At 58.0% G+C, this 121,896-nt stretch overlaps 1 protein-coding gene across 1 annotated transcript; it reads right to left on the bottom strand.

The window, feature by feature from the left end:
• Nucleotides 1-520: 520 nt before the first annotated feature.
• On the bottom strand, nt 521-108,461 carry STARD13 (StAR related lipid transfer domain containing 13). Its single transcript, XM_075562756.1, has 14 exons — nt 108,212-108,461; nt 35,876-35,947; nt 33,856-33,937; nt 23,587-23,650; nt 15,669-17,014; nt 13,108-13,281; nt 12,644-12,803; nt 10,753-10,951; nt 9,269-9,479; nt 8,041-8,155; nt 6,788-7,009; nt 4,910-5,127; nt 4,030-4,206; nt 521-3,647 (listed from the first exon to the last, which is right to left on the bottom strand). Exons 1-14 carry the CDS (start codon nt 108,378-108,380, stop codon nt 3,530-3,532), a joined length of 3,327 nt encoding a protein of 1,108 aa, XP_075418871.1. The 5' UTR covers nt 108,381-108,461; the 3' UTR covers nt 521-3,529.
• Between the last annotated feature and the right edge of the window lie 13,435 nt (nt 108,462-121,896).

Here is a 121,896-nt window from a genome sequence, read left to right as displayed (position 1 = left end):
ATCTCATTGATCATGTTAGACTTGAGTGTGTTCGTTTGCGTATTCAAGATTACTCGTGCATGAAAGCCAAGATCGATAACCCTCAAGAAACAGTAACGGGAGTAATGGATCCTGGGCGTACGGGAAGCGAGTGGGGGAGGGGGAGGGGCTGATAGCATTGGTGACTGTATAAGCCCACTCAATGGGACTGAATCTGTATGGGCATGGGTATATTGGACCCTGTAAGATGTAGCCAAGAAACACCCCAAAACACTATTATAGGGGGGAAACAGCATTCCTGGGAGTGGGGTGGGCCTGGGAGGGGATATAGAAGAGCTGATATCAGGAAGTTCAAGAAATAACGAAAATGTCCTGAAACGGAATGCGGTAGCAATGGTGAATACTTCTTTGCTGTGATTGAACAATGGTTTGTTATGATATCTTTAGGAGCTCACAGTGAAATGATTGAAAAAAATTTTTTGATTTAAAAATATATATTTTTTAAAAAGAATGAAAAACCCAACACGCCTTTGGTAGGAAACTGGAGTTATTTAATGCATATAAATTTATCTGCCTTGGCAATTAGTTATGTACAGTTGACGATTGGTGATCAACAGCTGAGGTAAACAACAAACAAACATATACATGAGGTATAAATATAATATTGAAATGCAACAGTATAGTTCATTTCCGTTGCCAAGGTAACAGTGAGTAAAATATTGTGGTGTGTCACCAGCAAGCCCCATGCATCTCTTCCCTCCTGTTGGCTCCTTCCCTTCACCTCCTCTCCCTGATTGGCTTTTAAACAAAAGCGCACTGAGGTGTCTCCCAGCAGCAGTGTGCCTGGTCGGGCGTGACACCCACCAGGTGGTTCGCAGAGCAGGGGATCGGGCACTTTTGTTGCTAAGGATCTTCTTCTAGCCCCTCGCTACTCAGCGGGTGGCAGGGGGCACCCTGAGGTGTGGGTGGCAGGGTCTCCGACAGACACAGCCCCTTTATCAGCACTGGGTGCCATGTGCCCACTGCAGGGCTCTGGGTGGCATGGCGGGCTCTCTGACAGCCATGAAGAGAGGCTGGTGTCTAGGGCAGGGCCAGCGCCTGGTAATTACGTCTCACAAACAGATTTCTCTGCACAAATGAGAGAGAGCCAGCCGGCGCTGGATGGGGGGATTCTGAAAGGCATTGGCAGAAGTGACTTTGCTTGGCTCAGATGGCAAAGGGGAGCCTGCGTTACCTTCTCAGAGAGGCAGGGAGATGAGCCAGGCCCAGGACCGTCACTCAGAGGGGTGGGGGTGGGGGGCTAGGGGGTGGGATTGTTCTTTGCATTATTCTGAGCTCGGAGGCAGCATTTTTATTCCTCTCAATAGAACAATTGCACATTGGGGATAAGAAAAAAAACCCCAATACATGAAGGCACATAGTCCAAGAAGAAGCAAACACACTTATTTAAGTCTTTCTTCTTCTCCCCCCCTGCCCCCTCCCCTCCCACACCAGGTGCTAAGCCTTAACCATCTCTGTCAGGGGCTACCAACATCAAAAGCAATAACTCCAAAAGAACAACGTTGTCCTTGAATCCAAACATAATAATTTACTTTTCTCTCTAGAGCTGGTCGGCTGGAACAAAAGCACGACTTCCGTCCACGCGGAATGGTCCGCGGAGGGTCAGTGTCCTCCGTCTGGACAATAAATAAGGCTCGGACTGGAGCTAGCGACTGAAAGGACTCAAGATTAATCACCATGTCCGTGTTTTTCTCTAAAACTAGTTTAAAAACATAGTTTTGGTCTTAGGTTAATTAAAAAAAAAAAAAGCCAAACAAACAACAACAACAAAACCCTGTGCGTCAGCTGAGTGAATCATAGGTGGGTAAGTCAAAAAGTATTGCTACGGGAGGCACTCCGGTTCATATGCACTCAGGCTTCTTCCAAATGGAATGTCTGTGAGCCAGTCGCTGTGGGCAGTGGGCAGCTACAGGCAAGTTGGCTCAGGGACACGATTGCTTTAGTCTCTGTAGCCCCCCCCCCCAAAAAAAGACCCAATCAAAATAGCCTTCTGAGGGGATCTTGGAGACAGGTAAATTCAAGGCTATGCTCGTTAACTGTTTGGGGGAATGCCAATGGGGTAATCTTGAGCACCGTTTCTTGAAGGACGTGGGGCTGTCACTGGGGATTTGGGGGGAAGAAGTTTGGGGAGGAGGCTACACTGAGGCTTTCTTCTTCCTCCCTTGTGACATGGCTCCTGCAGGGGAGCGAGGCCCATCCCACGAGGATCTTGTTGGGAAACCTCACCCCACTCACCACCCACCCTCCCCCTGATCTAGTTCCTCCCATTTGTTCCCCAAGCTCCACGGACCTCGGAAGGAGCAGGGTTGGAGTCCCTCCTGGGTGCTAAAGCTCCCATTTGACTCGACGCTCCTCAAAGGCGCGGAATCCTTTGGGAAAGGCTTTGTGAGATGGAAACAGCACCCTCAGAAATGGACCCCAACAGAGTCTGCGTCGTCGAGAAGGCCAGGCAGTCTCATTTTGAGGCTGCTGTGGTTTGGTAGGAATACTTTTTGACACCCCCCCCTCACAGCTTGGACTCTTCTCTGTAGCAGAGCATGAATTTCCTGAAGCTCCCGTGGTCCAGTCCTGGGGGGGGGGGGTCACTCTCCCTTTGCTCGCATCCAGGGCTAGAGTCCATGCAGTGAACCGTGGCCACGCAGGCCACCAGCCAAACGGAGAGCCGCCACGCCCACGAGGACTCTGGAGAGCACAGTGGTTGGCGGGCTGAGTGCGTAAATGCAGGGATCAGGCGCAGCTCTCCCGCCGCGGGGCAGCCCGGGGCCAGTGTGGACGCTCGCCGAGTCCTGCAGCCACCTGCGATCCAGCCTTCCCTTTGGCTGCAACTTCCTGCCCGATCCTTTGCTTTAAGATAAAGGGATATTCCGCAGGGTTTGAGAACGTTGGGATTCCATTTCCCTTTGGTTAGCGCATCTTTGGTTGGACAGAAAGGGCCGTGTTTCCACACCGAGCGTGAGCAGCAGACTCTGCTCGGCCCCTGAGACGGCGGGGAGACGGTGGAAAGGAGAGGCTCAGCCAGCCCTCCCTGTGCCCCTTTCAAGGCACAGAACTCCAGATGGAATCGGCATCTTACACACCCACAGGGAGACAGCAGTGCACACACCTGTGTGCAGGCCCACTCTGGACGGACGTTTATTTACAATGAAGGAGGTGCTTCTTGGAAGCTTTTAAATAGCAAACTAGGCGATGCACAAAGAACAACCCATTTAATTTTAGGTAACATAGATAAATGTTCTGATTTTTTTATATAAAAATATATCAGTAGGGCTATAGCCATCTCCAGGAGGGCTAGGATCGGTTCTTATAGATTCTTTATTTCATCTTTTCCCGTTGGGCTTGGCAGTGTCCTTGTGTTTGGCATGCGCCGTGCCCACGGCTCTGTCTGTCTGCCTGTCCGTCTGTCTCTCGCTCGCTCGCTCGTTCTCCTCACGCGTGTTTGGCTGTGCTTCCGCTTCCCTGAGCTTGGTGCCAGAACTTGGCGGGATCTTGCTCAGATCTTTGTTTCTGGCCCCTCAGCAATGAGGGGCTGGAAAGAGTTTCGGATCCGGGCGACTTCGGCCGTGCACAGATGACCAAAGACCTTGCTGTACCACTCTGGGGAGTGACCCCTGCGGGGAGAGAAGCAGAAAGGGGCGCATGTGTCTGTGCCCTAAATCAGGTCGACCTGCCCAGGCACCCTGGGGTTTGGGGTCTGTCTGCAAACTGCTCTGGGATGACACCTGGAGGGTCCAAGGACCCTTTGCCTGCCATTGGGTCCATTCAGGGCAACCCTGTAAGTGAGGTTGTCACTCTTGATGGGAACAGACAGCCTCGTCTTTCTCCTGAGGAGCGGTGGGCGGGTTTGAACACCAGTCTTGCCATGAGCAGCTCAGAGCACGACACGGGGCACCGCCAGGGTTTCTCAGAAAAGCCAATACATGACGATGATTATCTACCCAGTATAGCCATGAGGGGTGAGACGTTGGGTCCTCACGGCCGGTCCCCACTTACTTGAGGTCCACCCTGCAGACGTGGGTCAGCCGGGACTTCCCAGAGCCGCAGGGCTCTATTAGGTACTGCGATGCCATCACAGTCCCACGCACGCTTCCCATGGGCCGGGCTTCCTCATGCTCCACCGACATGGATACCAGGGCGCACGTGCCCTTGGGCAGATCCGTCCTCCAGGTCCTGGGGCAAAGCAACCGCGCGGCTCAGAGCTGGCCACCCACTGCCAAGCCCGAGCCCTCTGGGTCATGGCCACCATGTTCAGAGCAGCCCTGGTGGGGCAGTAGCTAGGTGCCCATGCCCACCCAGAGGTGTCACTGGATCGGCACCCGAGTGGAACCCCGGGCCTCAGGCCACGCTTCTGGGGCCAACCTCGTTCTCCGCCTGCCAGGAGTGCCTGCTGCCCGTCCAGCGTGCCCCGCTCCGTGAGGGCATGCACAGCCACACAGTCCAACCTCGGAAGTGGCACTGACCGGAACGGGGAGAGCGAGGCAGCCTGAAGGCCCGGGCAGTGGGGGCAGAGGGCCCGGGACGGGCTCAGCCAGTGCAGTAGACACGCAGCAGATCTTCCCCGGCCTCTGTTTGGAGACAGGAGCCAGAGCTGCGGCCCAGGGAGCTGCGGGAGCCCCCGGGAGAGGGCCAGGCGAGAGGTCTGAGCGAGGAGTCACAGCATCGGGCACCACTGAGGACCACACCAGAACCCCAAACCCATGGCCGCCCAGTCGGTTCTGACTGTGGGACAGAGCAGACCTGCCCGCAAGACTGTCTCTCCCGTGGGGGGAGCCGGCCTCAGCTTCGCCCTCGGAGCAGCTGGCGGGTTTGAACCTTCAACCTCGCAGTGGCTGCCCAGTGCCAGGATCACGGCACCGCAGCCCGGGCGGCTCACCTGAGGACCACGAAGTCCCGGGCAGGGTGGGGGTCCATTGTGTTCAGCAGGTACTGGTAGACCTCCGTGTGCTTGTCCAGGGCTTCCAGAACCTTCCACTGCACAAAGTCTTCATCCCATAGATGGCGCTCCCTCAGCACCCGGTTCAGGACGACGGACGGGGGCGCCTCCACCTCCACCGACGCCTTCCACAGCTTCAGCGGGTGCCCGTCCCCCACCTTGGAAGGATGTGACCAGAGAGCTGGTTAGAGGTGACCTGGCCCCACTGTGACCCCGCCGGGCCTCTGCCTGCACAGCCCTTGGGAGCAGTGACCCTATGTGCCTCAGGCCTGCGACTCAACCACGCCGGTACCGGTGCCGGTCCTGCCACCACACTATTGATGACAGGGCTGCCGACACCGGCACTCACAGCGCTGACCACGCAGCACACACACCTCCAACCCAGCTGGCTCTTAGCAGCCCTCCTCCGACACTGGGGGCCCCGGGATGCACTCGGGAAGGACTCGGCTGCTCACTGAGAAGGTGCGTGTTCAAGGCACTCTTGCACCTGGGAAGAAACGCCTGGAAAAGCTAATTCTGACAAAGGGTTAAAACAAATGACACCAGAGGCTTGGGCCCGCCCCACGGTGCCTCTGCAGAGAGGCACCTGCTTCCCAGACAGCACTGCTGCGTGTCAGCGTGCCCGTTTTACAGAGGTGAACACAAAGGCACGGGGGCCGGTAAACTGGCCAAGGGCACACAGCTACGTGGCAGTTGGGATCGAGGTAGGGGCACTTGTGGGTCTCTCAGCTGGTGTGTTTGCACCCTCTCTGTACCCAGAGCCCAAGCTGGCCCGGGCTAGACACTCAGTTCTCACTCAGGCAGGCCCACGTGTCCAGAGAACAGCACTCTGCAGGGTTCCGGGGCCAGGAACTCGTGGACGCTCAGGTGGCCTGTCCCACCTACCTCATCGCTCAGTTCCCACAAGCCCACCTGCTAGTGACTTTCTCCTTCCAGAAGTTCAGAAGCTGTGCTTCCACCCCCAGAGGCAAATAGAGACTTTCCCCAAAACCAAACCCACTGCCATCGAGCAGAGGCTGACTCACAGCGAGCCTGTGGGTCAGGGTGGAACTGCCTCTGTGGGTTTCCGGGGCTGGGGCGCTGCAGGAGCAGACAGCCCCCTCTTTCTCCTTCAGAGCCTCTGGTGGATTTGAACCGCCGACCTTGTGTTAGCAGTTCAGCGGGTGGATTCTGACGTGTAGCGACCCTGTGGGACGGGGTGGAACTGCCCCAAGCTCTTCACGGGGGTCTCTTCTTCCTTTTGCTGCTAGCCCCACCCGCCGGCCCCTCTGCCTCTGAGCCAGGGTCGCCTCACAGCAGCTTCTGTAGGGTTCCCTCGGCTGCAGCCCTGGCAGGAGCAGGCGGCCTCCTATTTCTCCTGCGGCATGGCTGGTGGGTTTGAACTGCTGACCTGCGACCAAACTGAGGTCTCTCCAAGGTTGGGAGCAACTTGCAACATGGCCCCTTGTGGACAGGGTCCTGGCTACAGATATCCAGGCCTTTCTGCCAAGGTGCCTGTGGGTGGACTGGACCCGCCAGCCTTTGGGTGGGCAACAGGACACTTAACTGCTAGAGCCACCCCAGCCCAGAAACCGGATACTGTGAAGGGGAGTCCTCTCAGACAGAAGAGAACTGATCCCCAGGGATTCTGGGGGCAGACAGCCTCATCCTTCTCTCACGGAGCAGCGGGTGGGCTCGAACCGGTGACCTTTATGCTAAGTAGGGGAGTGCTGAACCCACAGTGGCACCAGGGCTGGCTCTGAGACACCCAGGGACTCTGAAGCCGCATCGGGAGTCCCTGCTGGCTCGAGGTGGCCCCGGGGGTGACTGCTGCATTACCTTCTTGAAGGCCAGGTCTGCGTTGTCTAAGCTGGGGCAGGCGACCCAGCCCTTAAACTTCTCCTTGGCCTCCTTCTGCAGGCCCTGGACCAGGTGCTCCAGGTACGTGTGCACCGTGGCCCCGCCCTCCTCCAGGTGCTTGCCCAGGTCGTTCAGCGTGGGAGAAGGCGTGTCGGCGTCCAGGTATGCCTTCTTCGACTGTGCCACCATCTCCAGGGGAACCTGGGCCAACACACGCAGGGAAAGGTCGCACTCAGAGCTGAGCCAAGGCCGGCTGACCGCTGAGACTGCCCGTGGAGGGATGGGGGCCCAGGCTGTGGGCCATGTGTGGGCGGGGTGTTCGATGGGCTTTGCCCGTGCTGGGAGGGAGGGTGGGGGTGGGCAGTGGCTTCACAAAGTCAGGAAGCACACAGGTATTTCTGAGGGGGACCGTGAGAGCCAGGTGTCCACCTCCGGCGGGGCCGTCAGTTTGTCTGTCTCTCTCTGTGAGGGGGGATGTCTGAGCTCTCCTCTCTGACAGGGCCATCTGTCTGTCTGCCTGTCTCTGACAGGGCTCCCTGAACACTCCTCTGTCTCACTCTCTCTGAGGGAGAGAGATTGCACCCTCTCTCTCTGATACAGCTCCCCACCTTTGCAGGCTCGACAGCATCATTCTAGCCACCGCCTCCGGCCCCTCCTCATTTTGCGTTTGGCGCATGTCAATGCGCACTCACTGCGCGTATGTTTATTGTAAACACAGAGATGTGTGTTTATTCCCGCTCGGTGGCACATGTGCTCAGCCCACCGTGAACAGCATTCAAGCAAACAGACCCAAGACCCAAACCACCAAATGCAGCCCTGGAAGAGCCTGCCCTTGTTAGCGTGCCCGGCCCCCGTGGGCCGGTGCCGATGCTAACCAGGAGGAGCACCTGAAGCCAAGCCCGGCGTCTGCAGTAGCCCAGTGGCTGCGTTTGTGAGTGCCTGTGGATTCTAACACATGGGCTCACCTGAGTCAGTCCTGGGGGTCAGGCCAGATATGACACAATGTGGCAGGGTGATTGCACTCCTGAGAACTGTTGTCATGGCAACCCTGGCAGCCTTGAACCGTCAGAGCCCTATTGCGTGCCTTGGTCGGGAGGCAAGGCTAAGGGAAGTCTAGCTGTCATTGTATCCGGAACCAACAGTGTTCGTCGACTGTGTGGCAGCCACCCCAGGCGTCTTGCGTCCCCTGTCAGAGTCGTTAGGGAGGGTGGCGAGAGCCTGCCACTGCTCACCTCAAACAGTTGGTCACACTCCACGATCATGTGGGCCAGCCCCTGGGCGGCCGCCAGGTTCTCACTGAGGTCCCTCTGGTCTGGCTTCCCCGTGGCGTATTTCTTCTGAATCACTCTGCAATCGGACCGGCGTGTCACCAGCAGGAACAGAACGACCGGCCGCTCCTCCTGCTCTCTTCTCGGACCCAGCTCCGCCCAGAGGCCAGCTGCTCTCAGTCCAAAGAAGAGCAATGTCCTGGCTGCCCAGAGGCACTGGGCCAGCCCGGCAGTCTGACTGCTCACGACTGGAAACCTCAGAAGACTGGATGGCAGGCGTGGGCATGGTGGTCCCCAGAGATGCCCCTAGTGGGACCAGAGTTGGCTCTGTCTGTGCCTGGGAGCGACGAGGCTCGGGCTGGTGGCAGGCGCGTTCTGGCTGCAACAGGGTGCTGGCAGACCCTCCGTAGAAACAGAACGTGCAGCACGCAGGTTCCCATGGTTCGTGAACTTAGTGCCTGGGTGGTGCAGACAGTTAAGCGCTCGCCTGCTTGGGGTTTAAATCGACCTGGGGTGCCTCCCAAGAAAGGCCTGGCTATCTGAATGGCCACAGCGCCTATGAACCAGGGGGCCCTGACACACGGCGGGGCGCGATGAGTTGGGATGGGCTGGATGGCGGTGAAGAGCCGCCTCGCACGGGGCCAGTCCCTGCGTCCTGCAAAGGTTAATGTGGTTGACAGGGAACCAACCCCCTCCCCCAACTCACGGCCGTCGAATCGATTCTGACTCACAGCAACCCTGTAGGACAGGGTAGAACTGCTCTGTGAGATTCTGAGGCTGCCACTCTTAACAGGAGTAGAAAGCCTCGTCTTTCTCCTGCGGTGTGGTCGGTGGTTTCGAACTGCTGAGCTTGCAGTTAGCAGCCCAATTAGTAACCACGCCATCGCCCAGAAACCAACAAACTCTCTGTCGTCGAGTCAATTCCGACTCACAGGGACCCTGCAGGACAGAGTGGAACCGCCCCTGCGGGTTTCCGAGGCTGTTAATCTTCACAGGAGTAGACAGCCTCATCTGTCTCCCTTGGAGCGCCTGATGGGTTTGAACTCCTGACCTTCCCGCTAACAGCCTGACTCATAATCCGCTATGTGGAAGAATGTCCCGGCATGCTACTTCCAAGAGATTGGCCCTGAAGAGCTCCTGAGATGCAGGGTCTTCTTCTGGGGACACTTGTGAACTGCCGGGGGAAACCCACCTTGAGGCGCTTTCTTTCTTCAGCAGATTCAGGTGGAAAAGGGAGGGGGCCAGGCACACTGCCAGGTTCATGGGCGTCATCTGGTTCTCCTGCACCAGGCTGACCACGTCACTCAGGAAGCACAGCAGCGTCTGCAGGACCTCCCGGTTCTCGTCGGCCAGCAGCAAGATGGCGGCCTGCACCGCCTGCAGCCACTGCTCCTTGGGGACATCTGAGGGAACGAGGGGGCCAGGCGGTCAGCGGGGAACTGCCACAGACAGAGCCAGCCATCCAGACAGCCAGGACATGCCCCATGGGAGGGAACTGGTCCAGCGGGGGCCCAGTCCAGGGGGGCTTCAAATGGGTTCCACACGGGGCAGACGCCGCCATTCCCCAAAGGGCCACGCTTGGATCTGCAGGGTAACCTGTTTTGCCCGTGGCAGCATTTTTATCCAAGGGGTATGGTGGAAAGGCTGGCGGTTCAAATCCCCGGTTGCTCCGTGGGAGAGTGACGAAGCAGTCTGTCCATGTACAGAAGGCAGTCCGGGGACCCGAGGGGGCAGGTCTACTGTCTAGGGTTTCCACGGGTCAGAGTGGACTCCCCAACAATGGGTTTTCCGTGAGCACATTGAAAGCTCCGGCTTTTCAGCCAGCAGATGAATGCTTAATGATCATGCCACCAGGACGGCCCTCTGTGTGCCCTGCGGGCTCCCAGGGAGCAGCTGGGGGGTTGAACCTCGGGCCTTTGGGTCAGCAGCTCAGTGCTCTAACCACTGCGCAACCAGGACCCCATCTAACCCCGAAGAGCGCGGTCCTGTCCGGGCTCTAGCAATGGGCACAGCCCCTTCACTTGACCCCCCACTTTGCCTGGTGGTGGGTGACTGCCCCTCGTGCTGTCCCCCATGAGGTCAGCAGTTCCGGTCTGCGAGCCGCCCCCGGGAGAAAGACTTCTGTCTTCATCAAGACTGACCACTCCGGAGCCCACAGGGGCAGTTCTCGTCCGTCCCCGGGCTCCCTGTGAGTGGGGACTGCCTGGGTGGCAGTGAGCTGTCCTACGGGGTCGCTGGGAGGGGCAGTGGGTTTGGGTTAAAGGGCTCTGTGGGTGAGGCGCGGGCCTGTGAACGGGAAGGTCTGCAGTTCAAACCCACTGGGTGCCCTGAGGGAGCAAGAAAAGGCTGTCTGCTCCTGTGAAGACGTCCAGTCTCGGAAAGCAGAGCGGGCAGTTGTGCTCTGCCTGGTCGTGATGGCAGTGTGTGTGTGTGTGTGTGTGTGTGTGTGGCGGGGGGGAGGGGGTTGTGGTTCTCAGTGGTTTACACTTGGCTAACCAGAAGCATTCAGCAAGAGGAAGAGGAAGGCAGGGCTGCCCGTCCACTCCCCAAAGGTGACACCCTCGGGCAATACTTCAAGGTGGCCTGGTGCCCACACGCCAGGACACTGTTGCTATTCCGACTCTCTGGTCCCCCTGCGACAGCCCCGCGACCCGGGGTGCCCAGGCCGGCACTCACACTGGTAGATGTGCAGGAAGGTGTCGCTGAGCTTGCTGGTGAACAGGGGCTCCGGAAGGTCCCGGAAGAACTGCTTCACCATGTCGGCCACATCGTAGGCCGACTGTTCGTCGTAGCTGACGCTCCGGGGGAAGCTCTCATTCATCTGGCGCAGGGCTTGGATCCGGGACTTCACACCGGACTTCCGGAAAAGGCCCACCTGGAACAGGCCACAGGACCCGTTAGTGGACCCGTGGGAAGTTCCGGTACAATCCGAGTGGGGCATTCACAAGTGGTCAGGCAGGCAGGTGGTGACCACTAGGGGTGCCCAGGACCCCCTCTCTGTGCCCAGGAAAGCCCCCTCTCAGTGTGAAACAAAGGGGAGGGGTGTGGCTGCTTTCACCCTGCAGAGGCATTGGGGTGGGAGGTGGAGGGGTGGTGGTGGTGGTGTTGGGGGTGGCAGGCTACGGAAGGTGTCAGCGGATGACAGGCTGCCCCTTTGTGTGTGGTAATGAACACAGGTTCCTCTTTGATGGTTCTTTGCATGCCATGGCTTAGCACCTGGGTCCCACAACCCGGGTCCTCAGGCCTGTTTCCTGAGAGCAGGGAACAGCGTCTTCTTCTCCTTAAGTTTGGGATGAGTTGGAAAACACAATTCCCGATTATGTTTAGACAAGCTTCCCTGGAGACCCTGGAGAATGTCTAGGTTCCCCTGGCAGCGACTCCCAGGAATGAGGGGATGCCGCGCATCTGTCGGAGCACACACTGAGCTGCTAAACACAAGGTCAGCGGTTCAAACCCACCAGGCACCCCGAGAGACACAGGCAAAGCTATCTGCTCCTGTGAAGACCCCCAGTCTTGGGGACCCTCCACAGGGGCTGAGGTGAGGCGGCAGGATCCGAGGGCAGTGCTTCTGGTTAGTTATGCATCTCCTTCTCTTAGCGGGAATGGAGGGCAAGGCTTGCTTCTGTCACGCGGCTGAGAGAGTTCAGAGCACCGGCTTCCCGGTGAGCAGCTCAGCGCTTAACCGCTGTGCCACCAGGGCCCAGATCACGAAGATGACAGCTTAGGAGACTGTGGGGCAGCCCTGTTCTGTTACGCAGGGTCGGTGACTGACACAGCTGCTGCAGCAATGAGCTCACCACCAGGAACCGTGGTGAGCACGGTGCAGGACCGGGCGGGCACGCTGCCTTCTGATTTGCACATGGTCGCTGTGGGTCAGAACCGCTGGGTCGCACCCAACCACACAACCAGCCTTTGCCTTCTGGGCGGGCCAGGCGTCTGTGGTGCTCAGACGGAACACTTGGAGGAGACCCCGGGTGTTCGTATAGTGCAGGGGGCCCTGGTGGCACCGTGAACAGGCCCTTGGCTGAGACCCGCCGCTGCTCTCAGAGGGAAAGGCCAGGCTGTGCGCTCCTGAGAAGACTGACGACCCGGAGCCTCGGGGCAGCTCTACTGGGTTCGTGGGGCGTCCCTGAGCCCCTTTAGGCGCTGGGAAAGCACACGTGCCCACCTGGACGCCCTGCCACAGCCACCTGTGCAGGGAGGTCTGGAACCAACCCCAACGTCCCCGAGGCCCGGTCGTAGATTCTGCCACCAAGAGCACCTGCCAGTGGAGAGGGTGGCCCTGTGCTGTGTCCTGGGGTGGGCGGGGTTGTGCCTCGCTTCCTGCTCACTCCCCTCCCCGCCGTCCAGTGGACACTGACTCACAGCCATCCCACAGGACAGGGTAGAACTCCCTCCGCCCCCGCTCCAGGTGTCCGACGCTGAAATTCTTTAAGGGAACACAGTCTCATTTTTCTCCCGTGGGCTGGCTGGTGGGTTTGAACTGCCGACTGGCTGGTCAGCAGCCAGGTGTCCCCACGGAGCCGCCCGGGCCCTTCTTCCCGCACAGCAGGCCGCGTGGCCATACCTGGTCGAGGCAACTGTGGCGCAGGTATCTCAGTGCCTGCTGGATGCTCTGAGGCAGGGGCTGGCCCGTCCGCTGCACGTGGACCGTCAGGGGGACGCCGAAGACCGTTCTGTCTTTGTAGTCGGGGACCTTCATCCTCTTCATGAACTTCGGCACGGACCTAGGGTTCGCAGAGCCCTGTCAGACGGGGGCAAGGTGGGGAGGGGCAGGGACAGACACAGCCAGGTGGGGGCAGCTCTGCTGGAGTGTGGACAGACCACCTTCTGGCTGGGCCACATCTGCCCCTTTAAATGCCTGTTCCCACTGACTGGTCCACTTTCACGCTGTGGATGCAGACTCACCCTGGAGGGAGTCATGGGGACAAAGGGCAGGCCCTCGCGAGTTCAGGAGCATGGGCAAGGGTCCCGGGAGCCCTGGGATGAGCCTCCCTCCCCCTGCACCACGAGGTGGTGCTCTGTACGCACCATGTCCAGCTGTGCTTGCTGGACGTGGACTGCCTGTCCATGATGGCCGTCAGACGCAGCAGAGAGAGGCGTTGCAGCAGGTTCAGCTGGCCGGCTGTCTGCAAGCTGATGGGGGACGAGGCCATGGACAACGGCAGCTGGTTGGGGAGCTGGAGGCTGTGCCAGCGCAGTCTCCTGGAGCAGAGGGACGGGGTATGGATAGGGAACTCAGAAAGGGGCGTCGGAACACTTCCCAAGCCAGAGCCCCTCCGAGCCCAGCCTGTCCAGTCCGGCGTCCACCAACCTGGGAAAGGTGACCTCCCCGCTTTCCCCAGAGGCTGGAGCTCCAGCAATGTCACTGCATTCTATCTGCCCCGAGATTCAGCCGCCCAAATGCTGAGGCAGCTTTGACTAATGGACACACACACACACACACACACACACACACACACACACACACAGGGAGAGGAGGGAGCCGGCCAACGGAAGACAGGGAGGGAGGGAGGGAGGGAGGGAGGGAGGGAGGGAGGGAGAGAAAGAGAGCGAAAAGAGAAGAGGAGAGAGGAGAGAGGAGAGAGGGGAGAGAGAGAGAGAGAGAGAGAGAGAGAGAGAGAGAGAGAGAGAGAGAGAGAGAGAGAGAGAGAGAGAGAGAGAGAGAGAGAGAGAGAGAGAGAAGATGGAGAGAAAAGGCAACAGAGAGAGGAGAGAAAAGAGACAGGGAGAGAGAGAGGAGAAAGAAGATGGAGAGAAAAGATAACAGGAGAGAAAAGATGAGAGAGAGAGAGAGAGAGAGAGAGAGAGAGAGAGAGAGAGAGAGAGAGAGAGAGAGAGAGAGAGAAGAGAGGGGGTGGGAGGAGAGGAGGGAGAGCTGAGATAGCCAAGGTGGGTGAGCAGATGCTCCGGCATCTGGAGACCGTGGCAGGGCCCTGTGGTCCTCTGTGGATGGGAAGCCGTGTCTGACCCCACAGCCACCAGAGGCTGAAGCAGCACGCTGTCTCACCGCTCCCAGACGCCAGTCCCTGTGGGGTCATGGTTCTGGGGTTTTCCATTAGGGATGTTTTAACGAATACTTTCCAAGGTCGCAGGGAGGGCCTGGTGTCCTCGGCCTGGGTCTGGGTTATCCAGGATTCCCCACTGGGCTGAGCGTTGTGTGTGGCCCCTTAAAGCCCACCACACCACTGCCATCGAGTCGATGGATAACTGTCCCTGTGGGTTTTCCAAGGCTGTCACTCTATGGGAGCAGACGGCCCCAGCTTTCTTCTCCCTTGGACCAGCTGGTGGGCTCGATCTGCTGACCTTGTGGCTCCTAGCCCAACACATCACCCGCCACAGCACCAGGGCTCCTTGCTGGGCCCCTAAGAAGCTTGACAACAAAATGAGACGTTTTGAAATAAAAATACATTTGGAAAAGGGTGTGTGGGGATGAGTTTGGATCCAGGAACCATCACATCCTTGGTCCTCAGAGCCGGTTCTGGCCCAGTGTGCTTCCCGGGGTGGGGCTCTCTTGGAGCGGACTACCAGAACTTTCTTCCAGCCACCTCTGGGTGAGTTGGAAGCCCAACCATTTGGCCAGTGGCTATAGCTTAACTGTTCCCAGTGCCAGGGACTCAGCAATACAGTAACTGCTTCTTAGCAACATGAGCGGATGCCTACAACAGACAGCAACGTCCAAACATGCAGGTGACTGGGGTCTGAAAGACTCATGAGCAGCCGCCTATGGTGTCAATGCTGTCTCCCCATCGGAGGAGAGATGGGTGGAAACCCGAAAGACTCTGGAAACCATGAGGCCACAGACTCAGGGACCACTGAGCCCTCAGTCTCCACAGCCCGGGAGCAGGAGCAGCAGCTGGTGCCCGGCACCCACTCCCTGCTGCTCTGAAAGCGATCCTCTTAGAAGGTCCTGGGTGGAGTAGGAGGAAAAGATGTGGAATGGACCCCCACATCCTGAAAGGGACGAAGCTCACTGGACAGCTGCAGACTGGCAGAACCCCGCAGCCTGGCCCTGAGTCACCTTGCAGGTCTGGACCTGAACTCACCTCTGGGGCTCCATTTCCAGCCTGACCACAAGCAAGTCTGTGAGGGGAACAGTAAGACTAGGGAGCTACCCCCCGTCTCCCCCCCCCAACACCCTGCTTGAGAGGGGCAGGGAGGCCCTGACCCCAGGACAGCGTTCAGAAGGTCTGGGGAGGAGGAATGGACACGGGAGGCAGCGTGGGAGCAGTGTTCCAGGCGAGGCGGGCAGGTAACGTCCAGGTGAGGGGATGCACCACGGGGGGAAGACCCCATCAAGGAGAGGGAACACTTGGGTTGCTGACGGGGACACGGGTCTGCTCTGTGAAGCTGCACTCGATTCCCATGGGAGAGTTTTTCCTTTTTGTCTTTCAAAAGACAAGGCCAGCACAGGTGACGGCCCTGGCTCTTAAGCATCATGAGGTCCTGCTCCGGAGAACAGGTACAAAGGGCCCACATAGGCCTGAGGACACACGGCTACTGAAAAGGGCGCACACACAAGCAGGAGCAGCCTGGCCGGCGGCACGCTCCACCAATAAGTGACTGGGAAGCACGTCACGCTCGCCACCCACCTGTTGGGTCTGGTCAGTGAGGCCCCCACTCCGGAGTCCCTCCTCTCTCGCCCCCCCGGGGCCTCGGGGTCCGCTAGCGATGTCCCGTCCCGGTCCCCATCGCTGGGCGTGGACCCGCTCTCTGAGACTGAGTTGCCTTCGAAGTCTAAGGTGATCTGAGCAGGTGGTGGGAAGGGGGGCTCCGTGGGACCGGGGCCCAGCTCCGGCAGGATGTCCCTGGACCAGTCATCCACCACCTCCTGCAGCCCGCTGACCTGCTGCACAATGTCTTCCAGGTGCGGGCAGAAGTCGTCCTGGCCCAGGTCCAGCAGGTCGCCCGTGCTGGCGTACAGGTGGAAGCTGGGCACGTTGTCGTAGATGCTGATGCGGCTCTCCCGCGAGCTGGATGCCATCAGCCGAGACTCACTGCCGCCGGCGTCCTGCTGTCGGCCCAGGCCATCCGCTCTCCAGTGGGCCCCGCTGCCGCTGTCCGTGGGTGCCAGGCTTTCGATGGATAGCGCCTTGGGGAACGTCCCTGGCTTGTGGTCCTTGGGGATGTGTACCAGCAAGTCCTCCTGGGATCGGCAGGCAGATGAGCGGCCCTGGGTGCCAGGCACCCGCAGCGCCGTGCCCGCCAGCACGTCCAAGTCTTCTAGGTACAGGCCTCCTCGTTTGCTGGCCTCCTGGCGCCTGGGCTCCGGTGGGCCGGGGGTGCTGGGGGTGCTGCCGCTGAGCTGAGAGTCCGGGCTGTGGGCCGGCCCCTTGGTGGAGGCTCCTGGGCCTGGGTCCTGGAAGTCCCAGGTGGGGGGCAGCAGGGTGTCCTGCTGTAGCAAGGGCCCGCCGATGGCCAAGCCCCAGGTCCCCCCGGGCCCCTTGTGCTTCCCAGGTCCCCCTCGGGTTCGCAGCCCCTCCATGCGTTTCAGGATGGACTTGGCTCTGGTCCTCCCTGACTTCTCATTCTTGGGGGGTCCCGGGGAGTGGGCAGTGCTTCGGGGGGATGTTGCCAGGTGGCTGCCGGTGGCTGCGGCGTCCAGGCTGGACAGGCCTTCGGTGGTGTAGAGCTGCGGGGGGCAGTCCCAGGGCTCGTGGCTGGCGCTGGGTGCCCCTGGCTGGGCCCTGCCCTCGCTGCTCACGCTGCCCGCGCTGCTGCCGCTGTGCAGAGAGGAGACCTCGGGCTCGCTCAGCTCCGTGAGCATGCTCTCCGTGCTCTGGGCATCCCGCATACTAGCGCCGCCCGGTGGCCCCGCCCCCTCTCCAGCGCCGGCGAGCAGCGGGTGCAGGTCGTCCACGCGAGACCATCGGCGGCTGGTCCTCTGGAAAGTCCACTTGTTGCTGAGGCAGAGGTCGTCCTCATCGGAGGCGTCGCTCTGAAACGCAGCAAGCGAGAGGCGCCGTTACTCAGGCCGGGGCTGCTCCAGCCAGCACCCCTAGCCTGTCCTCCTTCCATCACTCAGCCACGGCCTGGGGTCTAGCAACGCCCCAGCCCAGCCCGGCCAAACCCACTGCCACTGAGTGACCCTGCAGGATTTCCCATGTGCCTCCTAGCCTGCCCTCTTTCTACGACCATGCAGCTGCCTGGGGTCTAGCAAAAATCCTTGTCCAAACCCACTGCCACTGAATCCATTCCACAGGACAGCGCAAAGCTGCCCAGGGTCTCCCACCCCACCCCACCCCCCGCCCCACTGTCACCACGTCCATTCTGACTCGCAGTGACTCTACAGGACAGCGCAGAGCTTCCCCGGTGGGTTTCCTACCTACTTTGCTATGCTATTGGGCTGATTCTGTCCCACGGCGACCCTGGAGGACAGGGACACCTCCGTAAGGCTGTTGAGGTTGTACATCTTTACTATGAGAGCAGACAGCCTCATCTTTCTCCCTCGAGTGCGCCTGGTGGTTTTCAATTGCTGATCTTGCGGTGAGCAGCCCAGTGCTTAATCCGCTGGGGCTCCCTGGGCAATCCTGTTTACAGGGGCAGATTTCTGGCCCCTCCCCTGGAGCCATTGGATTGGAAGCAGAAATCCAAACGAAACCTGCTGCTGTCGAGAAGATGCCAACTCACAAGGACCCCGTGGTGCCGACCAGAGCTGTCCCACAGTGTCTCTAAGGCTCCCGCCAGGGCATCTCCCCATGGAGCCACTGCGGGAATCTGGACCACGGACCTTCCTGAGCCACTATGGTGGTTACATAGTTTCATGTCAACTTGAAGCTCTACACACGAGCAGGGGTGGTCGTCAGCCTGTCCATCAGGTCACAACCGGATAGTGGCTCCTTGTGGGCGTGGCTTTCTCACAAGGAGGGTCCTGGGAACACCCTCCTCTCTACCTTCACCTTCCTGCTGCCAGAGCCCTGGGGATGCGTCCACCGCCACTGCACCCAAAGACTTTGCACCCACCGGCCGGGGATCTCCCTGTGTTCTGCACCATGGCTGTGGGTCTGAAGAGGGACTGATGGACTAGTATCGGACTTACTTATGGACTTGAGTTGGACTGGACTGGGATTTTTTTTAAGTAGATATAATGGCTTCTTGATAGAAAACTCTTTCTTACACAGATGAGTGTCGCCGGATTTGTTTCTCTAGTCAACCGAGCTTAAAGCTGCCACCAAGCTCTTTGGATCCTTGCACTTGCTGGGTCTGAGGGCGCTGCTCTAGGAATACTCACTTAAGGTCCTATCATCTCCCCTCCCCTCCCTCCATTAGGGGTACACTCGTCACAAGCCGGTGTGGTTTCATGTTTTGATCATATTTGCACCCCAACCCCCCTGGTGACACCACTGTCCCTGCCCCTGACTGGGAATAAAACACAGGCCACACCCACCAGTCAGGGGTTGAACTGTCTTCCCCCTAAAACATATACTGAAGTCCCGTGACTGCGGGCTTGTTGGGAGAGGTAATTGGGTTCAGATGAGCTCATGGGGTGGCTAACTCCGCAGGACCAGTGTCCCCATGAGGAGAGGGGAAGGGTCACAGACACAATTAGAATGCCATGTGCCGATGGTGGCAGATGGTGGCGGCCCCTGGGCGCTGAGCCTACAAGATGCAGAAAGGCCGGGGTTGCTAGCCACCCCAGCCAAGAAGAGTGTGCAACACAGTCACCCTGAGACCTTCTGGGGACGGCAAGAGACTGGGCTTCCCCTGTCCCCAGCCACCAGGCTCTGCTCATCTCTTGCAGCCGCCTGGTAAGAGAAGGACAGCGGGCCATGGGGTTGCTGGCGGGATCCAATGAGATCGTGCATGCACCTCATTCCTGCGTCACGACCTGCTTGCCATTTTCCCAGCTTGTGCAATCGCGTATCCGCCTTTACACATTCGCACACCTTTGTAAATGGCTCGGGCCCGCCTCCCCGCTCCCGTCAGTGGGTCCTAACGTGGAGGCCTGTGTGCTGCTGGAAGCTGTGTCACCGGTATTTCACACACGGGCAGGTCACCCAAAGTGGACAGGCTTCAACAGAGGGTCCAGACTAAGGAAGGCGTCTGTGGAAAGGGCCATCCAGGGCTGAAGGATTAGCCACTGGAAACTTAATGGGTTGCAGCGGAGGGACCACTGTCTGATTCAGCACCCGCAACGTGAGCCCCCTGGCTTGGCAGACCCTCGAAATGAATCTGGGGAAGAGCTGTCTCCTTGGAGTGGAGTCGACCGGAACGCTGTGGATGGAGCGAAGCTTCGGAATCTTCACTTGCTGATGGGACACGGCTCAAAATGAGCAGAAACTGTCGAAGACATTCATTCATAGCTGGAGTGTGTAATGCACGAAGTGTGCATCTAGGGAGATCGGAAGTAGTCAAAAATGAAGTGGAGCACAGCAAGATGGATCGACATCCTAGGCATTCCTGGCCCGGCCATTTTGAATCAGACCGCCGTGCGGCTTAGTAAGCCGAGAAGGACCAACTCAGGGGAATGATGTCACACTCGTCATCAAAAGGACATTTCAAGGTCAGTCTTGAAGTGCAATCCTGTCTGTGATAGGTCACATGTGTACACCTACACGGAGGAAGACCAGTGACGATAGATTCGATTCAAACTAACGCAGCGCCTGCTCGGCATTCTGGCAGCTCCTCTCGTCTAGAGTCGGCCCAATGTGCCGGCAGGGGACACTGACCATCCGGTGCCTGGAAGGTGGAGGGTACGACAAAGAGGAAGGGCAAGATGGCCTTGGTAATGGAAATGAAGCTGGAATTCTGCAAGACCAAGGATTTCTTCGTGGCAAACACCTTCTCTTACAACATAAATGGCAGCGTTACAATGTGGACCTCACCAGGTGGCACACACAGGAATCAGGTGCACGACACCTGTGGGAAGAGACAATGGCCAGGGGCTGCCCGGGCCACAGACATCCACTGCTCAGGTGCACGCTCAGCTGCAGCTCAAGAAAACAAAGACGCGTCCACGAGAGCCCCAGTCAACCCTGCAGACCCGTCACCTGAGGTCTGAGAACTCCTCACCAACAGGGTTGACGCAGGAACACCGACGACAGACGACCTGATGAGCTGGGTGAGATGACATTTAAAAACATATTGTGCGCTCGACACAACAGATGGACGGATGTATGGATGGTGACATGGGCTGCAAGAGCCCCCAGTAAAATGATTTTTTAAAAAAAGACATCAGAAAACTGTTAAAAAGATCGGAGAGAAACGACCAAAGTGGATGTCAGAAGAGCCTCCACAACTTGCTCTTGATCGTAGAGTCGCTGAAGCAAAGTGATGAAGTGAAAGAGCTGCAGAGAAAATGTCACAGGGCGGCTCGACTAGCGGCCAGTAAAGTGTCGTGATGACATGCACCAAGACCCGGGGTTGGAAAGCCGACGAGGAAGCTTGGGATCCCTCAAGCTGGAAGAGCGGATTCAAGGGAAGGGAGGTTCCCTAGGGGAGGCGGCCTGCTTCCTATATGCGTGGACATGTGGCAAAGCTTGCTTGCCCTCTTGCTGGGTCTGGCTCTTGCATCTGGCTCATTGACCTTCAGTTCTTTGGACTGAGCCATCAGCCTGCCACATTGGCCGCCTGCCCCGAGAGTCTTTAGTTGCCCGCCATCTGACGCGAGCGTGGACTCCAGGCGGTCACCAGCCTGTCCCCTTCCTGCCCATCTTGGGGGTTCATCAGCCCCCATACCTGTGAGAGTCAGGAGACGTCTCAAGCCTGACACCTACCTGACCCAGGGACTTGGAATCTACTTGCAGGTGGACCTGACTGCTGGAATTGGACTTGTGAGCTATTTCCTTGATGTACATTCTCTTGATCTTATTTTTCCTGCACCATCTTCCAGATATACAGTTATAAGCATTTAAATGATAGTATTTATAATAAATATAAACAGGCACTGGTTTCACTTGTTTAGAGAACCCAGCCAAACAGGTGTGGTTACGCTCCATCTTAGTCCAAAGGCGGGGAGGCGACTGGGTGTGTTTACAAACAGCCCCACCAAGCCAAATTCCCTCTCTCTTCCCTACGGCTTAGAAGACCCCCAAGATACCACGGACTCGGAAGGGCTGGGTTTCGGCAAGCCACCTGAGAAGATGCTCGAGTTATGGTCAAGATGGCGGCCCGAGCTGGGCTTAGAGAAGGTGAGGTGAGGGGCTCCTGGCTGAGGACTGCAACAGACTGCGGGTGGAGAGAGCACAGAGAAGCGAGGGGGCCTCGCTGGACGGGGGCTCTGTCCGTTTCCTAGAATACCGTGAATAAAGCAGAAGACGGTGAGGACAGCCCAAGATCACCTGCAAACACCTGCACAGACACACAGACCAGTTTCCTTGGCTGCCAAGGGTCAGGAGGCACAGAGTGTAAAATCCAGTGTGGCTCGCAGCAGAACCCAGCGGAATCGTAGTGACGATGCCGAATCAGCGTCGAGCCCCGGGGACACGCAGCGTGGCTGATAGGAAGAGAGCTGGGGTCACTCTGAGCAAGGGCTCGACTGCCACCGAGGCTGGCCCCTGGAGCCCGCCAGTTGATCTGTTGCAGAGAGAGGACAGAAGTAGTTGCTTCCATCGAGATTCCAGCCTCAGAAGCCCACGGGGCTCTGCTCCGTCTTCTGGCATGGCTGTGAGCTGGAACTGAAGGGAGGGCAACACGTCTGTTTGTTTTTAACTGTTGGTGGAGAGTAGCAGGACTGAGATAGAGAAATATCTAAACAAGCTGAACAAGTCCTGGTGATACACTGGAGTTTCATGGAGCAAAACTTAAAGCCCTTCATCCCAACCATCCATGGGATCATGTGCCAAACAAAACTGACTGCCGCCGAGTCGGTGCTAACTCACAGTGACCCGGCAGGACAGAGGAGACCTGTCCCTGTGGGTCTCTGCGCCTGTAACTCTTTACAGGAGCAGACAGCTTCATTTCTCTCCCGAGGAGCGGCTGGTGCGTTTGAACTGCTGACCTTGCCAACACCAGCAGGCCTCCTTTTACAGGGCTTCGTGGTGGTTCCTCCTTGCGCCTTGCCATTCTCATCAGATGGAAGCTTCGTGTATGTGAGCCATGTGATCTGGGCGGTGGTGGCTCAGGGGCAGATGCCTGCCCTTCTGTGCAGGAGGACCCTGGTTCGATTCTCAGTCGCTGCACTCTGTGAGCAGCTGCCGCCATGGCCAGTGCTGCTGTGATATAGAACAGGTCTTCTGCGAAGCGTCCAGGCGAAGACGGCCTAGTGGGCAAGGCCTGGAGAGTTACTCTCCAAATTCAGCCGGTGAAAAGATTGTGGTCCTGTTCCATTCCGCTCAAGTTGGGGGTCACATTGAAGGCCAACACCACCACCACCACCACCACCACCACTAAGATGACCGAACAAAGACCCTCGTGCTAAGGGGCCTGGCCAGAGGCCATTCCCAGGCCTCAGAAGTTCAACCTGTGAGGCTGACATTGACAGCACCCACAGGAGAGTGGCTGGGGGTCTAGAAAGCATTCTCCTGTGAGGCATGATGGGAAGAGAGGATGCCGTGATGAGGGGTCGATTCCAACAAGGGAGCCAGGCTCATTTTCTGGGTTTCCAGAGCGGGTAGAGGCCCTGCAGGTGCCGCACCGCGATGACCCTGCTTGGGAGACCAGGAGAACAGCCCTCAGGGACAGAGACATGCTGTTGAAACATGCCGCTCACACACCTGCTGGACGCAGGGTGGCCACCCACGTTCTGTTTGTAAAAGCGCATGATCCGGGAAGCGCAGTAAAGGGAGGTGTGCCTGGGCAGGCAATGCCAACCCCGCCCCCAGCGCCAGGACCCTTGGTGACCTAGGGAACTGCGAGAAGTCCCCCAGAGCTTCCGGAGGACGGTACAAAGGTGAGAAGGGGGAGGACGAGGATGCTTGGTAACTTGTTGGGATGCTCGCCGATGCCCAACCCCCCACAACATCAGCACGGGGGGGCCCGCCTACCTGGGAATGCATCCAGATCTGAATCAAAGTGTTATGGAGAGAACGATAGAGAAGATACCATAGGGGGACCTCTGGCTCCCCCGCAAAACCCTCCTAAGCCTGGAATCTCTGTGCAGCTGTGCGTCTTTACTGAGACAGTGCGCCTGGCCCTCGTGCGTGTCACTGCAAACCTGGAGACCTCCACGTGAGCTGGTTTCCTGTGCGGTCCTGCTTGTGCGCCCGTTGTTTCCTGCGCGTGTCATATGTGGAAATACGGTGTTGGGGTCCACCACGGGGCTGCCTTACCCACCAGGCAAACTTCTGATGTCTTTCTGCACACCCGCTGAGAAACAGGGCTGGAGGCCCAAGGAGCCAGTGGAACCCCCTTCGGGGGAGCCCTTGGATTAAAACATGGAAAGCAAAGCAGAGCGGCGGCGCCTGGCTTGAGATTCGTGGTGGTCAGGGTCGAAGGAGACAGCTGGCAGACCGGTGCAGGCTGTTGGGTGTTTCAGAGTCTTGCTGGGCCCCAGCTTTACTTCGACTCTACAGATAGAAACACGGTTCCCGCAGAACCGGCCCCCGACCTCGCCAGGTGTGGACAACCTACCTTTTTCCTCTGGAGGTTGACATCCAGCCTCATGGAGGCGCACTTGTTCAAGGTGTTCAGCCGTCTGAAAGAGAAGGAGGAGGGGGTGATGGTGACGGCCGCCGGGGACCATCGGCTTCCTCCCGAGCTTCCCAACAGGTGAACCTTTCCCACTACAGCGATGACTTGGTCACCTTTCATTTTTTTCAGCTCAGGGGGCTCCTCAAGCTGCTTCGCAGCAAACCTTTCTGCTCACTGTGGTTGGCTCCCAACCTCAGCCCCGCAGGAAGGTCCCAGTCCCTCACACCTTGGACAGATCCGTGGAAGGCAACGAATTCCTCACGACAAACACTTTTTCAACAACATAGGCAGTGACTCTACCCGTGGACCTTGCCAGACGGACCGCACAGAAATCAAACGGACTAGAGCTGTGGGAAGAGAGGCGGCAGACGCTCGGCATCAGCAGCCCAAAGGAGGCCAGGCGCCGACTGTGGACCAGGCCATCAATTGCTCATAGGCAAGTTCAGGCTGGGGCTGAAGAAAATTACAGCAAGCCCATGGGAGCCAAACCACGACCTTGAGGGCATCCCACTTGAACTTCCGGAGCATCCCAAAAACAGATGCGCTGCCTTGAACACTGATGCGTGGTGGGAAGACATCAGGGGCCTCACACACGAGGAAAGCAGACGGCCGTTAAAAGGACAGTAAAAGACCGACGCGGATGTGAGAAACGATCCTGAAACGTGCTGTTTCCATCACAGAGGAATGACGACCCCAAAGAGCCGACGAGAACGTTTCGAAGGGCAGCTTGTGAAGACGGTGTTACAACGGAGTATGTGCCAAGACGGCGTTGGAAAGTCACAAAGGAAAACACGCCCCGCGTGTCTCAGGCTGAAAGAACTAAGAAACAAAAACAAACCTTGAGCTGAAATATCACAGGATTCCACGGGCAAACTAGGAGCCCTGAAGGGCTAGTGTTTAGCGCTGGGCTGCAGGGTCAGCAGTTTGAAACCAGCAGCAGCTCTAGGGAAGAAAGGCACGGCTTTGCACGCCCATCCGGAGAGAGTCTCAGAAACTCTCCGGTCCAGTCCCACCCCGTCCTGCGGGGTCGCCATGAGTCAGCGCCGACTCGACGGCAGTGAGTGTGTCGTTTGGGAATGACGCAGAAAGCCCCAAACGAAGATTCTCAGCAGGGGGTGGCGGGGGCGGGGCCGCAGGAGCAGCGGCGTGCTGTTAGTCAGACCCTCGTAGAAACGGGAGAGCGGGTGTCAGGGTCATGGAATCTGCCCTTCCAGCTGGGCGCAGCGAGGAGACGATGTTCAGTTTGTTAGCGAGCGGCCGTCACGGCCTGTCCCTGAAGGCGTGACTCGGGCGGCACTGACGACAGGAGCTTAGCACCGAGCATGGTGACGTGCCGTAGACGGACCACTGCCCGGCCCTGCAGCGTGCTCCAGCGGCCACGGCTGAGTGGTTTCCAGTATTACGTCAGAACACGTCGCCCATCACACCTATGTCAGCACACTGATTAGGTGCAACCGTCTCCCTCCGGGTTTGCATGCGGGTGTCTGAATCGGCAGACGATAGGACAGCACCACCGTGCACGCAGTGCACTGTAATTAGGAATTACAATGCTGCTTTTGATGACAATTGAATTAGGATTCTGGTTCAGAAGTGACGACAAACACGTCTTTTAATCCCAAAACGAAGGCATATAGGGGAGAGCCAAGTGGAGGCAGAGAGCAGCAGACAGAGAGGAACGACAGGAGGCTGCTGTGCACAGGCAGGACGATTACACTGTGCCTGACACAGCCAAACAAGCTCTGGGAAAAATTATAAGGTGGCAAATATCACAGTAGTTTCTGCAAATGCATCATGAATTAGAGCCTTGCATGGAAAAAAGCAGATTGAGAAGGCGCCCTGGTGGCACCGTGCGATCAGCATTAGACGTCTAGCTGTAAGATCGTTAGTTCAAACCCACCGCCTTCTTCTTGGGAGAAAGACGGGGCTGTTTGCCCCTTAAAGATGTACAGTCCTGCAAGCCTTGGGTAGCGGTGAGTTGGAATTGACTCAGTGGTAATGAGACTATGGCGTGATAAATCTTTTCAGTTACAGAAATTGTTTTTTTTTAATCAAGAGCCAAAGCCTTAAAAAGATGTTTTACCAAAAAGTGCGAGGTCTTATGCCACTTAACAGTTGCTTTGAGTACCAGATATCTAAGTATCGATTGATTAAAAGTCTAAAAAGTTGCAAGTGCTTTCTTTAGCTTTACGTGAACATTGTGGAATGAAGCACTGACCACCTAATAGTCTGACTACTTTTTAATCTCAAAACCTAAAGCTGTAGAAAGAAATAATTTCATTCCCTAAAAATAATACACGTGATGTAGATGACTTTTTATTCTCCCACAAATAAGATTTTGAGCTCGATGTCCACACCAGTCCACAAGGACTAGCAGTTAGGCTAGGTTAGTATTTGGTGAAAATCTCATTTTACTGAAACTTTAAAGCCTAATATTTCTCCTTAGTTCTTCATTCTACCGCGTGATTACTTGAAACTATTTTGCTGGTTCTTGAATTGGTCTCCAAAAACAATACCAGGGGTACAGTCAAGTCATGGGTACAGGATACGAGTGTGGACGCTGGGTCAGCACCAGCCTAGAGGATCCCCAGAAAGCCAGGAGACAATGGATGTAGGGGCTGTGTACACTCTGCCCGCTGGTTGGATGATGGGAGAATGTTACCCCAACGTATGTACCGTAGAGATTTTCTTGAAGCAACAGGTGTGAATAAGATAGTCAACAATCAAAGATAAAAAGTTGCAGCTCAATTTCTGTCCCTGTCCCCCGACCGCTCCCGGCCCCCACTTTGACTTGGCATATGAGCGGCCCAAGGAAAGGACCCTGTGACTGTGGTCTGTCGTGACAAGGACGAGAGCTCATGTTGAAATCAGGACTTAACAACGAGTAAGACTGGAAAAAGAAGAGAGAGATGGAAGGGAAACCTAGCATCACTGTACCCAAGAGAGCGAGACCCATCCCAGCATGTCGAGAGGGAGGAGGAAGTCCAAGCCGCTTGAAGGAACTGTGTCACCAAACGAATCCAGAGCTGGAAGCTTGCCCGTGGCCGTGATCGGTGCTGCCCAGTCGGTTCTGACCCACAGCCGTGTCCATCCATCCCCTCGAGGGCCTTCCTCTGTGTCGCTGCCCTGATTTCCCCCACACGGGGTCCTCTCTCCTGGTGTTCTACAGGATGTGACCAGGAGTCTCACCACCCTTGCTTCTAGGAGCCCCGGGGTGTCCTTCGCAGATGGATTTGTCGGTTCCTCCTGGAAGCCCTGACACGGCACTATTCTTCGTCTGCATCGGTTCTTCTTCCGTCTCCTCTGCTGAGTGTGCAGCTTCCACAAGCCTGCGAGGCCACGGAGAACACCAGGGCTCGGGCCAGGCCCACCTTAGCCCTCAGAGTCCCATTCTTGATTTTCTACACTCTGAAGGCGGTCTTGTGCGGAAGATTGACCTCATGCACCTCGTCTTTTCATCCCCTGACTGCTGCTTCCGTGAGCACTGACTGTGGGTCCGAGCAAGACAAAACTCCTCGACCGCTTCGATCTTCTCTCCCTTTATCACCATGTGACCATTGGTCCGCTCGTGAAGACTTTGGTCTTCGTGACACCGAGGCGTCGTCCTTACTGAGGGCTGCAGCCCTTGACCTTCAAGTCCTCCTCGCGGTCAGCAAGCAAGGCTGTGTCGTCTGCACACCTCAGGTTGTTAAGAAGCCTCCCTCCTATCCCGATGGCCCATTCTTCTTCATCCAGGTAATCCAGTTCCTCTGGTGATTTGCTCAACGTCCGGGTTGAGTAAGTGTGGTGAGATCACACAACCCCGGCACACCCCTCACCTGATTTTAAACCAGGCAGCAGCCCCTCAATTCTGTTTGCACAACTGCCTCTTGACTCAGGTACAAGTTTCTCAGGAACACGCGTGTTCTGGACTCCCCATTCTTCCCAAGGTGACCCACAGTTGATTATGATCCACACAGTCACATGCCTTGGCATAGTCAATGAAACACAAGCAACCATCGTCCGGGATTTCTGCTTTGAGCCAAGGTCCATCTGACGTCAGCAATGAAACCCCGCTCCACGTCGTTTATTGCATCCGACCTGCGCCTCCGAAGCTGCCTGTCCACGTGCTGCTGCTGCTGCTGCGATCGTCGCACGGTCTTCAGCAAAATGCTACTGCGTGTGGTAACAGTGATATGGGTCTGTATTTTGGGAATTGTTGGGCTGCCTTTCTTTGGAATGGGTACAAATATGGGACTCTGCTAGCCAGTTGGCCAGGCTGCTGTCTTCCAAATTTCCTAGCCTGGACCAGTGATTGCTTCCAGTGCTGATCAGCTTGTTGGAGCATTCAGTTGGTATTTCATCAGTTCCTGGAGCTTGGTCGTGCCTAATGTTTTCAGCGCAGCATGAGTGTCTTTCTTCAGCATCACTGGTTTTTGTTTTGTTTTTGAAACACAAAATATTTGAGGACCTTTTATTACATATTGAAATGTTTTCAGGTTATTATATATTTGAATTTATATTCAAAGAGCAGATCATTTAAATTTTGGTTCACACACTAAAGCTATTGAATCGACTTATTTTTCTTTAGCACCGTGGGTCCTTGCTCCCAGGCTACCTCCTGAGGTGGCGGAATGCTGACCGGTCTTTTCCGTGCAAGGATCTGTGCATCTTTCCATCTTGTCTCCATGCTTCAGTCGATATTTTGCCCAGAGAGCCTTTCAGTGTTGCAACTGGACACTCGAACTGTTTTCTTTGGCTTTATTCAGTGTAAGATACATGGAGCATGCTCTTTTTGGGTTTTCTAAGTCTTTGTCTTCTCGAGCTGCCCTGAGAATGCTCTACCCAGCTCTTTGACTTCATCCTCTCTTGCATTTGCCTGAGCTGTTCCGTGGCGGCCGTCTGAAACCACCAGCAGCTCCTCGCGGGGAAGACTGAGCTTTCTGCTTCTGTGAACGATTACAGTCTCCGGTCCCTCCTGCTGGGGGTCGCGGTGAGTCAGCGTGGACTCGATGGCAGGGAGGTTAGCCTTTCGGTATCCTCTGTGTCGAAGAGCAAGTTCAGTCTCTTCTGACACCACTTTGATCTTCTCTTTCCTTCCTGCCTTTTCCGTGACTTTTGCTTTCTTCATGCACGGTGGGCTTGATGTCCTCCCACAGCTCACCAGGTCTCCTGTCATTCCCGTTCCAATGTGTCCAATCTGTTCTTGAGATGTTCTTGAAGCTCAGCTGGGGTAGACTCAAGGTCATTGTTTGACTCTTGTGGGCTTGTTTTGTTTTCTCCTGCTCTAACCTGAGTGTACACGGGTCATGTGTTTGCCCCTTTGAGCCCCAGTGGCCCGGTGCTGGAGCCCTGCAGCTGCAGCCTGGGAGTCGGAAGCTGGCACTCAACCATCAGCTCCACGGGAGCAGGGCCTGGTGAGCCCGTCCTGCCAAGGTGGTGGCCATAGAACCCACAGGGGCAGTTCCATGCTGTCCCCCGGGGTCACTGAGAGTGGAATCAGTGTGGCGGAGCCTCTCGCTGCTTTGGAGTGGATACAGGGCAGGGTGGGACTGCCCCTGTGGGTGTCCCAGGCATAACTCTGTATGGTAGCCAACAGCCTCCTTTCTCCCAGGCAGCAGATGGTGGGTTCCGACTGCTGGTCCCGTGGTTCACAGACCAACGCAGAACCACCAGGGCTCCTGGCAGCATCTAACAATGATGTCGCACCATTGTCCAGGCTGGTCTTTGCCTCCTGTCTGAAAGGCCTAGGTTTTATTGTAAGCAGTACCCCCACACCCAACCCAAACCCACCGCCGCCCACTCCACATTGATAGAGCTCCTGCTTTCCCGGCTGTCAGTCTTTTCAGGAGTCGATGACTTCATTGCCCCCTGAGGAGTGGCTGATGGGTTGACCGCTGGCCTTGCAGTGACAGTCCCCTGCTGAACTCACAGTGCCACCGGGCTCTTGGCACATCTGATCAGTTGATTCACAGTAAGAGGGCGTGGGGGCTTCAATGACTTTGACTGGGACCAGCCTTTGCCCCTCAGATAAATCCTCTTACAGTGGCCCGGAGACTGACATGCACAACGCAGGAGTGGTCGCATGTCTGGAGGGGGATCCAGGGGAGGTGCTTGGGGCCTTTATGCTAGACAGAGGCTTGCTCGATTGGCAGGACCATAGAAACGTGAAAGAACAGACATTCATAAAATTGACTTGCGCAAACAAAACACGTTTGTCCCACGAGAGACACTGCTACGAGATGGGCGTGGACCGGGAGGCAGCAGTTTCGAAATTCACGTCTAACAAAAGACTTGTAGCTGCACCACATGGACCACGCTCAAAAGGCCACATGAGAATGGACAACCCCACTGAAGAGATGGGCAGACGATCTAAGCAGACACGTCACCCGAAGTGTACACATACGCGCACACACACAAGGTGTATCTGTGGAAGGCAGATGGATGCGTGAAAGGATCACTTCCGTCATTAAGGAAACGCACGTTAAAATGGCAATGAGATGCCCACAGGCCACTCTGACTAAGTCCCCCCCCTAGCCCCCCGACATCCAGTCAATTGCTCCTTGGTGGTGGACCGGCTCACGGTGATGCCATGCACAGCACAAGGAGACGCTGCCCGGCCCCGAGCTGTCCTCACAGTTGTCCCTAAGCTTACGCCCATGGGGCAGCCACGGTGTCGGTCCATCTTCGTGAGGGCCTTCCTCATTTCTGCTGCCCCTCCACTTAGCCAATGATGACGTCAGGGCCAACTCTCCTGACAACGCGTCCAAGGTACGTTCCGGCACCTCGAGGGTTTCCAAGCGCCCACATCTTTATGGGATCAGGGCCTCACTGTTCTCCCACGGACTGCGGGTGTGCGCTGCTGACCTGTGGTCAGTGCTCCGACGCTCGCCGTCGGGCCACCAGGGCTCCAGCGGCCTATCAGAATGGCTAAGACAGAACAGGAACCCGGCCCTGCAGAGTGCTGATGAAGGAGTGGAGCTGCGGGCAATGCCACGGCCACGCTGCTTCTGTGGTTTCTCACGGAGGTGGCCCTTCTAAGACCGAATTGTGCTCTGCTTTGAGGTTTCCTTAGCTGAGACAGTCTTTTCAGCAGGGAAGGGCACTTGGAATTAAATGAAAACATATTTTTGAGATAATGCCGAAGAACCAAATTCGCTGCCATCGAGTCGATGCTGACTCACGGCGACTCCTGGTGTGTTTCCGAGACCGTAACTGTTGACGGGAAGAGAAAGACCTGTCTTTCTTCTGAGGAGCTGCGGGTGGGTTTGAACTGCTGACCATGTGGACACAGCCCAACATGTAACCACTACTCCTCCAGGGCTCCTTCTGAGATCATAGGGATTGTGATATAATTAGTGGGACCCATATGTCTTGAGGGGTGTGTGTTGGGGGAGGTGTCTCTGGCCCTGGGGTGGGTGGAATGAAACCAGGTCCTCCAGATTGACAGTTACACAAGCACCCACCGGATGGCAGCAGACAGTAAAAGTGGGATACCGGCTTCCCATGAAAAACCAGGAGAAACACATAAGTGGGCATTCAGTGTCCCACAGGTCCCCAAAGCGCTAAAATGGCCATATCCACAGTTTGACCATGCTTTTTCCCCAGAGGTTTTTATCAAAAAGAAGTGGAAACATGCTCACAGGACAGCTTGAATGTTTATATGCCCTGCCATGGGACGATTCTAACTCCTAGAGACCTGATAGGACAGAATAGGGCTGTTCTTCAGGGTTTTCCAGGACTGTCCATCTTTCTCTGCAGGGCAGGCAGCCTCCTGAGGACGGGATGGTGGGTTTGAAGCTCCGCCCTTGTGGTTATCAGTGGAACGCCTCTCCCAGATCACCACCCAGATGTTCCTCAGCTGGAGAGGGGAGGAACGGGACGCTGCCCAGGAACAAGAGGGAAGGCGTTCCCGAAACAGCGACCTGGGCGCCTCAGTCCGTGACACTCAGGACAAGAGTCGGACTCAGAAAACCGCCTCGCCATTTGGTCCGTTTCTGTGACACTCCTGCAAGGACGGAGGAGTGAGTGTGTGTTTTCAGCGCCCAGGGGTCGGAGACCCAGGAGCACTGGGAATTTGGGGTCTGACGGAACCGCCCGGCCTTTGATGGCAGTGACGTGACGGTGTGCATCTGTTCAGACTCCAAACTCCGCCTCCCCACGGCAGTCTGTCTGCTGGGCTTCGCTGTCTCAATGTGCAGAGCCTAGTTGGCAGGCCCAGTGGTTCATGGGAATGGTGTGAATTTTTCTGGCGGTCCCAAAGAGAAAGCCTGGTGGTCAGCTCCTGCAGAGGTGCAGCCCGGAACCTGCTAGGCAGTGAGGCGCCCACTGTGAAATGGGGTCCTGAGGTGAGATCGCAGTGTGATCACAGGACTGGCCTTCCGTTCCTGACACAGCTCTCCCGCTTCACTGGCCTCTCCCTAAGCTGCCATCTTCTCTGTGCCAGACGCACACGCTACCAGAGATGGATGAGTGGTGTCTTTACCATCCTCTGTCTAAGCGCCAAGCACCTGCTCGCTGCCGCTGGGTTGATTCGTCTCACAGAGACCCTCTCGGGCAGAGTAGGACCACCCCTGTGGGTTTCTGAGGCTCTCGCTCTTTCTGGGAGTAGAAAGCCGCATCTTTCTCCCATGGAGCGCCTGGTGGTTTTGAACTGCTGACCTTGTGGTTAGCAACCCAACCCCCATCCTCCAAGGTAACCCACTACGCCCCCAGGGCTTTTGCCAAACAAGTATTTCTCTCTGGGGCTTTAGTTAGATGGCTCCACATTCCGACGCAACACCCCACGTGTTTTATTTTACCCCAGTGATACCCCAAATGGTGACTTCTTTGCTTGTGCATTCACGCCTTCCTTCCCCACCAGCTTCTCCCGCCGGCTGTGAGCCCTCAGGGGCGGCCTGAGAGCGCTGCCTCCCTCGGGCAGCCCCCACCCGGCGGAGCTCTGCTGCCCTGCGCGTTGCCGAGGCTGCTGGACTGCGCAGAAAAGACAGCTCTCGGGGTTCTCCAGGGCCCCCCTTGATGGCTCAGGCCATGATGGCCGCCCACGTCACCCGTCCCAGGGATCCACCCAAGGCCCCGCCACTCTCTGATCATTATCTTGATGTTCGCCTGGCCAAGTGATCTGTCAATCATCGACCAATCTCTCTCTCTCTCTCTCTCTCTCTCTCTCTCTCTCTCTCTCTCTCTCTCTCTCTCTCTCTATATATATATATATATATATATATATATATATATATATATATATATATATATACATACATACACACACACACTATCATCCACCCATTCACCTGTCACCTATATCATGTGTATGTATCAAACATTATCTACCTACATACCATATACCTCTCATCCACTTCCAGCATAGATACCCATCATATCTATCTATTATCCATCTACCAGTCATCTTTCACTACCTACCTACCTTCTGCTAATTCACCTACCCATATAATATGTATCGATTATGTCTATCTATCATCTACCTCTCTACCATCCATCCATTCGTCTATCTGCCTACCTATTAACCTATATTATATGTATCAAATACATCTATCATCCACTTATTTGTTTATCTATGTGTATCATATGTGCCAATCATAGACATCACATCTATCAATCATATCTCTATAATATCAATCATATCTACCTGCCTGTCCTCTCTGTATCTCTTTATCATCTACAGCTCTTTCATCTTTCAAGCTCTATCATCTCCATTTCTACATCTCTCCAATCTCTTTCTCTATCATCTCTTTCATTTCTGTGTCTCTATCATCTCTAACACCATTCTTGCTATCTCAATCATATCTCTTTTTCACCTCTCTTCTATTTTCTAATCTACCTACCGACCCGACCATCTAGTCATTCATCTATTTACCTATATCATATGTATCGATCATATCTAATGTAGTTATCCATCCATCCATTCTCTCATCCATCTCTCTCTCTGTATCCATCCATCCATCCATCTATCCATCCATCCATCCATGCATCCATGCTCTATCATCATCTCTCTATCTACCTACCTATCACTCATCCGTCTCCTCCCAGGAGTTAAGCTCCGGGACTGCCCACCCTCATTGCCAGACACACAGGACTTGGGTTCTCTGTGCTGAAGTTCTAGAGATCAAGTGACCTCTAGGAAACCATGAAGCAAACCAGCAGGCAAAGCCCACCGAGTTCTCCCCACAGCAGAGAGACCGAACGTTCGAGAGATGAGGGAACCCCGGGCTGTACCTGCAAAGAGGCTCTACAAGGTCCTTCTCCAGGAAGTCATGGTCGTCCTTGACAGCCACGATGTTGATGGGGAACTGTGCGTCTGCCAGGGAGAGAGGGAGGGTCTCAGGCACCGTGTTTCAGGGGAATGGGCCCCACGCAGCCAGTCCAGCAGGTTTCTGGACCAGCACTGGTCTGAGCAGCAGCTACACCCCAGCCCCCCGGCACGCTGACAACATGAAGCCGGCAGATGGTTCTGCTTCCGTCACAGTATGTGCGTCCAGGGATGCCGAGTGAGCAGGGATGAGGAGCACTTGATGGTGACTGACCACAACTGGGTGTCGGGTGGCCTGGATGTCTTCAGCTCGCCCCGGTCTCACCCAGGCTGACATGGACCCAGAGACAGTCTGTCTTTCTGGCTCCCCCGGCCTAGACCGCTGGGCATGGCCTCTATCCCAACCAGCACACGCGAAATGGTTGGCTTGGAGCAAGGTTCTTTTTGCCTTCCAGAAGGACATTTCCCGAAATACCCCAAGCTCAGTGTCCTCAGATGTTTTCCTGACTTGCAACCTTCCCGAGCCCCTTTGACGGGACGGGGTGGCATCTCCCCATGGAGAAGATGTCCCAACACCAGGACTTCTCTCCCAGGGAGCCCTGGTGCCAACCCTGAGCATGTGGTGAGACCAGCCAGTGCTGTGTTCATGCAGGGAGGGGAGAAGAGTGGAGCCACCGTCCCCCGCACCACAGTCTGCACCCCCAAAGGGGTGCAGTTCAAGCCCACTGGGCACTCCATGAGGGAAAGATGAGGCCATCTATTCCCGTAAAGAGTTACAGCCTCAGAAACCCACAGAGAGCTGTCACTGTACATCAGAATCAGTTTGAGGGCAGTGGGTTTCATGGCATGGCTGGGGCAGGGTGAGGAGGAGGGAGGTTTGAACCACCAGACTTTCGGTTAGAAGTGAAGTGTTTAACTAGTTTGCCACTCATCACTGTCTGGTCTCAGAATAAGCCCCCGGATCTGGCAAAGGCAGAGGGGACAAAGAAACCACGTGAGATGCTTAACCCAGGGTGCCACCAGGGTTTCTGAAGTCCCTCTTCTGTCTGTGTAGGCTGGAGATCAAACCTGGGCTAACTGTCTGGATGGCAGCTCTGCCCTCACCCGGGACCCTCAGCCTTGACAGCTCTGTCCTCACCCGGGACCCCCAGCCCTGACAGCTCTGTCCTCACTCAGGACCCCCAGCCCTGACAGCTCTGTAGCTCTGCCCTCACCCAGGGCCCCCAGCCCTGACAGCTCTGTCCTCACCCGGGACCCCCAGCCCTGACAGCTCTGTCCTCACCCGGGACCCCCAGCCCTTACAGCTCTGCCCTCACTCGGGACACCCAGCCCTGACAGCTCTGTCCTCACTCGGGACCCCCAGCCCTGACAGCTCTGTCCTCACCCAGGACCCCCAGCCCTGACAGCTCTGCCCCAGGAACCCCAGCCCTGACAGCTCTGTCCTCACCCGGGACCCCCAGCCCTGACAGCTCTGTCCTCATCCGGGACCCCCAGCCCTGACAGCTCTGCCCTCACACGGGACCCCCAGCCCTGACAGTTCTGTCCTCACCCGGGACCCCCAGCCCTGACAGCTCTGTCCTCACCCGGGACCCCCAGCCTTGACAGCCCTGCCCTCACCCGAGACCCCCAGCCCTGACAGCTCTGCCCTCACCCGGGACCCCCAGCCCTGACAGCTCTGAAGCTCTGCCCTCACCCGGGACTCCCAGCCCTGACAGCTCTGTCCCCACCCGGGACCCCCAGCCCTTACAGCTCTGCCCTCACCCGGAACCGCCAGTCCTGACAGTTCTGTCCTCACCCGGGACCCCCAGCCCTGAGAGTTCTGTCTTCACCCAGGACCCCCAGCCCTGACAGCTCTGCAGCTCTGCCCTTGCCCCGGGACCACGAGATCCCCAGAGCACTGGCCACTTTGTGAGGAGGGCCTGAGCCCCCACGGGTGAGGTCTCAGGAGCCTTGGGCGGGGCGGGGCGGGGCGGGGGGTTGACATACCCTCAAAGAGCTGCGAGTACTGGGGGAAGCCAGCCGCACGAAGCCAGTCGCATGCTTCTTTGGCCTCAATCTCTGGAAAACACAAGAAGGAGAGGGGGTGAGTCCGGCGTCCTGAGGGCACTGCCTTTCTCCCCGCAGCACGGTGCAGGGCCGGCCGGTGTGTGCCCGGTCGCAGCGCACCAGCCACTGGGCCGGCGTTCTGTTGAAGGTGATCCATGCATGTTGGGACGAAGATGATGGATCAGAGGCAGTGGCAGGGAACAAAGCTGTGTTTGTGCCCCGGGCCAGGGGGCGGAGTGGCCAGGGGAAGGAGGAAATGCTCACAGTCCCTTTACAAACAGGGTTTCACTTGCCTCCAGAGATAAGGCTCAGAACACTGCCACCTTCTCTCCCTCTTTGGGGGATGAAGGAAGGACTGGAGCTGGGCCTAAGCCCGCCACCCTTGACCTGCTTCCGGCTCTCGGCCACCCCGCAGGACGGAGCAGAACCGCCCCTGTGGGTTCCAGGCTATCCATCTCTGTGGGAGCAGACAGCCTTGTCTGTCTCCCTTGGAGCAGCTGGTGGTTTCGAACCGCTGACCTTGCAGTCGGCACCCTGCCACTTAACCACTCTGCACATAACCACTCTGCCACGCAACCGCTCTGCCACCAGGACTCCTGGACAGCAGCGCATTTGTTTTGTTTCTATGGTATGGCTGTCTCCGTCCGTCAGAAGTAGCTCCTTCATGAGAATGGAGGGAGCATGCTGTAGTTACTTGGAGACGCCGTGGGGCCTGTGGGTAAAACTGACCGTCCAGTGCTGAGGAAGAAGCCAAATGCACCACCAGCCGCCAGCAGCAAGAGCAGCCAGGCCCTTGGGTGACCCTGTTGGCTGCAGACAGCCCAGCTGAATAGGGGGTGGGAGCGTGAGGTGAGAGGGTCAGCTTCTGACCCTGTGAATCCTGGGCCGCTTCCAGTGTGGACATGCTGGGGACCTTGTGATTCCTCATCTGCCATGGGCCAGCTTCCCCAAACGACGGGAAACGGCCCTTTCCAGCAGGCCTGCCCCCTCCCTGCTCCCGCCAGAGGGATCCCAGGCTGGGCTGGGCTTCCATTGACCGGGTGCTGGCCCAGAGCCAGCGCATTGGCTGTGCAGCACCGGGCTAATGGGGACAGGGAAGCAGACGCAGGCTGGGTGCAGGGGAGACACAGAGCGACCTTCGGTGGATAGAGCCTGTGGTGGCTGCTGGCCTGGGCACCTGCTCCTTTGGGCACCCCCTCCACTGTTCCGAAGGCTGCCTGGGGTGGTGTCCATGGCCAAGGCACTGGGCTGTTATGGAATGGTCAGACGGCTTAGAAGGAAGGCCTGAGATCTCTCTCCCCCAAACCAGGGTGCCCCAGGCATGCTGTCCCCATGGCAACAGGTAACCACGACCTCTCTGGGTGCGGAAGATCTGAGCCCCAAGCCGGGTCCCAATGAGAGGAGTTTTCACAGGCAGCTGCTGGCACCGACGGCCTGGAACCACGGTGGTGTGGCAGGTAAGTGCTCTCTGCTAACCGAGAGGTGGGCAGTTCAAACCCACCAGGTGCTCTGCGGGAGAAAGGCCTGGCCATCTGCTCCCTGAAGACCCTGTGGGGGCAGCGCTCCCCTGGGACATGGGATCTCCAGGAGTCAGACGTGGCACTCAACAACCTCTGTGAACAGGGTCCCTGGGACAGTGGCTGGGGTCTTGCTAGGGCCTGGCTGCTCCCCTAAAGCTATGCCTCCCAGGACACTCCATGGGGCAGGTCGACTCAAGGGTGGCCCGCAGGGGTGCTGTGTGTGGGCACTGATAACCACCGTAACATCTACGCAACCTTCGGGAACACAGAGGCACCGAGCTGGAAGCACCAGCTTTGGAAAGCATTCCGTCAGAGGGGGCGGTTCAAGACCACCAGCCGCTCCAAAGAAGCCAGATGAGGCTCTCTGCTCCCGTAAAGAGCCACAGCCTTGGACACCCATGGGCCGTCCTGCCTGGTCCTACAGGGTGACTGTGAGTCAGCGTCCACACGGTGGCAGGGAGGGAGTGTGTGCTTGTGAGCTGTGTGGGCCCTTGCTGCCTAATCCTGGGCTCCTCCTCCATAGGCAGGAGTCCTAGTGGCACGGTGAGCTAGGCATTGGGCTGCTAATGGCAAGGTCATGGGTGCAAACCTACAAGCCGCTCCAAGTGAGAAAGAGGAGGCCCGCACTGTCTGGGAAACCTGAGGGAGCAGTTCTCTGCTGTCCTGCAGGGTGGCTGTGGTTCCGAATGGACAGAGCACAAAGGGAGTGGGCATGGCTTTCCACTCCGTCAACAGTCGCAGTCTCGGAAACCCACTGAGCGGCGCAGAGTCAGCACCCACTCCATGGCTGTGGCTCTCAGAGGGCAGTGTGCGTCCTAATCTAAACCTTCACCTAGAGTTTGCAGGGAGGCATCCTTGGGGGCCTCCACTCTGAAAGCCACTCAGGCAGGTCCTGGGAGGGGACGGGGCCATGTCGCCGGGGCGGGGGGCTGGGCTCCTCTGCCCCTCCCGCCAGCTTCGGCCTTCCCGGTTTGCAGGCTCCGGGGACTTTCGTGGGAGGATAGTGCGGTTGATGTCGTGGGTGGACACCACACGACAGAGTGGGGCTGTCCCTCAGAGCCTCTGCTAGGATCAAACTGCTGACCTTTCAGGCCCCACCAGGGCCCCTCCCTCCTGACAGAGCAGGAAGGACTCCATCAGCGGAGCTCAGCTCACCAGCAGCCCCACTCCGAGGGAGAAAGCACTGGGGTCCGGCTCCCGTCAAGAAGTCGGCCATGGAGACCCTGTACGGGGCAGCTCCACTCTGCCACCCACGGGTGGTGAGTCGGCATCTGCTGGCGGCCCCCAACACCGGGGAAAGACGGACGGGAGTGATGTCATCACCCGGGACTACGGTTACCACCGAAACCACCACTGTTATACTCCCCGTGCACACAGTCTGTTCACCACTGCCCCACGCTAGGGCCGCTGACCGGCTGTAGCAGACCAGCAGTTCTCAACCTGTGGGTCACGACCCCCTTGGGGGTCGAAAGACCCTTTTGCAGGGGTCGCCTGATTCCTAACAGTAGCAAAATGACAGTGATGAAGTAGCAATGAAATAACTTTATGGTTGGGGGTCACCATCACATGAGGTGCTGTATGAAAGGGCCATGGCATGAGGAAGGTGGAGAGCCGCTGCTGTAGACGCTTCTCTGCTGCTGGGTTGGCTTGGTCCTCCTGTTTGATAGCTCCGTGTGCTCCAGCTACCCCCTGCCACCAAGACGACCCACAGCGACCCAAAGGGGACGGGGTAGGACAGCCCTGTGGGCTTCAGAGACCCTAGCTGTCTCAGAAGAGAGTGCCTCATTGCTCTCCCACGGAGCAGCTGCGGGCTCCGAACTGCTGACCCTCCGGTTCGCAACCCAGCGTGTCACCGGTTTGCCACCGGGACTCCTGGAAGTTTCATCCACAGCCAGCCAAACATGGAGCTGCCCCACGTGTCTGTGGAGAAACCAGTGTGTCCCATGCCTGCCCCGGGATGTCGCTCAGCCACCGAGGTACAGTTCTGACAGACACCCCGGGAGACGAAGCCTGGCACATGGAGAAGGGAGTGAGCCCCACGCAAACTGAAGGGCCAAACAGGCGGCTGTGGGGCCACTTCCCACTCACGAGGCCCTGAAGCACAGAGTCCCTCCCGAGGGTTTGCGGGACAAGTGATCTCCATGGGAGCACACAGCCTCATCCTTCTGCCTTGCCGTGGCTGGTGGGTTCGAACTGCTGACCTCAGGTTTAGCAGCCCGATGGCTAGCCCACAGCACCACCAGGCTCCTCGGCCAAACGCAGAAGGATAGATACTGTGTTTCCATTTACATGGATTATTTAGATCAGGCAAATGCATGGTGGGCAGTTGCAGAAAGATAAGGCTGTCGGCCCCCATAAGCAGCCACCCTGTGGGACACCCACAGGGGCAGGCAGCACAATCCTGTCCTGCGGGGTCGCTGTGAGTCGGCACCGACCCGGTGGTGGTGACAGAGCCAGAGCGTGTCTGTGGAAATGATGAAACACCTTTAAAGACAGAGAGCCATGACGGTCCTGCAACCTGGCAGATGGAAGTCCTGCCACCGACCGACTGTACCCTTGAGAGTGGCTGCCTGGCAGGTATCTTGTTCCCTCTACTTCTCGCACGCTCGAACACACACGCAGTGACTTCACTTTCCTGTGACTGCATGAAAGGGGCGCATACAGGGGGCGATGGATAAAGATCCCTCCGATGAAACCACTTGGAGCGTCACCAAGCCCACTGACTCACAGGAGCCCTCCCTGGGGTTGCCGAGACTGTCAGAGCCGTCTTCCTCCCACGGAGCAGTTTGTGGGCTCGAATCACTCACCCACCCCACAGCATCACCAGCACTCCTTGGCCCGCGGGGTTAAGCTTTGGGCTGCTAACGGCGAGGTGGGCGGTTCAAACCCGCCCTCCGCTCCTTGGGAGAAAGATGAGGCTTCCTGTTCTGTAAAGATGGGTAGCATCAGACACTGTCTATACAGGGACGCCGTGAGTCAGGATCGAGCGGCTGGCAGTGGGTTTGGTTTGTTCCGTGGTTTGGTAGGACTCAGTGTGTCTGTATTTGTCCTAAGGGGTTTGGGTTTTCTGGGGTCGCTCAGTGATATTGGATGCTCTCATCTGCTACACCCCCTTTCTACCTTAGCCGGGCGTTCAGGGCAACTTAGCTGCCACCCTCCTGCAGGGCCGGCCAGGGCCAGGGCCAGAAATTCCTCATCTTCTTCCGCCCGTGTTTGCTTCCCCGAAGGCGGTTAGAAAGTGCTCCTGTGGCGTTCCCTGGGCTCCTTTCTAAATACAGACTCTGCTGAGTGGGGCTCAGGGGCTGGTTCAGGGCCTCATTGGGGCTGACGCTGCTCATGGTGGCTTACATTTTGGCCGAAGACACATCACATCTGGTTCCGATTTGCCTTCTCAGCCCACTTCAAACAGAGGATGGTCCAGGGGGACGCTGACTCACCCGAGAGAACTCTGTTTCTATGATGCTACAGGGATGTCTTCGCCCTGCCGGGTCAGGAAGCCCAAAGCAAGGCTGGAGAGGAGCCAGGCTCCTGTAGCCTCCTTGCCGGGAGCCCAAGGCGTGTGGGAAGCAGAAAGTTTTATGTAAACGCCGTCCCACCTCTTGCTGGCCTCGGCGAGTTGAGTGCGGGCCAGGGATTCCTTTTTGCTTTCTGCGTGAAAGGGGGTACCGCCTAAAGGGGTGCTGCCAAGTTTCAAGGTTACATTTAAAAGCAACATCAAGAAACAAACAACAAAACCCCCCACCAAAACCCAAATTAAAAAAAAAAAAGGATTTGTTTGTCCTTTCGGCAGCCTGGTTTGCTGCCAAAATCCTTCTTCTGGCACTGCAAATCAAATGCCTGGATTCTTCTTCGGGCTTCCTTAGAAGTCAATGTCAACCTTAGAGTGCATATGAGGCCATTGAAGATACCGTGACTCGGGGCAAGTTTTCAGTATCTCCTAGAGCAGTGGTTCTCAACCTGGGGTCGAACGATCCTTTCTCAGGGGTCGCCTAAGGCCATTGGAAAATACGTATTTCCGATGGTCTTAGGTACTGAGACACCCCGGCTCTATCTGTCTCCAGGCGGGTCTGCCCACATGCAGACACGCTGATCCGGTGAGACGCTATCTCAACCTTCACACTGACACGGGCTTTTTACGAATACTGTCATAAAATGTGGCAATGTAGTTTACTGTTGTTATGTTAAGGCTGTTGCTCATGCCACACCATGCTTCCAGACAAAATTTCATTTATTTGTCATAGAAATACATATTTCACAATATGTAATTGCGTACTGTTTTATGATTCATCGCTATGCTTTCATGAGGTTCAATTTGTAACAACGAAGATACAGCCTGCCTATCAGACATTTACGTGACGATTCATCACAGTAGCAAAATGACAGTGATGAAGTAGACTTGAAAATCATGTTATGGTTGGGGGTCACCCCCACATGAGGAGCTGTACGAAAGGGTCGCAGCCTGAGGAAGGTTGAGAACTGCTGATGTAGCAGATGATTCTGTCTTTGCAGCCGGTGAAACCTCGCGTTCTCGCGTGGCCACGCAGCAAGTCCCAGGCAGCCCGCCGCGTGGCCTGCGCCTGCGCCTGCGCAGTGAGGAGACGGAGCTGTGCCACGGCCTGCGCCTGCGCGGTGAACAGACCGAGAAGTACCACGGTCTGCGCCTGCGCAGTGAGGTGTCATGCCACGGTCGGCGCCTGCGCAGTGAGGTGTCATGCCACGGCCTGCGCCTGCGCGGTGAACAGACCGAGAAGTACCACGGCCTGCGCCTGCACGGTGAGGTGTCACGCCACGGCCTGCGCCTGCGCCTTGAGGAGACTGAGCCTCGCCACGGCCTGCGCCTGCGCAGTGAGGACATGCAGCACGCTGACGGTGCTGTCCACTTGCGCTTGGAAAGCCGCAGCGAGGACCTCGGCCCTGGCGGGGGGCTTTCGGACCAAGCACCCAGACTGGTTGGACAGTCTTGTTTCCTGCAGGCCGCCTGGCCTGAGAAGCAAGGCCCCCCGAGAACGGCGCTGGGAGCCTGGGGAGGGGCCGCCTGACCGGGGGCCTCATGAAGGGAGAGGCCGGCCCGGGGCGGGTTTCCGTGGAACGCCGAGAGAACAAAACAGAACCAAGCCAACAGGGAGCGGGTTATGGGCAAGGGAGACGGGCTTCCTGTGGACCCACAGCCGGGAGGAGCCGAGGCCGCCCACGTCGGCGCCCAGCAAAGGTCGTCCCACAGCTCGAAGCCCTCGGAGAGGAAGCGAGGTCCAGCCGGCAGTGGACGCCCAGGCGCCCGGGGCGCCCCGTCGAGCGCTCGGCCGAAGGGAAGCTGGCGGTGGGTGGGCTGGCGGAGACGCGGCACTGGGAGTCGGAAGGACGCAGACACCCGGCTATGACCCCCCAAGAAGGTTCAGCCACGAAAGCGCTTCAGAATCCCACTCAGACCCTCTCCGTTCCGTCGCGTCTCCCCACCCAGTCCCCCACCAGCCCCCCATTCCCACTCACGGCGACCCCGCCTACAGGGTCCCCGACCAACCCTCAACGGGCAGCAGACAGCCTCATCTCCCTCCCAAGGAGCGGCCCGTGGTTTAGAATGACGACCACGGACACCCCCCACTGGGATTCCACACGGAGCCGACTCTTCAGAGGGGGGTCCGTCAGGAGACGGTAGCGTCTCCTCCTCACGCCATGCACATTTGAGGTGTTTTGGTTTTTTTTTTTAAAAGATGGAATCTGTCACGGCTCGACTTGCGTGTCCCTCCTCCAATACATAAGAAGAAAATGTCAGGCTTAAGTCCTAACTCCTGTTTACCTGAGGGGGTGAGCAGGCAGAGCAACAGGGTCTAAGACAATGGAGCTCAACCTGTGGGTCATGACCCCTTTGGGGTTTGAATGATCCTGTCACAGGGGTCACCTGATAACAGTAGCAAAATGACAGTGATGAAGTAGCAATGAAAATTTTATGTTTGGGGGGGTGGGGGTCACCACAACATGAGGAATTGTATTAAAGGGTCTTGGCATTAGGAAGGTTGAGAACCACCGGTCTAAGAAGACGTGATCAGCTAAGGTTAAGTAAGGCCTCTTGGGAGAGGGTGGGTCCTGAGAACCCCCTACCCCGACCCTATCCCCATGACAGGTGACCTCATCAGAGAGGAGAAGAGCTGGGTGGACAGGCAGCTGGGCCCACAAGCCCAGGGCCCTCCAGCAGCTGGGGGAGGGGGAGCCGACCCTCAGAGGCCGATGGGGCCAGCAGGGAGCACACCCTGATGAGGACCCCCACTCCCAGGGATGGGAGGCAGTCGGCGTCTGTTCTTGTAAGTCGCTGGCTTTGTGGTATTCTTTGACTTGCAGCCCAGAGACACGAGGACGAAATCGGTCTCGCGTAAATCAAACCTTAATCTGGGGTTCTTAGCATGGGCCTGCTGGGACCCGGAGGCCGGGGGCCCTTCGCACACCCACATTGAGTTGAATAGGCGCTTTGTTCTGGAGAGAGAGCACTTCCTGCCAAGATTCCCAGGCATGTTTCTGGCCTCTGAGGCACCAAGGAGCCCTGGTAGCGCTGCGGGCTAAGCGCCGGGCTTGGAGCCCACCAAAACCCACACCCAAACCAAACTCACCGACACCGAGTCGATGTCAGCTCAGAGCAACAGGGCGGAACTGCCCCCGCGTGTTTCTGAGACGTGACTCTTCACGGGGAGTAGAAAGCCCCGTCTTTCTCTCTCAGAGTAGTTTCTAACTGCCAACACTGATTGTAGCACAACTTGCAGCCGCCACGCCACCAAGACCCTCCCTCAAACCCAGTGGTCCCTGAGAAAGACGGGCGGTCTGCTTCTGTACAGATGGACAGCCCCGGGAATGCACGGGGGACAGTTCTAGTCTGCCCTGCAGGGCGAGTATGATCGGGGTCCACTCTGTGTCAGTGCATTGAGAGATGAGCTGACCCCTGCCTCAAAAGCTCGTTGAAGAAAGGCCTGGCGACCTCCGGTAAAGGTGACAGCCAAGGGCACCCCAGGGGCAATTCTGCCCCTACCCTGTCATGCGACACCTGACAAGGATGAGACTCTCAGATCTGGGCCCCGAGCGAGAAGACTGCACCCACCAGGGCCAGCTTTCCCTGAGGAGGATGCTGGGTGCCGACGACCCACCTCATGGGGAGCAGACCTGCCCTCACACTCTTCTGGGTTGTCACCTTCGGGAAAGGATGCTGGCCCTTGGGATTCCCCCGGGAGAAAGATGTGACTTCTCTCGGGATGGAGCTCCATTCTGCCCCATAGGGCGACTGTGGCATAGACTGGGCAGTACAGGGAGGGGACTGGCCCCCAGCCCTGCACTCTGCCCGGATGCTGGGCAGTCCACAGGCCAGGGACACACAGGAGATGGAAACACACTCCTCTTTGCTCAGGAAGAACCTGTTTCCCTTCTGAAGACATTCAAGGAGTCCGGCTGGATCAGTCTCTTGAGGAGTGTGTCCCCAAGTCCCCACTCCTTCCTCAGCCTGTCCCCTCTGCTGCTGCCACATGCCACAATGACCCCTCGCCTCCCTTCGTAACTCGCAGAGCCAGCCCGTGACCACAGGACACGTGTTGGCCCCTCCCTTCGGGCCTGCCCTAGGCCTGCTCTCCGGGGGGCTGTTGGCACCCTGGGTATGGGGCTGGTTACACCGGGCAGGGCCTCAATGTGACCGACGGGCTGGCTTCTGCCCATGTCTTTGGAGGCGTGCAAGACACTTGCACATGCAACCGAGCAGACACAGACGTGAAGACCCACACCAGGTGTCTCTACGGAACGGGGGACTGAAGCTGGCAAGAGACAAAGACGCCCCTTGGCGACAGAACTGGTGCCCTGAATCTTGACCCCAGCCCCCCCCAAACATCGGGAGAATTCTTGTCTGTCTGGCAGAGCCGTTCCCTGGTGGTTTCTCTGTCTTCCATGCAGCTGGATTTCCTGAGTGTTGGGCACAAACCTCCCAGGGAAAGGCGGGGGCTTGTTCACCCAGAGGCACCTGGAAGAACTGCTTGGTGGGTGACCTGCGCCCCCCATCCTGGGAGCAGAGCGGGCCGTCCCCAAGAGCGGGAGCTGACGCTTGGGCCTCTGGTCTTCATCTTGTGTGCTCACCTCACCTGCTCTCTGTAACGGAGGCTTGCAGCTCAGTACAGCAAGTCCAGCCCGGGGAATTTGCTTGACTGCCAATGGAAAGGCAGGCAGTTGGAACGCCCCCACCCCAGACACCCCACGGGAGAAAGCTCTGGGGATCTGCCCCCATAAAGACAGAGGACGGGAGACCCTGCGTGGTGGTGGTTCTGCTGTTTCCAGGGGCCATTGTGGGTCAGAGTGGGTCTGCCAGCAGGTCACACGGGGGCCACCCAGGGCGGTGATGGTTGTAGGGGTTCTTGCTGCCATACAGGCGCACGTGTGGCAGGGACTGGGAGATGGGGCAGCCCACAGCTCATTTCTAGAGATAGAAACGTGGGCAGGAGGAGGGAGGCATATGAGGGCTGGGAAAGAAGCAGGAGCTGATCTGGGAATGGAGACCTAGGATGGAGTCGTGATCGCTCCGTGGCATGGACACCACACACGTATGGCACGTCACAACGGATGACTCCCACCCCTTGGGAAGGTCAAGATGAGTTCATCTCTCACAAGGGGACACTGACTGTAGGGAAGCTTCCTCAAAAGCTGGCCATGGGCACACCACATGACCCCTCAACCCTGGCTTAGGTAAAGTTTACTGGAGAGGTAGGAGCTGAAACAGTGGGATCTGCACACAGACAGATGGGGACGGCCTGATGCCGGCCCTGGGGAGAACGGACCAGCCAACTACGGGACCTGCACCCCATGGGCCACACCCCAGCGTTCCAGGGTCACTTTGACTCTGCTGAGCAACGAACAACACGGAGGCACTGAAAGATGAATACCGTAGGAGATCACTGTGACAAAGGTCCAGAAGACGGCCACACACTAACAGAACGTTCTCTGACGGTGACCTGTCAGACGGGAGGGCCATCACCATGGGGGGAAGGCCAGGCACCTGCCAGGCAGGACAGGAGGCCAGCATGAGCCACCAAGGGGAAGGACTCCCACAGGAGGGGCACACAGGGTGGAGACTCCCCAGGTAAATGCTGAGCCAGACAGACCCTGCCTTCACAATGAGAGTGGGCGGGTCTGTGGACAGACACATGCTGAGCAGGTGTGTGTGTGGGGGAGGTGGGGGGGATGACGGAACAGTAGCCCACACATGAAATGAACGGCGTGCCTGCCTGGTGGGGGAGTGGTTCTGCACTGGGCTGCTCACCACAAGGTCAGCAGTTCAGAATGGCCAGCCACTCCATGGAAGAAAGATGGGCTTTCTACTCCTGTACAGAGGTCCTGTCTGGACCCCTCCACTGGCAGCTCCACCCTGCCCCCAGGGTTGCTGTGGTCAGCACGGACTCCTCCATGTACGGATCTGAGAAGTGACGTCTCTGCGTGAAGTATCAGCGCTGCAGATGGACCTGCGCCAGGACCAGAAAGTGACAGGGCCTCAGAAATCACCAGGCCCCTGGGGTAGGAGTCACTGGGCCTGGGCCAGGCCTCATGGCCACAGCTCTCTGGGGGTGGGGTGGGCAATGCCAAGGACAATGATAACAACAAACCCACCCAAGGGGCAGCCCTTGTGCTGCCTGCCCACACGCAGGTTGCTGACGTGTGGTTTCCAAGACACCCTGCTGGCACAGCAGTTAACTGCTCCGAGCCAGCCTGAGAACAGCACCTAAAGACGGCCTTCCATGGCTTCTGCAAAGCCCCTAGAGGGCAGCTCTGTCCCCTGCACACAGCGTCTCGAGGGTAGGGGCCAGCGGGACGATGCCAGCTTGGCGTACCTCGATTGTTGGAACGGTACGAAGCCTGAGGCTGCAGGAAAACGCACCAGCTCCTGGTGGCACCGTGGCTCAGTGCTTGGCGGCTAACTGAAAGGCCGGGGGTCAAGCCCACCCAGGTCCTGTGGGAGAAAGCCTGGAGGTCTTCTCCAGTGAAGATGGCGGCCCGGGACACCTGTGGGGCAGCTCTGCTCTGTGGCACGGTGTCCATGAGTGGGCATCGACTGGCCGGGTGGGTAAGGGTGGCTAGTTCCGATCCTGAATGCTCGGCCGCTCATACGGGAACATCAGAGAAGCGCTGGCTGCAGAGATGGTTTGCTTCACAGCCTCTCTGCACAGACACCGCTCAGTGTGCCCCCTCCCCACCTGCCACCTTGAGTGACGTCCAGGGCACGGGCCACAACCGCCGTCCTCTGGCTATGCCTCTGCTTCCAAGAATGGACATGAGTGACCACAGCCGCCCCATCTGTCCACTGAGCTCAGGAGCACAGGACGAAGGCAGTGGGGCCTCTTCTGCACACAAGAGCGCCGGCCGGGCCGGGCAGCAATGAGAACAAGAGCTCTCTGTCCTCAGCCCAGCGCTGCCAGGGCTCTCGGGAGCCAGCCGAGGGCAGCGAGCACGCCCCTCCTGGAGGGCGGCCAGCGCCACGCACAGCAGCTTCTGAGCTGGGCCCACCCTGGGTCCCTCTGCCCTGCTGGCTCTGAAACCCTCACCGGCCAGAGCCAAACATCGCCCGCCCCTTGTCATCCAGGCCGTGATTGTGGCTCAGACCCTGCCGGACAAGCACAACTGCCCCGGGTGTTTCCAAGGTGCTCGGTGCGTGCGCAGCGACGGCCGGGTGGGTCTCCTGAGGAGCATTGAATAGATAAGAACTGCGGGCCTCGCCCTCTCGTGTAACCACTACTACACCACCAGGGGGGCTTGTCTCTGCGCCCCTGGGATGGCGGTTCCAGACAACATGGGGCTTCCCAAAGCTGCTGCCCCCAACCTCCCTCCCTGAGAGAGAGAGAGAGAGAGAGAGAGAGAGAGAGAGAGAGAGAGTGTGTCCGGGATACAGAGGGACCCGCCATAGTGGGAACTTGCCAGGAATACCTTGCTTTTCTGGGTCTGGGCATGGCCCCTCTGGTGGGGTGCAGGCCAACTGCGTGTCCATCCCTGTCTGCCGCCCGAGGCCACTGAGCCTTTTCCGACCCACAGCCACCCGATGCGGGCTTTCCGAGGCTGTAACTCTTCACAGGAGCCGGCGGCCTCGTCCTTCTCCCGAGTCGCAGCTGCGGGGTTTGAACGGTTGCCCGTCCGGCGCCTCACCCACAGCACTGCTGGGGCTCCCCTGGCTGCCTCTCAGGGGAAACTATTGACACCTTCCTTCTCTGACAGGTTCCCTGGACCCTGCTGCCGGCTCTCACAGGCTTGCCTTTCGTGTGGCGGGTAGGTTCCCAGACTCCCCTGGCCCGATGCCCCTGTTCCAGAAAGAAGCAGGCTTGTGCATCAGATAGGACCCAGGGTGGGCTCCTGTCTCTGAAACCCCGGATCCTCCCACTGTGCCCCCCACCCCAGGGATGGCAGAGCCCCTGTGGGGATCATATATCTAGAATGACGTCTTCCATTCGCTCTTCTCCCCACGCCCCTAAACACTCTGAACTCTCAGCCCAAGCCTCCCGCCCCTGCCAAGCCCTTGCTGGACCCCCTCCAAGCTGGACGCCCCCTTTCCCGTGCAGCTTCCGTGGACGAGTGAGGGGTGCTGGCAAGCACTCCCTTCTACACGGCTGTTCTGCCCCCCCCCCCCCAGGTGCTCAGTCTCAGCACTCCAGGGCCTGCTGGCCGGGGTGGCCCCGGGCAGAGTTCCCAGCACAGAGGCACATGGGCCTGGACACCTCGCTCCCCTCCCCTCCTGCTTCCGGCCAGCCGGCCCCCTGGTGACCTCCCAGACATCCGGCCCCAGGATTCCAAGCCTCCACACTTCCTCCCTGTTTTCCTTCCCATCAACAGGGATGCCGCAGATGGAGGGGGCGTAGAGATGCCAAAGAAAGTCCCAGGGACTCTGGGATGAGTGAGTCACAGGCAGTCGAGGGCGCCAAGACCCTCAACCTCACTTGGTGTGCGTTTGTGCTGGGACCCAGGTGACCAGTGAGGGCTGGGCTCGAAGGGGTGCCTGCCCTTTCCGGGTCTTGGGAGTTTCTCCCCATTGACGTCTCGGGCCACATTTCTGTTGCTTTGACCACAGCCATCACGTGGATGCCGGCTCACAGCGACCCTACAGCCAGAGCAGAGCTGCCCCTGTGGGTTTCTCAGACTGTACCTCTTGACAGGAGCTGACAACCTCATTTCCTCCCATGGGGCAAAAAGAGGTTTGAACCACCAGCCTCTCTGTTAACATCCTGGCTGTTTGACCCACTAGACCAGGAGGGTGCCTTGATTAATGATACAAGACGGAGTCAGTCTGGACTTGGCCCTGGAGGGCAGAGCAGAGCGGCCCTGTAGCATTTCAGGCGGTGAGCTTAGGACCCAGACTGCCTCCTCTTTCTTCCTGGGAGCGGCCGGTGGGTTTGAACTGCCGACGGCGCCAGTCACCAGTCATTTGAAATAAAAAATCCCTTGAGTAGCAAAAATAACACCCATTCCACACTGTTGCTGTGAACAGACGCCGAGGCTCACTTCACCCTCTGGCATCTATGGTCTATGACCCAGCAGCACCTGTGGGCCCAGAACCTGGGGTGAAGCGCTGCTGCAGGCGTGTACAGGAGAGCCCTGGGTGTCGGCGGCGCACTGGCAGTGAGCAGGGAGCAGCCCCAGGGGCCTCGGGAGGCCTGTCTGGGGCCTCAGGGCAGACCACCACTCGCCCTGACGTGACTGCACTGCCCCCCATGGCCTCCCCTCTGCAGCCTGGAATTCCCTCTCCCTCCTTGGCTTCCCCCCCTAGCACCCCTGACGCCTGTGGGGCACTGGGGCACTCTGTCCTCCAAGAAGAGACGAAGGCTTGCCTTACTCGGGGTGAGGGGGGAAGCGACTGGAGCAGGAGGCCCCTCCCTGAGAGAGGGGGCTGGAGAGCTGAGCCCGCCCACTCTGGTTGTGCGCTGGTTAAGCCCTCGGCTGCCAGCGACGGGCGGAGGCTGGGGGTCTGGCCGCCCAGTGCTTCTGGCGGGCGGGTGTAGGCATGGCACACCAACCGAATCGCTTGTGTATGGGGTTCGACCCGAGTAGCTAGCAGCCCTGGTGGCACTAGGCCTGCAGTTCACAGCCACCCCTGCTGCTCCTGGGGAGACTGGCGTCTTGGAAACCCCAGATGGGGCGGCTGTGGGTTGGAATCGACCCCATGGCAGTGGGTTTGTCTGGTCAGGAAACGGGCCATGAGCCCTGATGGAGCAATGGCTAAAGCGCTCCATCGTGAGCTGAACGTGGGCATTTCAGGTCCTGCACCGCTGCTCCGAGGAAGAAGGATGGCAGTCTGCTTTCTTAGAGGTCACCGACGAGCAACAGCCTGGCAGCTCCGATGCCCTGACCGAGGATGGCAGCTGACCTGGCGTTTTGAACGTGTGTGGGCTGCCAGCTTGGGATGGACACTGCTACGATCTCCTCCAGAAACAACTCGAAGCCACTGCACAGAGTTGGTTCTGACACACGGGCCCAGCACAGGGTTCTGAGGCCCTAAACCTTTATGGGAGCAGCTTTGTCTTCCCCCTTGGGACGAGTGATGGGTTTGAACCGCCGGCCTCATAGCTGGCTGTCCAGCGCTTACCCCACAGCGCCACCGGGCCGAGCTAGTTCCTAGGGGAGCCAGGGGAGGTGACTGCTGTGCTGCACGCATGCACGCTCCTCCGGCCGTGAGCTGAGCCCTGGCTTTGACGCAGTAGCAGCTCTGCGGAGGAAAGACCTGGCTATCAGCTTGCACGGAGTCTGTCACCTTGGACACCCAACAGGGCAGTCCTTCCGGGTCACACCGGGTCACTGTGGGGTCCTCAGCACCCTGTGTGCACACACGTCACGACACGGAGCCCTGAGTCGGGTAAAGGCATCCGTGTATCACCACGCTAAATCTCTTTAGAAAAACTAAGGACTTTAAAATCACATGATGGAGACCCCCTAGGACAGGGCAGGACTGCCCCTGTGGGTGTGAGTCTGTTCGTTCTTCACAGGAGTAGAACGCTTCCTCCTCCTGTGGAGCGCCTGCTGGTTTCGGACTGTATCTGCACTCTTCGGGAGAGCAGAAAGCCTTGTCCTTAGGCAGAGCGGCGCTGGGTCTTAGCCACTGTCTGTGGACAGCAGCCCAATGAGTGGCCCACCACCCCAGCAGGCTGCTCAAAGAAGAAAACCGTCCATGGGGAGAACAGTCGACAGGGACCCCCACATCCTCATCTGCCCGGGACCAGAAGACCTAGAGGGTCCCAACAGAACGGGAGAGCAACATGGAACAGAGCCTCGGAGTCCTACAAAGGGAGAGTGACAAATAGGCGGACTGGGGGACGCCCCGAGGTGATGGCCCTTGAACGGACACTAACCCCGGGTCACCTTGTAGCTGAAGAGGAAATGAGCCCCCGAAACCAGTCCATGCCCCTGACAGAGCCCGAGAGCAGAGGCGCAGCAGTTTCTGCAGCGAAAGACGCGGCAGGGTGTGGGGGGGAGGACAGGGGAGGGAGGCGATGCAGAAGGAGGCCCGTGCCCTGGGAGGAAGGCAACCGCGTCCTGCGGGAGCAAACGCACAAAGTCGGGTCTTTAGACAAGAAAGGGACGGTAGGCTGGGTGAGGGCAGGGCTCCAACCTCCTGGGGAGCAAGCCCCCGTACCCCCGTGCCCCCAGCATCGTGCTGAGGGAGGGACGAGAGGCAGCCAAGTGGAACCTCAAGGTGCCCCCAGAGGTGACTCCAGCAGAGATACGTTTGTGGGGCACTTTGCTGCTCTCTGCGAGGTCCACAGGGGCAGCCTGTCCTATGGGGTCACCACAGGTCGGGACTGACTCATTGGCGGTGAATTTGGAGGTGTTTGGTTGCTGAAAACACACACACACACGCATACACAGAGACACATCCACACACCCACTCAAGTACACACACACGCACACACTCCCATGGACACCCACACAGAGTCCACCTCACCTTGACGTTCTTCTGCAGCCCCTCTTCCCCTTAAGCCCGTTTTTGTTTGCTTGATGTTTGCGTCCATGGACAGCACCTCCGCCCTTACTGACATGCCCTGTTCCGATGCCAGGGCTCACTGGGCAATGAGCATCCACTGCGTTTAAAACCATCCCAACGACCTCTATGTAACCCCCTCCCTGGGGGACAGAAAACAGAAAAGTGGGTGAAGGGAGACAGCGGTCAGTGTAAGACTTGAAAATAATAATAGTAATAATTTATAAATGATCAAGGGTTCATGAAGGAGGGAGGGCTGGGGAGGGGGGAAATAAGCTGACGCCAAAGGCTCAAGTAGAAAGAAAATGTTTTGAGAATGATGATGGCAACACACGTATAAAGGTGCTCGACACAATGGATGGATGGATGGATGGATGGTTTGTGATAAGAGCTGTAAGAGCTCCCAATAAAATGATTAAAACAAACAAAGCCAGGTTTCTTTTGAGGGGGTGGACAGAATTTCGCAGAAGATCACTGGGAGCCTCCCTGTGCAGCGCCCTCTGCACTATGAAGTGTGTTGCCAGGGCCCTCACCCGGATGGCGACACACAACACCCCAGCGGGACAGGGCAGCCCCGTCCCCGCGGGGGCGAGAGGCTCAGTCTTACCGGCGCAGACAGCCTCTTCCTTCCCTCATGGAGTGATTGGTGGGTTTGGAAGACCGACCTGGGGGGCAGCAGCTCAACGCGGGGACCACTACACATCAGGACCTCCAGACAGTCACGTGACCCAGGAAGTGCGCACCTGGGAGTTCCACCTGAAAGTCTCAGGGGCAGCTTTGAGGGCAGAGACCGGGGCTGTTCACGCAGCCCAGCGTTGGCTGCAAGTTCAATGCCATCAGCAGGGTGGACAACACGTGGTCCACACGGACAAGGGGCATTCCGGTTGGGACCAGTGGCCCCAGGGGCCCTGGTTGGCAGAAGAGCGCCATCTCCTGGGGTCTCCTCGGCTGGGATCTTGAGGGGCGTTCACGGCAGACCTTTCTCCTGAGGAACTGCTGGCGGGTTAAACCACTGATCTTCTGGATTAGTCACCAATCGCTTTACCGGTGTGCCACCAGAGCGACACCTGGCCCCGGCAGCTCTAGATGGGGAACAGCATGCGGACTGACCACAAAACCAAACCAAATCACTGCCATCCAGCCGATGCCCGCTCACCAAGACCGTGCAGGGACTGGCCCTGTGGGCGCCTGAGACCATAGCTCTAATTTATTTGCTCCATTCTGTGATTCTGGGGACTACACATGGCAGAACATACACCAGGGTTGACACAAACCCGTCGGTGACCTGGTGACACACTGCCTGTGGCATCGCCGAGAGCATCCACTCACTGCCCCGCAGCCTCTACTGAAGCCGCCCAGTTTCTGGTGTCCGTCTGACTCCCTGAAACCAGTTGTTTCAGAGTGCACGGCTTTCGTCTGGTGGGGGGGAGGGGGGGAGAGAGAAGGAGGGGGCTTCCTGCTCTCACGGTCTCAGAGCCCGCAGAGACAGTTCCACCTGTCCCCGAGGGTGATGACCCAGAATCGACTCCATGGCAGGGGGTTTTGAGGTTCTGACTTGTTTGGTTAAGGGCCACAGTGTCACCGCAGGTTAGTCGCTGGGCTGCTAGCACCGAGGTAGGAGGTTCAGACCCAGCAGGTGCTCCCAAGGAGACAGATGAGGCTGTCCGCTCCTGTAAAGACTGACAGACTCGATAGCCACTGACTTCATGGCAGTGGGTCAGGATGGGTTTGGACCAATCAGCAGGTAGATTTTTGGTTTAGGGTTTAAAGGAGGTCGTCCATGTTCCAAGACTTGGGAATCTCAGATTTGTTCTGAAATGTGAAGGGTCTCATCTCTCCGCCTTGTGTCCTGGCCTTAGGTGGAGGAGGAAGAAAACTGCGATCGACAAACAAACAAACAAACAAACAAACACAATGTGTAGGCAGACCAAGATTATGAGGCAGCTATTAAAACTCCAGGACCCATGGGAGGGAGCTGCCCCCACCCGCCATCTAGCTAGCCCTTGGTTCCAGATGGCCATGGTCTGACTGCTCAGAGATCCAGTTTCAGGGGTCTGTCTCGCTTCCAGCAAGTCTCGCAGGCCAAGCTGGAGGACCTGCGGAAGCGTTAGCGCTGAAACGGGGAAAGAGTGCGTCCTGGGGCATTAGGCAGTGTGGTGCCGACTGGAGATGCTCACTGGCACTGCTGGCTAGATGAGGAGGAGGCTACCCGTGTGGACTGAATTGTGCCCCACTACCAAAGGCAACCCCTAGTCCTGTGGTCGAAGGAGCCCTGGGGGCTCTGGGTGAAGCACTTGGCAGTGACATCAGAGGTTGTGGGTTCAAACGCACCAGCTGGTTCCTTGGGAGAAAGAACAGGGTCGTGATAGCCTTGTGGGTCTGTCCCCTGCTGCCCTACGAGGTGGGTCTGGTTGTCATGGGCTTCCTTGGGGACGCAGGGTCTGCTCGGGGTCATCAGGAATCAATGGGCTTTCCTACGTTACTGAAGGAGGGCTGGGCTGTCTCATAAGTATTTCTCGTGGAGGGATGAAGGAGCAGGGATGGGGAGGGAGCGGTACCGAGGCCATAGTAAGATCTGCATGGAGCCAAATGACCGAGGCTGAGAAGAGCCAAGAACCATCCCCCAGAGCCAGCAGCGAGAGAGCCTTCCCCTGAGTTCAGACCGCCCATTTCTGTTAGAGGTTCAGTCAGAGTCCCTATGACACCATGGTCACATCAACCCTTAATTTACTAGCTTCATCCTCAGCATGCCCACTTGTTCTTGGAACACACTCGCCTGCACTGGTCTAGTGTCACTAGAAAGTTCCATGCCTTTTACTGACTTAGCCTGCTTCGGTGACCTGTGCTTACTTCCATCCGGATAGGAGTCAGGGAGAGGTTCTTAGACGCATCCCTGTGTGTTGGAGGAAGCTTTGCAGAGTAGCTCACCAGCCCATGGTCTATGAGTCACGCACGCTGGGGTTCACGTCACCGGTCCCCGTCGCACAATCGGCACCGCCCGGTTCGCTTCCTCTCTCCGCTTCCTGGCTGCACTCCTGACCCTCTGAGCTTCCCCGGGGATTCGCGCCGACCTCCCTGCCAGTGCACAACGGGTGGTGTGACTTCTGCGGGGGCGCACTGCCCGAAATGAGGAAGGAGGTATCCAGGCTGAGGTCAGGGGCAACGCTCCCTTCCTGAATTTCCCTGCTTCCGTGTGGGTTTATATCCAAATGGACGGAGCCCAGTAGACCAGTCATGAGCACGGGGGCAATGGCCACAGACAAGCCTCTCCCTCTGTGCGGGGGACCCAGAGCCAGTCATAGACTTGGGGGTGGGGCTGGACCAGTTCCAACCAGTAGAACCAGGGCAAGCCATAAACCGGTCAGAGAAGGAAAAGGTTTCCTGCCTGGAGGGTGGTCGGTATCACAGCAGCGACACGCTGGACCCTGATCCTCAAGGTTGGCAGTTCGAAACCACCAGCCCCTTCAAGGAGCTTTCTACTCTCCTGAAGAGTTTCCATCTTGGACCCTTGGGGGCAGTTCCACCCTGTGTTTTCATGACCATGCAGGACAGCAGAGCTGCCCCAGATGGGCTCCCGGGCCACCACATCTGTCTCGATGGAGCAGCTGGTGGGTTTGAACCGCCGACCGTTTGGTGAGCAGACCAGTGCTCAGCTCCCAGCAGCAGCGGGGCTCCGCTGACCCTCCCTGGACAGTGCTGCAGAGCCAGAGCTCCCCGGATGCTGGTGGTGAGCGACTTCAGGGACCCGTAGGGGTCTACACACACTCCCAGAGCAGCACTTCCCAGTGCCTCCTCTTCTAGGGTCAGACTGGGGATGCAGGGGACCAAAGGCCGCAGTGGCCGAGAGCTGTGTGTGCCTTCACCCCCTTCACGCTCTCTCACTCACTCACTCTCTCTCTCATCTCTCTCTCGCTCACACTCCGTCTCACTCACTCACTGATTGCCATTGAGCCAATGCTGACTCAGAGCGGCTCCCCCGTCCCCTGGACTTGGGTGGTTTTGAACTGCCAACCATGCAGATCACAGCCCTGTGTGTAACCTGATGCCACCAGGGCTCCTTAATTACCACCAGCAGCAGCAGCCAATCAGAAAGTGCCGACAGCGAAATGTCCCTCCTCCTGGCACTGGTAGTGCTGCTGTAAAGCACTTGGTCTCTAACTGAAAGGTTGACGATTCAAACCCACTAACTGCACCAAGGGCCAACGACGAGGCCGTCTGCTTCCCTCAGGATGGCCGGCTTACACACCAGGGAACAGGCGTCCTCCGTCCTGTAGGGGCTCTGTGAGTGTGAAGGCCCTCCGGTCTGAAGGTGGAATTATTGAGGAATGTGGCTGTTGGCCCAGAGAGAGAAGGAGAAGGAACCTCTTTAAAAAACAAACAAAAGTGAAGCACTGCTTAGCCAGCCCCGAAGACTTGCTTGTGTCTTCAGGTCACACTGCCTGGCTCTTTACCGGCAGTCACCATGTTCTCTCGGCTACGGTGGCTTATCCCTGAGTGCCCCCCACTCTGTGGGTGCCCCAGGGTGCCTGTTGGCAGGGCGCACCGAGACCCCACAACGGCTGTCCTGGGTTCTCTGCCCGTTTCCAGGAAGGCCCCTTCCTTTTCTCTCTGCAGCACTTCCCAAACGCTGTCACGGGTGCCAGCCTGCGGCCTGGGTCCAACATTGTGCACGGAATGAGGTTGCCTAGCACAGCGGTTCTCCACCTTCCTCACGCTGCGACCCTTTCATACACGGGGTGGTGACTCCCACCCCCAACCATAAACGTATTTCCGCTGCTACTTCACAGCTGTCATGGTGCGGCGAGCATTCTGCATGGTGTGTGTGCAGCAGGGGACCCAGTGGCACAGCAGGTCATGGCGCATGAGACGGTACCCGCAAGGACAGCGGACTGGGCCTGACCAGCTGCTCCTCGCAGGGGAAGGGGAGGCTTTCTGCTCCCAGAGAGAGTGACGGTCTCAGAAACCCACAGGACAGCTCTGCCCTGTCCTGCAGGGTCACTGTGAGACGGCATCGACTGGGCAGGGGTTATAACCCCTCCTGTGATTGTTTGTTTTCTTCGAAATGTGAATGAGAGTCTGGTTGCGGGCTGTGTCTACGTCCATCGTAGCTGAGACACAACTTAGGTGGAGAAGCCCCACCCTGGTGCCCCCAAGGAGGGTGGTTCAAACCCATCGTCCATGCCTCGGGAGAAGAGTGAGGCTGTGGCCCCTCTAAGGAGCCAAGTGTCCTCTGAGCCCTGCAGAGGGTGCTGTGCGTCCAGACAAACAGATCTGCCCTGGAGGAAGCACGGCCGGAGTCTTCTTCCACGGCAAGGATGGGGAGAGCTTGGACGTGCTGTCAGGAGAGACCAGTCCCTGGAGAAGGGCATCGTGCTTGGCAGAGTGGGGGGGGGGGTGTGTGCGCACAGAGGAGGAAGGGCCTCAGGGAGATGGACGGGCGCAGGGGCTTGGGAACAATGGTGGAGACGGTGCAGGACCAGACGGCATTTCCTTCTGTTGTCCACAAGGTCGTCTGGATCGGAACCGGCTGGACGTCACCTCACAGTACATACAGGAACCCCCACAAGTCTTCGAGAGTTTGGCCCCACTCCCCAGTGCACCACAGCCCCAGACTCCCAAGGCCCGACCCTGCAGGAGGAGCCCCACGGAGCCCACAAACTTGGCCTTTGTCTGTGCACAGGTAAGCCTCTTTGCCCCTGGAATCTGCCCCCTGACCTTGAGCCAGAGACTCATCAGGACTCACAGTTCAAAGTTCAGAGAGGGCTTGGTACCGTGTGTCCTGAGTGAAGCCTCACTGCGCGCGCGCGCGCGCGCGCACACACACACACACACACACACACACATACACACACTCTCCATCACCCCCGGTCTTCACTCACAGACCCCGTCTTTCAGGAAAAGACTGACCAGCATGGACAGAGCTGGGCTCTGGGGGCCCGGGGGCCCTCAACAGCCCAGCACCCAGAGAGACAGACCTCCTTCCACTCCCATCTTCCTTCCCTGACGAGTCTGCGGGCTCGGGCCGTGGCTGCTTTCACCCTCCTGGATGAGGAGGCAGAGGCGGACCACTGTGCAGTTTGCAGGGCCCTGAGCAGCCCTGGTGGCGCGGCAGTGAAGTGCTCTGCTGTTACTGAAAGGTGGGCGACGCAGACCCACCGAGGGCCCCGCCCCCATGGGAGAAAGGCCTGGCCACCTGCTCCTGTGAGACCCCTGCCGTGGGACCTTGTGGAGCAGTGGCTCGGGTCACAGAGGGCTGAGGTGCTTGGCCCGGACTTGATGCCAGTGGGCGCAGGTTTTCCTTTCTGCCTTGTTCCAGGCAGGTGCTCTGGCCGGGAGTTGAACCCAGGTCCCCACAGGAAGGCAATTCCGCTGAATCTTGGCTGTTGTCACAAAGCTGATTCCACGCGCAGCCAGCCGCCCAGTGGGAGTGTGTGGGCTGTGCTCGGATCACCGGGAACCGGGACTTTCTTCCTGCACGCCTCTGGGTGGAGCCATCACCAGCCGGCTCCTCACCCAGCGCACGCTCCTTCCCGCCAGAAGCTCCTCTGGGCCTCTCTGGGGTTTGCTGGCTGGAGGACAAGAGCACAGCTCCCCCTCTGCAGTGCTGCAGCCGCCAAGGGGTTTAGCCAGAGCTTTGGGAGCGCCCACAAGGTACAAGGCATCTTCGCAGCCACAGAACAAGCAGGCTCAGGTCCTCTCCTGCTCCCTCTCCTCCTTGTAACCGACGCCCGCCTGCAGGAGAGCTTTTCCACCTGGAAGAGGCCCTTGGTAGCCCGGATTACTGTTTCCTTAAAGACACGTTCAAGGAGGTCCTGCAAGGTCATCTTGCTTGTACCCTTTTTGGCTGAATGGAAACCAAAGAGAGGGAGAGGGATGGAATTCGGCGTCTGGCGAGGAGTCCTGAGGGCGCTGTCGGTTCAGCGTGGGGCAGCTGACCCCCAGGTCAGTGGTGTGAAACCACCGGCCACTGTGAGGGGGAGATGAGGCTGGCTGCTCTGTTAAAGAGCCGCCTGCCCTCGGGAAGGCTGCAGAGGGTTGGGATGCGCTGGGACCAGCAGGCCTGTCTGGGAGGAAGTACAGCCAAGATGCTAAGGCTTCGTCTCATGGACTCTGGACACGTTATCGTAGAGACCAGCCCCTTGAGAAGGACATCTGGTGGGTCACGTCGAGGGCAGCGCAAAGAACCTTCAACGAGACGGAGGGCCCAGTGGCTTCAACACTGGGCTCAAGCATAGCAAGGAGTGTGGGGATGGCGCAGGCCTGGCGGGCGGTGCTTCAGTCGGTGGCACAGAGTCACGATGAGGGGCCGGAGCTGACTTGGGGCCCCTCACCATGGCCGCCTGAGTTTAGCAGCTTCTTCTGAACCCCAAACCAAACCCACTTCCATTGAATGGATGCCGACTCACAGCAACACTACAGGACAGGGTAGAGGTGCCCTGCGGGTTTCCAAGACCCTGACTCTTCAGAGCAGTGGTTCTCCTCCACCTTCCTCAGGCCGCGACCCTTTCATACAGTTCCTCATGTGGTGGTGACCCCCAACCGTAACATTATTTTCGTTGCTCCTTCATCACTGTCATTGCTACTGTGATGACTTGGCGACTCCTGTGAAAGCGCCATTGGACCCCCCCAAGGGGTCGCGACCCACAGGTTGAGAACTGCTGCTTTAGTGTGACTAGAAAGCCTCGCCTTTCTCCCTCACAGCCGCTGGTGGTTTCGAACTGCTGACCCCAGGGTGAGCAGACCAACTGGTCACCTCAATGCCACCAAGGCTTCTACTAAACCAGACGGGTTCGTGTATCTGCTCGGCCTCTCTCAGTCAGTCTCTGGAGAAGGCACTTTAATCAAAACCAGTGTCAGGCGGGAACCTGCCAGCGAGGAGGAGCCCAGTGGTCCCCATTGGAAGGGCTAACCAGAAGGTGGCGAGGGGGCAGCCAGGTGAGGCAGGAAAACTGTGGCCAGCTGTCGCTGAGCCCTGCGCTCCCAGTTCCCCTGCAGGCACTTGTTCACGCATGCTCTGCCCCATAAGGGCCTCCCCTCGATGGTCCATCGTGTCCATGGCCACCTCCTTCATTGCACGATGTCTGCGTGAGCCAGGAGGAATTGCATGCTCCCCATCCTTCAGGTGCATAAAGATGCTGAAGTTTACTGTTACCTCGCCAGGCCAGGGTGCCCAGTGGCTTGGACAGCAGAGGTCCCCTCCCCATGGTGTGTCATCAGCTCCACGAGGGGCCAGGGGTTGTGGGAAGATGGGAGTGTTAAGTGACCCCTGACTCGGACCTCGGGCCTGATAGCGGGTCCATGGGTTGTGGCCTCCTTCATATAGAAGTGGCTGCAGTGGAGAGCTTCTTGGCTTCTGGTGGACTGGATCCCACACCTAGTCAAGTGGATTTTGGACTTGAGAGCCAATGGCTCATCATAGTGCCGCGTGGCAGTGACACAATCTACTGTCAGCTCGAGGAAGGGGTGGAGTCGAGCCTGTCAATCAGGTCACAGCTTGATGACCTCATGGGGGGTGTGACAGATAAACAGCTCAGAGGAGGCCAGACACACTCTCCGCTACACATTCCTGATGACAAGCCACATGGAGCTACATTGATGGAGCCAGAGCCCTGGAGCTGGAGGAGCCACGTGGAGACCCACGCCAGCACCGAGATGCTTCCACCACCACTGCATCCGCAAGACTTTCCACCCACTGGCCTGTGATCTTCCTGCATTCAGTGTTATTGTGTGTGTTGCGTGAGTCTGAAGAGGAATTTACAGACTGGTATCAGACATATGGACTAATATCGGACTTACGGACTTGGTCTGGATTAGGCTGCAGTGTGTTCTCAACATTCAACTGCTCTTTGATATAAAGCTCCTTCTTACACACATATGAATGTTCTGTGCGTTTGTTTCCCTAGCCAACCCGGACTAACGCACTTGCCGACCCGGGGAACCATCCGATCTGCCATCAGACCTGCCGACCTTGGATTCACTCGATTAGCATCTTCCTGCCCTGGTCTTCCTGCTTCATCTTCCCGTATCCTGGTTCCCCACTAGACAAGCCAGCGAAAGTCTGCAGCCTGACATCTGACCCTTGAACCTGAACTGCTGGGCTTACCCGGAGCCTCGCGAGTGGCTGCTCACTTCCTTCTTTGTGTGCATGGCCGGTTTCACTCCTCTCGGAGTCCCGTCCCACACAGACACCCTGAAGGTGGAGCCCTGAGCACTCGTGCCCACCTGCCCCACCGGGGGAGGGATCCCAGAAGCCCACAGTGGTCGGGGGGTGGAGGTGGGGGGAGCACGCCAGGAGCAGATCAGCACAGGGTGCCTTGCAGCCGGGAGTGAGTAGAAAGGTCCCTCTAAGGTGAAGGCCCCCGGGGCTCCTGACCGCAGGACAAGCCATTGACCGCCACGATCATCCACACCCACACCCTCCTCCTGCTCATAGTCTTTCACACGCGGCTGCTGGTCCTGGGGTGCTTTGAAAAGGCCCAAGAAGAAAGACAAACATGTACTGACCCACAGACATTGTTATCAGCCACGGGATGCAGGAATGTAAGAAAGTATTCCAAACCCAACCCAGTCCATGACGACTCCCGGTGACCCGGCAGAGGGTTCTGAGGCTGTCGGTCTCCAAGGGAACGCACAGCCTCATCTCTCTGCCGCAGAGTAGCGGGTGGGTTCAAACCGCCAACCATTCCCCGAGCAGCTCAATGCCTCATGCACAGGGCCCTGCCAGGGCTCCTGGAGGAAGGATCAGGCCCCTTCATTGGCACCATCATCGATTCCCCCAGGAAAACATAAAGCCCAAGTCTCTGCCGCCCCGTCGATGCTCCCTCATTGCAACACAGCAGGACAGGGAAGATCCACCCCCGAGTTTCCAAGACGCTAACGTTTTGTGGGAGCAGACAGCCCTGCCTTTCTCTTGGGGAGCAGCTGGTGGTTTCGAACTGTTGGCCTTGGGGCTCGCAGCCCAGCATATGTAACCACCAAGCCAAGATACCGCATATCAGACCTCGCTAAATCAAGGCAATACTGCCCGAGCTCTGAAACCTTCCGCTCCCTCCAGGAGGAAAAGTTCCACTCTCTGTGACTTCCGACATGGGAAAAGACCAACTGCCTGCAGGCCAGAAAGAGCCTCCCGGTGTCAGCCCCCGCCCCTAAAACACCCCCATGACACAGACGTGTCAGGAGGCAGTGTGGCAGTTGTGGTCAGCGCTGGGCATCCAATGCAAGGCTGGCAGCTTGTGCCCACCCAGTGGAGCCACGGAAGAAAGAGCTGGCCACATCGGAAGAGTACAGCCTAGCCAGCACGTGGGCAGTTCTCCTGTGTCCCAGGGTCGCCTGCCTGAGGGGTCAGCTCCACAGCAGCTAGCTGGTCACAAGGCTAGCACCAGGAGACACTGCAGGGTCTGTGTGGCTTCCTCTGGACTAGGTGGACAGTCCTGTCTGAGGACAGGGAGGCCCTTTCCAGAATCTCTGTCTCTTACACACACACACACACACACACACACACACACACACAGTTACACATTTCCCACTGAACTCTGATCCGTCCTGAGTGAGCATGTTGGCTGGACTCCTTCACCAGCTCCCCAGCCAGGGTGCAGACGGATCCGAAGCTGGAGTCCCTCCCCGCAGCCACAGAGTCCCGTCACAGAAGGGTAGTAGTGGCCACCAAGGTTGCTGCCTGAGCTCGGGCCTGGCTGCTGAACCTCCAAGGCCGACTGCTCTGGAACGGAGCCCCCGAGCTAGGCGAGAGGTCTGTCCACTCCTCCGTCCTGGCCTTTTCACCATTGTAACCAGGGACCCCGGTGCCGCACACAGTTAAGTGCTGGGCCGATGGCTTCAGGGCCTGGAGACCGGCTTCCATAAAGATCAGCAACGCGTCAGCGCCAAAAGCCAAGCCCTCCCGCCCCCCACCCCCGGCTGTCGAGTGGGTGCCGACCCGCAGGGACCCTGGCGGACTCAGAGGCCTTTGTTTTTCCAGAGAGTGGAAAGCCCCGTCTGGTGTCTGGGGAGCGACTGGGGGTTTCAAACCGCAGACCTTGCAGAGCGCAGCCCCACATGTAACTGCTACGCCTCCACCAGGAATCCCCAGGAAGGTGGGAGGAGGGGGTTCACGGTGTGGCGCGATCCTGCCCCGAGTCAGACGTTTGCTCCACAACAGCCGCCCAGCTCGCAGCTGTCTGGGGCTGGCTCCCCACAGCAAGCCTGGGGGACCTCGAGCACTGCCACACCGCCTTCACGGGTGCCGGCGGCCTCGTGCTTTGGTACAGAGGATTCAAACCTAAGAACCTTCCGGTGAGTGGCCAGGCACTTCACCCTGACACCCAACCCCTGCCAGGCCTCTGACAACCAGCGCCCAGTCTTTGCCAAGGAGCCGGAGGGCAAGGGGTTAAACTTCTCTGAGGCAGGCAGGCGGGCGGTCCTTCAGCTGCCAGCTGCCGGCTGCCTCCACGAGAAGAGACACAGTGTGCCATTCACTCCGAAGGACGGACGGACAGACAACGTATGGTCGGCGCCCCCAGGGGACCACGTGGGGAACCAGTGATGTCACGCAGGCTTGGGGGCACCACAGAGGGACGGGCGCAGGCAGCTGGGAAAGAAGAACTGCTTCAAAGCCGACCTCCACCCCACCCCCACCCCCTTGCCCCCACTGCTGGCTGTCCCCATGCCACCCCACCCCCACCTCCCACCCCCGGGCGAGCGCCACAGAAGTGGCCGTGGCCGGGCCGTCTGTAAACTGCAGTGGCCCCACTGCAGATAAATGGCTCCAGAGGCTGGAGCGGGTCAATTTCCCACGCAGGCCTGGCCATCACGAGGAGGGAGCGGGTCCTGTCAGGGATGACGGACCGTCGCCACCCCCCAACCCCGGGCCCGGGCGCCCCTTCACCCCCAGGCCCTTGGGAACCAGCAAGAGGCACTAGGGGAGGAAGAGCCCAGTGCACAGGAAACCAGGGGTGACCCCAGGCAGCGGGGTCCAGTGGGGCTCAGAGGCCTGGCCTGCCCCCAGGGATCAGCTTACATCCGGGCGGAGGGGGCCAGGGGGCTGTTTTCTGTCCCCTGCTAGAAAGAAGACCTGGACACAGCAGCTCCCTTTACAAACAGTCAACAGTCCTGCCACAAGGTGACACGCAGCCCGGGACAGGCCGGACTGGCTGGCAGCACCCCAGGAATGACGGGGTCCATGAGGCGGGACTGAGACTCCCCCTGCCCGCCCCCCGCACTGTGCAGCCTCTGAGGTCGGGGAGATGGTCTCTGGGGACGCTGGCTTCTTTGTAGAGGACTTGCCCGATCGTGCTGCCCACTTCGAGGGGGGGGCTCTGAACACCTGGATAATCCCCTGAGATCAGATGCCCCCCCGGGGTACTGGAGACCCCCCACCAGCACGCTGGCTCACTGGCTCTTATCGTCACCTCCCCAGATGTTTCCAGAAGAACCGCAAGTGGCAGGCACTGCCTCTTGGTCACAAGCGACTTCCTTCCCTACGGGGCCGGTCTGACAAGCAGAGCCCGGCAGCAGCCACGGCCACTTTCCACCGCGGTGGCCAACCTCACCGGCCGGCCAGCCAGCCTCAGCAGCCCCGTCCCATGCCCACTGCCACGGCCTCTCGGACGCCCCCTTCTCCGGCCCCGGGCAGACTCACTGTGTCCAGGAGGGGCCCACGCACGGCCGCCGAGGCTGGGCGCCAGCAGCCCTGCCCGCGTCCTCTCCCGGCCAGCCTTCTGGGAAACAGCGACTGCTCCTGGGAAGCTGACAGCTGGGATGCGCGGCAGGGGCGGCTTCCCGCCGGCCGGCCTCCCTCCGGCCGCCAACACTTCCTGTGTGCGGGGCGCCCACACCCCACCCTCCGACCAGATCAATGGGGGCTGCTTCCAGCGCTTCTAGCCCCGCCCTCGGCGGCTCCAAGAGGAAAGAACGGAAAAAAAAAACCAAAACAGAAAAACACAACCCCAAACAGAAAGAAAGGGAAACTCACAGCTGGCCTTGCCACCAACCCTCCTACCCGGGATGGAGCCCTGGCTCAGCCGAGGGCGCAGGCACCCTGGGGCGACAGCCAAGGGTGAGATTCATCCCCGGAGGGTCCTCCCAGTCTCAGGGGCAGGCCTGCTCGTGAACCGGCTCACAGCCCTCCAGTCCACTTCGACTCCCAGCGAGCCCCTGGGGCGGGCAGCGCTGCCCCTGTGGGTTCCCGAGGCTGCCGGTCTGTGTGGGCGCAGACTGCCTCGCCGTTCTCCGACGGAGGAGCGGCTGCTGGTTTCCAGCTGCTGGCCTCGCACTGAGCAGCCCAGCCCGTAACCCCCCACCCACCTGCGGTTCCACTGCCCAGGATGGCGGGGGGGCTTCACAAAGGCACCGAGCCAGCTCCACTCTCTTTAGTGCCACTGATGCTGCGTGCCTCAGAAGGCCCCCCTCGTGGGACGTGCTGAGCTGCACTGGAAGGGAGCAGCTGTGTTCTAGGTCGGGCTCTGGGCGACCTTCCTGGTTCAACCCCCCAGCCGCTCTGAGGGAGGAAGATGAGGCTGATGTAGAAGGACCAGCTGACCACGGCCCCCCGGAAGGTTGGATAAGGCCCTGGGCGGACTGCTGGCTTAGGCTCCGAACGCCCGGAGCACCTTGCCGTCAGGGAGAGGTACATGCGGGGCCACACAGAGCTTGTGGAAATGCAGCCGTTGTTGGCGTCCACACTGTTTTCAGGGCTTTTTGAAGCTGCCGCCCCGTGGGGTTCAGGAGTTAAAAAGCGTGTTTGGTGGCTTGGCTTTCTCAGCAGCGAGGACAACAAAATCAAGTTGTTTTTCAAATGTGCAGCACTCCCGGGAACACATGCTGAGCGCTCCTCTAGAGACGGGTAGGGGTCTCTCTCATTCCGAAGTGCAAGTCCTTGGCCTGTTCTGGGGGTTGCGGGGAGGGGGTGTCTAGCAGCATCCAGCATGTGTGTGCAGACAGAAGCAGCCCTGGTTCAGCTCCCACCTGCTCCCCGTAGGGCTGGTGTTTCCAGCCCACCAGCCGCTCCTAGGGAGAGGGGCGAGGCCGTCTGCTCCCTGGGGATTAGTTCTACCTGCCCGACACGGTCGCTGGGGTCAGAATTGACGTGAGTGCAGTGGATAGAGCGTGTGACATGCACACTGGGAGAAAGACTTTCCATTCCCATAAGGAGTCTCAGGGTCCGGAACCCACAGGGCATCACAACCCTGCCCGGGAGGGTCTCTGGGACTCAGCCGGCATCGGCAAGGGTCTGTGGGCAGTGGGCTGTGTTCAGGTTGTGGCTTCTAGTCAAGTCCCCGATGTGCTTTATCTCGACGTGGTCCTCAGGGGCCGCCGTGTCTGAGGTCCTGGGTTCAAGTCTCAATCTTCATTCTGGGGCAGTGACCTTGGACATCAAAGGCAGCTTGGGTGGTGGTAGCCTCTGTACAGGTGGCAGGTGATCAGTCAGACTCCCGCCAGCTCTCAGGCAGAGGGAGTGCTAACTGAGGACAAATATTTAACCTAGCACAGACAGACAAACTGACCCCACTAAATGCCATGGCCCGCGATAAGAGGGGCTCCAGGTGGAGGGGTGCGGGGCCACCTTGCTGGGGTTGGGGCGGGGCAGGCGGGGACAGCAGTGACCCAGAGACTCAGGCATGGTCGCACACGTGCCCGGAGGTGGACGCGCGTGGGCTGGGGAGTAAGGATGGAGGACATCAATTCTCCTCTGATGTGTCCTGCTCAGCAGCTCCTGGAGCTGCCGTCCGAGGTTGCAGCCGTGTGTGTCCGTCCGTCTGTCTGTCCATCTCCTCAAGGCTGAGCCTTCTGCTTTACCAACCAAGACATCTTTCTCCAAGGACTAGCTCCCCACCCACCCATGACAAGTCCAAAGTGCAGGAGAGAATGTGTCGGCCACTTGCTTCCAAGGAGCATGCTGCTAAACCATCTCTGTCGGTTTCTCTGACAGACCCCGGAACGATGCTCCTTCTGGCTGGCCAGCAAGCCCACCAAAGGCTTCCGTCGTGTCCAGTCGTCCTTGGCCAGGGCCCAGCTCTCACGTGCACGCGAGGCCACTGAGGAGACCGTGGCTCGGGTCAGGGGTGCGTTGTCCTCTCTTCCACGCCCTCAGCGGGGTTGACCAACTTGATATGTGACCCCGGGCTGCTGCTTCCATGGGCACAGATTGCGGATCCAAGAATGACAGACCCCTTGGCAGCTCCCGTCTTTCCTTGTTGAGCACGGTGCTGCGTGATTGGCCCTGTCGTGGGCAAGGTGTCCTCAATATTTCGACCCCCACCAGCCGGCACCCCAGGTCCTCTTTGCTATTGGCGAGTCGGGCTGCATCCTCTGCATGTCTCAGGTTGTTCAGGAGCCTCCTCCGATCCCGATGCCCAGTTCTTCTTCAGAGAGGTTTGTTTTTGCTCCGTGTGTCAGTCAGGGTGGAATATGGAAACAAATTCATAGACATTCCTATGCGTATAAGAAAGAGCTTTATATCAAAGAGTGACTGTATATTGAGAAAACATCCCAGCACACTACAGATCAAGTCCATAAGTCCGATATTAGCCTGCATGTCTGATACCAATCTATAACTTCCTCTACAGACTCACAGAACACATGCAATGACACCCAATGCAGGAAGATCATAGGCCAGTGGGTGGAAAGTCTTGTGGATCCAGTGGCAGTGGAAGCATCTCAGTGCTGGCAGGGGTCTCCATGTGGCTCCTCCAGCTCCAGGGCTCTGGCTCCATCAGCATAGCTCCACGTGGCTTGTCAATAGGAATGTCTTGCAAGAGAGAGGAGTGTGTATCTCATCTCCAGGGAGGAAGATAGGAATTCCCAGAATCCTCAGGAGAAGGCCATGTCCACAGAGAGACCTCACTGGCTATGGCCTGATTGACAGGCTAGACTCCACTCCTTCCCAAGTTGACAGGAGATTATGTAACCCCCACACTCAACATACAGATTGAATAGGTTTGGTGAAGGAGATGTGTGTGTGTGTGTGTAAGCTCACATTCATTCATTTGATCCTGACTCACAGTGACCCCATAGGCCAGAGTCAATAGCACCTAATAGCAGACCCAAGCTGCCCAGGAGGTTTTCAGTAGTTATTGAAGCAAACGGCATCTTCTCTCTCCCCCAAGAGGTAGCTGATCTGTGGTCAGTGGCACTGGGCGTAAAGGAGACACCACTCGGCCCCCGGACGTTCAAACCATGCGGCACACAAACAAGACGCCATCCAGGCCACCGTATTCTCTCTCCTTCCTTTCTGCCAAGCAATGGGTGCTTTTCTCAGGGTGCGGGTTCAAACCACCGGAAGTGACCCCGGGAAACATCTTACACCGGGTCCTTTGGTCCAGCCTGATTGACTTTGTGCTGACCCTCCATGCCCCAAGTCCCCGCCCCAGGCTGACATTATTCAGGAGATAACTGACCACGCCTGAGTCCTTCTCGGTGGATAATGGCTGTCACAGCAGAGGGTTTGAGGTCAAAGAGGGCCATCCGGTCTTCCCAAAGCCTCATGACTGGTGACCCTGACCATGCATCTAGGACCAGACTTAGCCGAATGTCCAGTCATTTACTGCTTGTTTGTTAACCAGTAAACACAAAGGCATGCGTGTGTCCCTTTCCCCACCCTGCGTGGGGCATGGGCATGTCTGCTCTATTTTCCTTTAAGACACTACTACCCCTAACCCAAGCCCAGGCCCTCGGGCTCGGCGTGGACCCCGGCTGGGGCGGTGTCAGAGTCAGGCTGTGCCCGTCAGTTTTGAAGGCCAGGGTTGTTCCAAGGAGTCAGCTGGGCCTTTCTCCCGAGTGCGTTAACTGCCCACCTTGTGGTAAGAAGCCGTCATCACCTCCCCGGCTTGGGTGAGAAGTTGCCTGGAGGGGCACCGAGGAGCGGTGGCCGTACGCTCACCAGCAGGTCGGTGGTTCAGACCCACCCGAAAGAGGCGTCCATCTGCTCCTGTAGAGACTCGGCCTCAGAGACCCACGGAGACAGTCCCTCCTTGTCCTGTAGGGTCACCGCAAGTCAGGACAGATGCAACTCAGCCCCTGCTTTCCGGCCACTTGTGACCCAGAGTGGTCCTGCAGGAGCCGGGGGTGGGGTGAGATGGGGAGAGCTGTGGGGTGCAGGCTGGGCTGCTAACTGCAGAGCAAGGTCGGTTGTTTGAAACTGCCGGCTGTCCCCTTGGGAGAAAGAGGAGGCCGAGGCCGAGGTCGCCCGCTCCCTGGGCACCCCACAGCTAGGAGGGGTCTGCGCATAAGTGCCCGCAAGCAAGGGGCTCCCCGAGATGGGCTGTTTCTAGAGGGTGTGGGCAGAGGAGGGGGGGGAGACAGCAGGGGGTGCAGCACAGCCTCTGGCCGCCCTGCCTGGGTGGGAGGTGGATTCTGCAGCAGCTCTGAGGCTGGGCAGGACCGTGAGGCTCTGGCTCTTGGCACCTGGGACCAGGGCCAGGGAGGGCCAGGGACAAGGCAAGCGCCTTGGGGCACAGGGGCTGTGTGACTGAGAAAGCAGAGGGGAAGGAGGAGGGTGGGGACGGTCAGGCTGTCTGCCTTCCTCCACGAGGATGACCTGGCTTTGCTTTCAATCCTGCGCTATTAACTTTAACGCTGACCTAGAATCTGTGCTGTCACCTCCAGGCCCAGCTGGAGACGTTTGGCTCCTGTGAGTCACCAGGGCACAGTGCTGGGCGGGGGTGGGGTGGGGTGGGGGTGGGGGTGGGGGAGGCTCGGGCCATACCCGGAGGTGCAGCAGGCGCACAGTGCCTGGGGGTCCCCTGGCCCCCTTCTGCTTGAAAGACCACCTGCCTACCATTGATCCCTGCGTTGCTCCCACATCCCCCATCCCCCCACTTCAGCCTGGAGCTCGGACGTGATTCAAGGCCCCATCCAAGCACTGGAGTCTACAACAACGTCGCTGCAGACACTGCCATCTCTCAAAGTTCACTCGGAGATTTAGGGGTGAGAAAAAAACAGTGGTGGAGGTGGGGAGCGAAAGGGAGGCGATGCCGAGGAGACCAGGTTGGACAAGCATGTTTAGGAACTGAACGTGGAAGCCACTGTACGATTCTGCTGACATGATTGGACTATGGAACATGGATATGATACAGCTACTAAATCCCAACTTAAAAACAACCAACCAACCTGAAGAACATTCTGGGACGAAGATGCCTGACAGTCTCCCAGACAAGAGAACAACACAGCACTACCTTCAACCCCCGATGCCCCCCAAGTCTTTCCCCGGTCCTCAGACGAGGCTCACCGTGACTGACTGGAAACCCACGCGTGGAGGCTTCTTTCCCAAAGATTCGGAATCATAGCCCAAGCCAAGGTCAGTGCACGCCGACCCACCCACCGAGGACAGGGAACCACTGCCCACCGGGCTTCTGAGGCCGGACATCTTACCCTGTGCAGACAGCCTCAGTGGTCTCACTTGGAGTGGCTGGGGGGGAGTGTCCCCTCACCCAGCCCCCTGCTGTGCTGTGGGGAGTCGTAGGCCCCAGGAGCTGTGGCAGGGGCCCTGGCCCCCTTTAGGTGTGAGGTGTGGGTACCCTTGAGGCACTTATCATGAGGTGGGGGGACACTTGTGATGCTGCTGGCCACACGCACAAGCTGCTCCCCAGCAACAGCCCGGAACCCCAAATCCAGAGTTTGGGTGTCTGTGCGCTGCCAGGCCTGCTCCTGCCCATCAGGGACCACTGAGCAGGAAAACCAGCTGCTGGTGTCTGCTGGCCTGCCTCGGTGGAACCTGACTGCCCTGTGGGGAAGGTGCTGGGCTGCAAAACACAAGGTCGGCAGTTCAAACCCACCAGCTGCTCAAAGGGAGGAAGCTGAGGCTGTCTGCTCCCATGGAGAGGATGACCCTCCCTGGGAATCCACCGGGAATCCACCGTGTGGCCGGGCCCATTCTGCACTGCAGTGAACCTGTGAATCAGAAGGAACCCCTGCTGGGGTTGGGGTCTGGGGCTGGCAACCTCAGTCATTCGAACCCACCAGCCGCTCCTAAGGAGGAAGAGGCTGCCTGCTCCCCCAGAGCCCCAGAGCCTCAGGAATTCTTTGTGGGGTCACTGTGAGGGGGTGCCACCCCCCCAGCAGTGTGTTTGGGTGTAGGCCTCCAGCAGAACCTTGTGGAGCAGACCTGTCTTGTCCTATGGGGTCGCTGTGGCCTGGAATTGACTCCCTGTCTTATAGGGACAGACCCCCAAGCCTTTCTCTTCCGGAGCAGCTGGGTGGGTTTGACCGCTGACCCTTCAGTTAGCAGCAGAGCATGGAGGGGCTTTGTCACGGATCCAGCCATCGAGCCCGGTCTGATTCACCGGGACCCACGGGACACACACAACTCCTTACGGGAGCAGACAGCCTCTCTTCCACTGACCTCGCAGTAAGCAGCCCCACACATGCCCACTGCACCCCTGGGGCTCTTTCTAAAAACACCAGCTCCAGCAACTCCCACATGTGTACTCCTGTCAGCTCACACACAAATGCACACTCACACACTCATAGTCTCACACACACTCATACACATACTCATGCACAAGCACACATACTCTCACACACACAAATGCACACTCGCACACAAACCCACACATATATTCACAGACACATTCACGCACACACAAACATACTTACACACAGACACTCATAGACACACTCTCACACTCACACCCTCCTTCTCCTGTGACCTTGGTGGCAACCCCAAGCCCTGCGTAGCTGTGGAGCTCAGCGTCTCTCAGCAGCCGGGCTCCAGGTGGCCTCCCTGCCCGGACCCCGGGTCTCTGGGGAAAAGGTGACCAGCCAAGCCCGGACCGGTTTTCAGGGAAACAAAACCTTCATTTTCAATCTTGGAAAGGCTGGGTTCAGACTTCAGCTTCTGCCCAAGACACACAAGAAAGGGCCCGACCTGCCCCGGCAGGAGTCCCAAGGAATCCCGGGGTGAGGGCGGGTGTGTTTGGGAAGGCCAGTGGGTGCTGAGCCAGCTGACCTCTGATTGGAGGGTTTGTCCCGCTGAAGCGGGTGGTGGTGGGTGGATTCCGAGGCACAGTGACCCTAGTGAGAGGACAGTCATTGCCCTGGAGGGATTCAGAGGCTGCCGTGTTTACACAGAGCCTCATCTCGCTCCCTCAGAGCGGCAGGCGGCCTCGAACCCCCGATCGTTCCTTCAGCAGCCTAACTATAAGCTTTTCTTCCACAAAACAAGGAAAGCAGAGCAAAGCCCCGTCCCCCCTCCAAGCCCCCCAGCTGGCCAGCACTGGTTCCCACGTGTCAGGACAGAGGACACCCTGCTCTGTAGGCTGCAGTGACATTGTAGCTCGGCCCTTGGTGTGGGCTGGACAGCGCTCCGGGGGCGGGGTGGGGGGGGCAGAGACTTCCTGGAAGAATCCTGAGGCCTCCTGACTCCACTTTCCCACGGAGCAAGCGTCTGCTGGCCCCTCGTGTGTGAGGTCACAGACAAGGCTGTCCGGGTCCAGAAGCTGAAGGACACGGGAAGTGGAGAGAGGCCTCTCTCCAGCTGTGCCCTGCCAGCGCTGTCTGTTGGCCTGCGGGGGGCCTGCGGTGGCGGCTGTGACGTTGGCAGCTAGGCCGAGGGCACTTCAAAAGCCAGTCAGGCTGCCCTGGGTGGACGGGTCTCAGAGAGGCTTCCGGACAAAGACTGACTCAGAGGAAAGGCCCGGATATATGTTCCCCGATTGAGTCCCTGAGAGCCGAGGGTCCAGCAGAGTCCCGGCTGAGACACGTGTGACTGCCCGCCCCTGGGGACGCTGGGGCGGGGCCGGGCGGCATGTCCTTCTGGGATGCGTGAGGCTGCTCCCTCAGAGTCAGATGACACTAGTAGGAGACAGGGCTTCCTTTATCTGAGTGGGTGAGCACAGGCCGTGCTAAAGCAGAGATGGGCCGGCCAGTGTTTGGCGGTCTTGAGCAAGGCCGGTGGGTTTTGACTATATAAGCCAGCATCTAACAGGGCCCCGGAAGACCCTCTCCCCTCTCCCCAGCTCACCCTAGTGGACGGTGCCGGTAGACCGAGTGGCAAGGGGGTTCACCCTGCTGATCCCCTGTCCCCAGGACTTCAGAATATGGGAAGTCCCACCTGTGGCAGTTACATCATCTCCTGCCAATCTAGCCTGTCAATCAGGCCACAGCCAATGAGGCCTCTGGGTGGGCATGGCCTTCTCCTGAGGATTCTGGGAACTCCTGTCTTCCTCCTTGGAGGCAGGGACACACTCTCTGCTTCCTCTTCCTGCTGATAAGACACATGGAGCTACACTGATGGAACCAGTACCCTGGAGCTGGAGGAGCCACGTGGAGACCCACGCCAGCGATGAGATGCTTCCACCATCACTGGATCCACAAGACTTTCCACCCACTGGCCTGTGATCTTCCTGCATTTGGCATCATTGCATGTTTTGGGTCCGTCTGGAGAGGAATTTATAGATTGGTATTGGACATATGGGCTAACATCGGACTTATGGACTTGATCTGTAGTGGTCTGGGATGTTTTCTCAATATTCAACTGCTCTTTGATATAAAAGTTTATTTCTTATACACATATGAGTGTCTCTGGATTTGTTTCTCTGGTCAACCCAGACGAGGCAGCCTGTTTCTGTAAAGAGTCAGAGCCTTGGGACCCCACCGCCGGGGGTAGGGTGGGGGGGGGGAAGCTTCCTCTGTCCTGGAGGGTGGCTGTGGGTCAGAATGGAGGCCACGGCAGGCGGTGGGCTGGGATTAATCTTGATGGACATGGGGCGCTGGGCTTTCTTCCAGGGAACCCCGGTGGATCTGCCCTGCAGACACTGACCGAGAGGCCGCCATGTCCCTGCAGCAGCGTATCACCGGTGGATTCCGACCCTGCAGAGATGGGGCCGAGAGGGCAGGTGGGACAGGCCACAGGGATTTCTCAGCTGAACGCTTGGCAGGAGCCAGGGTGAGGCCTCTCTCCAGCCGAGCTGCTGGACGGTAGCTGAATGCTTAGCCTCTGCAGACTCACGGCCTGGTGGCCTCTGGGGCACTGCCCCGATTTGGTGGCCTCTTGGGGCACAGTCCCAACCAGCTGGCTCCTGACAAACGTGCCTGACACCGGGCAGCAACTGGGAAGGGCAGGGGCACATTCTGGGCGAGAGGCCAGTGTGGCCGCTGGACTGGGACAAGGACATTCAGGAGAGGCAGTCAGTCGGCTAAAGAGCCAGGCACTGGGGGGCCCACCGTCCACAGCTGGGCTTTTTCCACTGGCTGGAGGGCTGAGCCCCCAGGAGGCCCCACCAAGAACGCGTGTGTTTGTTTTTTAAATGAAGTCGATACCCAGTCGCTGCGACCTTTCATGAGGACCACAGCGGAGATCCGCTCCTCAGAGTCTCAGGTTAAATCTTCACGGAGCACACAGCCTCCTCACTCTGGGCCGCTGGGTTTGAACTGCTGACCTCCCGGCTAACTGCCCAAAGCCTGATCCACCGCCTCACCAAAACCCAGAACCAACACCGTCACTGCGCCTGAGTCCGTTCCAGCAGAGCGGCAGTCCAGGCCAGGGCAGAACTGCGCTGTAGGTTTCCGGGGTCCACAACTCTTTACCGGAGCAGGCAGCCAGCCTCCTCTTTTTCCTGCGGAGTGGCTGGTGGGTTGGAACTGCCGTTAGCCATGGGTAGCACGTCCACTTCGAATTACAGACCAAAATGTGGGGCTGGGAAGCGGCCAGGATGGGGGGAGACAGCTGGCCAAAAGCTCTGCTTTGAAGACAAAAAAAGAGCCACTCTTGTCAAACAGAGGCTTGGGGTCCAGGCTACGGTCCAGGTGAGTGACCAGCCAGGGCTTTGGCTCCACCGTGCTCAATCCCCCAGCCTCCAGCAGGCTATAGGTCTTTACACTCAAGGTCAAAGGAAGGATGGCCCTGGGTTAGCGCTGTCCCCCTTTCTCAAGGACAAACAGGCCCAGACGGGATGTCTGCAGTTGCACATCGTGTCCACTAGAGGCCGGTGAAGATCCCGCCCATGCTGCAGAGCCTGTGATCAAACCCAGGACCTTTGAGTCGATCTGACTCATAGCAAGAGTGAATCAAGGTGGTCCGGGGCCTTGGGGAGGTCCATGAGACCAGAGAGCCCATGGTTCTCCTGGGGAGCCGCTGGAAGCACCAACTATTGCTGAAACATCATCAGTAAATCCGCCAGCTGGCTGGCTGGTCCCTCACTGTGGCACCAGAATCGTGGGTGCAGTTAGGAAAATGTTCCTGCAGGTCCTGGGGATTCGCAGTGCCAAACCTACACGGCTGCTGGCTGCGGACCCTGGAGAGTAAACTGGAAAAAGCAGGGTTCGGGGAGTCTTTGCCGCAATTCAAGGGGCTGGCAGAGCGTGGCAAGCTTGACTACCGGAAGATGCCCGGAGGCTAGAGAGTGTGCTGCTCCTGAGGAAAAGGGGAGCTGGGGCTCACAGGGGGTGGGGGTGTAAACACCACAGAGGTCCTGGGGGGACAGGGTGCTGCCTGAGAGGTCAGAGGTTCAAACCTACCCAGCAGATCCCAGGGAGACAGACCTGGTAGGCGGCCGTCCAAGGTTACTAAGGCTTGGTTCCGCTGTGCACAGGTGGCTATGGGCTGGAACCTCACCCCCACCCCCGGCTGACTGCTCTGAGAGGGAGCCCACCAGAAGGCCCAGCTGGAGGGGGAGAGGGATGGAGAGCACCATGCAGACTCATCAAAGACGCCAGCTGATGGTCACACAGAGGCAGCAGGACCCCAAGACATGGCCCTGTGTCTCCCTTCCCGTCTGGAGTCAACTAAGCCAACTGATAGACAAACCAAACTGACTGCCCCAAGTCGACCCCGGCTCACCGCGACCCTCTGGGACAGGGCTCCGCTGGGAGTGTCCAAGACAGGTTCACGCCGGCAGATCGAGTTCTGACAGACACAGATCAAGGCTGCTGGATGGCCAGCCCAGAACCACGGGAAGGACTGGCGCGATGTGACCTGTGGCGGCCAGTGTCCCATCGGGTCAGACTGAGCGTTGGCTTCCCTCCCCCCACCCCCTGGCAGCCCTGTTGGTAAGGTGCTGGACGGCTGACCGCAAAGCCCACAGTCCAAACCTGCCAGCCGCTCCGAGGGAAAAGGATGAGGCCACTGGCTGTGCCCACCAAGACGCCCAGCTCAGGGGAAGCCCTGTGCTGGTTGCTACGAGTCCGAATGGCCAAGGGCAGTGGGTGGGGTTGGGGTCAACCAACGCCATCGACAAAATCATCACAGCTCACTAAGAAGCCAAGCCAAGACACCGGTCGCGGAGCCACTCCTGACTCGTGGCGACCCTCCTGGGTCAACTCTTCCCTCACACAGCACCGAGCCACCGAGTCGAAATTTGAGGTCGGCGGTTTGAACCTGCCAGCTGCTCCGAGCGAGGAAGACGAGGCTGCCTGCTCCCACAAAGAGTAGCCGTCCTGTGGGGTCACTGTGGGACTCTGTGGCAGCCGTGGGTGTTGTTGCCTTTGGGACTCTGGATAGGGGCAGGTTCCCAGCTCTTTGTCCTGCACAGGGAGCTGCTGGGTGAGGGGAAAGATTCTGAGGGAGCACACCAGGTTCTCAGACAAACTGTTCTTCCGTCCTGGTCCTGGGAGCCCTCTTTCCTTTGCCCAGAAGATAAGCCGGCTGCCATCCGGTCTATGCTGACTCACGGCCTCCCCCCGAAGCCTCATCTGTCTCCGGGGGAGAGGCTGGTGCTTTAGAACTGCTGACCTTGTGGTCGGCAGCGTGACACCACCAGGACTGTTGCAGGGAGCAGTCCATCATGCTAATGCACCGTCACCTGCAAGAAGCACAAACGCACTGCCGCCGGGTCCATCCCGACTCACCGTGACCCTGCAGGTCAGCGCAGACCTGCCCTGGGGGTCTCCGAGGAGGCAGACCATTGTGCGATCAGACAGCCTGGCATTTCTCCCAGGGCAGCTGCTGGTTTCAAACTGCTGGCTGTGCGGCTAGCAGCCCAGCACATACCCCACTGCACCCCCAACACCTTTATGCCCGTCTGGTTAAAGGGGTGGGTGGGTGTGGCGGCCTTGGTGGCCCTGGGAGACAACCTCCCTCCACACAGCCACCACGTCACCCCATCCAGGCCCCCACATGCAGAGCCTCTTTATCTTTAACACAGACACCACCCCCTCCCCCGGCGCCCTGTGTCCCCACCTCTGTGCTGGGCTGCACTTATGTCTCCTCATAACCAACCTGTCTCTTCTGAAACGAGACCTCTCCTCTTGGCTGAAGTCTCAGCCTGCCTCCTGTTCTCTCTCTCTCTCTCTCTCTCTCTCTCTCGCGCACACACACACACACACACACACACACACACACACACACGCACAGTCCCTCTCAGAAAGCCTGCTCACTTAGAGTGCATTTGCTCACTTGGTACCAGAATGATTCACTACCACAGCTGAAGCAGTAGTTGCCCTGTAAGTGTCCCGGATGTGGGGGGATACAAGGCCAGGACAGTAAGATGATCAATATCTTGCGAAGGACTCAGGGATGCCGTGTGGCCATGGCTCCAACAGCCAGAGGGGCTGGACCAGGGTAGCAGCTGACGGCTCCGCAGCCAGGCCTTGAGTGCGTAGAAGGCCGTTATCAGAGCGGACAGAGGCCAGCAGGAATCTGATAAGGGCTGCAGATGCAGACATGGCGCAGGGACGACACTTTGGTGACTTAACCACAAAAGCACACGGCCCAATGTAGAAAACAGTGGAGGGCCGGAGTGGACGGCACCCCACAGAGACACACACGAATGGGCTGTGGGCACCCGCAAGGAGGTCCAGCACGTTTAGGCATGACACCAACCACCCTGCTGTGGGCTCAGTGCTGACTCCCAGGGACCCTACAGGGCAGGGTAGAGACTGCAGATCCTTATAAGAGCACGCAGCCTCAGCTTTCTCCCTCAAGGCAGCTGGTGGGTTTGACCCACCAACCTTGCAGTTAGTAGTCCAGCACCCAACCCACAGCACCACCTGGGCTTCTTACCAAGGACTCTCCCACACAAACCCACCGACATCGAGTTGCATCGACGCATAGGGGAGCCTTCTAGGGTTTCCGAGGCGGTAAGTCTTTACAAGAGCAGCCAGTGAGTGGATTTGAACTGCCGACCTTGGCAGCCAGTCACCCAATGCCTACCCACAGTGTCATCTGTGGCTCCTTTCCCAGAGGATGTAGGATACTCAGGTCACATACTGAAGTTCTGGAACTCTGTGGAACAGGCAAGTGAACAGCGAGCGGCCCAGGGCAGCCTGGTAGAACAGGGGTCACTGCCAGGCTGCTGGCTGTCTGGGGTTCGAGCCCCAGGCCCTCCAGGGAGAAGGAGGAGCCTGGCTGTGCCCACACAGATGGCAGCATGGCACAGGAGAGCAGGCCACCTCTCCCTCAGGGGGGTGTCTCTGAGTTGGGGTCACCCGGGCAGCAGAGGGTCTTACAGAGCCCCATGTTTATTGGTGGTTACAGGGGCTGGGGTCGAAGATTAGGGGGTTGTTGTCTAAGATAAGAGGGGACTTTGAAAAGTTGGTGGGGAAATTCCATTCTCTGTTCATTGCATTTTCCCGTGAACTTCTGAAGGCCCCTCACGGCAGCCGGGGACTCGGTTCTGACTCTCGGTTACTTCGTTTGATGGCGTCTAACTGCCGCCGGAAGGGTAGAACCACGGGGCAGATGACCAGGGCTTTCTCCAGAGGGCCCTGGGTGTTGGGCTGTCAGGCCGCCCAGGGCTCCTGTAGCAGGAGGGGCCTCCATTCTATACCCAGTGGACCACACACAGGAGAGCCACCCGCCTTGGGGCGCTGGACTTTGTCCAGGGGAGCATGGTGGTGCGGGACCAGTGGATTCAGGTGCCATTGGCTGTGGGGCTGGGGGTGTGTGTACCCGTGGGGACTGGCCCTTCGGTCCCACACTGTACAGTCCTCCACCCCTACCCACCCTTCTGTTCCCCACCCTGGGGGACATGGCCACTTAGTATCCCAGCATGGAAGTCCACACACAGATGTGTCACTTCCCCACCCCATGGGCACAGGGCCCTGCCACCACCCGGCCCCACGATGGAGGGGGGCAGATTTGGGGAATGGATGGAGGTGGTTGGGGTGCTGCCTCGAGGCAGGGGCAGGGTAGGCACAGAGGGAGCCCTAGTGGCACCATGTGTACCAAGAGGCCAGCAGTCAAGCCTTCCCAGGGGCTCTGGGCACAAGGACCGGGTGACCTGCTCCTCACCAGGTTGGTAGAGGGGGACACCCTGTGGGCAGCTCTGCTCTGTCCACCTGGGCCGTGAAGGGGAGTCGGCCGGGCGTTGTTTGGAAGCACCCACAGTCAGAAGCGCAGCGTGATCATAGACGGAACCTAGATAAGCCCCCAACAGCCCGGATATGGAGACTGGGCTGCTGAAAGCCCAGGCCGTGCCCCAGGGCGGCAGGTACAGAGTGGGGCTTATCAAGCAGTCCTCCTGTCTGACTGCAGGTGCAGGGCATCTCTGATTCTCACCGAGTGCTACCTGCAGAGACCTAAGGGGGCTGGGGGTGCAGTGGGGTCACATCCTGGGCCACTTGGCCTTTCGAACCCACCAGCTGCTCCTCTGGAGAAAGAGGGGCTTTTAGTCCCGTGAAGAGCAACTGTCTCGGAAACCCACTCGGGCAGCTCTGCTCTGTCCTCCAGGGTCACCGTGAGCTGGCGTCCCCTCGATGGCAGTGAGTCTGGGTTGTTTCCTCTTGTGAAGACTTGTCACCTCGGTGCCCGGAGACCGCGCTGTGTTTCGTGTCCTGGTGAGCATCACACATCTCCCTGACTCCAGGGTCCGTTTCTAAAACACAATCACTGCCCAGTGTCAGAAACCTGCAGGGGCGGGTCCACCCTGTCCTATAGGACCACTCAGAGTCCGACTCCGTTTGATGGAAGTGAGCGTTTTGTGTCTATTAGCTGGTCAAACTTTTCTGGTCCATGGGGAGCAGATTTCCGGCCAGAGATTCGACACATCTTGCTTCATGTCTGTGACAGCCATCCCTCCCTCATCCCGCCCCGTCCCTGGTCTCCTGTCTCCGCTGTTCCTGCGCTCCAGCCCTCTGAGCTCCGTCTCTGCGTCAGTGCTGCCCTTTGGGGCTCCGCTGGCTGGTTTCCGGGTGTGTGTCCCTCCTTGTTGACCTGTCGTGGCTGAAAGCCGAGCCCGGGGTGACGAAGAGAAAGTGGGGATCATAACCCTGGCAGGGTCTGCCCATCTCCGTCTGCGCAGTAAGCCGGTCTCTTTCTTTTGTTGTGATTTTGAGGTTTGTTCCACATTTCCTCTCCCACTCCACCCAAGACATCCTCACGTGTTCCTTTCCGAGGGAGCAGCCTCGAGGCCGGGCACCGGCTAGTTCTTCCGGTCTCAGGCCGTGGAGGCCGAGGCGTGGGGAGTCCATTCATTCGTCCTTGGGACTCACAAGGTGCCCTCGGTATCCACTTCCATTTCTTCAAGAATCTGGCGGCACGGTTCCAGAAACTTCCACAAGGCACCACACTAGGCATTGCGGGGGAGGCGGAGGTGTGTTCCTTATTGAATACTTCTGAGAGAGCAGAGCGGAGGGGAGAAGGCTGGGAAGGAGTCTGGGAAGCACATCCTGCTAGTGAGAGGAGGGTGATTGGGAGGAATACGCTGCTCGGGCCTCCCTGGAGAATCGGAACCGCTCCTTTTGGGAGAGCGTGCCCACGTGTGGGTGGCGGGGCGACTGCACTGCATACATAGGCTCTGGTGCTGCGCCTTCTGACAAATGAAATCCAGCCCCACGGCCCTCGGGCCCTCCGACTCCTGGTGACCCCATCCATGCAGGGCTGCTGAGACCAGAGCTCCTTACGGGAGCAGGCAGCCTCGTCTCCCTCCCTCGGAGCGGCTGGTGGATTTGAACCGCTGACTCTGCAGTGACGCAGCAGCGCCACCGGGAACCCTCTTATTTGAAGCGAACTGTTTATCTCAAACCTTGGGGCAGAAGACCATAGACAGGGACGTGCACCTGAGCCAAGAGGGAGTGTCTCCAGCGGACACGCAGACAGATGCCCGGCCAGGGCCACAAAGGGAAGAGGCTGAGTGCCAGGTGGGACCCACAGGACACGTTCCGTTTCCTCAGGCACCCCCTGGCCGTTCCCCCCAGCACACCCCCCAAGCAGCACCTCACACGAGGCTGCACGCAGAACCCCACACGAGGCTGACCAGGACGTTCTAGTGGCCCGGGGTTCTGTAACAGCAATGGTGTCCAAAGCCGGCTCCAGTCCATCCGGAAGCCTGCGCCTTCTCCCAAAAAACCGGCAGGTGGAGCCCCACAGAGCACGGAGCGTGAGTGTCAGGTGGTTCCGGGCCCTGGGATTGCCCACCACCAGACCTTGCTTCAAAGGCACCCTGGGGGGCCTTGACCTGCAACCTTCCGCTAGGCAGCCCAGCTTACTCATCACTTCACCGCCCTGTCATCCCAGCCTCATGCCCAGGGGTCCCCTCCGCACATGGCCATCCACGTCCTCGGTGGGTCTGTGAGTGGGCGGTCATCAGCACTTTCTCCCACAGTTCCCGAGCAGCCAGCCTTCTGACCTCTAGGGGTGTACAGCCCTGGGGGTGGGAATGGGGGTGTGTGGTGGGACGAGCTATTTTGAATAAATGAACAAAGGAAACAGAAACAAAACAACCCCTCTGCCCGCTGCCAGAGTGTCGATTCCCCAACTCAGAGTGGTCCCGACAGAACACTTCTGCCCAGGGGCTCTGCTCCTGGAATCTTCTCACTCACTCACTCACTCACTCACTCACTCACTCACTCACTCACTCACTCACAGTGCCTCTTCTTTATCCCTGGCAGCTGCTGGTGGGTTTGAATGGCTGACCTTGATCTCTCGTCATGAATGAACATGAAAAGAAAGCCAAAAACTCCCTGCTACTGAGTCAGTACCGGCTGCGGTGACCCTGCCCGACAGAGAGGAACTGCCCCGCGGGGTCCTGAGTCTGTCGTCAGTCTTGACGGGAGCAGACTCTCCTGTCTTCTTCCTGCAAAGCGGTTGGTGGGTTCTGGGCGCAAAGCCTAACCCAGCGAGCTACTGAGGAGCAGAGCAGGGCTGTGAGAGGGCTGAGGGAGCAGGGCAGGGAGGAGGAGGTTGGAGAGGAGGGGAACTGCTTGGCTCACAGGCATTCCAGGCTGCTGCAGAATCTGGCCTGATGCCCGGCTCCTGGCTGCCTCCCTCTCCAGTGAATCACGGCTTTAAAGTGGAAAGTTTAGCCCCAGTGTTTGCCAGCTTTGATGACTCACCCAGGCCCTCATCAGAAAACCATGCGCGTGGCCCCCCTGGGGGCAGGGGGTATAGGTGGGGGGCAGCTGCTCAGGGCAAGGGTGGGCACAGGGCTCTGTCTTCCTGCCTTCAAGGAAGGAAGTGGGGAATGTGCTGCGGGCAGATGGGCCTGGGGTCGCAGACGCAGAGGTGGCCCACTCGCCTGGACAGAACCGACTGTCTCTAGCAGTGGCTATAGAAGAAGACCCAGTCCGCAGCGGCCGCCGGCGGTCCCAGAGCATCCCTCTTCCCGCCAGCAGACGCCTCACCTTTCTTCGTGGAGCCATGGGGGGTTCAGCTGGGCTCTTACGTGCATATTTAACATCAAGCGAGCACAGACCTCACGGCAGCCCTACGTCACAGGGCAGCACGGCCCCCGTGGCTTTCGGAGACGGCCACTCTCCACGGGCGTAGAACGCTGCGTCTTTCACCTGCCCAGCGGCAGACAGTTTCCAACAGCCCACCCCACGAGTAGCAGCCCAGTCCGTAACCCCTAAGTCACAGGTAGCTCGCGTCAGATAGGAACAAACCCACAAAACAAACCAAAAACCAGACGCCGTCGGGTCCAGGAGCGCTGTCAGGGAGTCGACAATCAATCAGACGTGATGGCCAACCCTCTCACCGGAGGCACCCAGGTAAACATGAGCTGCCAGCCGGCAGTGAGTGAGCCCGTGAACTCGTGGCCGCTCCTCTCCCCATCGTAAAGTATGCCCTACTACGTGCGTAGCCCTCAAAGCGGCGTCGTTGCTTTGCGCCTCTCCAGAGAGGTCTTTCCATCCGACGGACAAACACAGGGCACCTTGTGTTCCCTGACTGCTGCTGCAGCGAGCACTGACGGAGAACCAAGCACCATGAAGCCCATCTCTTCTCCAGGTGTTATTCAAAGCTGCCTGGCCAGCCAGAGAGAACAGACAACCCTGTCTTGGAAGGAGGATGGCCAGAGCGCTCCTTAGAGGCAACGATGGCCAGGCTTCGTCTCACGTACTTTGGACGTGTTGCCGGGGGAGACCAGTCCCCGGAGAAGGACCTCCTGCGTGGGAAAGGGGAGGAGCGGCAAGAAGGAGGAAGGGGCTCTCTGGCCTGGACGGCCCCGTGGCTGCAACAATGGGCTCACGCCTATGATCACTTGTGAGGATGGCACAGTACCGGGCGGTGCTTCCTTCCGTTGTGCACGGGCCGCTGTGGTCAGAATCGACAACGGCAGTCACAAAACTGTGTCCCAGGGTGGGGCACGGGATCTGTTCTCAGCTACCTGCCTCAAGTGTACAGGTTCAAAGCCACCCAGGGGTGCTGGCAACCAGCGTCCATAAAGATGCCCTTCAGGAACGCACTGAGGAGCAGTCCTGCCTGGTAACACCTGGGGTGTGCCGGCCGGTGGGCGGGGACTCCACAGCAACGAGCCCGGCTGGGGTCCATTCATATGCTGGGCTGCTACCTGCCACGTCAGCGGTTCAAAACCACCAGCCGCTCCGAGGGAGAAAGAGGAGGCTTTCTGCTCCCGTAAAAATGTACAGTCTCAGAAGCCCATGGGGGCAGTTCTGCCCTGCCCTGGAGGGTTGGGATCGACTGGATGCCAGGGAGTCAGGGGGTTGGTGTTGGGTGCCATCTCCCTCTGCAGGACGCTGACATGGACGGTATCTTTACATGAGGGGTGGGGTCTGAAAGTCCCTGTTCTGAGCGCAAGCAATTTCGCGTCCGGTCGGCAGTGCTGTCGCTGCTCAGATCCAGCACGCAGCATTTCCTCGTGAGCCACGTTCCCAGCGTGAATTACCTTCCTTTTCAGGACAGATGAACTAGCAAAATCCCTGCCCTGCAAATTCCTGACAAAACCTCAAAATCAAAGCAGCTTGATTCATCCGGGAAAGCCACGGGATGTCCACATCTATGTCTACGTCTCTCTGTGTCCATCTATGCAGATGACACACAAATTCAAAGCCCTCCCAGAGGAGTCCGAGGTGTCTCCACAGCTGAGTGTCTGGTTTCTGGGGGGAGGGTTGGTGTTTCAAACTCCCCCAGGGACTCCCCGTACGATCGCCCTGCTTCTGAAAAGTGTCTCGGCCCATGAAATCAACGCACTGGGACCTCGATCGGGATCCGGGGAGGTCACCTTTACAGGGGCAGACGGCCTCATCTCTGTCCTGCAGAGGGACTGCTGAGTCTGAGGCGCTGACCTTGTGGTGCAAAACCATCTGATCTCACCGCCATCCAATCAATCCATAGGGACCCTATAGGGCGGGGCGGAACTGTCCCAGTGGTTTCCGAGACCTCAAGTCTTTGTGGGAGCTGAGAGCCTCATCTTTCTCCGGGGCAGAGGCTGGTGCTTTAGAACTGCTGACCTTGCGGTCGGCAGCGTGACACCACTCCTTGCAGGGAGCAGTCCATCATGCTAATGCAGCATCACTACCTGAGAGGTCACTTGCAAGAAGGACAAACGCACTGCCGCCGGGTCTGTCCCGACTCACCGTGACCCTGCAGGTCAGCGCAGACCTTCCCTCATGGGTCTCCGAGGAGGCAGATCATTGCGTGATCAGACAGCTTAATTTTCCTCCTGTGGGGTGGCTGGTGGGTTTGAACCACTGACCTTGGAGTTCGGAGTACTCCATTTAGCCCACTAGAAGGAGCCCTGGTGGCATAGTAGGTTATGCATTGGGCTGCTAACCACAAGGTCAGTGGTTCAAAACCACTAGGTGCTCTGCAGGAGAACGATGGGGCTTTCTGTTCTCACAGTTACAGGCTGGGAAACGCACAGGGGCAGGTGTGTCCTGTCCTCCATCAGCACGGGGCAGGAATCGGCATCAACTCCATCGGGGACAGTGAGGTTGGCATCGGAAAGCCTGTGGGTGCAGTTCCACTCTGGAACACAGGGGGGCGCTGTGAGTCGGCCCGCGGGGGCTCAGGGCCTGGGGACACCCGAGGCCAGCCTTGGCAGTTCCTACTCAGCTCTGGGAGCACAGGCAGAAACCCCACCTTGGCACTGCCGCAGCTCTGTCCAGGGCAGGGCGCCGGCAGCCCAGTGCCACGGAAGCTGCTCTTAGGTTTGGAACGTCCTGTTTGAGTGCCCCTCCCTCTGACCGCGCCCACACGAGCTGCCCGGCAGGCGCCAGCCAGGAGTGCTGGGGACAGGGGTGAGGCCGGCAGGGGCCACAGGAAAGAAAGCGCTGATACGGAAAGCTGTACATTCCGAGCATGGCTTGGAAAGAGGGACACAGGGTCCCCGGCCTGTTTGCTTGGTTTGGTTTGAACCCCGCGGAGTGTCTGGGCGGCTCCACCCCGCCAGCTTTTCTTAGCGGACTCTTTCCTGTCAGTGCTTGGCGTTGGTCAGGTGCTGCTGAAGGAGCCCTGGTGGCGTCGTGGTGACACGTCGGTCTGCTAACCGGGAAGCCTGCTGTTCAAAACCACCAGCTGCTCCTTGGGAGCAAGACATGGTGTCCACCCCTGTGCAGAGTTACAGTCTGGGGACCCCAGGGGCAGCCCGATCCTGTCCTGTGGGGTGGCTCCGAGCAGGAGCCGCTCGATGGCTGTGGCCTTGAGAAGACACAGGTTTGAGTTCTGGAAAGTTCTCACTTGGGCGATAAACCCCAGCGCTCAAAAGCCATGCACCTACTGGTTGCTAAGAAGGGGTCCTGGTCCATGGCCAGAAGGTTGGTTGTTTGAACCTACCGAGGGCCCGTGGAAGAAAAACCCAGTCGTCAGCTACTGGGGGCCTTGGAGCCGGTCCTGGCCCGAGCGGCAGAGTTTGGTACAGTGCATCATCCCAAAGGCAAGCAGAGCCCCTGCTGGGGAGTGGGTGCCAGCTGCTCTCGCCCTACTGGGACAGAGGCTGTCCTGGGATTGTTTGGGGTGGCCTTTCCAGAAGCCGACCGCCATGGCGCAGAGCTGGTGGACTTGAGTGGGCTGGCCTTTCAGGTCCCAGCCGAGAGCTTTAGCTACGGTGACCAGCACTCCTCCGGGAGCCCCAGAAAGGAGGGGGCGGGGAACGATGGAATCGCCTGGGCAGCTATCATGTTTGCACACAGGGTGGGTATGTGCGTTGAGCAGTGTACACCCCACACCCAGGCAGTGGTCAGCCAGGCTCTGTCCTGATCAGGCCTCGGCCATCCTTGGGCACCCAGAGATATGCTTTGGATGGGCAGCAAGGCACCGAGGGCAGCAGCTTCCCTCCATCCAGCATGTTAGACGTGTCAGATTGCAGTGAGGATACCCTTGCCTCGGAGGGTGAAGGAGGGTTGACTCCCATGGCGGGCAGCTGGGAGGCTGGCCGGGCCACCACGAAGGTCTCTGTGTAAACAGGGGTCAGTTGGCGACTGGGTTCTGACTCAGGGACCAGGAAAACCGGAGAAGAAAGGTTGCCTTTGCATCCCAGTGCTGGGGGAGAACCATGAGCATACCAAAGGAGAGGACCATGCTGGACGACCACAGCCAGGGTGCTGCTTAGAACAGACCTGGACTGTGGGCGCATCCTCGGGAGGGACGGGTCCCCGGAGAAGGACGTCATGCAAAGGCAAGGGCAGCGGGGAGAGAAGACCCTCCCCCAGACGGGCCCACACAGAGGCTGCAATGGGAAGGGCGGTGTGGCCGGCAGAGGACCCGGTGGGATTCGTTCTGTCTGAGGTACATCCGGCCTCGCTGGGCCAGAGCCGCCTGGACAGCACCCAACCTCTCAGATGGGGTTCAGAGCTTCAGGGATGATTTCTAAACAAAGGCACTGTTGACAGTATATTTGTTTTCCTGGTGAATTCTGGGGCTGGCCCTGAGCATGACCAGAGCAGACCTTTGCCCCGAGGCCCTGAGACAAGAATGTGCCCTAGCCACTTCCAGCCTCACAGCTGGACACCTAGACAGGTGATGCCAGAAGAGGGGCCCTGCCCCAGTGCAGGGCCCGGCCCCCAGGGTCTATCCACCATTCATTCTGATCCATATCTCAGGGAAAGCAGGCCTATGGGTTCCCACGAAAAAAGACAGTGGTTGTGGACAGCCGCTCTGACTCACGGTGACCTAGGCAAGAGAACAGAGCACTGGCTGGCCCCACGCCCCTGCTGTATTTTGTGGGTATGGTATGTTGGGAGGGTCCTCCCTCCGTGGGGACCCATCTCTCAGCGCTGTACTTGACCATATCCCGCCGTCATCCCAGGGGCCTCCTGAGCTGGACTTCCAAGGAGACACCAGACCTTTCTTCCTAGTCTATCTTGGTGAGAAACTTCTGCTGAAACCCGCCCACCCTGGGTGACCTGTCGGTATTTGAAATACGGGGGTGGGATGGGAGGGGGGCTTCTAGCATCACAGCGCACACAGGCCACCACAGCGCGACACCCCGACGGGCCCCCAAGAAGCCGATATGCACAGATAATTCAAGTACAGTGAGCTGGGCCCCATACCCGGGGCGCTCCCAGACACCACCAAGAATGCACCAACAGCCGAGAACGTGGGGTGGGGGGGCCACGGGGGACCCCCTGGAAACGGATCGTGTACATCTCCAGTCATAAGAGCACAGGGAGAACTCAGAGACGGAGGGCAGGAATTGGGCAGGGAGATCCCAGTCCGGGGACTCGGCTCAGAGTTGGACAGAGAGCTCAGGCAGCCCCGCAGGAAAGGGACAAGTGGCCCCCGGGGAGGTGGGCAGAGGACGTGGCCGAGGCTTCAGCAGACCTCGTAGTGAGTGGCCAGCACAGGTGGGAAGACCTGCTCTAGGTCGTCAGCTGCCGGGAGGGAGGCGAAGAAAAACCGTGAGCGGACACTGCCCCCGCGTCCACAGCAAAGTTCTAAATAACAGAGCAACCAACGCCGGCGAGGTGGGCGAGAGGGACGCTCCCCCTCACCCACGGGTGGTGGAGCTGTAAAACGGCTGTGGAAACCGCAACACTGTGACCAAGTACCTTCCCCCGCCCTGGCCCACCCCTCCCCGTGCCGCCATCTATCTGTGGGAGACATGAGCCAAGATTCGGATGGACACATGCACCCCTCCCCCCACGTCTGCAGCAGCAGAGTCGGGAATGACCTACGTGCCCAGCAGTGGATGATCAGACATGTTCACACGCACATGGGGCGCAACACCACTCCACATCAAAGAACATGCGGCACAAAGACCAGGCTGTCAGCCCCGAAAAGATGTGACTCTCAGAAACCCGGAGGGGTGGGTTGGCCCCGCCCTATAGAGTGATTGTTGTGTGCGTGTGTGTGTGTGAAGCAGCCCTCAAACAACAGACGGCGTGGAGACCACAGGTGAGAAGCCCAGAGGAGGCTACCTAGGGGGGGGGGGGGAGGGAAGGGGGCGCGGGAGACCCCTGACTGATTCTCCCTTGCCCCGGGCCAGGGAGAGGCAGAGTGCACTGCAGGGAGGAAGAGCCAGCGTGGGAGGCAGGCGTGCACAACAGTGTCCCGTGGCGGATGCTGCAGGGACCGTCCCCAGGAGAACGCCCCAGGATGGACAGAGATGCGGGGGGGCGGGTGCTTGCTGCCACCACCCACCGCAGATGGAGGTTCCACAGGGCGGCTTCTCTTCGGCACGAGGGTGAGCCACTGGGGTGCCGGTTCACGCGTGGCCAAGTTTATTCCACATGCTGCCACCGACACAGGCTGGGAGGCTGCCGACAAGACACCGTCTCTCCCGTCACACCCTGCCTCCCTCTCGTTAGGGGGTCTTCTAGCATAAATGATAAATAAGTAATACGCAAACCATGCCTTCCAGGGAGGGTGGGGGGCCTGTGGGGTCTGCTGGGCCAGTTGATCTATGATCAGCTCACGAGGTGAGGGTGACTGGTTTTTTTCCGGGGGGGAGGGGGGTTGTATTCCCTAGGGGTCTGCTTAATAGAGTCTCCTGAAGGACACAGGACAGTCCAGGGGGTTTCTTGCAAAAGTGTTTTGAGAACGTTGTAAACCGCATCTGCATCAGGGAGGCAAAGGCAACAGAAGTCGCCGCCCTGAGATGCTTGCTTTCTTTCCCACGGCTGCGCTCCTTCCTACGTCCGCTGGGACAGACGTCTGACCACATCCGCCCTGACTGTACCCATCAGACTCCCTTTCTTGCTCCCGGAGCTCAGTGAATGTGGAACAGGAACTGCCCGGGGTCCCTGGAGGAAGCCCAGATGGCCTTTGCTGCTGGAAGGTATGAGAGGAGAACGCCACTGTCAGGGGGAGCCCTGGGGGGCTAAAAGGAGCCCCATAGTTTGGAACTCTTTGATGAAGGAAGTTCTCTATGGTCCCCAGCTTACACCCCTGTTTACCTGAGGGCTCTCTGGTGGCCCAGTGGTCAAGGCCAACAGCCCTCCGGCTGCTCCTTGGGGGGCAGATGTGGCCGTCAGCTTCCAAGAAGAGTTACTACCTGGAACCCGGAGGCCAGTCTGCTCAGTCCTATAGGCTCCTGGGGAATTGGAATTAGCTCAAAGGCAGTGTCTGCTCTCATCCTTTGATTGACATGTGCTATAAATACATCCCCAGGGCAATCAGGGATGTGTGCAGGGGGCAGGGTTATGCAAATGTATTGGCCATCAGTCACAGACTCTGGGGGATGGAGTCTGCTGTGAGTGGGGCTGGGCACAGCACATAGTCTCCAGGGATGGGACACCTAAGTGAATTGGCACAACCTCGTCAAGGAGAGGAGCCGCCCCCACCCTGGCTGGGTGGCTCAGTGGGTTAGGAGTTGTATTGCTAAGAGCAAAGTCAGCAGTTTAAACCAGCCAGACCCTGCAGGGGAGGAAGACAAGGCTGTCTGCTCCTGTCAAGATTTGCAGCCTCTCGTGTACATATATAAATATATTTTATATAACGATAGAGAAATAGATCTATGTGCATATATTTATGAGGGTACCAGATGGACATCGGGTCTCCACTCAAGTACTCTTTCAATGCAAGAACACTTTGTTCTATTAACCTGGCATTCCATGATGCTCACTTCCCAACATGAGAGCTGAAGACAAAATGGGTTCATAAGCAAATGTGGTGAAGAAAGCTGATGGTGCCCAGCTATCAAAAGAGATAGCATCTAGGGTTTTAACGCTTGAAGATAAACAAGTGGCCATCTAGCTCAGAAGCAACAAAGCCCACATGGAAGAAGCACACCAGCCTGTGTGATCATGAGGTATTGATGGGATCAGGTATCAGGCATCAAAGATCCAGAACAAAACACATATCAATGTGAATGAGGAAGAATGCAGAGTGGAGACCCAAAGCCCATCTGTAGACAATTGGACATCCCCTTACAGAGGGGTCACAAGAAGAGATGAGCCAGTCAGGGTGTGGTATAGCACCATTGAATGAAACATACAACTTTCCTGCAGTTCTTTAATACTTCCTCCCCCGCCCCCTCCACTAACCGTGACCCATTCTACCTTACAAATCCAGCCAGACAAGAACATGTACATGGGTAGAGATAAGAGCTGGAAACACAGGGAGTCCAGGACAGATTTACCCCTCAGGACCAATAATGAGAGTAGCGATACCAGGAGGGTGAAGGGAAGGTAGGGGGAGAAAGGGGAAACAGATCACCATGATTAACGTATAACCCCCTCCCAGGGGGACGGACAACAGGAAATTGGGTGAAGGGAGATGTTGGGCAGTGTAAGACATGAAAAAAATAATAACAATTTATAAATTATCAAGGGTTCATGAGGGGGATGGGTGCGGAGGGAGGGGGGAAATGAGGAGCTGCTACCAAGGGCGCAAATAGAAAGCAAATGTTTTGAGAAGGATGATAGTGACAAATGTACCAATGTGCTTGACACATGGATGGATGGATGGATGGACGGACGGACAGACGGACAGATGGACGGATGATGGATGAATGGATGGATGGATGATGGATGGATGGATGGATGGACGGACGGACGGACGGACGGATGGATGGAGATAAGAGCTGTAGGAGCCCCCAGTAAAGTAATTTTAAAAAGAGAAAGATGTGCAGCTTCGGAAACCCTCGGGGCCAGCTCTGCTCTGCTCTCCGGGGTCTCCGTGAGCCAGGACGATTCGGCGCAATGCGTGTGGTTTTAGTTCCGTGCCCACAAACAGACATTATTCTGCATTCTGCGTCGATGAGGAGCAAGGTGGGGTCTTAGAAGCTTGTGGGCTGTCGGAGAAGGTGCAATTATAGGGCAGGGAAGACCGTCAGCGATGCATGAAACGGTCCATCCACGGGTTAATGGTTCCGTGAGGCCCAGCCTCGAGGACCCAGAACCCAGGAGGACTGGCTGGTGTCCGGCTTCCCCCACTGCTGGCTGTGAAAGGACCACGTCAGAGGGGCCTGTCTACAGAGTGTGTGTGTGTGTGTGTGTGTGTGTGTGTGTTGGGGCGTGGGGTATGGAACACAGCTCAGTGGGTACAAACAACAGCAGGCTGTGCTGCTGTGCAGGGTGCAGGGGAAGTGGAGCAAGGCCACTGCAGGTGGGTTGAAGTCTGGCAGCTCCTCATTGGATCGCCCTGTCCACCCCTGGTAATGTCGCGCTGGGGTGCACTATGTCCTGCTCTCCATTTTGAGGGGTTTCCTCTGTCTCATTGCGTTACCGCAGCTAGCGTTTAAATCTTCTGCTTCTTGTTATTTTGTCAATGTTTCTGGTCTGTGACATCCAGGGTGGGTGACTATGGAAACAGTAAGTGGGCCCGTGGTTTCTTGGGGGGAGGCTGGCGGGGAATAGCAAGGAGCAGGAGAAGAAGACAAGGCTCTACAGTGATTGTGACCGATAGCACTGAACTGCTGGGTTGTATGGTACGTGGATGAGGCACCCCGAGAGCCGAATAAGTGACAAAAAGACCAAGCTTCCATGATGGGGCGTGTCCAGGGAGTGAGCTCAGAAGGGAGGCAGGAGGGGGCGGGAGCTGTTCCAGGCTGGGGTGCAGACAAGACCCCGCTGGACCTGAGTGTGAAGCGCGTCACGGAAACTCAGTCTGCTCTGTAGCGGACACACACACACACATAGGAGCCTGGTCCTTATCACACACACATTAAACAAACGAGAACTGGAGGCAGCTGGGAGAAGGGCGTGCTTGAAAGCTAGCATGCCACGGGCTCTGTGCCCGGGCTGTGTTCGGTCTCAGTGGCCCTTAATTGGCAGCGCTTTGTCTACATATCACACACACACACACACACACACACACACACACACACACACACACACACACCCCGCCGCCCCGCGAGAGGTCGGTGACACCTTGCACGATCAGCTGCTCTCCTAGTTGATTACTCCCCGGCCCTGCCGGCCCAACGGCTGAGGGAGCAGGTCGGATCACCCAGTGGCCCGGAGGGAGAAGGCCTGGCTCTTGGCTCCTGTCATGGTGACAGCACTGTGCTGTGCCATGAGGGGCTAGGAGCTGGCATCTGCCGGATGCCCCTTTCTTTGCACGTGGTGGTTTTCCTGTGACGGTTAAAGGGGTCTGTGGTGCCAACAGCTGGTGCAGGCGACAAACCGAGAGAGGTGGTGGGCTGAGACCCATCCAGGGGCCCGTGGGAGCAAGGCCTGGCCGTCTGCTCCCAGGAGGACAGCCTACTGCATCCTATCTGGGGCTGCCGTGGGCCCGGAATCCACCTGACTCCTCTCCACCATAAGTAGCAGCAGAGAGGGGCAAGTGGACAGGGAACATGGGGTTCCTGGTTGGCTCTCAGCAAGGGCGAGATCCAAGCGTGCCTACAAGCCCAGCAGCAGCTACAGGAGGGAGACCTGGCTGCCCACTCCTGTTACGATGCAGTGGAGACCCCTGGGCCACTCGACACCACAGGGCTGTCGGACGTGGTCACAAGGCTGAGGGGATGGGGTGAGCTGGAGACCCACGCACGTCGATCCACGGCGAGGCTGGGTTCTCCACAATCAAAGACGGGTTGCACGAGCTGGCCCACCCCAAGCAGTGCTGAGACCTTGGCTGCTCCTGCGGGACAACGGTGCTCTCCCATTCCCATGCTGGACTCCTGTTCCTGAGGGCGCCCCCCTTGGCCCCACCCCCGCCCCCACCGGCCTCTGAATGAGGAGTGCAGAAACCAAACTGGACTCCCTGCCATGGAGTCGCTGGGACTGAGAGCAGCTGCCGCGTATGGTTCCGAGGAGGTCAGTGTGGGGGGAGCGGACAGCCTCATCCCCCTCTGAGTGGCTGGGCCTGCGGGCGAACGTCTGACCTTGCATTTCGCATCCCAGCGTGGGGCCCCCAGCGCCCCAGGGCTCCTTCCGACCTCTGCTGCAGACCAGCAGGGAAGATGCCGGGGGCGCCCGCTGGAGTCATTTATAGAAAACCCGATGTCAGGAAAGCAGGCCGGCAGAGGGTCATGGTGTCATTCTCATCTCATCCCCATCACCCGACGCGGACAGCATCTCAGTGCGGTCATGGGGTGGGGTCAGCGCGTACAGGGTGACCAACCCGCTGGCCCAGAGTTACCCAAAGAACGGGACTTTCATTCAGGAACAGTAGCGGTATTTTTTATCGTGGGTCAAGACTCAGAATGCACGATCCGGCCCAACAGGGAAGCTTGGAAGTGTTCCGGGGGCTGAGGAGGGGAAAACATGGGGCGGGGGAGAGGGGGAGAGAGAAAGGGGATTAAAATGTCACAGGAAATTCTTTTCTGGAAAACGGAGCGGCTCATGAATGCTTCATTCTTTCCAGAACAGTTACGGCAGTGTATGTACGTAGGGCTGGGAGGGGTGGGGGTGGGGGGCGGGCCTGCGGGCACTTTGTAGGGTGCTGGCCCTCCAAGTCCCGCCTTGGTCACCCTGGCTGGCCCTGAGGGGTGAGAACATCGGTGGGAGCCGCTCCTTCTCAGGGGTTTTTTTCCCATCTGGGTGGGCTTTGTCCTCCTCCATGGGGGCCTCTCTCACCAGGAACAGGTACTCAGCAACGCACCGGGCACTGGGCACGGGGCTGGGCCTGGCTTCTCGGTGGGCTGGTGGCCTGGATCTCCATGTGGCCAGACAGAAAGAATCGGCCGGCACTGAAAGCTAAGTGGCTGATGAGTCAGTCAGAAAGGTGGTTCCCTGCAGGTGGCCTGCTCCAGGGCCACTGGTGCCAGGCTGCCCAGCCTGATCTCTATCAGGCTCTCAGGGCCACTGAGGGCCAGGTGGCACCCAGAAGCAGCCTCAGGCAGGCGGGCGGCCAGCCAGGCAGCGTGGCAAGCTCTTAGAGGAGCCTGACAGTCTAGGGCCAGCCCCATTTCCCTGCTCAGATGAATTTCCTGGTGGGTGTAATCGAGGGATGAGAAGACAATTATCTCCCCAATTACAAGTAATTAGCTGTTTGCTTGTCCTTTGGAATAGGTTCTCGGGACCCGCCTACAGCACACCCGGACCACACACACACACACGCACACGCACACTCACACTCACACACACACCACATTCACACACACCACACACGCACACTCACGCACGCATACCACATGCGCACACTCACACGCACACATGCACACAGAGATATGTACATCCTCACACACCTCCACACAGCAGCAGGTACACGCACAGAGGCGCGGGAGTACACATGTGCACACACACAGACTTGTACACACACACGCCTGGACGGACATACACACACAGCTGAGTGTGGATACACACACACGTGGACACGGATGGACATACACATGCACACACAGGGGACACACACCTGCATATCTCCACTCACGGACACACACATGGCCGGGGATCTAGCTTCTCGGGCCCCATTTCAGGGTTTCCCTCTGGGTGTGGGCATCCTCAGGATGCCAGATGAACAGGGCTGCCTGGAAGGAAGGCCTACACCCTCTGCAGTGACACCCTCTTTTTAAGGAGACCACTCCCCCTCCCAGGGAGCCCTCTCGAGAATTGTGGCAAGGCTTCTTCAGGGGCCACCTGAGCCAAGCCCACTGCCTCCGAGCCCACCACTCAGGCCCCTGGGTGCCGGTGAGAGCTGTCCCCTGGGGCTCCCCAGGGGTCATCCCTCAGGGCCGCTCTAGGCTGCTGGGGCATCCATATATCCAACTGCAGGTTCCTAGGCTGGGTTCTTAATTGCCTGCACCCAAAACCAGCTCAGCCCCCTGCAATGAGTGGACTTCAACCCAGAGGGGCATCTGCAGGGCAGAGGAGAGCTGCCGGGGGACTTCCCAGGCATCTTTACAGGGCAGATGGTCAGCCCAACCGGCCAGCCCTCACTTAGCACGTGGGCACTCAACCACCAGGCTCCTACATGTCCCCCCACCCCGGGGCAAGGGGACTTCTGTTTAGGAATTGCTATGGTAGAGGGGAAGCGGCGTCCCGAGCACCTCATGGAACAGCGCCTGGAGACCCTGAGACTCTGCCCAGGGGTACAGGGAGGCTGCCCGCCCAAAAGCGCCTCCAAGCCGAGGCCAACAGCCTCACCTGCCCGCCGGCACCCAGGGCGCGCTCAGCAGCTGCGAGGGGAGGCCGGCCTGTTCCATGAGGTCAGCAGCCTGGGCCCCTCGGGAACAGCTCTGCTCATCTTCCAGGTCTCTGAGAATGGGCTCCATTGGTAGGGAGGGGATTGGGGGGGAGGGGTTCCTGCTTGTCTTATTTTGGTAACCTGGCCTTATTTGGAAGCTCTCTCCAGCCCGAAGCCTTGGGGGACCTTGATTGGGCTTAAATGGGGGGCAGGAGGTGGAGGTGGGGAATGACCCCTTGCTCTGCTGGCTCACAGGGAGCTTGGGAGGAAAGGGACGTGGCAAAGTGAAGAACAGAGTCTGGGGGTCCCATCCCCCCAAGAACCAGCCATGGGCCCCCCGGGGCAGGGTAGGATTGGCCCTGTGGGTTCGGGGTCCATCCATCTGACAGGAGCAGCTTTGTCTTTCTCCTGCAAGGGAGTGTGACTTGCTTCCCTGCACCCCCCAAGTCACCAAGTCAACCTCTCCAGCGGGCTCCCACCCAGGCAACGTGCTGCCCCCCCACCCCCCTGCTCTGTGTCGGCAGTTGCTGGGCGGCCAGGCCAGCGGAGAGGCCTGTTTATCAGCCTTGATCCTGTTTTGCTCCTGGCCGGATCTCACAAGCAGCAGGAGTTAGCAGAACGCTGGCATTTTCTTCTGGCGGGCTCCTTTTTGCAGCTGAGAGGAGGGACCCAGAGGAGCTCCCAGAAACAGGGCCGCCCTTCTGGTTCTGCAAGTCTGGGGGAGAGGCCAGGGGAGGGGCACAGGGGGACGTCTACCCAGGCTGGTCTCCGGGGTGGTTGGATGGCGCTGCTGAGGCCCAGAGAAGACCCCCCTCTCTGATGTCATTCCCACTGGCTCCTCTGGCACAGGTCCCCTGATGGATGGTGGTGGGTGCCCTGGGAGGCCTGAGGAGATGTGGGGAGGGGGCCCCACCCCCAGCATTTTCCAGGAGGAAGGCCACCCTCTGAAGGGCTGGGGTGGTCACCTCTCTCCTTCCCGCCTCTGGGCTTCTCCCTGCTTCTCCCTCCCATAGATCCCTTGCCCGGCGGCGGAATGCTGCAACTCTGACATTTGCTTTGGACAGAATGTCCCAGAAAGACAGCAGCAGGCCCTCCAGAGGGTCAGCGGGAGGGTGGCCGAGGACGGAGGATTCAGAGTCGTGTTGTCCATGAGGGTCAGTGTCCTCCAATGTGGGAACTGATGGGGTCACTTCCCTGCGGACCCAACCATCCAGAACCCTGAACCTTGTTCATGATCAGCTTCAATCACAGACGAGTTACTTTGTGACAGGAAGGACTGCAACTTGCTTCAATGTAACGTTTCTCCCAGCACAGGGCCACCCAGGGTCACTTTGTTTCCTGACATCCTGCTGCATTCAGGGAAGTCATGGATCAGTTACAGAAGTCTCCGTAGCTCAGACGGGCCTTACCCTGTCCCTTCCATTAGGACTGAAAGAGCCTCCCCGACATGACCACGCGGAGGGAAAGGCCAGCGCGTGATGAGCCCCCAACAGAACAGCACGTCAGGTGTGCGGCGAGTGCAGACCACAACCAGGGGCCCCGGGTCCTTGTGACCGGCTGGTGATGACCGCTCTGCCCAGCGCATTAGAAAGCTGACACACGCCTCTTGCCCGGGAGGAGTCGAGGGTGAGGTCAGTCAGAAACCAAAGGAAGACCACTGGCTGTCGTTATTACTGTTCCTATTGTCAGTTACTGATTGTGGTGGTCACCTCATCGGGTGTCAATGTAAGGATGGATGAAGAGTGTAGGGGTGGAGTCCAGGCTGTCAATCTGGATTTAGCCAATGAGACTTCTGTGTGGGCATGGCCTTCTCCAGAGAATTCTGGGAAATCTGGTACTTCTTCCTTGGAGGTGGAAGACACCTCTCTCTCTGCTGCTCCCTGGGAGACACTGCAGAAGACAAGCCACATGGACGCAACCAGACCTCGGAAGCCGGGGAAGCCACAGAGAGACCCCTGCCAGTGCTGAGATGCTTCCAGTGACATGGGATCCAGACTTTCTACCCACTGGCCTGTGACCTTCTGCATTCAGCGTCATTGCGTGTGTTTCATGAGTCTAAAGAGGACTTTATAGATTGGTATCGGACATATGGGCTAATATCAGACTTATGGGCTTGATCTGGACTGGGATGTTTTCCCCATGTTCAATTGCTCTTGTGTATAAATCTCTTTCTTATACACATATGTGCTTCCATGGATTTGTTTCTCTAGTCTATGTAGACTAACACATTGATCAAGCAAAGGTTTTTAAACATGTTTTGGAAATATTGAAGGCAACACATGTACAAGTCTGCTGAATACAATTGAATGATGGATTGTGATAAGACCTGTAAGAGCTCCCTCTATCCCAATAAAATGATTCATAAAATAAATAATAAGGTCTGCATACCAAAAGAAGGCCACCGTGATGGTGACGGGTGGGCAGTGGGAGAGAGGGCTGACAGGTGCTAACTGGAGACAGGTGGGTAACGCCCTACAGGAGTGAGGTGGAAGGGGAGAAACAGGTCAAGCCATCGGGAAGTTAGATGCGTGATTTAAAACATGGAATCGCCAAAGCAACGCGGGATATGCAACCCCCCTACTTAGTGTACAATAAAAACACATCCTTTTACAAAGTAAATCAGCGCAGAGCTGTGGTATTAGCCTCGTTGTCCAGGCAGCTCCGGCCCATCGCGACCCCCTGGGCAGCAGGATGGTCCTTGTGGGTCTACGAAACGCCGTGAGCGGCACTGACCAGGCTTTGTGGTTATCAGTAACTCCGGGCGGGAGGTTTCCTAGAAAACCTGCACAGACAGTGGTTTGGTGTCACTTCTCTGATGGTGTCACCCGGCACGGTCCATACCCCATGTCCCCATCCTGGTGACCCTGATGCCGATGGTTTGTGCGCCCTTGTGAGCACCCTACCCCTGGCTCCTGAGGAGGGGCCAGCCGCTGGAACTGCTGTCTCCCTGTACCTGTGTCTGGCTGTGATGCTGAGGTGACGTGTTCACCAAGGGGGGAAAGGGGGTGTCTTCCGTCTCGCAGCTCCAAGACCTGCTCTCAAAACTCACTGCCGTCAAGTCGATGGGCCTCACAGCGACCCTCTACGGTGGGGTGGGTTGCCCTGTGGGCTTCCAGCGACTCTTCACCGGACCAGTACCTGCTGGCTGGAGCTGAAACTGCCGATGCCCCTCGCCGATCCTGACCCTGTGTACAGTCGCGCTGCTCCATGGGGTTTCCCAGGCTGCAAATCTTTCTGGCATCAGCCAGCCTCATCTCTCTCCCTCAGAGGAGCCGGTGGGTTCAAACTACTAACCTTGCGGGTAGAGGCCCAATGACAGTCGCCGTCAGCCTGCATGCTGCTACGACGCCCAGCATGTTTCGTGAGGCTCACAGTCTGCGACAGACCAGGAAGAAAGGCCTGGTGACCTGCTCCCCCAATCAGCCAACGAAAGCCCTCTAGATCTTAGGGAAGGTGTGGACGTGGACTGTGGGCAGTGCTGGGTTCGGGCGGGCGTGGGTCCGTGTGGTGCCATTTAGTGGGTGCGATGAGGCTGGCTTATAAGGGCTGCCTGCTCAGCATGGGGTCTCCCACAGTCCTGGCCCCTCCTGTCAGGAAGAAGGGCATGGGGGGCATGGAGAGCGGCTTCTTCTGCTCTACCAGGCACCCCCTGGGCACCTCATCCTTCCCATTCCCAGCTCTCCCGTTCCCTCTGCCCCCTGTGGGGCTGGTATCAGGCTGGTCAGTGCTGCCTCCCTCAGCCTTCAAGCTGCTGGGCCCCTGCCCCTGGGGATATGACCTTTCACAGTCTCAACGGGAGTCTGGGGTGCCTTTCCGTGGGCTCCCCTGTGTCCAGCCCGAGCAAAATCCCCTGCTTCTCAGGATTCCGACTTTCACAGCGGTTGGCCGGACAGCAGCTCGGCTCACGGGGCCCAGGGACAGGGCAGAAGGACCCTGCCTGGTCTTTGGCGTCATCTTCCAGGATGCCACCAACTGGGTTTGCACAGCCGGCCTTTAGGTGTGTGGCCCTGAGCAAGCCATTGCACCACACCAGCTGGGCTTCAAACTACAAGATCTGTAGTTCAAAACCACCAGCCGTTTTGAGAGAGAGAAAGGAGGCTTTTTACTCCCATAAAGTCACACTTTCAGAAACCCCACAGGGGCGGGTCTGCCCTGTCTTATAGGGTGGCTGTGAGTCTCACACTCCCACAGGGGAGGGTCTACCCTGTCTTATAGGGTCACTGTGAGTCTCACACTCCCACAGGGGCGGGTCTACCCTGTCTTATAGGGTCACTGTGAGTCTCACACTCCCACAGGGGCGGGTCTGCCCTGTCTTATAGGGTCGCTGTGAGTCTCACACTCCCACAGGGGCGGGTCTACCCTGTCCTGTAGGGTCACTGTGAGTCTCACACTCCCACAGGGGCGGGTCTGCCCTGTCTTATAGGGTCGCTGTGTGTCTCACACTCCCACAGGGGTGGGTCTACCCTGTCTTATAGGGTCACTGTGAGTCTCACACTCCCACAGGGGCGGGTCTACCCTGTCTTATAGGGTCACTGTGAGTCTCACACTCCCACAGGGGCGGGTCTGCCCTGTCTTATAGGGTCACTGTGAGTCTCACAGTCCCACAGGGGCGGGTCTGCCCTGTCTTATAGGGTCGCTGTGTGTCTCACACTCCCACAGGGGCGGGTCTGCCCTGTCTTATAGGGTCACTGTGAGTCTCACACTCCCACAGGGGCGGGTCTACCCTGTCTTATAGGGTCACTGTGAGTCTCACACTCCCACAGGGGCGGGTCTGCCCTGTCCTGTAGGGTCGCTGTGAGTCTCACACTCCCACAGGGGCGGGTCTGCCCTGTCCTGTAGGGTCACTGTGAGTCTCACACTCCCACAGGGGCGGGTCTACCCTGTCCTGTAGGGTCGCTGTGAGTCTGGATTGACTCGGTGGCAGGGAGTGTGACTTTGGTTATAAGTGCCTTCACGTGTCACTAGTAAGAACAAGAAAACACCAATAATGGCAGAAAACACGGTAGTGATCAAGCCCATTCTTGGGAGGCCCCATGCCGTCCACTCCGACTGAGGACCCCCTGTGACCCTAGGCACTGCCCACGGCCCCGCCGACTGCCCTGATCACCAGGCCTCTCTGCCACCCTGGCTAGCGGCCCTGCAGAGATTGTCCATGCGTCCGGACAGTGCAGGGGCTCAGCGCAGACCAGCTAAACCCCCAGAGTGATCCCCGGCTCAACACCGGCCAGAGACCCAGTTGGCCAGTCAGGCTGTGTGGCCTCACAGTCTCCTGGGGCGTCTGTTGTCCCTGTCATTGGAACGTTTGCAGGGTCCCTCCAAAGGTGTCCCTTCGATGGGCGTGGGAGCCCGGGTGCTGCTCTGGGTGAAGCTTTGGGTTGCAGGGCCGTCATGCCATCGTGCCGTCGTCTGCCGCCATGAGCAGGGACAGTCTGAAACCCACAGGGGCAGCTCCACCCTGTCTTGTAGGGTCGCCGGGAGTCAGAATGGACACGAGGCAGTGGGTTAACCTGCTCTCTCTCTGCCAGTAGTAGCCGGGAAAACACTCTAAGGAAACATTACAGCCATCCTGAGAAACTCACAATGAACCGAGTAAGAAGTTTCCACCCTTGGTCACCCTGAGTGAGACCCCGTATGACCCCTGTGGTGCTTGCATCCCCGTCAGAGGTCAGAGCAGCCAGGCCCCGCCCTCAGGGTGGCCCCTCCCAACCTGCCTGCCGGGCTAGGAGAATTCAAGCCGGCCCTTTTCCGGCCTCCTTCCTGTGGGTGGTGACCGCACTTCCCAGCAGTGAGGGGACATCCTGAATAAGGGGGCCACCGTCTGGGACCTTTCTAGAACTCCCCGGGCTGCAGCTCTATCACAGACCTGAGTCTGGGGCCACCCCAGGCATCAGAGAGCTGTGCGTGGGCCCTGGTCATGGATTGGCTGCTAACCGAGGCCTGCAGGTCTGCTCCACCCAGCAGCTGGGCAGGGGGTGGGGGGTGCCCTGTTGATCTAGGGAACCCTGTAAGGCAGTTCTGCTCTTGCATGGGGGGAGGTCACTGTTAGTCGGAACCCACCAGACGGCCTGAACCCAGCCTCCGTGAACCGCCCTTCATGGAGGGTGTCTGAGTCCTGAGGTGTGAATCCTAACACAGCCCCTCTGGGCCCGAGGAGACCTGGAGGGAGACCTGCAGGAGCTTGTTGGCCCACATCCCTGTCCCTCTTTCATTTTCTGTCAGTGTCTGAGAACAAAGGGCTAATGGAGGGAGGCTGAGGGTCTTGTGGTCTGGGCTGGACACAGCTCACCACCCAGGCTGCACAAATCTTCAAGGTTGTGCCTGGGGGGGGGGGGTGGAGGGAGGTTGGGGGGGGGGCAATGTCACTGTGGCTTCTGGCAACTCAGACCCTGAACACCCCTGAGCCCATTCCAACCCAGGCACAGCTCCACGAAATGCTGCCCTGTCCTGCGCCGTCCCAACCGCCGGACGGGGACCAGGCAGTTCCAATCCACGGGGCTGGCTCTGGCTAGTCTGGGGAGTCGGTCGCCAGGCCTTTCTTCCTGGCCTGTCTGAGTCTGGAAGCTCCAGCAAAACCTGATCAATATCACGGCCCCCCAGAGGGCCAGGAATCAAACCGGGGAAAATCCTCCCAGGGGCTGCCTCTGGTCTCTCACATTCACATAGTCCTAAGACAGGACTTCCTCCTGCCCCTTCACAGTTGGCAAGAAGAGCGTCAGCCAGCGATCAGAACAGCAGGACCGGTGGAGACTGAGAGAGAGGTTAAAACCAACCGTTTGTCCTCATGGACCGAGCCCGGGGGCAGTGATGGCCCCAGTCTGATTTCCGCAGGACCGTTCGCCTGACAGGTTGCAGAGAGTGTGCACAGCAAGGCAGAGCTCCACTCCAGACAGTGCTCTGCCGTTTTCCTCCGGCCAGGTTCCGTTCCGGTCCGAACTCCCCCTCCCACACTCTGGAGGAAAAAAGGCGACTGACTAAGCTACAGAGAGCTGGAGAAGTGGAGAAAGCAGTCCTTGTGGTGCGGCCCTGAAGTGCTCGTCTGCTAACGGGCAGCTGGGTGACATGCTCCTGTACAGACGCCAGCCTGGGGAACCCTCTCGGGACAGCTCCGCTCCATCATGTCGGGTCTCTGCGAGCCAGAGTTCACGCCACTGCACACGACAACACGAACAGGACCCGGATGAGCCTTCACAGTATTAGCACAGCCGGGTCATGGCGCCATCCGAAAAGGGAGGCCTAGGGAATTCTAACACGCGTTGTAGCCAGACGGTGGGAACCCAGGCTCAACTGTTGCCATGAGGTCAACCCCACTCCTAGTAACCCCATGGAGCAGCGGTTCTCAACCTGGGGGTCGCGACCCCTCTCTGCCCACATGCAGATACGCCCACCTACGCGTACCCGGCGTGAAGACTGTTACCCATGCTACACCATGCGTCAAGACAAAATTTCATTTATTTGTCATTAGAAATACATATCTCACAATATAGAATTACATAGTTATGTGATTCATCACTATGCTTTAATTATATTCAATTTGTAACAATGAAAATATATCCTGCATGTCAGATATTTACATGACGATTCATCACAGTAGCAAAATGACACTTATGAATTAGCAACGAAAATAATTTTGTGGCTGGGGGCCACCAGCACATGAGGAACTGCATGAAAGGGCCGTTGTATGAGGAAGGTTGAGAACCACTGCTCCAGAAGGCTCTAAGGGAGCCTCATTTTTCTCCCTCGGAGTGGCTGGCGGGTTTGAAATCCTGACCTTGCAGTTGGCGCTACCAGGGAGCCTTAAAGGAATGGGGCTTCCATGCCCGGGCTGCTTATTCCCTGCTCCTGCATTTCTCCGGCGATCTGGATGTTCTTGTAGCTTTTTAAGATTTTGCTTGTTTGTTTGTTTGTTTTAGTTTAATAGAATAGGGAGATTGTTGTCCAGAGACAGAGAGGGGGTCTCTGAACCCTGTAGCGTGCACACACACACACACACACACACACACACACACACACACACACACCCCTCACTGCCATCCTGTCCACTCCAACCCCCAAACCACCCGAGGACGGAGGGACGCTGCCCCCTCGGCTCCCCACTTAACCCAGGAAAGAGCTGTTCACATGCAGCAGAACATCAGGCTGCCTTGGTGGCGCAGGGGCTCAGGCATGGATCCATTAACTGAAAGGTTGGCAGTTCAAACCCACCTGCCACTCGCTGGGAGGAAGAGGAGGCAGCGTGTGCCCATAAAGCGGGTGGCCTAAGGAACACTGTGGGGCAGCCCTGAGTCCTCGGGGCTGTTTGGGGTCGGAGCGGACTGGATGCAGTGAGGCCTGTGTGTGTGCATGTGTGTGTCATGGGGTCAACAGTCCCCTCCTCTCCCTCTGGACAACAATCTCCCCATTGACGCCAAAGTGAAGAATGCAGTGGGGTTCTGGGGGAACCTCGAACTCCCCACAATAGGCCCCCTCTTCGGGACAGCTTCTCCTTGTCCTCCGTCCGCGCGTGCAGAGGCCACTGTGCACGCGCGGCCAGCCCTGGGTGAGCAAGCCGGGATCCATCCTGGGCCCGGGCCGCACATTCCGACCCTCTGCTTCATCAGAGGGCCTCCCCACGGGCAGTTGGCCCTGACTCACGCCCGACCACTCACGATGACCTCACTGCAGTGAGGTGAGTGGGAACCACACCCTGGGCGCCCTGGCCCCCGTGCTCAGCTTTCAGCCAACATTCACAGTAGGACTGCCATTTCAAGACGCTGCTGTGTGAACTACCCATCCCCACCCCATCCCCCCTGGCACGGGGATTCCTCAGCACGCATTTGATACACTCACCCCGAGGAAGGCGGCGCACAGTGGCTAGGTGCCCAGTTGCTAACCACAGAGCTGAGCTTGGAGCCCACCAGCTGGGCAGAGGGAGCCAGCCCGTGTGATGGGCCCCCTTTCGATCCGCAGTGGCCCTGGAGGACAGCGTGGAGTTGCCCCGGAGGGTCTCCAGGGCTGTAAGCCCTTCTGGACCTCGACTGCCCTCCTTGCTTCTATGGAGCAGCTTCTGGGTTCCAATCAACCACCCTGCTGGTTAGCAGCAAGTACAGAAGCAGCGCAGCACCAGGCCCTTTCCACAAACAGGGCAGACGGCCCGGGAAACCCGACAGGGCAGTGCTGGTCTGTCCTGCTGCATCCCTGTGAGCCGCAGCTGGCTGCACCGGACCGGTTGGGGTTGTGGTTACAGGTCCTGAGTCACACAAGGTTCAGGCACCCGAGACGCACGTTCCTGGGAGAGGGGGGAGAGGGCCCTGGCTGGACAGCCTCACGGAGGGGACTGCATGGTGGGTGGTGTCCAGTCCCTGCGCTGCTACAAAGCCACGGATGCTGTCCCATCGTTTCCCGTCCTCTGTTTGTGACACCCCGAGGCAGGCCTAGCTCCCAGGTAGAGTTCGTGGCTGCATCGTGGCCTTGCCGAAAGCCCCCTCTCGCACATCCCAGAATTAGAGCAAGATCCTTCTTCAAAGCACTGAGCCCCCACGGAAGAAACTGAACCCACAGAGCGCCGGCCGGCCACAATGCTCGGAGAAGCTGCTTGAATGCCACAGGCCTCGGTCCTGGCACCTTTATTTAAAATGGGCGTCACTGAGGCCGGAGGGCTGACAGAGCTCTGGAGCAGGGAAGGCCCACAGCGAGTGCTGGCTCCACACACGTAAGGGAACCCTCTTCCAAGCCTCCTCAAAGCCATGCTGACGTCCCCACCCCGGGCAAATACGACATGAACACCAACAGGACACTCCAAATCTCCTGTGGAGGTGAAACGAAGCATGGATTGGGGAACCGGCATCTCTCTGTCTGTGGGGAGAGAGAGTGCTTCGGGGATAGCGCAAGGGGGGCCAGACGCTTGAGGAAGATGCCAGGTCCCTCTCCTTCCATTTCCCCCGAGCCCGGAGAAGCCCCCCAGACGCACCCATAAAGTCTAACCTTCAACAAGGCAGGAAATGCACAGCCCACCTTTCACAGGGAAGGAAACCCATTACCGTCGGTGCCAGAGGGGATTTGCAAAGCAACTTCAAACCCCTCGTGCTGGGGGGCCGCCGAGTCCCCGCGTGACCCAGTAGAACTGTCCGGAGGGCAAGCAAAAGGCGGGTAAAGATGCCCAAGGTGGGTGGGTTCAAACTGGCGGCCTTTCCGTGAGCAGCGGAGTGCACATCACCACTGCACCACCGGGCGCCTGCCCTCCAGGGGGGGGGGGGGGCAGTATTTCTTACACCATGTCCTCTGCATGCCTGCTTTGGTAACAGTGGGTGGGCCTTGAACTGCTAACCCCAAGGCCTGCCCTATCCCCTGGGGGTGCTGTGCGTCAGAATGGACCCCCACACCCCACAACAGCTCCCACGCTGATAAAAGGCGCCGTGGTCAGCGGCCGCCCCAGCTGCCCGAGAGAGAGCCCATCCTGGCTTTATTTTTAAATCCCGCCACAGGGAAAGGATGGCTTCTGTCCCTATTCAAGCAGTGCGCACAGCCTGTGGGGTGACATAACATCCTTCCTGTGCCGGCCAGCATCCTTCACACACAGCCGCTCCCGAGCGGGCGCGGGAAGCAAACCCGGATTTCCAGGGGAACCAACACATTCAGCGGCTCTTCACTGGAGGACTCATTGTTCTCATACAAGGAGATTGCCCCATCTCAAAGTCCGACTTCCCCTCGAATCCCACACGGCCTGCATGCACTTGCTGGGGGGGCGGGAGGGGGGGAGAGCGAGAGTCTTTGCTGTTGGCTCTAGAATTCCCTGGGAAAGTGATGGTGGGCGTAGCAATTTTGGTCTGGGGATCTTTAACGTATGGAAAGCGGTAGTGGTGGTGGTGAACTGGTGGGGGAGATGTGTGCGTGTCTTTTAAACGGGCAGCCGTCCGTGAGCAGGTTGGGAGGGGCTTCAGAAGCATCCTGCTCTCTGTGGAACCCCAGGTGGCATTGTGGGGGAGCCTTTGGGCTCCTGCTCCCTGTGGGCTCAGGGGCTCAAAGATGAGGCTGTCCGCTCCCGTACAGATCGGCAGCCTGGCATCCCCAGTAGACGGTCTCTGTGAGGCAGGATTGGCTCGGTAGCCTTGGGTTTGGGGAGCCTACAGACAAGGAATGCTTTCATCCTCGATCCTCTAAGCATGTGCTTTTGAGAACGACACATTTTCTTCGTGTCCAGACTGTGGAGATGTGTGTATCTACCTACATGTAGTTACATCAGTAACCTGGGCTTGTCATTCCACAAACTCCGGGTCCAAGTCTGCTTTAAGGACTTGGGTGCAAGTCTGCTTTAAGGACTCCCTTTCAGGACGGAGTAGAACAACGGCCCTGTGAGTTTCTGAGGCTGTCAGTCTTGACAGGAGCAGACAGCCTCGTCTTTCTCCCACGGGGCACCTAGTGGGATTGAACTGTTGGATGGTGTCCTTGTGGTGAACAGCTAGACGTGTAACGCGCCGCACCACAGGGGCTCAAGAGCAGAGAGAGAGAGGTGGAGGTTTAAAATAAAAGGAAACAAAACCAAAGCCCCAGAGAGGTTGGGTGCTGGCCGATGTGTCTTCCCAACTTCCCAAACAGTGCCCCTGAGCAGCCTTCTCCAGGCTGCTTCAAGGTCATCCAGCACTACCTCGGGGGTGACTTTGGGGCACACACACCAACAGGCCAGAGAGCAGGTCTGGCCGTCCAGTGGGGAGGGGTCGCAGAAGGGAGGGCTCATTGCTGCCCCCACAAAACCCATCCTCTTAACACGGCTTCAGAAAACAAGCTCCCGCCACCGGACACTGCGGGTGCAGTGTGGACTCTGACTAACCCCTGGCGTCCTGCTGGGGCAGGCTTACTGGCTTCTCTGCTCTCCCCCTGAAATAAGCAGGTGCCCACGTCTGAAGGGGGACAGAGGTCCAGGTACCAGGAAAGCTACCCTAACATGCAGCAAATCAATTCCACGCCCCCCGCCCCCCATTTTTTGCCCTTTTCTGGATGGACATGTGCTAGGTCTGGACGCAGGTGGCATGGAGGGACGCTTCGCCACCCAGGACGCTGTCCTCCACTTTACCTGGGGTCACGTGGCAGCCAGACGCTGTCACTGTTTGCCCAGAGGTGCCGCATGCCAGTTATTTTCCGAGCAGCCGGGATGAGGGGCGAGTCAGAGGGAGACCAGGAGCGGGCGGGCTTGCCCGCCCACCCGCTCCGACAGCTGGCCTGGAGAGAGGCACCAACCCCAGCAGCAGGCTCAGTCCCCCACTCACCTTGCTGTATGCGGGTCACGAGCTGGTGGCGGGCCCGGATCCTGCTCACCCGGTAGGTGGAGCGCCTGGCCACCTGGTCGAATCGCAGACACAGCTCCGGGCCCTGGGCCGCCGCAGCCCTGAGGGGGTAGCAGCCAGAGGCTGGGGCCCTGGGTGCCTGGGGGAACATCCCGCTGGGCCGGCCACCCGGACGCAGTCCCAGGCTCAGCTCAGGGAGCGTGCCCGCCCTCCTGCCAGCCAGGGGGCTGTTTCTTTTCTTCTTTTTTTTTAATGAGAAGGTGGGCGGAGCTGCAGCTCCCAACCCCAGCCCCCGGGGCCCCATGTGACCTTGGAGACCAATGAGAGACTGACGGAAGGCAACGGGGCTGTCTGGGCGCCGGGCGGCTGCCACAGCCCAGTAGTGGCAGGAGTGCAAATATCAATGACACGTCTGCCAGCTGAGTCAGCACCTCCTGGGCTGCCCAGGCCCGTGGGGGCACCACTAGGTTCGGGAGCTCCCACAGTTCCTTCTGGAAAGTTCATTGGCCCACCACCAGACCCCTGAGGCCAGGTGAGGTGGGTGCCATTGGACGTCCTGAAGTAGAATCTCCCTGGATTTATAGTTGGGCTGCTAACCGCAAGGCCAGCAGTTCAAACCCACCAGATACCCCATGGGAGAAAGATGAGGCTGTCTGCTCCCACAAAGAGCTACTGCTCCCTGAAGTCTTTGGGGCCAGTTCTGCTCAGTCCTGTAGGGTCACTGAGTTGGAACAGCCCCACAGCAGCGGGTGTCTCTGTTGAACCTGAGAACACAGGGGGAGATGGCCGGCCGGCCCCATGCCACGGGGGGAGGTAGAGGGGGACAGCATGGGACTGGGCAGCACTGGCCCAGGTGAACAGGCATCACAGGGGTGGAGATGGGGGTAGGGTAGGGGCTAGGGGGCTCTCACAGAGAGCTGCCTTCTCCCAGGGCCTGGCTTCTCAGAGCAGGGGAGCCAGCAGGGCCCTGGGAGTTCAGCCTCAGAGAGTGGCCTTCCAGAATGTTCTCCAGGAAGCACCCAACTCTTGACCATTCCCACTTCCCTGATTTTCTTTTTAATGGGAATGATTGTTTTATTTAGCTCTTTCCGGATACCCCACCCCACCCCCTGCCTCTTCCAGGGGGCTACATGGGGAGTGGTTTCAGGGAGCCGTGTGTCCTGCACCCGTGAGAAACTCCCAGAGCCGGAGCCTGTGTTGGGTGGAACCCTGCCGGAGGGAAAACACAGCCAGTGAGCAGGCTGACAGTGTAGAACTGTCCCGGTGGGATTCCAAGGCCGTGGCTCTTTATGGGAGCGGACAGTCTCGTCTTTCTCCCGTAGAGCACAGGGTGGATTCGAGCTTCTGACCTTGCAGTTAGCAGCCCAGCTAGTAGCCCACTAGGCCGCCCGGCCGCCTCTCAGAGCACAGACAGGAGCATCTTATCCACCAAGAAGAGTGACGGGAACGTGTCCGGGCTGTGCCTGCCTGTCACGGGTGGGGACAGCTGGAGGGGGTTGCCGGGGCCCGGCTCTTGCAGGTGCCCCTGGAGTGAGACGCTGGGCCCCTCAAACCCGCGTGATGAGGCCCCCGCCCCCGCCACACTTCAGGGCCACCGAGGACGCGCTGGCTGCACTCCAGTCTTCTTGCTTTCCCGACGGTAAAGTGTCTCAAGCCTATGTGGGGAGTGAGTGGTAAGGCTGCCTTCCACAGTTTGGGGACTCAGAGGCTGCTAGTCCTGAGGGACAGATAACTGCCCTCCTCACCGCTCCCTGCTGCCCCCACCAGAGAGGACACAGCACTCAGCTGCCAACTGGAAGCTCAGGGTCTGCGTGCACCCAGAGGTCCCAGCGGGAGGAGACCAGGCACTCTCTCCCCTGCAGGACGTGTCAGAACACCCCCAGGGCAGTTTGACTCTGGGATGTGGCTCACGGGAGTCAGAGTCGACTCGCTGGCACCCAACCATCACACAGACAGATGGGTGATTTCAACTCTACTGTTTGTTTATAAAAAGCTGTTTGTGTGTTTTGTTTTATGGCTGGAGTTCAGCGGTGCTGCGCTGGGAGCTACTTAATACATGGTCTTATAACTCCCACCAAAGGCAGCATGGTGCTATGCAAATTAGGTGTCTGTGGTCCACAAAGGGGATTGGACAGCTGGCTGAGGATGCAAATAAGGTGCAGAGAACCCAGGCATGGAGCAGGAGTGTGGAAGCCTAACGTGGGGATTGGTCAGCTTTGCCATCTCGCTGGGCTTAAAGCGAGCTGTCCCAGGGGCAGAGAAAGCGGGCCTCGGGAGAGTGGGTCCTCTGAGTGCAGGCGTGTGCTTGTCCACGGCGGGTTTTGTCACGGACCTCCCGTAGCCATGGGATGTGGTCATTCCACGGCCGGTTCCACCCACCCATCTTAGCTGGTCCACTAGAAGAATGCTCCTTCTACATCCACACCAGCCAGAACCCCACCCCTACATGGGGTGCAGTTAGCGTAAATGTTCGCAGCTTCCCAGCTGCAAGCACCTTCAGCTGGTTCTAGTGAGTGGCTGCTAACCGCGGAGTCCGCAGTTTGAAGCCACCAGCTGCTCCGAGGGAGAAAGATGAGGCTCTCTACCCTGTAAAGAGTGACGGTCTCAGAAACCCACAGGGGCCAGTTCTAGCCTGTGGACGTCAGTGCGTTTTTTTGTTTTGTTTTTTTACTTTTTCTGCTTTCTCTTGAATTGGAGTTTATCTGTGTCATGTTTTGTTTTTGCTGGTAGAGGCTTTTCAGGTCTGAGCTGTGACCCTTCATCTGCATCCTTCAGGTTACCACAGGGGTGCAGCCTCCCCAGGGCAGCCGCGCTCCCTGCTCCCTCACTGGGTTTGCCCATCTTCCCGTCCCTTCCAGCCTCAGAGCTTTGGCTCGAGGCCACTGCTGCCCTGTGAGGTTGACCGCAGGCAGTGTGCGCTGTGTGAGCCTGCTGCCTGCTGCCTGGCCCTGGGAGAGCCCGTGCCAGGGCGGTGCGAGTCTGAGTCACAGGAAGAGACCTGCACATGACGCTTGGCTCTGGTGCCTGTTGTGCACAGCCTTTCTAGAAAGTTCTCTCCTGTTCAAGAAGATGACAGTGGGTGTGTCCATACGGACACTTCTCCAGAGGCTGGGCTTTCTGACTCCCTCATTCCCTGGGCGTGATGGACGCACTAGTGGCCTGGGGCCAGCATCGGGGAGCATCTGCGGGGTCACACAGTGTCTCAGGACACAGGCCCTGGGTCAGGGGTCAGTGGCAGCCGGGAGCTGGCCCTGGCCCCTTCTCCTATGGGCTTGCGGGGTGGTTCAGGCTGATCAAAGGCAGGAAGTGGCTTATTAGGCCCCAAGGCTGTGTGTGTGTAGACAGACGGGCCACGAGCTAGTCTCTGTCCTCCTGGCCTTCCCCTGGCTCTGGGCCTCTCACCACTCTCCTTGCCCTTGGTCTGTTTCTCAGGAGGACTCATCAAGCGATCAGTTCAGAGTCTTCAAATGGACAAAGGGGAAGGCGAATTGTCCCACCAGGTGGTGGCCATCGGCCCAAAGCCGTCAGGGATCCAGGGACACAAAGTCACATCCAAACCCACTGCCATCGAGTCAGTGCTGGCTCGCGGCGCCTCCTGTGGGACTCCGAGACTGTGACTGCTGGCAGGACTAGACAGCTCAGTCTTTCTCTCACGGAGCTGACGGTGGCTTCGAACCGCCGATCGTGCGGATGGCAGCTGCATTGTTGCATCACAGAACCGGGACACAAAGGAGATTCCTCGCCAAAGCATCGCTGGTGGCAGGTCGACTCCTCACGGTGCAGGAGGGACTATGGAGCGGGGTAGGGGCCATGGCTGGAAAAGCTTACAGCTTTGGTTCTGGGACCTCTGACCCTTTACCCTATTGGGCCCTGGCGCCCCAGTTCCCACAAAGGACACCCTAGCAAGCCCCTGAGGGCAAGGCTGCCCCTCTCTGAGCTGGCTGCAGGATGCGGTTAAACCCCCGTCGTTAGGCAGACCAGACTCATAGCAACCCTGTGCAGGGTTCCCAAGGCTGTAAGTCTTCATGGGAGCAGATGGCCAAGCTTTGAACCTCCGCCCTGGGGTTAACAGCCTAATGCTTAGCTGACAGGACCCCCACCCGGCCTGTGATCAGAAAGCACTCAGAGGAGGCTGAACCTGTCACCCTCAGGGCTCAGGACGGTGAGCCTGGGCTTCCGCCACACACCTGGAGCTCAGAGTTTCGTTTCCCACATGGTGCTCCTGCTGCTTGGGAAGAGCCGGCCCAGACATCCCAAGAATCCACCCTTGCGAGAGTCATTGCCCCCAGGAAAAGATGCCAAGCGAGGCTGAGGTGTGGTCGGGGATGACGGTGACTGTGCAAAGCAACGTAGAGTGAGCACAGCGGCCAGAAGACCAGATGTGTGGCAGTGACACAATCTCCTGTTGACTTGTAAAGAGGCGGAGTCTGGCCTCAGTCAGGTCCCAGCTCAATGACCTCATTTGGAGGCATGAAGGAGATAAATAGCTCACTGGGGGCCAGTCACGCTCACTCTCTGTGAAGCATTCCTGATGACAACTGATGAAATTACACTGATGGCAGGCAGAGCCCTGGAGCTGGAGGATTCACGTGGAGGCCCACACCAGTGCTGAGATGCTTCTACCACCACTGGATCCACAGGGCTTTCCACCCATTAACCTGTGATCTTCCTGCACTCAGTATCAGTGCATGTGTTGTGTGAGTTTGAAGAGGAATTCACAGACTGGTATTGAACATATGGGCTAATATTGGACTTATGGACTTGATTTGGACTGGGATGGTTTCTTAATGTACAATTAGGCTTTATATAAAATTCCCTCTTTCACATGAGTGTCTGTGAATTACTTTCTCTAGTCTACCCAGACTAACACAACATGAGAAGGACATTAGGACCACCTCAACTCCAAGGACCCCTGGACAATGGACCACCGCTGCCCGTCTCTGTGACATCGCTGAGGGAGGGTGCGTCTTGCTGCGCACATTGTCAGCAGGTGTTAGCCAAGCACACGGTCTCTCGTCTCCGTGCATTCTTGCACAAAGGCTATCCTCCCTGAGGGATAGACCCTCTGGCCTGGACCATCTGACTGTCACTGTGTCTCTGGGCCCAGCCCCGCCACCCTCATGGCCCTCATCCACCCAGAGACCCACAGCAGGACAGTCGCTCGTGACGAGGGAGGGTCGAGGGTCGGTCAGAAGGTGTTGCGAATAAACCGTAGACACTTTTGTGAAGCAAACTATTGAAATTTGAAGCTATTATTTCCTAATCTACATCCCCTCTGCTGCCCCAGACCCCCCACTCCCAGCCTAGGGACATTGGATAAGGAAGATCAAAGAATTGATGCATTTGGTCATGTGGCAGAGGTGGGGGGTGTGGGAGAGGGTGGAAGGGGGAGGCAGCCACAAAGAGCAGGGTCTCCACAGGAGGGGGAGAGGGAGTGAGTGAGCAAGTGAGCAAGCTAGCTTGAGAGTGAGAGAGTGAGTGAGAGAGTGAGTGAGTGAGTGAGTGAGTGAGTGAGTGAGTGAGAGAGTGAGTGAGATAGTGAGTGAGTGAGTGAGATAGTGACAGTGAGACAGTGAGAGAGAGTGAGTGAGACAGTGAGTGAGTGAGACAGTGAGTGAGTGAGTGAGAGTGAGTGAGAGTGAGACAGTGAGAGAGAGCGTGAGTGAGAGAGTGAGAGAGAGAGTGAGTGAGAGAGTGAGTGAGAGAGAGAGTGAGTGAGAGAGAGAGTGAGTGAGTGAGTGAGTGAGTAAGTGAGTGAGTGAGTGAGAGAGTGAGTGAGATAGTGAGTGAGTGAGTGAGTGAGTGAGATAGTGACAGTGAGACAGTGAGAGAGAGTGAGTGAGACAGTGAGTGAGTGAGACAGTGAGTGAGTGAGTGAGAGAGTGAGTGAGAGTGAGACAGTGAGAGAGAGCGTGAGTGAGAGAGTGAGAGAGAGAGTGAGTGAGAGAGTGAGTGAGAGAGAGAGTGAGTGAGTGAGACAGTGAGTGAAATAGAGAGTGAGTGAGATAGTGCGCGTAGAAAAGTTAGTGGTACGTGGAATGCCAAGAGGATGAAGTTTCCCCACCCACTTTCTGAAGGCCCCTCTACAAGTATTCACACAGATGATTGGACACCACCAGAGCCCCCCTAGTGGGCAGTCTAACACCCCTCGGGCAGTCTTGGCCCCATCTGTATGGAGACAGAGCACCCTGTCTTCTCTCCAGTGGAGCCACTGTGTGGGTTTGAACCGCTGCCCTTTCTGTTAGCAGGTGAGCCATCACCACTGCTGTTTCTATCCACCCAGCACGCTCCACATCCCAGTGTAAAGAAACACCATCACGAAGGCCTGTTGGGTGTAGGGAGATGGACTCAAGGCTGCTCCCCACACCCAGGGGATCCTCCGTCGTGCTCGAGGCCCGGGAAGGCAGGCGGGGGGCCTGTTGAGCTTTGTGCCAGGGAAACCCCTCCCAAAGGCCCTTTGATCATCCCACGTGAAACATTCAGGTATTTGGATCCTCCATCATCTGACAAATATTTATTGGCTAGCTCCTCCAGGCCAGCGTTCTTGGAGCTGGGAATGCCCTCTCCCTCCCACTAAACCGAACAGCATCTTATTGTGACTTCCAGGGAAAGTTTAGACTGCAAATCAGGCTCCCACATCAGAGCGGCTGTGCCCGCTATTGGGGGGCATGGACCCCATGTGCCACAGTGTGCCCACATTCCCAGCCTTTCCATCCCGTGCATCCAACTTCCCCAGCCCCAAGGACAAAAGACCGAACAAGCTATGAGATGACATCTGAACAGCAAGCATGGGGAAACAAAAGACAAGACAGGTGAGAGCTCACAACGCGTGGAATCTGGGACGGATAACCCCTGTAGGACCGATAATGAAAGTAGTGATACCAGGAGGGTCAGGGGCAGGTGGGGGGAGAAAGGGGGCACTGATCACAATGATTGGCCTATAACCCACTCCCAGGGGGACGGACAACAGAGAAGAGACAGCGGTTAGAGTGAGACATGAAAAAAAAAATTATAAACTACCAAGGGGTCGAGCCCCCAATAAAATTATTTTTAAAATAAATAAAAATAAAGTAAAAGACAAAGAGGAAGGAAAGGCCTAGGGGACCGTCAGAAGAGCCTCGGAAACGTGCTCTTGAACACAGTGCAGCTGAGCACGCGTAAGCAAGCACGGCAATTGTTGAGCAGGAATCTGCAAAGGGCAGCTGAGAAGGCAAGTGCAGTGTCAGCATGCCGTGTGCACAGACCTGGAGTCGGGAAGCCAGCCGGGAAGGCAGACTCGGCATATAGCAAGGTACAGAGACGGAAGGGAAAAATCTGAGCCTCGAGTGGAAATGTTGAAGGATTCAATGGGCAAAATAATAAAGAGAGCAAAGGCATCAAAAGGAAGTGGAAGGGGTACACAGTCACTGTCCCCCTGAGAACTAGCTGATAATCAGCCATCTCAAGAGCAGCACAGGATCGAGAACCCAGGGTTCTGAAGGAAGGCGTCCAAGCCACACTGAAGCAAACTAGCCAGAAACAACGCTCCAGGATTTGGCCCGACACCAACTGAGTGCTCCAACAAGCTGGTGCCGCACTGGAAGCACTCACGGCTCTGTGCCAAGGTATTTGGAAGACAGCTACCTGGCCAGCCAACTGGAAGAGATCCGTCCGTATCCGTGCCCATTCCAAAGGAAGCTAATCCGACAGAGCGCGGAGACAATGGACAAGGGCATTTGTATCACGTGCGACTAAGCTTTGCTGAAGATCATGCAGCAACGGGCACGGCAGAAACTCAGACAGGATTGAGACAAGGGTGTGGAACCAGGGCCATCATCGCTGATGTCCGATGAACTTGGCTCAAAGCAGAGAGCACCGAAAGGTGTTTACTTGTGTTTTACTAACTGTGCCAGGCACTTGACTGTGTCGACCTTAACAGCCTTGAGAAGAATGGGAATTCCAGAACCTTCCATTGTGCTGATGTGCAAGCTGCTCAGGGACAGAGAGGCGGTTGGGTGAACGGAACAAGGGAATACTGTGTGTTGAACATCAGGAAAGGTGTGTGCCAGGGCACCCGTCTTTAACCATACTGATCCCGTCTGCAGACTGAGAGACTCGGCCAAGTGTTGAACTACATGCACGATGAGGACTGTGGCCTCGGGATCAGAGGAAGGCTATTGGCAACTCTCAGGACACGGATGGCACAGCCTTGCTTGATGAAAGCTAAGAGGATCGACACCATTGGTGATGCAGATCGCAGCCTGCCGCCTTCAGTGTGAGTTACAACTTGGTGTGAAGGAAACAAAATTCCGCACAACTGCACCAGTCCACAGAATCATGATGGAAAAGACTAGAGCTGCCAAGGGATTCATTGCACTTGGATCCAAATTCCAACTTGTGGAAGTGGCAGTCGAGAAATCAAGTGACATTGTGCATCGGGCAAATCTGCTGCAGGAGACCTCTTTAAAATATGAAAGAGCACAGCTGTCATTCCACGGACTCAGGTGACCTTGGCCCAAGCCATCCCATTGTCCACGACCTCATGTGCTTGTGAGAGCCCAGCGGTGAGCCAGGAAGGGTGCAGAAGAGGAAGGGTCTCACGGACAGCCAGACAGACTCAGCGATCTGTATGGGAAGCAGTCCGGACAGAATGCCCCTTAAGGGCAAGGATGGTGTGTTGCTCGAGTACTCAAGTACAAAGCACTCAAGTACCTTGGACGTGTTGTCAGGAGAGACCTGTCCCCGGAGAAGGCCATCATGCTTGGTGCGTTAGTCCGGGTTGACTAGAGAAACAAATGCAGAGACCTTCATTTGTGTGTGAGAAAGAGCTTTATATAAAAGCGTCATTGTGTATTAAGAGACATCCCAGCCCAGGCCATATCAAGTCCATAAGTCTGATATTTAGCTCATATGTCCAATACCAGTCTATAAATCCCTCTTCAGACTCACACAACACATCAACACATGCAATGATGCTGAACACAGGAAGCTCACAGGCCGGTGGGTGGGAAGTCTCATGGATCCAGTGGCAGTGGAAGCATCTCAGGGCTGGCGTGGGTCTCCATGTGGCTCCTCCAGCTCCAGAGCTCTGGCTCCATCAGCGTAGCTCCATGTGGCTTGTCAGCAGGAAGATGAATCAGAGAGAGTGGGTCTGGCCTCCAGTGAGCTATTTATCGCTTTCACGCCTCCAAATGAGGTCATCAAGCTGCAGCCTGAATGACAGGCTGAATTTCACCTCTTCACTCTTAATAGTTTCAAATTGACACCCTTGGTCAAGGTAGGGGCAGCGGAAAAGAGGAAGGTCCTCAAGGAGACGGATTGGCACCGTGGCTGCAGCTATGAGTTCAGACCTAGGAATGATTGTGAGGCGGGCGCAGGACTGGGCACGCGTCCTTCCGTTATTCGTGGGGCTTGATGCGCCAAACCAACTCGGCAGACGGGTGCAGACCTGTGGTGTGTGCAGATGATTCACTAGCCTGCAGACTGGTTTCTTCTGTGCGTCTTTGGCCTCCTCTCTCTTTCTCTCTGGTCCAGTGGGGACCAATCGCTCTCCCTTCTCATGCCTTCTCATGTTCCGACCAGTGAACATAACTGAAGCGTGGACAAGCGTGCCTGAATCGGTGTGTGCTTCTCCAGAGGCATTTCTGGCCGGATTGAAAGGCCCTGCCTCCCTCTGGAAGAGCACACGTGATTTTGGCACGCTGGTCACCCTCAGTCTTTTCTAACACGATCTGAGCAGAGTTCTTGGGAGACCTGGTAGCTCAGTGGGTTAGGTGCTGGCCTACTAACTTGAAATGAGCTTCCATAAAGGTGGACAGCCTTCGGGTCGTCGGGGGGCGGGGGCAGGGGGGAGCAGCCCTCCTTCGGAGGCCACTAGGTGGCTCACAAGAACAGCAGCCCTTTCGTAATGGCTCCTCCACATCCTCTGGGGTGTGCTGGCACCCAGACTGGCTATTCAATGACCAGGTTGGGGGTATGATGCCCCCAAACCGCTCCACATGAGAAAGATGCAGCCGTCTGCTTCCACGGAGATCAAGCCACAGAAACCCCAGGGGAGCCCTCCTCTCCCTAGCGGGCAGCTTGCTAGGAGTCGGAATCAACGTCAGGGTGGTGGGTTTGTTCCTGGTCGGTGCAGGGTCCTAGAACGAGGCTGACTTTGTAGTCACATGGACTTGAGTTCAAATCCCGATTCTATTGCTTCTGAAACTCACTGCCCTCCAGTCGATGTTGACTCACAGCGACCCCTACAGGACAGAGTAGAACTGCCCCTGTCGGTTTCTGAGACCATAATTGGGTTTTTAAAAAACATTTTATTAGGGGCTCATACAACTCTTATCACAATCCATACATATACATACATCAATTGTATAAAGCACATCCGCACATTCCCTGCCCCAATCATTCTCAAAGCATTTGCTCTCCACTTAAGCCCTTTGCATCAGGTCCTCTTTTTTTTCCCCTCCCTCATGTGCCCTTGTTTATACATTGTTATTTTGTCATATCTTGCCCTATCTGGAGTCTTCCTTCCCCCCCTTCTCTGCCGTCCATCAACAACCCTGTCTTTTTCCCACGGAGCGGCTGGTGGTTTCAAACTGCTGACTTTGCCAGTTGCAGTCCAACACGTAACCACTGTGCCACCAGGGCTCCTGATTCTGTTGCTCACTGAATACATGAAAAAAACAAACAAACCCAAATCTTTGACCCCGAATGAATTCTGACTCACAGACACTCAGGTGCCGGGTTTCTGAGGCTGTCGGTCTTTACAGCAGCCGGCGGCCCGGACTTTCTCCCAATGAGCGGATGGTGGCTTTGAACTGCTGGCCTTGTGGTTTGAAGCCCAACACTTACCTGGCAGCACTGCCAGCTTTGGAGAGGGACACGTAGAGCCCAGAAGTGCAGGCGGTCGGTGCCCTTGGCCACCCCTTGAAAGGCTGGGGGCCTGACTCTGCCCAGGGAGTCTCGGGAGAAAGTCTGGCTTTGTAACCACCCCAGCACTGCACGGAGCTCGATGTATCGCGCTGAGAGCCGGAGTCCATTGGACGGCCTCCAGGGACACGTGAAAGATGACCACTCACTCGGCCACTCTCGCCTGAGTTCTGACCAACGGATGTGGAGGAGGCCTTTGAGGAAAGTGGTCCGGAGCAGGACAGGCTGCTCCGGGGAGAAGGCACCCCGCCTGCTGCTCTCTTTAGACTCTGGCCCACGGAGACCCCAGAGGCTGGGAAGAGCAGCCCAGTGGGGGTTCAGGGCCCCTTTCTTCACAGGAGAGACGGCCAGGCCGCTCTGGGTTCTGTTAGCAGCGCCTCGGCCTTGCAGCGCAATAGAGGTCAGCACTGAGGCCTTCCAGAGGGGTCAGCCTCACCCCTTGAACCAGGTTTACACCCTTGGAGCTGCATGCCTCTCCTCCAAGTCTGGGGACACTGGGGGCATCCTTGGTTCTTGCAAAGGGGCCCCTACCCTTCTCTTCCCAGCCCTCAGCCCCAGCATCTGCATCCCCTTGGGCTGCTGGGAATGCCCCACCCTGCTCCCCAGGCACCCTCAGAGCCTGCATCCTGGACGGGGGTCCTAGGTGGGCATCGCCAACCAGGTGGGCGGAGCGGCTCTCGCCTGATCAACCGAGCAAGTGAGTTGGGGCGCTTGCCCGGGCTGTGAACCCAGCTGACAGTGGATGGCACCTACACAGACAGACCTGCGACCCTTGATTTCCAAGTCCCTCATCTTGCATCTGAGAGGGGGCGCTGTGGCTCAGGTGATGGACTGCTGAGCTCAGGGTCAGCAGTTCAAGCCCACCCACTACTCCTCAGGAGAAAGATGAGGCTGTCTGCTCACATACAGAGTGACAGTCTTGGAAGCCCAGAGGGGCCGTCCTACCCTGTCCTAGAGACCTGGGGAGTTAGAATGGACTTGGGGACACTGAGTGCTACTTTGTTGATGCAGTTTCCGATTCGTAGATGGTGCCCCATGTCAGTAGGATTTTGAAGTGCACAGGAAAACCCAACAGGCTCCAGATCATGGCTCCCTGGGGGCACAGTAGCCCGCAGTTCAAGCTCGGCAGCCACTCCATGGGAGGAGACCAGACAGCCTCAGAAACCTGTCCTCTAGGGTCCCCATGAGTTGGAGTGGACTCGCTGGGTGTGGTTTGGTTTGGGGGAGTTTGGCCTCTTTGTAGAGACATCGGCTTTATTTTGGCCCCCCACACCTCCCGAGGCCTGTCACCCTTCCTAATGGGTCTTCATCCTCAACGGGATCACTCAGGCACTTCCGACCGGCAGGGCCTGTATTAGCAACGTCTGCAGGCGCGGTTACTTTGTAACACAGCTGGTCAGTGGCTGGACCAATCGAAGAGCAGACCTAATCCTCTTCCTGTTCTCATTGTTGCTTGCATGCTGCTTCTGCTGTGACCTGAGCCTCAAAGAATGTGCTGGTCAAGCGAGTGTTGGATAGATGCCATCGATCCCCACCGGGCATGTGCAAGTGGCGGGGCGGGTGGGGACTGGGGTCAGGGGAGGGTGTTGGTGCAGACAGGGCACCCCCTTTATAGTTGGACTTCACTGGCTGGTGCTAGGCAGAGCTTCCCGGGAGGCCACGATAGGCTTCGTGTGCATGATATTTATAATTGGACCCCATCCGTGTCAGCCAAGCACCCGCTTTCTTCTGAACGCACCCTTTCTACAGGTGAACGCCCCCACCCGGGGCGCCCTGCCTTCAGAACAAGGCAACCAGCAGCATCTGATTTTACCCCACCCCCGAAGCCCCCCCCCAGAAGCCCCGCCCAAGAAGCCCCGCCCCCAGAAGCCCCGCCCCCAGAAGCCCCACCCAGCCTCTGCTGGGGCCGTCCTCCGGGAGAGCAGAGCCACCCGGTGCCTGCGGTTCTGTTCTTTTCTGAGAAACGGGCCTGCCATCTCTGCGGCTTGGAAGGGCGTGTGTTCTTTGGAGAAAACTTAAAAATGTACACCTGCCCAGAAGCATGTCTGCTGGCTTCACAAGAGGACAGCTGCTGGCAGGCTGGGAAGGACCAGCAGCTGCCGCCACTCACCCGTGCACACTGCTGCAGGCAGGTGGCTAGTCGGCTCAGCCTTGGCTGGCAGGCGGGGGAGCTTCAGGAAGTTTGTAACCATGGTCACCCATCCTTTCTTTCCACGTGCCCCCACCCCCACCCCGCCACCTCCTATTCTGTAACACAGGTGTTCCCATCTCTGCCTCTCTAGCAGCCAGACCTCCCAGAGGAGCCAGCGCCTTTGCAAGCTAAACCTGGAAGTGCTACCACAGTGCTCAAATAGAAGTTCTGGGAAGTTCTAGGAATTAGGATGGATAGTCCAGTCTTCGAAAGATACACAACTTCAAGGTCCGTGCAGGGAATAAATCTGCTTCCATTGAGTTACCAGCGACCCTGTCGGACAGCTGAGCTGCCCTGGGGGTTCCTGACACTGTCCGTCTTTGCCTGCGCTGAAAGCCTCCCCTCCTGGGAGCAGCTGGAGGCTCGGATTGTATAGGAAATAACACACAAAGGATTGAGTACACAGATTAGGACAGAGGCCACGGGACCCCACAGAAGGGCACCTGGTGGCTAATTGCCGTCTCTGCCCTGAGACCAGAAGCAGGAGATGGTGCCCAGCTTCCACAACTGGACACTTTGACTGAAGAGCCCGCACAAGCATCCTGATCCCAGGGTGGGGTGGGGGTGGCAA

Source organism: Tenrec ecaudatus, chromosome 11, assembly GCF_050624435.1.
Source record: "Tenrec ecaudatus isolate mTenEca1 chromosome 11, mTenEca1.hap1, whole genome shotgun sequence".
NCBI lineage: Eukaryota > Metazoa > Chordata > Mammalia > Afrosoricida > Tenrecidae > Tenrec > Tenrec ecaudatus.
Note: the sequence above shows the minus strand (reverse complement) of the source record. Positions and strands in the feature narration are given on the sequence as shown.

What these genes read in the sequence shown, in the direction of transcription:
- STARD13 (XM_075562756.1), bottom strand. Translation starts at nt 108,380, where the DNA reads ATGTTCCCCCAGGCACCCAGGGCCCCAGCCTCTGGCTGCTACCCCCTC. An exon ending in GCCACAGTTGCCTCGACCAG is followed by an intron (nt 10,952 to 12,643) that starts GTATGGCCACGC and finishes GGCCTGTTCCAG; the next exon opens with GTGGGCCTTTTCCGGAAGTC. An exon ending in AGTGTGACCAACTGTTTGAG is followed by an intron (nt 7,010 to 8,040) that starts GTGAGCAGTGGC and finishes GTGTTGGCCCAG; the next exon opens with GTTCCCCTGGAGATGGTGGC.